This window comes from Eschscholzia californica, unplaced genomic scaffold (genome assembly GCF_041429995.1).
Source record: "Eschscholzia californica isolate CP2 unplaced genomic scaffold, dmEscCali1.0.p SCAF_3, whole genome shotgun sequence".
Taxonomy (NCBI): domain Eukaryota; kingdom Viridiplantae; phylum Streptophyta; class Magnoliopsida; order Ranunculales; family Papaveraceae; genus Eschscholzia; species Eschscholzia californica.
Window position 1 is genome coordinate 25,563,314 of NW_028238420.1, and position 144,179 is coordinate 25,707,492.

General features: G+C 38.1%; 4 protein-coding genes, 1 long non-coding RNA gene and 1 pseudogene across 15 annotated transcripts; 2 read left to right on the top strand and 4 right to left on the bottom strand.

Annotated features, from left to right (window-relative positions):
• Positions 1–10,945: 10,945 nt before the first annotated feature.
• Positions 10,946–11,894, bottom strand: LOC147549193 (cationic amino acid transporter 1 pseudogene; annotated as a pseudogene).
• Positions 11,895–43,473: 31,579 nt separating this feature from the next.
• Positions 43,474–44,415, top strand: LOC147549194 (uncharacterized). The gene is made up of 2 exons (XM_086668257.1): positions 43,474–44,238; positions 44,344–44,415. Exons 1-2 carry the CDS (start codon positions 43,474–43,476, stop codon positions 44,413–44,415), a joined length of 837 nt encoding a protein of 278 aa, XP_086524383.1.
• Positions 44,416–50,985: 6,570 nt separating this feature from the next.
• On the bottom strand, positions 50,986–120,064 carry LOC147549195 (uncharacterized). The gene is made up of 2 exons (XR_015238293.1): positions 119,328–120,064; positions 50,986–51,180 (listed from the first exon to the last, which is right to left on the bottom strand). It is a non-coding gene; the product is annotated as an uncharacterized LOC147549195 (long non-coding RNA).
• On the top strand, positions 61,667–68,572 carry LOC147549196 (vacuolar protein sorting-associated protein 26A-like). 11 transcript variants are annotated; one of them, XM_086665328.1, is made up of 15 exons: positions 61,667–61,986; positions 62,583–62,673; positions 63,824–63,947; positions 64,248–64,291; positions 64,429–64,502; positions 64,608–64,682; positions 64,917–64,991; positions 65,093–65,165; positions 65,621–65,665; positions 65,902–66,013; positions 66,468–66,534; positions 67,449–67,493; positions 67,628–67,683; positions 67,762–67,937; positions 68,019–68,572. In XM_086665328.1, exons 5-15 carry the CDS (start codon positions 64,500–64,502, stop codon positions 68,195–68,197), a joined length of 906 nt encoding a protein of 301 aa, XP_086521454.1. In that variant the 5' UTR covers positions 61,667–61,986; positions 62,583–62,673; positions 63,824–63,947; positions 64,248–64,291; positions 64,429–64,499; the 3' UTR covers positions 68,198–68,572. The 11 variants fall into 11 exon arrangements, with proteins under 11 accessions (XP_086521454.1, XP_086521449.1, XP_086521453.1 ...); XM_086665323.1 differs by having other exon boundaries at positions 64,449–64,502; XM_086665326.1 differs by having other exon boundaries at positions 61,730–61,986; positions 62,561–62,673; positions 64,449–64,502.
• LOC147549197 (uncharacterized) lies at positions 73,936–74,707 on the bottom strand. The gene is made up of 2 exons (XM_086665331.1): positions 74,387–74,707; positions 73,936–74,286 (listed from the first exon to the last, which is right to left on the bottom strand). The coding sequence occupies exons 1-2, from the start codon at positions 74,538–74,540 to the stop codon at positions 74,129–74,131; spliced, it is 312 nt and encodes a 103-aa protein (XP_086521457.1). The 5' UTR covers positions 74,541–74,707; the 3' UTR covers positions 73,936–74,128.
• LOC147549198 (putative beta-D-xylosidase 7) lies at positions 89,436–107,317 on the bottom strand. Its single transcript, XM_086667080.1, has 6 exons — positions 106,745–107,317; positions 103,262–103,567; positions 102,905–103,074; positions 102,717–102,814; positions 90,531–91,301; positions 89,436–90,145 (listed from the first exon to the last, which is right to left on the bottom strand). The coding sequence occupies exons 1-6, from the start codon at positions 107,132–107,134 to the stop codon at positions 89,556–89,558; spliced, it is 2,325 nt and encodes a 774-aa protein (XP_086523206.1). The 5' UTR covers positions 107,135–107,317; the 3' UTR covers positions 89,436–89,555.
• Positions 120,065–144,179: the final 24,115 nt, after the last annotated feature.

The following is a 144,179-nucleotide window of genomic DNA, read 5'->3' on the forward strand; positions in this document are numbered from 1 at the left end:
TGAACAAGTTAATTAGGTTATTTTTCCTAACAAGTGCTACCAGAGCTCAGGTTAGATTTATTGTTCAGAAATATGGAAGTGAATACTAATTGCATGATTAGTTTAGATGGAGAAAACTATTTGATGTGGAAAGCAAAAATAAAAGATTTGTTATACTGCAAAGACCTAGCTGCACCCATTGAAAATCACGGTACAAAACCGATGAAGATGGATGAAGAAGACTGGAAGGTATTAGATCGAAAGGTTGTTGGATTTATTCGACAATGGGTAGAACCTAGTGTTTTTCATCATGTATCGACGGAGACTTCTGCTTTTAGTCTATGGAGGAAATTAGAAGAATTATATTATCAGAAGACAGCTGCCAAAAAGGCTTACTTGTTCGGAAAGCTAGGAAAATTACAATATAAAGAAAGAACCTAATTGCTCAACACTTGAATGAGATGAAAAGTCTAGTAATCAGCTTTCTGCAATGAAGATAGTTTTGGATGATGAGTTGTAGGCCTTACTTCTTCTAAATTCTTTACCAGAGAGTTGGGAGACATTGGTGGTGTCTCTTAGCAATTCTGCTCCTGATGACATAATGCGTATGAATCACGTAACAGGTAGTTTGTTGAATGGAGAAACAGGAAGGGAATCATCGTCAGACGAGTCCCATTCAGAAGCACTTGTTACAGAAAGGCGGGGGAGAGGTAAAAGTAGAAAACCTCATAACCGTGATAAGTCAAGGGGAAGATCAAAACCAAAGAAAGAAATTAAATGTTTTGGTTGTGAAAAAATGGGTCATTACAAGAGTGAATGCAAGAAACCAAAGAAGGAAAATAAAAAGGATGACAAAAACTAAGATAATGTTGCATCAGGTGATGCCATTATCTTACTCTCAGGTTGTGAAGACACTTGCTTAAGTATGACTGAGTTAGAACTAGAAACAACATGGTTGGTTGACTCAGGTGTTTTGTATCATACTACTCCATGTAAGGATTTCTTTAAATCTTACAGAACTGGTGACCTTGGCATGCTCAGGATGGGAAACTTAGGTTTCTAAAAAATTATAGGAATTGGAGAAGTGAAAATTGAGACGAGCACAGGGAGTACATTGATTCTTAAGAATGTGAGGCATATACCAGATCTTCGATATAACCTAATCTCTACCGGAGTATTAGATGATGAAGAGTATCACAGTCACTTTGGTGATGGAAAGTGGAAGCTCACAAAAGGGTCAATGGTGACAGCAAGAGGGAAGAAGTGTTGTACTTTATATAGGACTCAAGCAAAACTGTGTAAAGGAGAATTGAATGCAGTTGAAAAAGATTCTTCCACTGATCTTTGGCATAGAAGACTCGGGCACATGAGCGAGAAGGGACTTCAAATCCTTTCTAAACGACAAGACTTACCGAACATAAACGGTGTAAATTTAAGATTTAATTCCTATTTGGCTCCCTACTTTGTGACCAACTTCCTTTATGGCCCCATATTTTTCATAAATTCAAATATGGCCCCCTTTTTTGGTGTAAATGTCATAGGTACGCTTCCTGTACATGATTTTTCAAAATAAAATTTTTTTCAAAAAAAGAATTCCACCTCACTTACACCTCACATCTCTCTCCACCTCACCTCTTTCTCTCTCTCTCTCTCTCTCTCTCTCTCTCTCCAACTCACTCCTTTCTCTCTCCAACTCACCTTTATCTTCTCCGACAAGGTCGCCGGCTAGAAAATTTTCCGACCGGCGACCTAAAGATTAAAAAAAACCTCTCACCTCTCTCTATCTCTCTCTAACCACTCCGGCAAAGGTCATTTCCGGGCGGCAACTTAAACATATAAAAGAAAAACCTCTCATCCCTCTCTCATAATTTTCCGACCGGCGACCTAAACATTAAAAAAAACCTCTCACCTCTCTCTCTCTCTCTCTAACCACTCCGGTAAAGGTCATTTCCGGACGGCAACTTAAACATATAAAAGAAAAACCTCTCATCCCTCTCTCATCTCCTAAATCAAGTTTTCGCTTGATTTCTCCCCTCCTTTCTCTCTCTTTATCTGCAAAAACCCAAAGCTATAGAAGGAAAACACAAATCAGATAAAAGAGAAAGAAATACAAACTCGGAAGATACAACAACAACCCACCAGCCAAAACAACCTCTTTAATTCACACCAAAACCGCCTTTCAATTCCAACAAAAACCAGCCTTTAAATAACTAAAATTACCCTTAAATTCCCACCAAAACCACATCCTAACTCCACCTGATCTCCTGGTTTCTTACTACACCGCCATAGATAATCAAACCCCACCTTCAAGGCCTTAAGATCTTTACAAAGGGTGCTTCTAAAGGCACCAGGCCAAAAGGCTGTTAGCATCCATCTCTGTTAGCACCACGCCTAACCGCTCCTTTCTCTATTAGCACCAACCAACTATGTAGGCACCAGTCCCTCCTCAGTTAACCTTAACCCCTCCATCCATCTTTCACAAAACCAACCAGAAATCCCAATTTCAAACTTTTTTTCTCTAAGCAAACCGAACTTTATTCACCAAATCGCACCTAATCTCACGAATCTATCTCAAATTTTGCTAGGAATAAGTCTTTTCACTCTCTAAGTGTTAGAATCAAGCATCATTTGGTGGAGACGAAGTTGAAATCAAGTTACAATTTCTCATTCAAGGTTGGCTCAAAAACCCTAACTTTTATAATTCTTTTGAATAAATTTGTTGTTTGATTGATTGGGATGCTAATAGTGTGTTGTAACATGTTTAGAATTTTGTATTATATAATTTCGAACAAATTTAAAGCTATCTGAGTGTTTGATGCACTATGAGATTGCCCTAAATTAGCATAATGGTTGCTGGAACGACTCGGACGGATTGGACCAGTCCGTCCGAGTCTTCCTGGTCACGGATCAGGTAATCCGTGACCTAACCAGCTGGAACAACAACAACATCAACGGCAAACATACTGGTGGCGGGCCTGATTATCTTAATGGATTCAATGATGGGTGGAAGATTGGAACCACTTTTGGAGATTGGTAACAACACTGCCAATCAGAAGAATCTCACTAATAATGTTAACATTAATGGAGGAGGTGGTTTTAGCAAAGGAAGATTTTATTCCAATCTTGAAAACAACAACATCAACATGATCAATACCACCATCACCGACAACAACAATAAAAAAAAAAAGAATGAAGTTGTAGTTCATCATCATGAAGGAAAGGTTTCATCAGTTGGAAAAAAAACCAACTTCCACCATTAGTAGTAATAATAACAATAATATTGTTGTTGATTAGAGATTTGAAACTCTTCCACCATCAGAATCACTTCTAAAAATGAAAGTGTGGGTGGTTATATCTTTGTCTGCAACAATGATACCATGCAAGAAAACTTGCAAGGACAACTCTTTGGTACAGACTAATGCTCTTTCTTAATTAATCTTAGTTATACCTCACTGATCATCTGTAAAAATTAATTTTGAAATTTGTTTCAATTATTGACATGTATGAATTTTGATTGGGATTCCTTTTGTTTTGAAAGAAGAAGATGGAAGAAGCAAATGAAGGTGAACGTCACCCACATTAAAAATCGGTGCTTATAGAGACTTCGGGTCAATGGTCATTGACCCGAGTCAACAAAATTTTTGGATGCTAACAGCTTTTTGGCCCGGTGCTTTTAGAAGCACCCCTTTACAAAACAGCCTCCAAAATTCCTCCAATAAACCACCAAAGAACCTCTTAAACCACCCAACAATTCCAAAATCAATAACAAAACTCTTTCTCACTCACCCATCACCACCACTCGTCTGCAACTCTTTCTCACTCGTCCACTTTATCTTCCCTGTTGGAAATTAGTAATTTGTAATTTCCTATGTAACTCTTTGTATTGGGAGAAATATTTTGATGGAGTCTTCTCTAAAGTAGAAATATCTAGAGAAGAATAATCTAGAGAAGTTTGACTAAAAAGATTAGTCCAAAAATTATATTAACTCTTTGTAAGTCCCAATGTGGAATTCTCTAGTCTTTACTAGTATGCTCTATCTTTAGTATAAATAGAGATAAGATGTGGGTATGAACACATGAAGCATAGGAAGCACAAGAGAAGCAAATTAGATATTGAATTGAAGAACTTACAAAGTAAGTTGTAAGAGTTGAAGGAGCTCTGTACGGGCTTCTAGCCCGTACATCTCCAAATTTTAATATAGTTAAATATATTACTATATGTCTAAATTTATTATAAAGCTTATCTAGATATTTTCTCCCAAATATCGTCCCCTACAAGTGGTATCAGAGCCAGGTTCAATTTTGAGTCCTACACAAATGTTCATCCAAGGTTAATTGAAAATTGAAAAATGGGTGTTGGTGTATCTCCATATTAGAAAGGAAGAAAGAAGAAGAAAAATTCAACGGAAAAAAGGCGATGAATTCCCTACTACTGGCAAACAAAAAAAAACTTAATGTACGGTATTCCCACAAAGAAGAAAAAAGAAACAAAGAGAGAGCAAGAAAAAAAGTGACTACCCAAAGAAAGGGTTTGTCCACCTGGTGGTGTGAATGAAAGAATCTCTTAAGAAAGAGAGACAAAAAAATTAACAAAAAATATCAACAAAAAGCAGGGTTGCGTTAAAACAATTAAATTCAGAACCTCTGAATCCAAGTGATCAAGTTCAATAGGTTGTGAAGAGCCTCTGAATCTAAAATTGATCAAGCTCGTATCAACAAAAAAAAAAAAGTAAAGCATATGCATGAAAATAAGACCAAAGTTGTCGTTTGAGCACACCAGTTGGGAAACGAAAAGTGGGATATTGATTCTTTTTATGAAGATTATGGAGAAAAAATAGTGATTCTCATTTCCTTCAAGGATGTCCCAAGTAAGATATTACAAAAGTCTCATTGCTCATTTAAAAATATGCTTCCAGCTATAGCGAGCAAATGCAAACAAAATTGAGTTAATATTTTTGGTTTGAATTGAAATCAGAAGGAGAAAACCATCATCCAAAGAAGATTAATGCAGGAAATGGTGCTACAAGAATTTTCAAAAATTCAAGGACTCGATAAAAATTACAAATTAAGAAGGGGTGTTGGAAATTAGTAATTTGTAATTTCCTATGTAAATCTTTGTATTGGGAGAAATATTTTGATGGAGTCTTCTCTAAAGTAGAAATATCTAGAGAAGAATAATCTAGAGAAGTTTGACTAAAAAGATTAGTCCAAAAATTATATCAACTCTTTGTAAGTCCCAATGTGGAATTCTCTAGTCTTTACTAGTATGCTCTATGTTTAGTATAAATAGAGATAAGATGTGGGTATGAACACATGAAGCATAGGAAGCACAAGAGAAGCAAATTAGAGATTGAATTGAAGAACTTACAAAGTAAGTTGTAAGTTGTAAGAGTTGAAGGAGCTCTGTCTAGCCCGTACATCTCCAAATTTAAATATATTACTATATGTCTAAATTTATTATAAAGCTTATCTAGATATTTTCTCCCAAATATCGTCCCCTACATTCCCTTCACCATCATCACCACCACCACCATAATCAACATCAACCCTTTGCGCCACTTTCAATTTCATCAAAGAAATCACATTCTTCTCGTCCATCTTCTAGATCACCCCCTCCTCCTGGTTTTTGGTCAATTGGGTCGAAACCCAAATTGGAAAATAGGGTCAATTCTGATCTGGGGTTCAAGTTTATAGCAATGGTAATATATGTGAGGGTGAATTTCATAAAGAGAAATGCTCAGAAAGTGGGGTTCATCACTATTACCTGAGTGGTAGATATGAAGGAGATTGGGTTGATGCGAAATATGATGGGTATGGAGTTGAAACTTGGGCAAGTGGAAGTCGACATCGCGGGCAGTATAGATAGCGATTACGACATGGATTTGGGGTTTACAAGTTCTATACTGGTGATGTTTATGCAGGAGAATGGTCTAGTGGTCAAAGCCATGGATGTGGAGTTCATACTTCTGAGAATGGGAGCAGATATGTTGGTGAATTCAAGTGGGGTGTCAAGCATGGCCTTGGGCACTACCATTTAGAAGGGGACAATTGCCGGAGTCGTGAACAGACCGATCTGGCCGGAAAATTTTCCGGCCGGCAACCTTTGCTTGAGTGGTTAGAGAGAGAGATGAGAGCTTTTTTTTTAATGTTTAGGTCGCCGGCCGGAAATTTTTTCGGCCGGCGACCTTTGCATGAGTGGTTAGAGAGAGAGAGATGAGAGGTTTTTTTAATATTTAGGTCGCCGGTTCAAAAATTTTCCGGCCGGCGACTTTGTCAGAGAAAATAAAGGTGAATTGGAGAGAGATTGAGAGGTGAGGTGGAGAGACATGTGAGGTGGGGAGACATGTGAGGTGGAGAGAGATGTGAGGTGTAAGTGAGGTGGAATTTCTTTTTGTGAAATAATTTTATTTTGAAAATACATATATAGGAAGGGTACTTATGACATTTACACCAAAAAAGGGGGTCATATTTGAATTTATGAAAAATAGGGGGCCATAAAGGAAGTTGGTCACAAAGTAGGAGGCCAAGTAGGAATTAACTCTAAATTTAAACACTTTCTCTCATTGTTTAGTAGAAAAGCAATATAGAGTTTCCTTTCAAAGGAACGCATCTAAAAGAAAATCCAGTGTTTTGGAGCTCGTTCATTCTAACGTTTGTGGACCTTTAAAAGTCAAAACACTTGGTGGTGCTTTGTATTTTCTTACTTTTATTGATGATACTTCTAGGAAAGTTTGGGCATATGCCATAAAGACCAAAAATCAGGTACTTACAGTTTTCAAGAATTTCCAAACATGGTAGAACGAGAGATAGGAAAATCATTAAAGTGCATTTGCACTTACAATGGAGGAGAATAGATCGGGTCGTTCGAAGAGTATTGCAAAGCCCATGGTATTCGACATGAACAGACAGTTCCCAAAACTCCACAACAAAATGGTGTAGCATAACGCATAAATCGCGCTATTGTGGAGAGGATCAAATGTATGCTCTCGGAAGCGAAGCTGCCTAAAAGCTTCTGGGGTGAGGCAATGCGTACTGCATGTTATCTGATCAATTTATCACCTTCAGCACCATTAGATGGAGATGTAGCTGAGAGAGTGTGGGCTGCAAAAGAAGTCAGTTATGGATGCCTAAGGGTGTTTAATTGCAGCGCTTTTATGCATATACCTAAAGATCAAAGAACAAAGCTTGATGATAAATCCAAGCAATGCATCTTTTTAGGGTATGCAGATGAGAAATTCGCGTAAAGGTTTTGGGATCCATAAGAAGATTATTAGAAGTAGAGATATGGTCTTTCTTGAATATCAAACTACTGAGGACTTCGAAAAAGTTGGGAAATATGAGAATCATAGTAATGATCTCATTGATCTCGATCCATATATCTCTTCTAAGGTTATGCATGATAATGCAGGTGAAGAACAAAATCATGAACATGAAGCTCATGAAGATGTTCCTAGGAGTGATGATGTTGAGTAGGGAATGGAAGTTCAACATGGACCACCAGTTGAATTGAGAAGATCGACTAGAGAGAGATCACCATCTACCAAGTATCCTCCACACGAGTATGTGATGGTTACAGATAGTGGAGAACCGCAATGTTATGAAGAAGCGCTAGATCATGTACACAAGAAGGAGTGTTTGAAAGCTATGCAAGATGATATTGAATCCCTGCATAAGAACAATAGTTTTAAGTTGGTTGAAAAACCTAAGAACAAGAAAATTCTTAAAAATAAGTGGGTGTTCCGAATCAAGACCGAAGAAAGAAATTCACAACTACGATACAAGGCACGCCTAGGGGTGAAAGGATTTGGGCAGAAGAAGGGTATTGATTTTGATGAAATTTTCTCCTCGGTGGTGAAGATGTCCTCTATATGGTTAGTATTGGGATTGGCTGCAAGTATGAACCTAAAAATTGAACAACTAGATGTCAAGACCGTTTTCCTTCATGGTGAGTTGGAGGAAGATGTGTATATGAAACAACCAACAGAGTTTGAAGTTAAAGGTAACGAACACTTGGTTTGTAAGTTAGAGAAGAGTTTATATGGGCTAAAACAAGCACCAAGCACCAAGACAGACGGCTTTAGATCATTGTGTTTTCGTTCATAAATTTCCCGATGGAGATTTGATTATACTTTTGCTTTATGTTGATGATATGTTGATTGTTGGTCAGGATGCTAATAAAATTAGCAGGTTAAAGAAGGAACTAAACAAGTATTTCGATATGAAAGACTTGAATCCAGCAAAACAAATTCTTGGCATGCATATCTCTCGTGATAGAAAAGCTGGAAAACTTTGGCTATCACAAGAAAGATACATTGAGAAGGTTCTAGAAAGGTTCAATATGGACAAGACAAAACTAGTCAGTTGTCCATTAACCAGTCACTTCGAGTTAATTCGTGATCAGTGTCCATCAACTAGAAGTGAGAAAGAAGAAATGGAGAAAATTCCTTATGCCTGTAGGAAGTTTGATGTATGCAATGGTGTGTACGAGACCGGGCATTGCATTTGCAGTTGGAGTAGTAAGCCGATTTCCTGCCAATCCAGGCAAAGTGCACTGGTTAGCAGTGAAGTGGATTCTGAAGTATCTTAGAGGTACGTCTAAACCTTGTATATGTTTTGGTAATGATAAGCCAGTATTAATCGGTTACACAGATGCAGACATGGCAGAAGATGTCGACTCCAAAAGGTCCACATCAGGCTACCTATTTACATTTTCAGGGGGACCATTGTCATGGCAATCTAAACAACAGAAGTGTGTAGCTTTATCTACTACAGAGGCAGAATATATTGCCATCACAGAATGTTGCAAGGAGATGTTATGGATGAAGAGACTATTAGAAGAACTTGGTATGGAACAGGATAATTATGTTATTCATTGTGATAGTCAGAGTGCCATCCACCTCAGTAAGAATTCTAGTTTCCATTCCAAGTCTAAGCATATAAATGTTAGATACCAGTGGATCCAAAATGATCTTGAAGAAAAGGTGTTGAAGATCAAGAAAATCTATACTGGCGACAATGGTTCAGATATGATGACAAAACCATTATCCAAAGGCAAGCATGAGCTATGTAGCAGTGTTGCAGGTTTTGGGTGTGGTAGGTCCATCTTCATGAGTCGGGAGGGGGAGTTTGGTTGGGGTCCCTCCTTATAATAAAAGGACTCCTAAGTGAAATAGGATTTCGTTTATTCCTTCTTTGGGGAAAAAAGGGAAACTTCTATTTTGTCTAGCCTAAAAAGAAATTCCTATTTCTATTGGCAAACCTCCATATTTATCATTATAAAAGTGAATGAAAGGGAAGAGATTATTCACACTTTCAGAACAAAGAGAAGTCAGAGAAAGAGATATTTCTAAAGTGGTTCTTTCAAGAGAGATCGAAAGAGAAGAATATTGGTTTGAAGAAAAGAAGATTATTAATCTTGTGAAGCAATTTAGTTTGTGGTTATCTTCTTCAACCTTTAGTAATCTAGGATTTGTTCAAATCCTAAGAAGAGATTTCAATTTTTTTGCTACTTTGTTTAGTTTATCCACCATAGTTTTGGTGAAGAGTTGTTATCCAAGAGTGTTTCGACACATCTTGAAGAATTGTTTAATTCCCTATTGCTCTGGGGAAGAATTGTGTAAGCCATTATTATCATTATAGTGGAAGATTTCTTGACTAGGTCCCGTAGTTTTTTACCTTCTATCTTGGAGGGGTTTTTTGTCACGTTAAATTATCTTGGTGTCTCTGCTTTTACTTTCACATCGTTTACCTCCATATTCCTGAACAAGCTAATTAGGTTATTTTTCCTAACATTTTCCACAAACGGATTGTTTTATTAACTTACACACTGCACTAACTTGAGCATCGGAGTGGCTTTGCAGGCACCATAACCTCCTTTAGACAAACTTAAATTCTCCTGACTTTCTTCACAAAGTTGAAATTCTGTCGGAGTCTTAATCTTAAATGCACTTGATAAAACATTATGAATTTTGGAGTTGATTTGGGTTCTATTTGTAGGATTCAATATATACCTTATTTAAGAGCACGTCTGTTGGTTATTGTGAGGGACATATATGTTGGAAAATTTTCTCTTCACTTAATCTTGGTCGGATGTGATCTGGGACGTCATATCTGGTAGAATACGAGTTATTGGATCTCGTAGATCGGACGCTCTTGGTAGGCATCCCAATAAGATCTCGATGTGTGCCTAGGACAGCGGTTGGATCTTCCTATTTGAGGTAGGTGAAACACGAGTCGTCCGATCTATATCTTCTCGCTTTTCCCAAATTAATCCTGTTTTCCGTTTTGGTCCCTAAAGTAACTTAATTTTGTCCAAACATAAAACCATCTGGAATCGGATTTGTGAGATTCTTAGCTTTAAGTTTAAGAGCTCGACGGGACAAACACAATGTTGTGCTACGCTTATGAGTTTGACAAGTCAGACTGAACAAAAACCGACTCCGATTACAAGAGGTTTTGTGTTTCTTTGATTGTTCAATAGTTCAAAGCCTAGGGGCTCTTATACATTGGTAAAAGTTATGGATATAAGAAAGATTTCATTTATTAGGGTTAAAATCAGTGAATTACACTTGGACTTCATTAGCTCTTTACAGAAAAGAGAGCGAGAATCGTTATAGAGAGAGGCTCGTGGTTAGGAATTTTGTTCAAATTTGTTATAAGTATTTATAACTAATTCTTACACTTAGCTTACACTTATATGAATATAAACTTTCTTTGCACTCAGAGATACACCACATCTTATGATAAAATATGTTCTTGAATCTTGCACTTGATTTCGCTGGAAATACTCCTCGGGCCCCCTCCCTTCGTCTCATATGAAGGGGGTTTCGATGAAAGGTTCTCTTCACTAGAATTGTGTGTGCGTCCTACAGAGAGAGAGAGAGAGAGAGTAGAGGGAATGGTGGTGGTGCTCGGAGGTGGGAGATGAAAATTATGGGGTAAAAAATTAACAAGTCGATTGTTGGACTCAAAACAACATTACCGCTAGATCAACTATAATTGACCAAATGTTTATTTCCAGAGAATATTTGGATGCCCCAAGCCGCGACTTATGGTGGCATTGACTGGCGTACCGGTTGGCTAAGATATCAAGTTTGGTAAAGAAGGCAATAACAACCGTAGCAAAAAGCATAACCATGGTAGCATTCACTGGCTTACTGGTTCTCTCATTCACATTAGGGAACCATGGTGGTACCATATGTGCACGGGCGATGTGGGTCAGATACCGAGCCTGGCCTACAGCGTTAACAAGTATAACAGTGGTCATACCTTTCAATTCTCCGGCCGCAACTACGTGCTTAGCCCAATTCATCCCAGCCGATTGAAATGCCACTGAGAATGGCGCATTAATGTCAATAGTATAGTATGGTTGATTAGGCAAAGAATATTGGCTAGTACACAATAAGCAATTGTTGTGACAGTCATTGAACCAACGATCCCAATTGGGATATCTCCAGTAGGATTCTTTGTCTCTTCTGCCATTGTTGAAAATGCATCAAACCCAACATATGCAAAGAACAACATTGCGGAAGCCTTGAAACACCGCGAACACCAAATGGGGCGAAATCAAAGTAGTTTTTAACATCAGCCTTTACAAGACCAGCAATAATTATGAAAAGAATTATAGCAACATGAAAGATTTAGGCAATGTAGTTGAAACGTGTGTAGCCTTTGGTACTAAGAATTGCATGAACACTGATGATTTCTATAACACCGACCGCTAACGGATCAAGGTGGTTGTAGTCGGGGGAGAGGTTTTGGGCTATAATACGAAAATCATTGGGCTTGTGATTCAAAAGAGTTGCGAAGTAGGAAGTCCACGAGCGAGCCACAACAACACTACTAATTACATACTCGAGTAGAATGTAACCAGCGCCTATGAAGGCAATGAACTCACCCAGTTCAACTCTCAATTATGCAAATAATATTAGGATTCACGGATCCTCCATAGGATCAACGGATCCTCCATGTTCGGTCCCACTCGGGTAACTGAGACCCGGTTGACTTAATTTAGGATTTAGTTAAGATTTTGTAATTCAAATTTGTAAAAGATTATCCTTTTGTGATTCCTATAAATATTTGTAACAACCATTTACAAATCAATCAAGTGAATATTAACCTCTCTCTCTGACTCTCGTCTATATCTCTATCTCTCTCTCCCATTCGATTTCACTTGAAACTAAAGAGGGATCTCCCTCTTCACATGGTATTAGAGAAAACATATTTTTTTGAAAAAAAATATGACTGCACCTGGTGATTCAACTTCTGAAACGATTCTCAATCAATCCACTGAAACCAATCAAGGTTTTGAGGTCCTTCATTCGGATTCTCCTACAACTGTCCTTATCACTCCACCTCTCTCTAGAGACAACTATTCGTCATGAGCTCGTGCCATGAAAATGGCACTTCGAGCTAAGAACAAACTCGGTTTTGTGGATGGTTCAATTCTGAAACCCACATCTCCAACTGAGCTTCATTCAAGGGAAACATGAAACGACCTTGTTGCTAGTTGGATCATGAACTCGGTCGCTACGGACATTCGTTCATCCATTCTATATGATGAAAGTGCGACCGACATTTGGCACAATCTTCATGACCGTTTTTTTCAAACAAACGCTCCTAAGATCTATCAACTCAAGAAAGCAATATCATCTCTCAAACAAGATGGTTCAGACGTGTCCTCTTACTTCACACATCTCAAGTCACTCCAAGATGAACTCCATTCTCTTTTGGCTATTGAACCATGCATTTGTGGACATGAAAAGTCTCTCATGGACAAATCAAATCAAGAACGAGCCATGGAGTTTCTCCAAGGCCTTCATGACAGATTCTCGGCGATTCGGAGCCAAATACTATTGATGGATCCATTCCCATCAATTCTCCGGATTAATTTTCTTGTAAAACATGAGGAGATTCAACAACACATCATTTCCTCTCCAACTAATGTCGAGGCTGCTGCCCTTGCTGTCGGCAACTCTAACAATCCATCTCGGTTTGATAAACCACGGGCCAAACGTCCTCGACCCTACTGCGATCACTGTCGAATTCACGGCCACATCATCGCCACCTGTTACCAACTACAAGGGTATCCCAACGACACGGGCCTCGATCACGAACCCAGAAACACTCTGGCCCGGTTGTTGCTGCTGTTAACAACCCACAGAACCCTCAGGCAGTGCTTCCAGCAACTCCGTTTACTCCAGAACAGTACTAATCCCTATTATCGTTGTTGGCCCAATAACGTTCTGCTGCAGGCACCTCCACTGTTGGCGCTCCTTCGCTTGGAACGAATTCTTCAGGCACTCTTGAGCCACAAATCAACTTAACAGGTATGGTTTCTTCTTCTCATCCTTGGTTTATCGACTCCGGGGAATATCCTTGGAACGAATATTAACACCTGATGAGCTATGTTGGTAACACCACACTTCCCATACATATTCACAAGGTCATTATTTATAATAACATCAATTCCAAAAAGCATCTTCACCACAGTTACATGATCTCCAGTTATAACAAATCCTTCAATGTAATCAAATGTGTTTTCTTAAGAAATCAAATGCTTCTGGTCTTTGGTGAATACTGAGAAAACCGAATACAATACTATAATCCATTTCACATGTTCAAGAAAGAAAAAGAGCCAGATGCTAGGTTTATACACATGTAAAACTATAGAGAACTGGTATTAATGGAATAAAGGTTCGCAATCCACCATTTCTGGAGCGGGTGCAAGGGCGATTCTAGCTCGTGTGATGATGCCGATCTGAAGAAGTCCTCCAAGAACACCATGAAAGAGGTCAGAATTCTACGTCCTTAAACAGTTTACTATTTCTTCTTATCCTGCACTTCAATCATAAGGTTAACCTTGATTCTACCATTAGATACTGATTCAAATAAGTTCGTAACAAAACCTCATCAATCAACTTGGGGAGCAATTCATCCTACTATTTCACGAAGAAGTAGAATAAGAAGATTCGGATTGGAAGAAGAAGAAAAAGAAAACCTTAGAAATTTCTGAATTTGTTGAGAGAGAGTGAGTTGTAATAGTCAACTTCTGGTTTAAGCCTGTCAATGGATATCTGAATATTCGATATCCGATCTGCATCCCTATTCGAATTTTAAAAAAAATTCCGAAATTTCGGATATCGGATACGGATACACTAATATTCGATCCGATAAATATCCGTATTCGATAAGTAATATAAAAAAATAATAAAAATTTAAATTTATTCATAATAATATATAAAATGTATAGTTGAGATTTATTATTTAGATCTAATGGTTAAAGATTTAAAGGAAAAAATTGAAATTTTGTTAAAGTTTCGGATATCGGGTATTATCCGATATCCGTTAATATTATCGGATTCGGATATTAATTTATAATATCCGTCGGATAATCATCGAATACAGATATTTGGATAGCTTATCGAATTCAGATACAGATATGCCTATATCGTAGGGGAGGGAATTTGGTCCATGAGCCTGAACCCGCCCACGGGCACCTGAGCCCAACAAGGACCATGGACGCCCGCGCCCGTCTCGGGCACAACCCGCCCAGCCCGCCAAGTTTTGATGGGCGGACATGGGTTAAAACCTCTACTCGCGCACCCGCCCAAGCCCGCACCCACTTAACCTCACCCAATGATAATCAACCAAGTTATATCAACTTTTTGGGTTGATGAAGCACAACAACCCATGTTGCTATGCCTAGTTGAGATGGTAAACAATGTGTTTAAGGCCAATCACATGAACCCAATGCATTAATTTGCAATGGCCAAGAGAATTCCTTGTAAGTTACTGAAGTAGCCTTTGGCTTTGAGGGAGCAAAGAGTAGGATAAATTTATATTATATCTCATAAGAATTCTATTAATTTTCAATGTAAGATTAAATTCTTAAAAGGACAACACAAATAACGTCTACTTTTAATCTCACATTGCCTCTTTAGAATCAGGAAAGGTGTTTGGAGACTTTATAAAAGGATAGAAAGAAGTGAGTTTTTTCAAGCCATGAGATTACCGCTACCCGCCCACCCATACCCGAATTACCGAGCTTCTTAATGGGCTTGGGCGGGTAATGGACAAGGCGAATTTGAAAATTCCCGCCCGATTAACCCGCATACCCTAATAGCCATTGAAGTTTGGTGCCCGACCCGCCCAGCCAGATGCTTCAAGTGCCCACAGACGCCCATACCTGCCCAATTCCCACTCTTACCTATATCCGATCCGATAAGCTACCGTTTACAGGCCTATTGTGGTTAATACAAAATGGTATTGTTTTTTTAAGTTTAATTTCTTGACCTATACAGCCATTTTCCAAAAAAAAAAAAATCATTCTCTCCTCTTACCGCCACCACACCGCTTCCAACCACCACCGCCATTTTTCTCTCTCCCACTCTCTAACACTTCCTCTCTCCTTCTCCTCTGTTTCTCACTCCCTTTCTCTCTATCTCTTTCCTTTAACTCTTTGCTCAAGCTTTCACTTTTTCTCTCTCTGTGTTGTGGCAAAGGCAACCTTCCTTTAGCCGAACACGAAGAGAATAGAGAAGGGGGAAGAGAGGAAAAGTAGAGAGAGAAAGAGGAGGGAGAAACGGAGGTGAAGGAGACATGAACAATCTTGATGAATACTGGAGAAAATCTTTCATCCGATGAAGCTTCAGAGACCACAAGGTTCTAGACTGAGAATTGAAATCATCATCTCCTGCAACATCATCAATTCCACTGTAGTCTGTAAACAGGGGTGATACTTGTAATCTGTTTGACGAAATGCGTAAGAAAGGGAAGTCCACTAAATTCTGTTACTTTTACATCTTTAATAAGTTCACACTTATTAAGTTATGAATGAATTTCCTCATGTTTAAATTTAATGATTTGAATTTTGCTCCTATGTTCCTAGTACTTGGGAATTTTGAATATAGGGGAAATATAAGTAAGTTTGTAAAAAAGCAAACTAAGTCTTAATGCTTCTTCACATTTATCTTTCATATTAAGATTATTTAGCAAAGAAACTTGCTGCAAATTGAGGTGAAAATCTGGCAGAAAAATTCAATTATTAAGTGATTCTCAAGTAGTTATGCTTCATACTCATCAAGGGTAGTGCCGAAACTTAATGTAAGTTGTCAAGGTATTACCCGACTTCCTAATTTTGTTCCGAACCCCTCGTCGTGTTCTTTGTGTGCTGTTTGTTGGTGATTAATGGTCTTTTCCCTCGGTAGATCATGACCATGCTGGAAATGGTGATATAATCGATAGTTCAAGTAATGTAATAGATCGTAAGACCGAATAGCAGGGCAATTCTCCCTTGGCGGAAAAAAGGTAGAAACAAACATTCTAGATGAACAATACTACCTTTGCATCTGCCAAGTGAAGATTACCCTGTTATTCATCAGCCCTACTTGTTCTTGCGATGGCTGTTAAGACTCATGCTTCTGCATGTATATATATATATAGATAGATAGATAGATAGATATATATTAGATGATTTCTGTCTTCGATTTGGCTATACTGTTTAGTGGAGTAGCATATCCTAGGGACAATTCCTATGCTCTCCTAGAGCTTTCCCATCACTTCTTTGTTAGGTTCTCTGATGTATATATGGACCCTTTCGTATGAGTTACCCTCTCAAAGAGACCAAACGACACCAATTCAAATATCATTTGAAATAATTATCTCAGGAACTTATTACCTCATATAGAGGAGGGTGTATTCTGAAAAAGAATGTGTTTTAGATACATGAGTTATTAAGTTGCGTAAGGTTTACTTTGGTAGCGTGTCTTAATGTAGACATGCACCAACAAAAGGTCATTACTTCAAATCTACATGGTTTTAGGCCAACAAGCACCCTTGTTTATATTAGCACTAACCCATGTCAACTGAGATGAAATTTGTGGTGATTTCGAGTAAAATATGGTCGAATTAACTAGTAAAGCTTTAAGTAAATTTATCGAACATTTGTTAAACAGAACAATGCAAGTGGCCTTATTGAAAGGAAATTTGACTCAGTTTTCGACATCAACGAATAACTTTTTCATGACTGCATGTCTTTGACTGGTTGGGAAGCTAATGCCTTATATGAAAAAGGTAAGGTGAAACAAAGAAGATACCACAGGATATTCCTTCTCTGGTTTGTAGGTACACCTAATCTTGAAGAACTCTTACAATACGTGTCTAAGCATTTTGCTTTTTCTCAGGAACCAGTTTTTAATTTATTCGTACTTAGGCTATTTAACATTTTACGTATTGTGGCTAACAAATTGTGCCTGTTCTCTTTGTTAAAACTTTAATATCCTTACTGTCAGAGACTCACAACAATGCTAAGGTAATGTTATGTGACTCTTGATAAGATCCGCATCTTAGTGTTTGACATCCGTTGAGTGTTACAATGTGAAGGGTTTTCGTAACTTGTGCCCTAGGCACGCATGTTAAGAAGTAAAGTATTTCCACTTCAAACGAAAAAGAAAACTAGATCGCTGCATCAGTAAAGAGAGTTGAACATGTACTAGTTAATAACGTGGAGTAAGTCTTTAATACTTCTTTTTAGTGTCTTTTTCCCATGTTAGATACTCGCAGTTACAAGCGTTTAGAGAATTGCACATGCTGGCTTGCTTGGGTGGGCCAAATTTGTTAAGTTCAGTATATTGTTCAACTTTTTCTGCTGACATTTTCATACTATTTCATAAAGCATTACTTTTACAGTTGTGGTGCAAAGACACCAAAATTTTCACTGATCTCAGGTCAGTCGTATAACTCCGAGGTCATGCGGTAGTCAATCTGAAGCTATAATCCAATATTTGCTGATTAAAAATAATTTCTAGTTTATTTTTCTCTAACTGAGAAAGAGAATAATATTTCAAACCTTATGCCCATAAAAAGCATTAACTTCTGGTTTCACAAACAAGCATGCAGCTGTGGTTGTAAAGACTGAAAGTAAGAGACACATTTCCTTTTTGCAGAAAAGTTACAGAAGAGACCAAAACAAGATAGGTATGTACTGAGAATATGCTCTGCAACTAGAAAGAAAAGTACAAGGGACAGAGAGAGAGAGATGAGAATGTACTAGTTTTTCTCATACGTAGATGATGACCCTATAATTAGGTATAAATAACCAGAACTTCTGCAAATTTTATAGAAAGTAAATAATGTTAGTAATTATTAGAGACTAGTAAGAAGTAAAACTCGCATGCAGAGATGCATTACTGGGCAATTCCTTCTTTGGCAGAAGATGACCTCTTAAAGTTAAATGGATCTATCATAATTTGATTCCCAAATGTACGGCCTAATTGCATTTTATTGATTTAGTATTTTACTGCTGCCAAAGGAGATTTGCCCGGCAATTCATATCTGTGATCACCATCCACCTTCTCTTGCATTCATACATTCAGGTAAAAATTCTTGCTTAGACAAAAATTTTAACCAGCTATTTGTTTTTTCTGTATTACTTTTGGTTTATCCTTCCATTCTCTTCTCAATCTCTAGCATGAATGCCTCGATGTCTATATGTTGGTTCATATTCAAGTTAGGTTTGGGTATCAATTTGTCAATTATGTGCTCGAAATTATATTTGAAATGCAGCGCCATTGCGTCCAGCCTCTCTAAAAGGCTCTATTTTTATATTTCTTTTCCCCACCTTTTTATAATATCTTCAGTTATATACTAATGTATTATTTGTCTGTGAATCTAATTGACTAATATCATATATGCATATTCTGTAATACGAGATAAAATATAATCATGTATGCATATTCTGTAATACGAGATAAAATATAATCATATATACATCTACAGATCGGGGTGACCCGCCCCTGCCACTCCTTGCTCCATTTTGCCATGTGCCACTAATTTTGTACTCAGGGACCTGCTTTTCACCTCTGACACCTTGTGTTCATGAAATTGAATCTGCAGCTATTCACGTCGGATGTTTTAGACTCGCACGAATTTTGTCCCACCAGTTGTTGGCAAATGTGTTTGGAAGACTCATCCTTATTCTACATAAATTTGTATACCGCTGTTTCTTTGGTTCGTTGTCTCTCAGACTTTCAAAGTAGTCCGTTCCTCCTAACTGGAGGCTAGTCTGTTCCTCCTAACAGGAGGCTAGTTTTCTGCAGTTACAGAATGACGTTTAAATTGTTCACCGTCTGATTTACACTTGAGTAAATGATGATAAAATACCCTCAGGTTTTTAAGATACCAACTTACTGAGATGCTTACTTGAAAGTGTAGTGATTGCGTTAAAATCCTTGACAAATATTACTGATGGTAACTATATGAGGGAGCTGAAGTGAAAGCTTCCTGGATCCTGCTGTTGATAGAGATATAATTGGCTTCAAATGTCTAGGTGCCAAGGAACAAAAGAAGAGTTATATAAGTTTTGTTCCAGCGCGTTAGGAATTACGTCACAGGGACAGTGAGGGTGAAATTAGGACATGTCCGTTAACTTTTTGTGTAACAATGTGCATGCCATCGCGTACCCATAAAAGTCCTAAATTTGACGAATTCATCACGTTAATTTTTGGGTCAAAAAATAGATATGCTCTCTAAGTCAATCACGGTTGACTAAATCTTTTCCCTAGAGATTTTTCTTTATTCTCCAAAGCCACAACTTTTTTTTTAATGTAAGTGAGGTTTGGATCACGTCTAACAAGGAACCCTTTGTGGACAAGAGACCGACAAAGAATTCCGTCTCTTATCCTGTAATCGATAAGGACCCTTACTAAAACGACCAAACCACACAATTCCTCAAGCAGTTGTGTACACAAAAGCAGTCAGACAACCCACTTACTTAAGGTTCGTGGGTGTTAAGAATAACTTATCTCCGGTTGAGGACCGGAGATGAAATAATTGAAATCGACTGGACCCACCAACTCCCTTGTTAAAGTACGTACCCAACGAGCCGAAACAACGTCATACTTGTCGTCCTTCTCTCCAAAAACTATTACAACTTATGTCCAAATTTGGGTCCAAACAAATTTACGATACAACTCTTCAACTGCTTCCTAAATTACCTATAAAAATTTCTAAAAGAAGATAATGAAAATGACAAGTTTTCTAAATTCTTTCATCTTTACTTTTACTTCGCACTTTCTGCATTCCTTTTTTTTCTTCTTCCCCTCTTGCTAAAACTTGTAAAACAAACAAAAATTACCCGAATTTGAAAGTTTTAGAGGAAATAAAATTTAGAAATAATATATCTTCTAAGCATTTTTTTTAAAAACAAATAAATTCCTAAACTAAATAGGTTGAAAATCATTAAAATTTAGAAATAACTCCAACAACAAATTCTCACCAACAACGCTAAAAAAAATACCAATGAATAAATTTTGATACAGAAAACAAGCATTTTAGATTTGACGAAACTTTCAACAATTCAAGGAATGATAAGAAATAAAGAAACAAAAGAAACCATGTAAATGAACTAATATTACAAAATTCGAGAACAATATATATAACCAAGAGACTAATAGAAGTCTTTCAACAAAAAAAAAAAAAGGAGACTAATAGAACGGTATTTACATCGTAATGAATAATCAATCTAATGTTTAATCAATTAAACAAGAAAATTAAGGTTGAGAAACTACCCGTGAGTAGATTTGCATACTAGTAGAAACACTAATACAACAATAAAAAAAAGACATTGAGGAGATTTAAAAATAAAGAAAGAACCCAAGATTCTCTCTCCTTATCATTTCTTTCTTAACGGAGTACTAAAATAAGTCTTTGGTGAGCAGTCCACAAAGTGATTTTTCTTTTTTTTAGACACACATTTCTCTCTATATCCCTCTTTCTAAAGTCGTGGTTTGAGGAACTCAAAAAGTTTCCAAAGAATAAAGACATACTCAATTCAGATTGACTTAAGGACATCTTTATTTTTAATCCAAAAATTTACTTGATTGTATTTTGCCCCCTAATCTTCATCTTCACCTCTGCTCCACCACCACAATTTCTGACCACCACCACCACTATTTTCTTACACGAACTCCCTCTTCTCTATCTGTCTGTCTCTCTCTCGTTCTCTATTATTCTCTCCCTTTCTCCTTCTCTATTATTCTCTCTCTTTCTCCTTCTCTATTATTGTCTCTCTCTCTCATTCTCGCCATCTCTTTGTATTTTTCCCTCTACTATTCATTATCGGGAGATTTGCTGTTTGGACTCCCTTTCATAAAATTGACTTGTTGTTTGGACTCTCTTTCTCTAGAGTTGCACTTTGGACTCCCTTTTTCAAAAAACAAAGTTAAATAATAACTATTTCAAAAATTATGACAGATTTTCCCTCTATTTGCCGTGATTATTACCCCTTCATCTTTGTTCCAAATTTCTCATGGGACCCATCCCTTCTCATCTTCAGGTTCCTTTTTACCTCCAATGAAAATAAAACCATTACCAGTAATGGCCATTGTTGGAAATGGATTGGGAAGTGGGTTTTGTATTTGGTTCTTAGTTTTACTGTTGCTTCTATTTGGAATGGGAAGTGGTTTTTTGAGTTTGATTCTGAGTTTTCCAATTATTTCATTATTTTACTGATTTGTGGAGTTCTTTTTATGTTGTTTGTTAACCATTTTTTGTTCTCCTTTTGATTATGTTGATTAATCAACCTTGTATTATAAACTAATTCTAAAGAAATTTTATTGTCATTCACTTTCTCTCTCTAAAAGTATGAATTATTTGTATTGATTGTGTTAGTAAAAGTTGTAATGGTAATATCATCCATGAAAAATTCCTTTAATTTCTTTGAATTGAATCCATTCTCCATCTTCATCTCTTCAACCTGCTCTTATTCAGAAGAACATGTCAAAGCTTTAGTACTTTGCAATTTCACTTTAATGGTGAAAAGAACCCTTTATCATAACTTCCTATGAGAAAGAATTCATATTTCATTTGGTAAATGGGGTAATCTTTAAGATATTAATGGAGTAATCTTTAAGATATTTTTATATTATCCATGATCAGATTAATTGAACAATAGTTGAAGAACTCGGTGAATTGATTGAAGCTCTGTAGGTTCAATCAATTATTTTGATGTTTCTTATAAGAATCTAACAAATCATCTCCATTTCTATCTCTACAAGCTTTCTCTATCTATCTCTAACAGTTCACCTCTCTTCTCTCTCTAACAACCTACTCTCTCTCTCTCTCTAACAAATCATCTGCCTTCCTATCTCCACAATCTCTCTCTCTCTCTCTGTCTAGACTTTTTTTTGACACATTAAGATAATTGGGAGTCTTCTTTAATGATATTAATGGTTAGTTGGACTATTGTTTGTATTGGTGAAGGAAGGGAAAAAATGAGTTGAAAAGAAGAATAATTGAGTCCAAACTACTTCAATTAATTAAATTAGGGGGCCCAAACTGCAATATTGATTATTTAAGGGTAAAGCAGGAATTTCGTAAAGTATAACATTATAGACGGAATATTCTCTAGTGATTCCGTCAAAAGGGAGTCCAAAGTGCAACACTGGAAAAAGGGAGTCCAAACAGCAAGTCAATTATATGAAAGGGAGTCCAAACTGCAAATCTCCCCATTCATTATCTCCTACTCATTGTCTCTCGCTCACTGTTTTTGTAAAAGTAAGTGTTCCCTTCGCCACGACTCTTGTTTGAGACAAAGAAGTGAGACATTAAAATGTCTCATCTGAATCTCTTAATTTGGGTTAGTTAGTTTATTTCAGACAGTTACTGTGATGAATTATTTATTTCTTTTGCTCAGAGGTCTTCTAAGGAGTTGAGTGCGAAAAATAGATCAAATCGGGAGAAAGACATACTAAGGGTATTTTGGTCATTCGGTAATGAGAGTAATCTGGTAATTTTGGCTAACGATGATGTTCGGATGAAAAGTAGACTCCAACACGGAATCGAGTTGACTCAAGTGAGGCCAAAAACGTTCAGAAACACGTGGCACGCTCCAGGTAGGCGGATTTTACAGCTCCGATTGTTTTTGGGCTATATTCGGTCACAAGAGGGTGTACTTCAGGATGTCCAGTGGAGAGTGATCCCATATAAACGAGAGCAGTGTAGTACAGTGTGCCACAGTAAATCTGAGAAATCCAACAGCTGGATATCATACCGCCCATATGTCTTCATCTTGGACCTGTGTTGCAACTCCTCTCACTCAGCTGCAACACACCTTAGCCGTCTCACTTAAGATTCAAAATCTGGCGCCTTGAAAATTGTTTCCTATTCTTTCTCTTTCTCTCTTTTGGAAACTGTTTTAACAGCTTTAGAGAGAGGGGGGGGAGAGAGATTCGATGATAACTATATCGAGAGAGAGATAGAGGATTAGAAATCTTGTTTTTCTTAACATAGAAATAGAGAAGAAAATAAATCTAATTCTAGAGATTTCTTGCTGGGAATTTTGCTCAAATGCCCCGATTCCGGGTGCCAAAATCAATTTTGCCCCACCTCAAAGAGTTTTTGCAAAAATGCCCCTTTTCTGGGTTTTCAGATTTTTGTTTCCCAACTTACCCTCCTATATATAAGATATCTAGAATTTCTAGATATCTTTAGTTTTTTCCCAAACCAGAGATAGAAACGAAAGCATCCGTAATTCTTCATCTCTCTCCTCTTGAATCTTAGTAATCAGTCGATTTCTCTCAACCTAACGTCCAAATTTGTTGCTCCAACCAATCCATCACTCGAAGCTAGTCGATTTAGACCATTTTCATCTCTTTAACATACCTAAGGTTTGAATCACAAGCTTGAAAAGCTTCCACTCTCTCTCTCTAGTCCGAAATCTATAAAGACTCATCTCATACAATTTGAAATAGGTATTTCTTGTATAAATCTTCACAATGTGATATGTTTATGTTTGATTTTGTATTGTATCAATTGATTGATGACTAGGGTTTGATTATTTACATAATTTAGGGTTTATACTATAAACAATTTAGGTTTTTTGATTTTGTGTTTTATTATGTGTTTTATTTTGTGTATCAATGTCTGTTTGATTGTGTGTTGGATTGTGTGTTTGATATTGGATGAAAGCATGAATGATAACTGATTTTGATTTGCATTTTGATTTTCAATTGTTTTCGGTTGTACCAGTTCGAAAATGTTAATATAATTCGACGCGATCGAACCGAATTAAGCTCCAGTAGGTACTATTATCAATTCGGTTGGGTTATGTCCAATAGTTTTAATTGGATCGACACGAATAGATCGACAGTAATAGTCAAAAGTCATTCATTGTATTTTTCAATCAAATCTCGGAAATATGACTCCATTCATTGCAGAAGAGTTCCAATGTACCTAGACTTTTCCTCCTTCTCTTCTTGATTCCAATGCATTTACTTATATAAATTTCGATTTCATATCTTCTTCATTTCCCACTTCTTCTTCATCAATTTGTTCATCAATCATGGTTTCTTCATCGTCGTCTTCTTCTTCATCTGTTGGTTCAAGCAAGCGGAACCGTGTTGATAAGCTTGTACTAGGAGGAACTATATCGGGAACTTTAGGTGTCAAATATCAGTTATGCGATGAAAATGGTCATTCTTCTCCTTCCTGTCCATCGATTTATATTCCTTGTAAAGTTGAGGGATGTACTAGCCTCATGATGTTGTGTAATACCGTGATGAATGGTGAATTAAGGAAGTACCTTGCTTGTCATTTTCCCAAGTGTCCTGGCTTCCAGTGGCTTGATGAAGCAAAGGCCGAGTTGCTAGACCCTGTTGGTACAAGTAAAGGGAAGAAGGTTGAAGAACCAAGTGAAGAGAAGAAAGCTTATTCTGAGTTTACTCGTCGATTTAGCAAATGATTTTATTGTTGTATTTCCTGATTAACATGGTATATATAAATATATGAATGAATAAAAAGTTGTTATTTTGGTTATTTTTTATTAATGTTGTTTCATGCTTTCTATTATCAATGTTTTTTAATCGAGTGTTAAAATATTGCTTCCTGAATAGGTTGATTAACAGAAGTCGACTTGTTTTATAAAATATCGACATATGAGAACCGATCAAAACTCTAGTAGGTAACATAATGGATTGATGAATATTTCGATTGAATCGTGTCGTTAGTGTTCGGTAAAATTCGATACAGATGCATTGATTGTAACTCTAGTAGGTAACATAATGGATTGATGAATATTTCGATTGAATCGTGTCATTAGTGTTCAGTAAAATTCGATACAGACGCATCGATTGTAACTCCAGTAGGTACCCAAGGATTTGTAGCTATAATCAATTTACAAATGTCGATTATGTTATGAACTTTTCGACATGTTGCAATCGAATGTAACTCTAGTAGGTTACCCAAGGTTCTGGATTTAAAATCGATTAACCCATGTCGATGTCCTTTAGTTTGTTTCAGTTGTCACTAATCGATTAGTTGTGTTGGTTAAATTTTGACATTCCCTTGCCTTTCCACACATGTTTAAACATTTATGTTTTTTTTGTAGGATGGCAAAGGAGCCACAACTTAAGACAAACATTGATTGCAAAGCAGAGATTACCTGTTTATCTGAGGTTGAAATTATTTCATTTATAAAAAGAAAATTGAACGATAGGCAGCTCGGTATGTTTCGGAAGACATGTTTTGGTCATTTTCTTGAAATGACGGACCTAACATGGTGTGGGGTGGCTGTCCACAACATGTTGTTGCGGGACTGTTATCCGCAATCATTCCCGAACGACGGGGAGTCGATGACATTTTACATCGTTGGTAAAGAGTTGAAATTTTACATCACGGAGTTCTCCATCATATCAGGGTTTAACAACTTACAGCGTCTCCGGAACGAAGAGTTGCCACCACAAATGGACGAGATAGAAAATGATATTTCTTTGCACAATGCATACTTTGCTGAAGATAAAAAAGTCAGCAAGGATATGTTGGAAACGTGTATTGGTAAATGCGACGATGATGTTCACAAGGTCAAACTTTGCTTGCTTCTATGTTTAAACTTCTTTTTGTTGGGGAAGGATTCGAAGAAGTTATTTGTTGACCGGGATCATTTAGAGTTGGTTGAAGACTTGAGTTTGTTCAACAAGTACACATGGGGTCCTAAAGTATTCAAGAGAACTATAGAGAGCCTTCAGAAATGTATCGGTCGCGGTATAAAAAAAGAAAGAAAGAAGGTAGTCAGTTGAGATACCATCTGAATGGTTTTCTATTTGCATTCCAAGTATTCCAATATTTCCCATTTAAGTTTTCCATTTGTCATATATCTTTCTTGTACCTTTTATGATTGTTAATTTATTTGTTATATTTAATTGGAGGTATGGGTATATGAATGCCTCCCTTCTATTGCGAAAGGATATGCGGAAAGAAAATCTATTGTCTTATATCCTCGTATTCTACGATGGAAGAGTAAAGGGAAAATTGAGTATGAAAAGATGCGCGAAAAATTTGTTGCAGCTGATGTAAGTTTTTAACGATATAATTTCATTAAGTAATGTGTTATATTGTTTTCCGTATAGTTAATGATTATAGTTTTGTTGTTTTTGAAGGTTGTTGTTAGTCTTTTTTCACCTGACGATACTGAGTTAGGTAAGGAAGTTGAAGTTGAAGATGTAGTTGAAGCCGAGGAAAAATAGATAGGGTGGATGTGGTTCTCAATGAACTTAGAGACGCAATCCGTTCTAGGGATGACCAAATACAAAGGCTTGATGGGGTTGTCTCTCAACTTATGGAGACACTTCGTCAGAGAGATGACACAATCGAAGAACTTCAAATTAAATTGGCTACCTATATTTCAAGAGTCACCACACATGTAGAAAAGGGTGATGGTGCGTTTAGCTTGCTGAAAGAAAAGAGGGAACCGAGTGATTTTGTAGCCGACAACGTGATGGAGGTAAATAGTTGATTAATTAACTTGTATCTTTATTTCATTTTATTTTTAGTAGCATTGTATGATTAAACTTTTTTGTGGTTTAGAAAGCTAAGAAAGACGAGTCTGGGGAGAGTGTGCATGAGGCTAGCAGAGAGGTGCGAGAGAATTCAGAGGATTCAGAGAATTCAGAGGAAAGCATGTACTCAACCTTTAGCGATGTATTTGCGGTATCAGACGATGATATAGATGCAGTTGCAGACTGTAAGGTTGAGGCAATTCAGAAGGGCCTCGAACAATATGACTTTAGCAACGGTCAAAAAAGGTTGAAAAGACGTAGAGGGGAGATAAATCCATATCATAAATTGCAAAAGTGCACCCCCAAGGACTTTGTCGGGTTATTTAACTGGATCGTTAATTGGAAGAAAAGAGTGTAATTCTCACTACATTTCATATCGTCTTTATCGTCGTCTAATATTTTGTCACATGAAATTCATTTGATGAAGATTTATTTCTATTATATAGGTCGAGAGTTCCAGTTAATCTTGGTCAAAATATTGTCGAGCCAAAATGGTTTAAAGATTTGTGGATGAAGGGACAGTAGCTAAATAACGAGGTTAGTTTTTGAAATCATTTTATTTGTGTTGTGAGGGCATAACATATCGATAGTGTAACGCCACTTATTACATTATCTTTGGACAATAGCATAAAGATGCTGTGCTCCATTACTTCAGGTAACGCAGAGATTGCAACCCAGAGAGGTACGGGTCGCACTGGACTACTGGCGATTGCCTTTTTTCGATAAGTGTTTCTACACTTTATCGTCTTTATTGCATTTTACTTTTTAGTCAAAGGGTCTTAGAACTAAGAGTATGATTTCATATAAACTTGTAGCATCATTTGTGGAGATGTGCGGGACGAAGCAATTTTATGACTGACCGTCTTAAGGGTTCAAACATGCATCACAAATATGTGTGAGGTTCATAACCCGTTGCGACAAAGCCTTTGGAGGAAGTTCAAATAGTGTATATGCCTTTGTTTGTTAATAGTAACCACTAGGGTACTTGCTGCCGTTGACATAGTTAAGAAAAAAATAACTATATATGATTCTTTAAGTGGGAACCGTCCAACAACACGACATTGTTCATTCCTTGCTCGTATTATGCCCTGGGTGGTAAGTGATGGATCGTCTAAAAAAGCGTGGGCAGTGACAGGTAAAACCAACATACCTCAACAACACAACAGGTGAGCTAGTAATATGTTTATTTCGTCCTTTCGAAGCACACAGTGTTTCCTTTGTAAATAGTTTAGAAATAATATTTTGTTTGTTCATTTTTTGTAGCAGTGATTGTGGGTTGTACGTTTTGAAGTATATTGAATGTTTGACGAAGGGCGAAGAACTTTCTAATTGGACCGAGTCTGATATCATCGAGTTCCGTCAGAGATTGTGTGTCCAATTATTTAACTATGTAACTTTATATTAAATGCGTGTCCAATTAATTAACTATGTAACTTTATATTAAATTTTTGAGAAATATGTAATTTAGACATGACCCAAAAATATCATGTTGACCGTTGTACTCCGGATGTGTGTCTTGTCCCCTCAACTAAGGGTGTCTGTGTGGTTAAATCAACCCAGTCACTATGTCTTGTCTCTTCAACCCTGGAAAAGTTGTATTGTCCGCTCAACTCTGGAAAAGTTGTCATGTCCGCTCAACCCAGTCTGTCTTAAAGCGAGAGATTTAAAATCCCCAAATTTGATGGTAAACCCTAAGGTGTATGTCTTGTTTAATCAAAGCAGACACTATGTCTTGTCCCCTCAAGTCTGCAAAAGTTGTCTTGTCCAGTCAACCCTGCAAAAGTAGCCTTGTCCGCTCAACCCAGAGTGTCTTATTGAACCCTCCCCTATAAAAGTGTTGTGGCATGGAGAGGCTGTTGCAGAGTATCAGTAAGAGATTATAAATATACCTTGGTTACCGTTCCGGGCATTCCATGAGCGAGTGTGGATGGAGTAGGTGTTATTGTCCGAACGATTGTCATGATTATCTAAGCTTGACTTATGCAGACGGAGTTGGTGGAAGAGGTGGTTATCTTCACTGCAAGAAGTGCAACTATTTTGACTGGGTTTCAGACTATATCGATTGTTTGTCAAAGGTTAGTTTATTAGGTTACGATTGTGGTTATATGTATATATAAATTTTATTCCCAATGTAATATAACAAGTATGTTCAATTTATTGAGGAGGCGGCTAAAACACCATGCCATGTTTGCGATGAGGTTGGACACGATCATAATATATGTCCGGGAGTCGAGCCTAAAGACGAACGTCCAACGTATTATTCGGGGGAGAGTGATTCAGATTAATATTTGGGATCCAAACGTTTTATTACGAATATTAGAATTCCCTAAAAAGTATAATTATGTATGTTATTTCTATGAAACGACATCTACTTTGATTCATGGAGTACGTTTTTTGATTGAAATTCGTCAAAATTATTTTGTAACTAAATGTTATAACTGACATAATTTATCGACCCAAGCCCGTTAGCCATTACGTAAAGATAGAAACGATTGGTTACCGTTATTTGTTTGTTAGCCAACGCCGTTAGCAAACACCGGTCGAACCACAAATTGTGGAGATGACCCTCTAATCCGAGTGTGCCTAGCGTCATTTGGTCGGGGGCCTTTAACCCTCCAGAATTATTTCCTTCAAAAAAAAACATATCAACTTCTCCCTCTCTACATCTTCTCTAAAAAATCCTCAAATTTCTCTTCTCTTAAAATACGAAATCTCCAAACTCTAAAAACCTAAACTCATATTCCGTTTTAACCCTAAACCAATCTTCTCTACAAAAAACCCTACTCCTCTCTTCACCTTTATCAATCTTCTCTTGTACTGAACCTTCTTCTCCCCCATACCGAATTTTATCTTTTACTTTCGTTTTTCTCACTCTAGAAAACCGAAAAGACATCAATAGTTGTGTTTGAAGCCGATTTATCTTGTTCCTCTACATACATAAGTTGGAAAAGTTCGTTTAGGTTGCTTGTGGTCGATTTAGGTGACAATCAAAGCAAGGTTAAGAGTCGTTTTTGTTCAAATTTGTGAAGAGATTAATAATCCAAAAATTTGAAGGTAAACCCTAAAACCAACCAAGTTTGTGTCATTTTTTTGATTTTTTGATTTGTTATGGTTACTCTTAATAAACTTAGGTTAGGTTTTATTTCTGTTTGAATGATGAAAGTTAATCGAATTTTACTACACTTGAATATTGTTCTCATTAAATTTGTTATGGTTACTCTTAATAGACTTAGGTTAGGTTCTATTTTTGTTTGAATGGTGAAATTTAATCAAAATTTACTACAATTGAATATTGAAATCTTCAAATTTGTTATGGTTACTCTTAATAGACTTAGGTTCTATTTCAATTATTTTAAGTTATTTGTCGGTTTTTATAAAAAGGGGTTCGACATATTCTAGTCGTATTGAACTACTACTATTTGTTTGCATTAACTATGTTTTATTAATACTTTCTTCAACTATGTAAAGTTATGGCACCCCGTATTCGTCCCACCACGAGCGTGCGAAAAAGGAAAGAAGACGCCCGAAAAGGTATGGGAGAAGGAAGTAAACAATCAAAGAAACAAAAAAGGACTCCACACGAAGGTCCTTTTCCCGGAGGTCCGGTCGATAGAAAGCTTCTTGTAAATTATGGGGACCACATAGCGAGAGACATTTGGGACGGGAAGGTAACAAATTACCTAACTTGGTGTGTTGAACACATAGCTTATTTATTTCATTTGGTTTAGGGTAAGAAATGTGTATAATATAAACTATATTGTTGTATAGGAACGTCGTTTATTGCGGTTGCACAACCACGCTTCTTGCACACAAATTGGGGCCCCCCGACACGTCCAAAGTAATGATACGGAGAAGAAAAATCATGTCTGGGACCTAGACAAAGAATGCATTGATGTTCGTAATCGCGTCGAGCAAAATAGACTCATGCAAATAGCTCGACACTCATATCAGAAGCTAGACTGTGTAATCATCACGGATTTTAGTGAGAGGTGGCAACCAGACACAAACACATTTCATTTACCCTTCAGGGAAATGACAATCACTTTAGAAGACATGCACAAGATTAACGGGACTCCCGATTGAAGGGAATTCCATGACAATGGAAAAGAGGGAGTTTGATGACGTCGCTCTTCTAAAGGAAGGATTAGGGGTCACGGACGAAGACGTTGAGGCTGAAATGCAAAAGACCAAGTGTAGGAATGTCAGAATGTCTTGGGTTCAATTGGTCTGTGGTGGTAGCAACGATGAGGACTCAGCCCGGAGAAAGGACATAGCTGTCAGAGGGTACCTACTACACCTGATGGGGTCTACACTTTTCTGTGACAAGAGCGGTACCAAAGTACCCCGGTACTATCTCCGGTAGTTGATGGACCTATCAGAAGTCCCCAAATATTCATGGGGCTCGTTATGTCTGGCATATCTATTCCAACAGCTTGGTCATGCCTCGACGAAGGGAGGACAAATAGCTGGTTATCTTCCACTACTCCAGGTAATTTTCAATTTGATTTTATAATATCCACTCGTCTAGGACTTTGTATGTAAAGGTTAAGTTTGAAAATATGTTTATCATTCTTATAGGCATGGATAGACGACCACTTTGATGTTGGTCAGTCGGTTCCCAACCCGGAGTACAGGCCTATCGATGGCATGTCTTTGATGTGTAAGTGGGCTTCACATTCTGTTTCCGCGAACCCAAAGGGTCGTTTGGTTTTATATCGTGAAAAACTAGACGACCTCCAGGATTGAGAGGTAAAATAAATTCGATTATTTTTTAAGTTTGCAATGACTAGTTCAATACACTTAATGGGTGTTTTTTGTTATATAGGTTATTTGGGACCCATACAAAGCTATCGATGGTGGTCGGTTCATAATTCAAAACTGTGCATTCTTCATTGGGTGTATCGTTTTTGAACACATAGCTGAACCATATCTACCCGAAAGGGTACTGCGGCAGTTTGAAATTATCCAAACAATACCAAGCGATCCCATAAGACCGACCAAGAAGAAGAGGTCCGATGAAAAGGATTATGGTGACTTCAATTGGTATTGGCAGAACTACCGCGATCACATTTTGGCTGAGGATAAACGGTCCAACGCAGTCGTTGTCCCATGGCAAACTAGCGGAGATGATTACATCAATTGGTTTAACTATGTATCTCACCCGAAGGTGCAGAACCCGGAACAAAGGACGAGTACCCAAGCCGAAAACAAAGTTGGGTCCATCGAATACTACGTGAGTTTACTAAACTTACACTATGCAAGTATATTTTAAATTTGTTATTTCTAATTGTGATTTATTTACCACATTTGTCTTCGATTATTTTCTTTCAGAGAGAGGCCATTAAAAATGCCATGGCTACTTTCAAGGTCTATCAGGGGGATTCGCACATGAAAGTACTTCAAATGGCATTAGATGACCAAGTTCTGCCTGAAGCGCCAATTGTCCCGGATGAAGCGGTTATGTCGCCAAGGAGGACAACGACAAGGGTAGCGGGAGGGAAAAAGGTGGTCCAAAAAAAAACTGCTAAGAAGAAATAAACGTTTGAATGTGGATGGGTTTATTTTCTTTTGTTTCAAAATGTATTTTGTTTGAACTACTACTATTTGAATATGGATGTGTTTAATTTCACTGCTTAATACAATTTGTTTTTGTTTGAAGACAACGTTTTAATTTTTGTGGGTTTATTTTCTTTATGTTTTTTGTCTTTGACTTATGAACTTGCAGGAATACCTTACTGTTGTCATTTTCGGTTGCATCGCACTGACATTTCAACTAACATAACGACATAGAACAACCGATTTTACCTCCTGATGTCTTATACCTTACTGTTGCCCTTTTCGGTGGAATCGTACCGAAATGTGATGAAGTATAACGACATAAAATGACCGATTTTACCTCGTTATGTCTTATACCTTACTGTTGTCATTTTCGATTGCATAGTACCGATATCTCAACTAACATACCGACATAGAACAACCGATTTTACCTCCTGATGTCTTATACCTTACTGTTGTCCTTTTCGGTGAAATCGTACCGAAATGTGATCAAGCAAAACGACATAGAATGATCGATTTTACCTCGTGATGTCTTGGACTTTACTGTTGTCATTTTCGGTGGAGTCGTACCGAAATGTGATTAAGTGTAACGATATAGAATGATCGATTTTACCTCGTTATGTCTTATACCTTACTGTTGTCATTTTCGGTTGCATCGAACAGAAGTTGAATGTATTATACCGACATAGAACGACCAATTTTACCTTATGATGTCTAACGGTCATTTTTTTGATTTTTTGATTTGGATATACTATGTTTTGATTTTTTTTGAAAAATAAACGACCGTTGCCCAACGGTCATTTTTTGATGAAACCATTATAAAACAGGTTCAATACCCACAAATAAGCTTACTCTCACTCTCATTAACTACAAAATCATTCGTTAATCTTATATGGCATCCTCGTCTTCCAACATTGTATGTCAACTATGTGACCTTCCCAAGCATACCGCATTAAAATGTCCTTGGATATATTCAAAATGTCCAAATAGTGGGTGTACCGGTATTGCAAAACTACTTCGGTTCGAAAATGGTCCGTCACGACGTAGAAAATATTTGAAATACAAAGTTGATGGGTGTGATTATTTTCAATGGTTAGATGATGCTATGGAGTTAAAAGTTTCAAAATCAAAAAAGGAAAGTTGTTGTTACTATTGTAAGGAAGATAATCATGCTTATAATGAATGTCCTTGGTCCGGGTATCCATGTGTTAACCCGTTGTGTAGTGGTTGGATGGATATTTGTGTCATGTCTATTAGTGGAAAACCGGAAAAATACGCCAGCTGTCGAAAATGTGAAGAATTTGATCTAGAAACAGATGTGGTTTCAAAACATGATGATATAATGAAACAGATTCAAAGTTCGAAATGTAAAAAGAAACAATAATTTGTCGTTTACGTTAAGTATCTATTATTTAATTCATAAATGTATTGCAGTGTGTGGATTGGAAAAGTTGTGTTGTCACATCTACTAACTACACACTGCAACTATTAAATGACTTTTGCAGCAAAGTCATAAAGCAATGTAACCTTATGTTATAAATGAAATAAATGAAATGACTTGTTGAGCAAGCTATGTTTTCTATACATATATAGAAATTTTCATGATCAGTCTTGTATTGGTTAAACTACCTCCGCGGAAGATGGCAAACGTTAACGCAAATGTTTGTATAGCATGTAAAAAGCAAGGGCATGTGCTTTTCGAATGTCGATGGCATCGTGTAGGATGTGGTTACGGTTGCCCAGGGTCCATGTCGTTAATGTATGCTGGTGATGTTAGAGGAAAGGGTCACTTCCTTTTATGTAAGAATAATTCATATAATACATTCGAATGGTTATCTGATGCAATTAAGATGGAGGAGGAGGATGTAAGTTCTTTTTATGGTCTTGGGGGGTTTCTAATTTCTTATCCAACTTAATAATTTATCTATGTTTGTCAATTTCAGAATAAATATTGTTGTTTGTGCTACGAATCGGGACATGATCTACGCAAATGTCCTCGGTTTATGGGAAAGATGCAGACTGGTTGCAGGAGTTTTCATGAAGAAGCTTCTTCTAGTGATACACAAGATTGTAGCAGCATCGACAAAGGGTCAAAGTGCTCTCACAAAACCTGTCGCTATTGTTTTGAAAAAGGAGATGTTTTTGTGTAACAAATGCGAAGAAATGATTGATGCTTAGTTGAAAAACTTATCCATGGTGGATTTTATGTATGAACAACTTTTCAAGAGTAATAAAATATCTAGTTAATAATATTAAAATTTCTAATCGTTCGGGCATTGTCGACTTACATAACAACAAAACGATCGGACATTGATGAGCCGATCAGTAAGCAAACAACAATATCTTCATAATACGTAAACAAAATAATTACGATATTAAATCTAAACTAACCCACATTCAAACCTCTGGTTCGGAAGATGAGTCAGACGCCAGGTTTGGATCGTCCTCATTGTCCAAACCCACAGTGTAACCTTCTATACCGTCTAGATTAATCCGGACAACGTCGGTGTATGGCCTACGTTGTGTTCGGATAACAAATGGAGAACTTAGGGGACTAGTGCTCTCTCCAGAAAGAAATAACTAGGGGTGTACACGAGCCGAGCTTTTAACGAGCTGCTCGAGCTCGGCTCGACTATTGCTCGTGCTCGACTCGAATATTAACGAGCCCGAGCTTAACACGAGCTCAAAATCAAGCTCGTTTACATAAACGAGTCGAGCTTGAACATTCTTTAGTGAATCACGAGCTACTCGTGAACAACTCGTTTAACATACTCTTATAATAGTATAGTACATAATTACATATTAGTATTGAAAGTTGTACATGAAATATCAACCATTAAAAAATTATCGGAATATGAATCATTAATCTTTCAAACTTATACGAGCCGAGCTTGAACAAGTGGAAAATTACTCGAACGAGCTCGAGCTCGACAGTCAAATACACGAACCGAGCTTGAACATCTTACTACTCGGCTCGACTCGACTCGAGTACACCTCTAGAAATAACCTACGCCTCTGTAAACGAAATTTCATTCTTACTACTCCATCTCTTAGGCGCTGAAGCGCTCTTTCGTATTGACGAAATGTGGGATCTAAATAATAATCTCGGAATGCAGGGACTCTTATACACTCCCTCTAACATTCAGCCCGTAGAAGTTCCCATTGTTCTTGTTCATTGTAGAGACGAGCTCTCATGCGTGGTGTGATTATGTTTCGACGATTACCAACATTTTCTTGTGAGTTGTTACTTCTATCCATCTTCAAATGCTCTTGGAGTTGGAAACAAACTTTTGAAACTCAAATTGTTATTTGGGATGTTGCTTATCTACTCTTCGAACCCATTTATATTGGGAACTTATTCAAGGTGTTGTACTATGATCAAGGATGAGACATATCAAGTACCATACTTGATTTATCTACAATTTCAAGCCTGATTTCTTGGGGTATGGTGACATGAAATGACCACACAGAAGTACACTACTACTTTGCAGTACACCATAGCTCAACCCTAAACACTATTATGGTCAAAGGATGTGACTATACAATGGAAAGGCTATACTCTATAGTATGGTTATAAGCATGGGTATCAACTTACACAAGTAGCTAAACCCTACACTCTATGGTGTTATTGTAATAAGAATGTATGTCACAAAAACAAATATCCAAATCATAAACCCTAGGGTATAGCATTTGCTAAATGGAATACATAGGAAATCAAAAATTATATGCAGTAGCTAAATCGGTGAGATGCCATCGAATTTACCTTGAAAGAAAATGACATGCAATAACCGATTTGCAACGGTAATTTTTCATATGTTACTAGAACTAATATCGGTTAGACTATGTCGTATATGCTCAGTAAAAAGCGACATTCAACCATCGATAATCTAAGAAAACAATCGACATCCCTGCATCGATTTACACTACAGGAAGTTCCAAAGCCTTGTCAATTTATCATTTAACAAATAATCATTTAAAACATACTTATAATTGTACAATCTAAACATAATATCATCAAACAACAATTTATCATTTGACAAATAATCATTTAAAACATACTTATAATTGTACAATCTAAACATAATATCATCAAACAATCATAACATCATCAAACAATCATTTGGGAAGAGTTTTGCAAAAGTAGGAACGGGTTCGTTATTTCTACATGTCTTACGATTATGTCCCAACTGACCACACTGCCCACATTTCACCTGTCTCTTGGGTAAGACTTCGCCTCGAGACTTTCTTCGCGCCTTCTTAGGTCTTCCTCCTCGACGATGTGTAGTGGGAGGCTTAATATTTGAGGTAGACGCAGCGTCTGAAGACGACCATGCGGATGACGATGTCACTGGTAAAATCGAGTCTGCGTAGACATCTTTGACAGTTTCGAGATGGTAATACCTTGAACAAAGATGGAAAACATCCAAACATTTGTACTTGCAAACAGCTAGAGCATGCACACGTGGGAGTTGTTGAAGATCGAACACATGACAAGTGCACGTCTTATTTTACATATCCACAACCTCACGATGAAGAGGATATCCTACCTCGAACTGTTCACCGCTAATTGGTACAATTCTTAAATGCTCGACCCTCAACTTCCTTTCATCCATCAAGTCTGATGCCCATTGCGTAAGGATTGTGCCGTTAGAAGTAGTTTGTTCACGACGTCTAAAAAACCAGTCTTGTAGTGTACTTATAAGGAACTCAATAACAAGTGTAACAGGAAGTTATCTTGCCTCTTTCATCAAGCTATTCAAATTTTCGGCAATGTTTGATGTCATCATGTCATATCGTTTCTTACTAGCGTGAGCACGTGCCCATCGTTCAATCCCAGCTTCACGCAAGTAACGAGCAATGCGAGGAAATGCAATATCCAACTGAAGAAAAATGCTATCAAATTCTTCAACTTTGTAGGCTTTGCATGCTCTAAATAACAACGAACTAAAATTCTCATGCCCGAATTTTGCCTTCACATTCATATTAAGATGATAATTACAAATTCCGTGCATCGCACCGGGGAACACGTCGATCACAGCTTTCTCAATACTCTTGTGGCGATCAGAAACTATCACTAGGTCCTCCACATTACCGATACTTTTTCGAAGCTGATACATGAACCAATGTCACGACATGTCATTTTCAGAATCAACAATGCCAAATGCAAGTGGATAAATATTATTGTTTCCATCGATCCCAGCACATACAAGCAAAACACCAAGGTACTTTGCTTTTAGGAATGTCCCGTCTACAGCAACCACAGACCTGATGCCACGCAGAAATCCCCTTACGCTACATCCCAAAGCCATGAAATAAAATTTGAAGTAGTTCAAACTATCTTTCTCAATACAACACAGTACCTGGATTTAGACGAATAAGTTCTTTCGAGGACCGTTCCAAGATCGCATAAGAATCATCAACAACACCCCTCAACAAATTGCGAGCATGCTCTCTTGACCGCCATGCTACATTATATGATAGTGAAACACCCATTTGTTGTTGGATATCAGCTATTATGTCGTCTGGTCTATAAATTCTTTTCTCACCAACAAACTTATCTTTGATCAGCTCACCGATCACTTTGGAAGTGGCTTGTCTATGCACCCTGTGGAGATTGCTAATGACACTACAACTGTGGGTATTCTGTAACTTCACAACCTGGAAGCAACCAGATTGACCTATGGTAGTTGCACGTAAGTACCACTTGCAATCCTCATCAACACAGGATGCAACAAAGCGATTTTTATCCGACTTCTTCACCTTATATTCAAATTTTGTATTGATAGCCCACACACTCAACTTTTTCTTTAATTCTTGTTTACTTCTAAAAACATCACTCCACTTTACAGAATAACAATCAGTGTCATACCCAATGGTTTTTTTCGTCTACACCACATATTTCAGGCAAATCCACTACCTCCGCACAACCAATGAACGTATGTTGCTCTGGAAACTTCGATTCATTAGAAACATGATTGTCTTCGCAATCATCTCCTTCAACTTTCTCAAATTTATAACGACCTTCACCCCAAAAACTTTCATCAACTATTTCCACTTCATCTGACGATGAATCATTCCCTACACCACCCAGCTCATCATCGGAATACTCCCAAATTTCCGAACAATTTAAATCAACTATATATTCATCTTTAATTACTGGAATTTCATTGCCCTTAACTTTGATATGACGAATATCTTTATCATTACGGATGAAGTTTCTTCTCAATTTCTCCTTCCCCTTACTTTCTGGCCGAATAACATTATCGGTGCGGACAATATCTTCTTTAAGTTCAGGTGTGGGAAAAAAATTCATATCATCGACCTGAGTTGTTTCGTCTTTAATTGGGGTGTTCCCTGGGGTACTTGGATAACTATTCAAATCAAAATCAAAAAGATCACGAGCCCTTGAAGATCCTCTCTACAAAACTTACTGATGGTGTTGCACTAGCTTTTATTGTTGAACTCTTTTGAATCGTCGCATATAGAGGTAGACATTTAGGGAAGTGGGATTTTGCAACTGACCAGTAAAATTTGAAATCTTTATCGGTACGTATTTCCATGGGTGCACCAAATTCGGAAATACCGGGAACCTGGAAACTTAGAGTCATTGATTCAATATCCAAATTTACACCAACTTCTGAGCTAACAACTTCACGAAGAACAGTAAGGGTCGCACCTTCCTGTAAAACAATCCCACCTTGTTGCCCGTCAACATACTCTTTTTTCTTTTTATCCATATTTTCCCAATCACCCCCGTGGAATAACCATATATTAAGAGATCCCATCTCACAAAAAGAAAGAAATTCCTTCAAAACAAAAACAAAAAACACTAATAAATAGATGTACGAAACTTAACCACAATTAGATAGATGACCATGTCAACATGAAACATATGATTTGGACATACACTTACAGTACTCTGATGAATGATGTTATATCCACATAATCGACAGGGTCGTATCGCATGTTATAACTACATAACGACATGTCCATATCGATTGTGGTAACAGTAGGTGGGTAAACTTACTGGATGTAAAATCGGTTCGGTCGTGTCGAATGGGTAGATATAAATTCGACACGGTATCACCGATTTGAATAATAAACCAAAATTTCAATTGGATTCCAACCAAAATCAAACCTACTTACATCTAATATCATTTTCATACTATCATTCAATATCAAACACAGAATAAAACACAAAATAAAACACAAATTCAAAAACCCTAAATTTTTTATAGTATAAACCCTAAATTTTGTAAATAATCAAACCCTAGTCTTTAATCAATTGGTACAATACAAAATCAAACATAAACATATCACATTGTGAAGATTTATACAAGAAATACCTGTTTCAAGACAATGGAGATGAGTCTTTGTAGGTTTCTGGGTAGAGAGAGAGAGACTGGAAGCTTTTCAAACTTATGGATCTAACTTTGGGTAACTTGATCACATGAAAACGAGATCAATCGAGTTACTACGACATCATAGATTCATTCGACCCAAAATTATAGACGATAGGTTGAGAAAAGTGGGGCTTCGATCCAGATTCAAGAGAGAGAGAAGAAAAACTAGTTTCTATCTCTGGTTTGGGGAAAAACTAAAGATATCTAGAAATTCTAGAAAAGGGGCATTTTTGCAAAAACTCTTTCACTTGGGGCAAAATTGATTTTGGCACCCTAAAACGGGGCACTTGAGCAAAATTCCCTTTCTTGCTTTTAGCCTTTTATAGAAGAGAGAAAGAAACTGTGAAGATGATAGAGAGAAAGAGTTCTCGGTTATCAAGTAATACTCTAAATCAGGATTGGTATGAAAAGGGGAGATAAGAATGATTCGGTTAAGATATTATTTCAGAAAGATTGAAGAATCGGCTAAAGACATTTTCAAAGAAAGAATGAAGATTTCCTACTTCCTAAAGATAAAGAGAGAAATCAGATATTGGAGTAATAAGAGAAAGTTGGGATTCGGATTTGTAGAGAGAAGGAAATAAATAATAAAAGATTAGCTAGATAAACGATTCAGGGAGATGACTTCTAGAGAGAGAATACTCTCTGGTTCGATTTCTTATATTTAGAGATAATGATTTGAAGAGATTTTCGAATATCAACCAAGTATAGAGAGAGAGAAAGCTGGTTTGGATGGACATGTTACAGAGGAATATATTTTCTTCTCTCTTCTCGGTTGGAAACAGAGAAATCAGTGAGATTCGATTAATATTTCTAGAGAGAGAGGACTGTCACTGCCTTTATTTGCTTCTTCTTCTCTCTATATATAGAGAACAGAGATAGGGGGATAAGATCATCTCGTCTTGGGACAACAATTAACAAAGAGCTTCATAGAGAAATAATCTCTCTGTTCTTCTTCCTCTATGTGCTTCAATACAAATCTAGACAAAGAGAGAGAGAGAAGACTGGAGAACAGAGAAAGTTCAGAGCTAAGTTGAGAGGATTTTGTTGTAGAGAAAACAGGAAACTATCATTATCTTCTTCTTTTTCTTTTCCTACTTTACAATTTCAGTGAGAGAGAAAATTGTAGTGAGAGAGATAGAGAGTGACAAATAGAGAACAGAGAAAGAACAAACTTCAGAGAGGGAATTGTATTGAAAGATAGTTATGGAGAGAAGTGTTTTACAAAATTTCAGAAACTTGAATCAATTTTTAGTTCTCATTGTGATTATCTTCTTCTCTCTTCTGGGAGCTTAACTGGTAGACAAAATAAACAAAGGGTTTTCTTCCTTCTCCTTGTTGATTGCAACTTTTAGTGACAGAAAGTTGAAGCAAAGATGGAGATAGAGGAGAGGAGGTGGAACAGGGTAGTCTCTTTAATTTTCTTCCTTTTATCTTCTGATTTTTTAGAGAATGTTTTAAAAAGAGACATGCTTGCAATCTATATTTTGTAGTGAAATTCTTCATGCTTTCTTTGATGAACATGAGTAGGTAACTTTGTTTCTCTAGAGTAAAGACGAAGCTTAGGATATGAGTAAATAGTTTGATCTTTTTCTTGGTACAATTCACCAATGTGCATCATTGTTTGATTATGTTTAATTGATTCTACTGATTAATAATAGTAACTTCATCGTTTATACTTACAGCTTGATAGGGCATACTTAGAAGTGAGATTCTTTGATGATTTATACTTGTCGTTTGATAGGCGATAGTTGGGATAGGATTATTTAGGATTTCAATTTACCATAATTTGTCCCGAATATATTTGTTTAAAATGCTCAATGTTCTGATGTTTTGATGAAGCTACTTCACTAAATGTTGAGTTAAAAAATAAGAAAATCAATTAGGAGGAGAATGAAATTATTTATGTTAGTTCAAGGTAGAATCCGAACTCTAGGGTTTTCTCTCATTTTGATATATTCGAAAATAAGTTCTTAGTCTCCTTTTGTTCAAGTATTCGTTTAAAAGCATTCGAAGAAAATCGTGCTAACTCTAGTTTTAGAATAGATTTCACTTAGTCTATGAGGATCGAATCCGGTCTTACCGGAATTATTACTTACCGCCCGTATACTTGCGGGTGGTGACCTTTTAAGGAAACTTTCTAGGCCCATCAGAATACCTCGAAGACGGATTCCAGCGAAACCTTCCTCAAAGGTTTTAGACTTTCGTAGGTGGGCGACAAGAAAAATGTTTCATGGATGTACACATATACTCGTGGTCGGTCGACCACAAAAAATTTTATGGTCAGGTGACCACGAAACCCTCGAGGAGGCAAAACACTCCCCGGAGTCTCATTCGTCTCAGACGAATGGGTTCAGGCAAAGGGAACAGTGAGAGAAAGAGAGGGAGACAGAGGGAGAGAGAGTGAAAGGGTGAGAAAGAGAAGAAGAAATGAATGATAAATGAAAAAAAAAATTACTATAGATAAAAGTTTACTTTTGACACGTAGGGATTCACTTCTCTTTTAATCATGTGCAGATAACCATACAAGAAACGAACAAATAGAGCAACTAAAACAAAAATATAAGAGAGAACAAAACAAAGATGATAGGAAAAATTTTAAATCCCAACTCAATGTTATTGATTAGTATATTGAAGTATATTGTGATAAAGATATAGAAATCTCTCTCAGGATTTGAGCAAATATTTGAATTTCAAATTCAAATGTGGATATCATATTTCCCTATTCATATTATTTGGTTTTGATTGCAGATATTATCATATATTGTAAATATTATTTATTTAGATAAAATATTCAGGATACATTGTAATAATCCAACTATGATTATAAATAGAGCATGTGCATCCTATTCAAAGCACACAGAGAAACTTACTCTTTCATGGTATCTTGAGCTGAGGTTTTCTTTTTTCCCTCTGGCTTCTTTATACTTGGCCTCTCTAATGGCTCTACTAATTCTTCATCTTCTACAACTTCTTCAAACATCAACCTCACTTATATCCCACCCTAACAAACCTTGTCTCACTTGTTTCGATCAAGTTTGACCACAATAATTATCTAACTTGGAAGAAACAAGTCATCCCTGTTATGAAATCACAAGAACTCTATACCCAGACACGAACAAGCGAAAGCGAAGTTCGGCCCCTCGGTAGAGTGAGTCTACTTAGCGAACTGGCAGGACGCGGATATCGATTGATCAATATGAATCTCGAGAGTGGATGGTTGACCGCCGCCCCCTTGTCCTGGAGGCTCTCCGGCCGGGGAGGGGCTTGCTATCGTCACCTTTTCTCCCGGTGTATGTGAAAAAGAGTGACGAACCCATTTTTGTTCGGTCATAGGTTGGTCCAAAGAACGAGAGTCGGCTTCCTTAAGTCCGTTGTTCCTCAGTAGCTCAGTGGTAGAGCGGTCGGCTGTTAACTGACTGGTCCTGAACCTAATTTTATCTCTCCCCCTTCCACCATTATTGACCCCGAAACTAACCTACCTATTATTAATCCAGTGTTCCTCCATTGGACACGGATTGATCAAATAGTTATTTCGTGGCTAAATACCACACTCACACCTTCAATTCTTTGTCAAACCCTTGATTTCCAAACATCAAAAGAACTTTTTTGTTACCTTGAAGACACATTTTCTTGCTCAAAACAGTGCTCGTAAGTCACAACTTATGCTTCATCTTCAAACTATCCAAAAGAACTCACTCACTATGGCCGAGTACATCGGCAAAATCAAAGAAATTTCAAATGCAATTTCTGCCTCTCATGCACCTATACCTGACATTGAGTTGGTTCTCCATACATTACGTGGGTTAGGATTGGATTATGCTGCCTTTGTTGCGATTGAAACTCGCGAAAATCTGCTTACATTTATTCAACTTCAACCCCTATTGTATACTCAAGAGATGAAGATAACTCATCAACACTCATTATCATCTTCAACAACCTTAGTTGCAAAAATAGTAACATCTTCTCAATCTTTCAAGCCCACTCACCATCGAGGTAACTACCAACTACGAGGAGGTGCTCGTGGTGGTCGATCAAATGCAAGAGGTCGAGGCCGAGCTCGATCTAATAATCAATGGGGATCTTATTCTCATAATCGTGGTTCTTCTTCTTCTTCCATACTTGGGAATCCATCCCAATCAGAAAATCGGTCTATTGTTTGTCAAACTTGTGGTCGTAATGGTCATTCGGCTTTACAATGTTATCATCGAGACGATTATGCATACCAACCCAATGATGCCCCCCAAAGATTCGTTGCCTACCAACCTCAAGATGTGCTTGTTGATCCTAATTACTATGCCGATTCGGGAGCATCGAATCATATGACCAATAATGCAACTAATATGACAACTCGAGGACCGTACTACGGAGGTGATCAAGTTGCAACTGGTAATGGTGAATTACTTTCTGGTAAGAATGTTGGTAATATCCAACTTGGTTCCCCTACTTCTTCTATTACTTTGAAGAATGTATTTCATGTGCCTTCTCTCTCAAAAAAATTACTTTCGGTTTCTCAACTAACAAAAGATCTAGATTATTTCGTTGTCTTTTATCGTGATATGTTTTTTGTACAGGATCGGCAAACGGGGAAGCGGGTCCTTCAAGGTCTTAACAAAGGGGGACTTTACCAACGTCTTGCATATTGAACAAAATGAAGATATCCAGAAGATATCTCTATAACATACCAGGAAATATTAAAATATAGCAATTGTAATTTCTTGTTTCCTATTTGTAGTTATTTTCCTATTTAATACTCTATAAACCCTATATATATATATGTATGCATTCAATCAATACATTTCATCTTTGATTATTATTCTCTATTATTCAACACTTATTGTTTATCATGGTATCACGAGCTTAAGGATTATTTTCTTCTTTATTATGTGTGAGGGTATGAAATCACGGGTAAAGAGGTCAAGAGGACCGGGTCGTTGACCAGAAGTTGGACCTTCACCTGTTAATATTTGTTTGCGGGCACCGACGACGTCTTTAGGCTTATACATGTGACAAGTGACAAAACACACGTACCGTAAGATCCCTGGGACTCCGAGATGGTGTCGGCCAAAGGCGGCTCCGACGGTCAAGTCGATAATCTTGCAAGAGAAGTAATAGATAAGTGAATGATATCCTTGGAATGTTACTATTGGTTGGATAATGGTCGGAGTTTAGGCACAGCTCGTAGAGTGGTCGGAACTCGATTTCGACGGATAGACTAACTTGTTTGGAGAGAGATTATGACAGCCTATGAGGTATGCCTCGACTAAGGCAATCCTGGTGAGGTTTGCCTTGGTCTGGGGTATATATTGTAAATAAAGTGGAAAGCTTTTAGGGCCTGACCTTATAGATAATAAGTGGGTGATGTTTTAAGGGTCAGGCCTTGTAAATAATCACGTAGGGGGTGTGGAAAGAACTTGGCCTCTCTAAAGTAAGCAAACCCTTGATAAAGTGGTTGTAGGCAAACCCTTGATAAAGTAGGCGAACCCTTGATAACGTAGTTGTAGGAGAGAGAAAATAGACAGACCTTTGATAAAGTTGTTGGGTTGTGGTGTCTACTAGTTTTTAAGCGGAATCTCAGACATCTCATGTCTAACACTATTAGGTCCCAAGATCATCGTGCATAAGCTAATAATTTACTAAGAGTTTATGATTACCTTAATCGCTAAATTTTACCTCGAACCTTTCCAATCGAATGTGAAGACCAAGAGCTCCAAGTGTTGCTCATCTACTCAAGACACCCCGAATGATCAATTTGATCTCCCACCTTGTTGCTAGCTAGAACACCAATGGTGGTTTGATTAGAAGAACTCCTTCTTCTTTATGACTAGTTAGGTAGCTTCGGAATTAGCTCTCTTTCTTTCTCTACTTGATGTTGTAGAGTAAGGAAGCTTCTTGAGAAATTCCACACCTTATTCAAACCCCTAAGAGACATTATATAGAATCCTAAGTTAGAGTCCCACCCTGATTAGGTTTCTCAAAAAGTCATTTTAAATAAAATTAAGAAAATAGTCGAAAATAGAAACTAGTTTCTATTTTCTCATTCCCTTATTATTGGTCGGCCATATCAAGCCCATCTTGGGAAGATCTGGCCGCCCCTATAAGGCCACACGGCCAAGCTTGGTCGTGCCCTTTTGGGCCCCAGATCACCTCCTTCGGTGCCTGACCCAAATACCCTTCTTTTGGGCCTTTTGTGTTATCTTTGCCTTAACTTCTTTTAGGCCTATGAGACATGTTTATAGACCTCTCCCATGTTTATATGTCTCATCCCACTAGTCATATCATCCGATCAAATAGACATTCTTATGTGTAACCCGATGTAGGATCCGGTCGAAGTTAGCCGCGAATTTCTTCGTAATTCGACGATCGTAGTTGGTTTCTAGCTAAACACTACGACCCCTTAATTATCCGGACTAGATGATCTTCTTCATCAATTGTCATATCTGACAAACTGCTCGCTTTGCATCTTTGGTTGAAAGACATCTTCTTCAGACTCCCACTTGTACTTTGAACAAGTGTAATGCTCGATTCCCGTGTCAATTTGTATCTCATCTGATACGTCACATATTTCAGACTTTCTTGATCCCGAGTACAACTGTCAAAGACAACTGATTAACTTTTAATCCATTTAAGCGCGGCCATGCATTTTTCAGTTGCTACTCATCAAGCGGCCTTGAGACACTTTTTCCTAATGTAATTAGGATGACACAATCCATTCTTGTACTCCCACTCAGCTTCATGTCTATCATGTCTTTCCCAGTATCCGCTTTTATAACCTCCTTTTATGACGCGGCGTTTGACAGAACCAAAGTCAGACATTCCTTACATAAGATGAGCGGAGCACTCGCGTTTTGAGGAATCTCTCCAATCTTGTCAATGATAAGCGTTTGACGTTCATCATGAATGATGTACTTCTCATTTGAGGTTTATCCGATGCATAATCCCTATTATACACCCGCGTAGTCGATTCGAATACTCTTAAACCTATAGCCCATGAAACATTGCTATCTCGTGGACGTCACGTGCTAGTCTTCCTGAGTCATTGTTGTCCATACAATGACCTGGACTAGGGAGATGATAATGAAATATTCCAAGTTCACTTAATAGGGTTTCAATCATCAGATCACGTATCTGACGAACCTATTTGGAATGTTTTATTATCCGTGGATTGTCGTTTAAATACTAAACCAAATTTAGACTATTGTGAAATAACTAGCTTATTTCCGATAATGACAGTTTGTAAATTTGAGTCTCTTCTATAAAACCCCTTTTACAAGCATAACTCTCATACTTATGCCTTAGACTGAAGCATAACTCTCATACTTTGTCTTAGGTGATAGTTTAGCTGACTACGAATGTGGTCCGATTAAACCTTGCTTATTAGCAATTAATCGAAGGTTGCTTCCTTTTATTTTCATTGATAGTTTTTAGTAACTCTTTACTAGAATTAAGGTTTTTATTCTTTCTTTTGTAGAGTCTGCAACATTTCTCGGCTTGAAACACTTTCAGCCTACTTTCCTTCCATGTCTGGAAGTTTGCATTGACATGTTCAACTTTCTCTACTCTAACTCATCCTAGCAAGCCTTTTAGGATGTTAGTTGTGGTTTCAGATTGTCTTATCAGAGTTCAGAAGTTAACACTTCTCAATACTGTAGTATTCCAGATGTCTTAGGCAAATGCTAAATCATGTCCCACATGGCCGATCTTATGCGTACAGCATAACCATCTTCCTTATGCGTGCTTGCTCATTAGGGTCCCCCGACTCCGAGTCTTGCGAGCTATGCGCCATGTGGTTTGGGCCGAATGTCTCTTCCAGGATCTTTTGTATTTAGACTTTTAAGAATCCCAAGTTTTCTTATTTTAGTCCTAGCACCTTTTGATCTATACTCATAGACCTTTGATGCCCAAAGCATTTCATCCTTTGTGGTCCTTCATTAACTGATTCCAACATCCCTCTATGTTGTTCTCAATTCTGGTGTGTACACTGCACACTGGACCTGAAACGCGTTACTCCCACTAACCTTCTTGAAATCTTGAGATTCAAGATTTTCTTCATTCTTTAGGAATCAAACATCTTTGATTTCCTCTTTTGAATAGAAGATTCCAACTCCTGCTTGCTTCATCCCTCTAAAGCATGCCTATTTACAAATCACTAAAGTCGGCCATCGTTATGGTTTTTGACTTCCTTGTGTTAGTTATGGACTTAAACATGGACTAATATAAGATCTCGTTCATAGTCTCTTGATACGAATCCATGATCTTAATCTTTTCGTCTAGTTTTGGGGAACTCCAATGTTTCCATCCTTCTCAGTTTTCTTCCTTGAAAACTATTTCCGTCCAATGGTTTCGTTCCATTTACCAAATTATCAAGTTCAGACTTGATGAGGAAGGACTCCATAATCTATTGACTCTCAGGCAATATTGGAGTTGGTTTCTGTCTCTGTGCAGGTTTATGCTTTTATCTCTTATCAGTAAGAATTCAATCTTCTGAGCTTGTTAGATAAGTAGTAATGACCTTTAGGGCTTATGAGCAACTTGATACTCTCAACACTTGAGATTTTGTCTAACGAGGTAGGAACTCATTCCTTTTCCTCCCACTATTTTATAACAATTTTGTTGCTCTTAGTCGAAGCATTCGACTTTTCGTCCCACTTATCCTACGTAACTAATTATTCTTTTCGGAACTAATTATTAGGAGGATACCATCACGAGCAACAAACACTTTGTTCTCTTGATTGGTTGTGTGAAGCCCAAATTTTTTATAAAGAAATTGCGTCGGATTTGCTAATTTATGTCTTGTATTCCTCGTACATGGCCTTCTTTCTTGTCAATTCGATTATTCGCTTCTTAAGATTTCTTGGTTATGATGGAAAACTCTTTCCTCATCCCTTTGTCATTGGGATGATCTTGTTGTATGAGTCGCATCTTGATGCGTCTCTTTTACAGGTATAACCAAGTCTAAAATCTTTTGATATATATTGTTTAATTTAACACCTTTAAGACATCTCAATTTAAGAATTAAACTCTTATATTGATTCTCCGTAATACTTAGTACAAAGATGATGTCTAACTAGAAAAACAAATTAATCTAGACTAGTGCCTAAAGAAGATTCCGATCCCTTTCAGGATCCTTAGCAGTCTTGGCTTCTGCTCCCTCTTGGATCTCTTCTCCTTTAGCCAAATACTTAGTTCCCAGCTGCTCCTGTACATTTACAATGATAGGCCATTAGGTATCTCATACCAATTTGGGAAATTTTCAGTATTTGATAAATTAATTGCCAATACCTTAAGTGGAAGCTACTTTTTGGTTCTTTGTGTCCTCCAAGAACTTAAGGCAATTTCTTTTCCAATGGTCCTTGCCATCGCAGTAGAAACATCTAACATTAGAAAAGTAACCTTTGTTCTTAGATTTAGCATTCTTGCCTTTTCCTTTGAAACGCAGATTTCGTCTTCTGCCTTTTGTTCTCTTGAACTACAAGAATCCCATTCTTTGGTTCCACCTTTGCTATATATTGCTCGACTCTCTGAAGCATTGCATCAAGCTCCTCTAAGGGCTTATTCTATGCATTCATGTCGTAGTCATTAGGAATAGATCGAACCCTTTATGAAGTGAACAAAGGATGATATCGTTAGCCGCTTCTAGGCCAATCGGATAACCTAGCTCTTCTAGTTTCGCAATGAGTTCAATCATTTGCCGAACATGAGGGCCTACTTGTTTTCTTTCCTCGAGGCGTAGTCTCATTAATTTGTTGGTGGTTTCATACCTCTCCATTCTCGACATCCTTCGGATTGACTCCTCAGGTTGTCGGTTAATGGTGTGGCCTTCCATGTCAGAGGGTTTCTCAAGAAGACTTGCCTCTATGGCTGCCTACATTCAAGAAGTTATCGATTCCGGATCTTCCCTCTTTCGATTATCCTTTTGATGCTCTACCTCTTTAGTAGTCGAAATAGCAACTAATTCTGAAAATGGATAGTCTGAGACATTCAACTTGTTTTCAAACCCGTTATCCAATATCTGAAGTATATCTCAATTCCTTCCTTCATGGATAAAATTGTTCAACACCTCCCTTAGGTGTGATTCAATGTTGAACTCATTATCGTGCGTCATCTTAAAACTACATGAAAGAATTGCAAAGTTTTAAACTCGTTATCGTTTTTGGAAAAATTCAGTTTTCCCACATTATTCAATAAAAGCGTCCCTAATTGAATAACGTGATTCCAAGATCCCAATTCTCCGAAGTTAAGCGGACTAGGGCCCTGCCCTCAACTCCGTCGTCATAGGTGAGCAAACTACTTCACTGATCATACTTTTATGACTCTTGGTTGATAGATTTCATTAATGAATGTCTAATCTATCATTTTGCTTCGAGTATCCAAAACTATTTTGCTGATTTCGTTGAGAAAAACCATTTAGACGCGTAGACCTCTGCCATAGGTCTACCCGCATTGCCCCAAGGTAGAGATGACACCCTGCTGATGCAGACCCACCATCAAGAACAAGGGTTCAAAGGGTGTCTTAGTCTGGGTAGGCATTTTTCTCAAAATTACTTTTAGGGACTTTTACGTTTAGTCTGGTATGCGTTATAGTGAACTATTTAACTTAACTAACATCCACGACATAAAGCGTAAATAAATAAGAAAATACGCGCGAGAAAATAAATCGAGCAGACTGATGTGACACGAAAATGTCGCATTTAAGGAGCCTAACATAGACTAATTAGTCCTTTTCGAGTGTTATCAATAACATTTTATGTGTTTCTCTTGTTTAGGTACCATATTTGGAATAAAGAACTTAATTCGGAATAAAGGGAGCGAATTATCACTATCATTTCATGTACCCAAAACGAGAGAAAAAGACTTCAAACAAATCAAATGAGAAGAGGAGTCAAAGACGAGTCCAACGGTGAAAACGGAAGTCCATTCTGAGTTCGGACGGGGAAGTTGTGAAAGAAAGAAGTCGAGGTTCGGTCTTAAAACAAAGATTCTTTGAAGCCACCCCCCCTTGATTTCCAAGTGTAGATTAAAGCCTAAGTCTAAAACCCAAGAGCCTAGATATGAAGGAATAAAACCCAAGCCCAAAGAAGATGAAAGAAGGAAGAGATTTTGGAGGCACCCAATGGACTCAAGTTTGAGTCAAAGTCAAGGTTGACTAAGTCTAGGGTTTGAGTTAAATACACTATTCATCTTCTTCATTTTTGAGAGAATACACAAATTGGAGAGAGAGAGAGAAAAGGAGGCTAGGGTTTGGTTCTTCATCACTAAGGTTTGATAGAGAGAGAACAAGAGAGCAAGAAGAAGGAGGATCCGGCCAAAGCATAGGCCGGCCAGCTCACTAGGCCGGCCTAGCTTTGGCCGGCCGAGCAGCAGCTCGGGCTGCACACGAGCTGCTGCTCGGGAGAGCTGCACGGGAGCTGCTAGCACGGGACAATACCCTTCACGGGACGCATCTGCAGCAGATTCCAGGAGCAAGCTCTGGCCGGAACAGCAGCCTATGCACAGAGCACGGACAGCAGCACGGGCAGCAGCACGGGATGCCTCCGGCCATGCACGAGATGCCTAAGCACGGCTCGGGTGGAAGCTTCCTAGCTCGGGATGGATGCCTTTGCCCCGGATCTAAGTCTTCATGGCCGGATTCCATGTTTTGGCCGGATTTCATCAACTCTTTGGCCGGAATTTTCATGGTGTTCCGGCAACCTTCTTGATCCGAAACCATGGGGCTTTCACTTCTCATGTCTTTGGCTTGCTTCCCATGTAGTTTGATTTGATTTTGGACAAGAAATTTCTAGAGAGAGAAAGCTAGGTTTAGCTTTAATGGAGGTTTGTGATAAATGGAGAAGATGATGGTGGTCGCTATGGGGAACCCAGAATTTGCTAAGGGGAGATCGGCAGAACCTTAAAGACTCATATTTTCCGACGATCTTAGCCTCGAACCACATCGAAAAAGGGGGATTCTCTCATCATTTTCTTTCCATTTCTTATTCAATCACCATGTTAGCTAACTTTAGTGTGTCGATTATATGAGATGAAATGTGATGAATTCGTGATTATGTTTAATATGATTTGATGTTTTGATTACAAATTGATGTTCATTTATTTCGATTATCGTTTCGATCGTATTTTCATGTGTCTTGTCAAGCACTTCGCATAGTTAATAGACGAAACGAAGTATTCGATATCGATCGTAGTCTAAGTCATAATTTCATGTGTCTTGTCATGCACTTCACATAGTTAGGCGACTAGACGACACTTTCGATGACTCAGGATTAACCGATTTAGACGTTTGTTTGACTAAGTATGATCTCCGGATATACATAGTACTTAGAGACATCTACTTTAGGAGTCGAATATCGATTGTACCTCGACACATCAAATCGGACTACACATTGTCGTAGGTTTATCATTATGGATTCCCGGACTTCGACACCTCTCTCACTTATTTGTTGCCCGAATCGAGTCTTACCGTCTCCCGACTCTTGTTTCTCCGACTCTTCTCTCGAATCTCTCTCGCCCGTTTACTTTTATCGTTTAATTAGTTTATTTCTTCTCTTATTACTTATTCAATCTAAAACCCCCATTTATCTTTGTTTCCTTTCCTATTTAGTCTAAGTTAGCATTTGATACATAGACCGAGGGATAAGACCCTTCGTTATCCAAACTACCAACTTATCCTTGGATCGACTCCGGTTTTACCGGTTACTACTTGATACCTCCGCTTGGGTGTGCAACTTTTCGGGTGCATCAAGTTTTTGTTTCGCCTTTTTGGTTCGTCTAGATTGCCATCTTTGAACCTCCATTGATTTCTCCTACTAGAATTAAGATCTCCATCCTTGAGCTTCTCCAATGGACTCGTAGACCCTAAACTCTGATTACAAGACTCAACGATACGCAGATCATATAAACTTGAAATTAAAATTATTACAAAGTGCACCCATCCGTACTTAAAACAAGAATGAAATAAATAACTTTCTATGGTCATACTAGTTCCCACATTCACATCACATGCATTCATATAATATTCAAGGCTAACAATTATATATGCATGAAAATCTGGGAGATACTTTTTTCGACATCTCTATGTCACATTACGGACCTTAAGCCTAAGTTGGAAGAATTCGACTAATGGCGCGTTCCGGTTTTATCTTTTATGATTTCTAAAATCAAGTTCAAGACAAAAACTCCTTTTAGGCTTTTGAAGATCCCATGTCAATTTCGGATAGATATGGTTTAACTCTTAATGATTTCCAAAATCAATTTTTAAGAAAAACCCGTTTCGCACCTTCGGTTGGCCAGAACAATTTCGGTAGTATTTGGGTGGGCTGGGAGAAAAGTTAGACTTTCGTTAGAAAAACTCCCACTCGGGTCAAAACCCGTAAAACTTCGGCCCATGGACCTAAGTCAAATTCGGAAAACCCCGGGACAACCATAGGACTAGGCCCAAGACCCTAAGGTCAAGACCCAACAAGGTAGTCCGACCCAAAAGTGACTTGGGTGGTGCATAGGTCCGACCCATGCTCAGTTCGGCTCAAGGCCGAGAGCTTTGGGTCGTGCCTAGCACGTTCTGGCCGAGACCAGACGCGTCTAGACACATCTGGCCTAAGGCCGAGTCTTTGGGATGTCTCGGATCAAGTCCGAGACTCCTTAGGTCATCCCAGACGCATCCTAGATGCGTCTGGCCTTTGGCCGAAGTTGCTAGGCCATCTCGGTCCTAGACCGAGATGCTCATATAGCATCTAGGCGCATCCTTATGCGTCTGGTGGAAGCTTCCGGCGTCTCGGACAGAGTCCGAGATGCACTCGGATCACCTGAAGCTACTCAGACTCGTCCTAGACGCGTCTTTTGGAAGCTTCAGGATGCGTGCTACCATCTCGGACCAAGTCCGATGTGGTCGCGTCCCAGACACGACCAGGAACCAAGTTCCATGTGTTCCGGACTCCAAGTCCGGAACAGTCTCGGCCAGGAATGCCGAGACATCACACGCGACTGGCCGGACGCGTCCTAGATGCGTCTCAGCCAGTTTTTAGCAACTTCTAAAAGTTGCTTCGATCTCTTTGCAACTTTCAAATTTTTTTTTCTTTTACTATTCAAACTGTTGTCCCATGTATTTAGAAACTTCTAAAAAACCCAAAAACTTGTTTCGAACGATTTCTAAAATCAATGAAGAACAATTCTTTTGAAAACATTTTTCAATACCGAAATCAATCAAAATCGAATCTTTTGAATCATCAACTTTGAAAATCAATTTGAAAACCAATTTGAAAATCAATTTGAAAATCAATTTGAAAACTTGTAAATCACAGTCAAAATCGTCAAATTGAAGAATAAAACACTTTAGACATAACTATTTATCTAATCAATCATGGATTAGTCAAAAACTTAGCAAAATTAACGATTGGCAAGAGGCTCTGATACCACTGTTGGGTTGTGGTGTCTCCTAGTGTTCTAAGCGGAATCTCAAACATCTCTTGTCTAACACTAGTAGGTCCCAAGATCATCATGCATAAGCTAATAATTAACTAAGAGTTTAGGATTACCTTAATCGCTAAATTTTCCCTCAAACCTTTTCAATCGAATGTGAAGACCAAAAGCTCCAAGTGTTGCTCCTCTTCTCAAGACACTTGAATGATCAGTTTGATCCCCCACCTTGTTGCTAGCTAGAACAACAATAGTGGTTTGATTAGAAGAACTCCTGCTTCTTTATGACTAGTTAGATACCTTGGGAGTAAGCTCTCTTTCTTTCTCTACTTGATGTTGTAAAGTAAGAAAGCTTCTTGAGAAATTCCACACCTTATTCAAATCTCTAAGAGAAATTATATAGAACCCTAAGTTAGAGTCTCACCCTAATTAGTTTTTCCAAAAAGTCCTTTTAAATAAGATTAAGGAAATAGAAACTAGTTTCTATTTTCTCATTCCCTTATTATTGGCCGGCTATATCAAGCCCATCTTGGGCAGATCTGGTCGGCCCCTATAGGGCCACACGGCCAAGCTTGGTCGTGACCTTTGGGCCTCAAATCACCTCCTTTGGTGTCCGACCCAAATACCCTTCTTTTGGGCCTTCTGTGTTATCTTTGCCTAAACTTCTTTTGGGCCTAAGAGACATGTTTTTAAGACTCTCCCATGATTATATGTCTCATCCCACTAGTCATATCATCTGATCAAATAGACATTCTTATGTGTAACCCGATGTAGGATCCAGTCGAAGTTAGTCGCGAATTAATTCGTAATTCTACGATCGTAGTTGGTTTCTAGCTAAACACTACGACCCTAAATCGTCTGGACTTGATGATCTTCTTCATCAATTGTCCCATTCGACAAATTTCTCGCATTGCATCTTTGGTCGAAGGACATCTCCTTCAAAAGTGATGTACTTGTACTTTCTCGGGAAAGTATTTGTTTGTTTCCTCAAAGGTCCTGTACTTGACAAGGTCATCTACCTTGGTGAATGCCTTAATAAGATCTTGCTCCCTCTATAAACAATACTTGATAAGGTCCCGCACCTTCTGTGAACGGTACTTGATAGGGTCTTGTATCCAAATGTAAGACCGTACCAGTACTTAAATGAGAAGAATGAAACAGGACTATGTGATCAAGCAAGACTCTATCAAAGAGAAGGACTCTATGGGAGAGAAAGTAAGTTGTGAGTTGGTATTGCAATGCTTGACAGTGATGAGTGATGTTAGATGAATATCGGGTGTATTAGTCGGAAGCTGGATGATGGTGTTAAGGTTGTACTCAGTGTGTTTGCCAATTAACAGATGTGTTTCGTGATCACTAGATGATCTGTGTCGTTCTTGGTTCAGTCAATTTATAATGTCTTGGTTCGAGTGCTACTCGGTGATGAGTTGTCGTCTTTAATGATGGTAACCCATGGGATGTCACCATAAATACGGATATCGTAACCCCTTAACGGGTATATCCAGGATATTGTCATATTGAATGACGGTAAAGTATTCCCAACAGATACATGGTGGCAGGTACGCTGAGGAGGTAAGGACTGACCTCTTTATCCAGGGATGTAAGTGCTTGCGTATTTTGACGTTGCTTCGGCGCGCCCGAAGGTAAATGGGTCGGGCCGATTAGCCAATAATTCATGGGCCTTGTCACCATGTGAGCCCATTAATCGTGAATTTCTGGGGGCGCTTCTGCTAACGTATTTTGGCCCATACATTATCGATCGTTCCACTTTTCGAAGCTAGGATTCTCATATTCGTGTTACAATAAAGCATCCATCTTTAAAGGTCATTTACCAATTTACTTTTTCTGATTTTTTTTTAATTTTTTCGAATTCTTTTCGAATTCTTTTCGAATTTTTTGCAATATTTTTGACCTCTAGGTTATAAACCAATTTTGTTTCGTTCCGGTTTTACTTCGAGAACCTGAATACACTAATCCGGTCTGTAACAATACTAGAATAACCCGACCCAGTTGTTAAGACCGAACCAGACTTACCTTGGTTTGTTCTGACCCAAACTAAACCCGTCCCAGATCGGAACCAAAACTTATTCTTGGTTCCCGACTTCTCAACCCATCTTCTCCGACGACCGAACCTCTAGGGTTTCAGATTTCTCGCCAAGACCACCAATTTATCCCCCAACGACCCAAAAACCCATTAGCGTGGGCTTTTCTGTCCACTTCATCGATTTACAGACCTCTCTTTCTGTAGTGTCCCTATCATATTTTTTGGGTGCCTTTAGCACCAAGCCTCTTTAATTTCTTTTACCTAAACCCTATTTCCCCCACTTACTTTCCCCTCCTCACTAGGCAGCACGGGGTGAGTTAAAGTTGGTGGGAAAGTGATGGTGGGATAGTGAAGGTGCTAGAGAGAGAAAGAGCCAAGAAGAAGGAAGGAAGGATTGGAGCTTGGTGATTGTTTTCTTTGTTTTTCTTGGTGTGGGGCTTACATTGCTTTGGTTAAGGTAGATTTCTATCTCTCTGGGGCTTGAATAGCCATTTTTATAGAAAACCTAGACAAATTAGATAACACTACTAACCCTAGATTTTAGTATTACTTGAACATAGATTAGGATTCTTGACACAAATATATATACACTATAAGTAGTAGATTTATATTCCTACAAACTTATTTCTAGGTCACTTTGAATCTCATCTATGTGTTAGATTTTGAGGATATTTGCTATAATGACCTACTTGATGAACCACACAATCTTCATTTACATTTTCATGCTAAATTCATGTATTACAATGATATTTAGGGTTAAACCTCTTTATTTGCCATGATTTTAGTATATAACTCTTATAATTAGATGCCTCTCACTATTGGACAATACTCTTTATATAGATACATGAACATATGCTAGAAGTCAACATGTTATGCGAATTTTAGGCTATTATCATCATTGATTCATTACTTGCAAACATTACAAATATGAAACTCGTATGTCGTAATATGCTAACGAATATGATTTTGATTTATGTATGTTGTGGTGTGATGCTATTATATGTGTGTGATGTGATGGAGTTGGTGGAGAGTTGTGAGAGTTTTTTGGTTGGTTCGACCTTCTCTACCGAATGTGATACTGGTATGGAGCGTATGGGGTCGGTGCTAACACAATGGATGACCTTGTGGACCACACTCTCATACAACGTGGATACCAACTTGTCATATTGCTTTTGGTTGTTTATTACAAATGGTGTGATATTATGTATGTGTGACGTGATGGAGTTGGTGAAGGGTTGTAAGAGTTTTGTGGTTGGTTCGACCCTCTCTACCGGATGTGATATAGGTATGGAGCGTATGGGGTCGACGCTAACACAATGGATGACCTTGTGGACCACACTCTTACATAAGGTGGACACCAACTCGTCATGTCGCTTTTTGTTGTTTGTTCCATATGTGGTACACTTTATTTGTAATGGTCACAACTCGGATACTATACTTGGACATCTTCTCTTGATAAGTGGTTGTCTATTTGTTTTGGTAGCTCTTGAAACTGTCTATTGAGGCTTTAGAGGTTTCGAAATCTAATTGTTGGGGTCTGACCCAACCTTTTATTTTTCAGGACAAGAAAATCGGGAAGTGCCACCTGCTTGAGTCATAGTTAGCCTTGGAGGAGTTTCTTTAGTGGTTTTCTTTCTTTCTTTAGGTAGTTATTTGGAGTTGTATCTCCTAAACACTTGGTGTTATTTATGTTTTATCTTGTCCGACATTTGTGTCTATGATTTAGAGATATCCTATGAGTTTTGAGAAACTTGGTAAAGTTCAAGTAGTTGATTTATTGTTACTTTTTGAGCTTCATGTTCGATACTATTTGTCTCCTTGATGAGTATATCGTATATGTTTACTGTTCTGCGAAGAAATGCTTTAAGTTTAGGTTTTCATGGCGGCCGACGTGGACATCTGGATTTGGGGTGTTACACTTTCTCTAGAACTACGAGAACCAAGATCGATCTAGGGTTTCTTATTTTCTCCAACTGATTGCTTTTAGGGCCACATCGAACGACTTTTAACACTGCACAACCCTTGATTACGGTTCCTTCAACACGATTTTTATCTTCTAAGAGCTAATTGAGCCATCATCTGATTTTATGCACCAACCGCACTTCGGGTTACTATCCCGGCGCTGACCGGAGTTTCTACCTTTAGATACACCAAACGTTTGTGACAACCTTCACTTATAACCACAATACATTACTGTTCGGAATATACATTTTTTGCGACAACATCTACTGTCACATTCTTTTTCTAGCTATTCTGTTGGTTGTGACGCATCTAGACTGTCACTTATAAATTTAAATTGTGACGCTGAATTTCTTTTCAATGGATTAATCTTTTCTATTTTTACAGAATATTATGATTTTTGGACAATCTCCTAACGTGAGCGATCTCAACTCGAATTCTGAGGACACCCTACCGATGATAGACAGTTCTCCTCATGTTCACCAAATATGTGAGGCTTATTATGTGCATCCCTTGGACAATGCAACTTCTGTCGGCATTACCCCCGTCCTCACAGGGTCGGACTATGCCGATTAGGCTCTCAGCATGCAAAATGCCTTATCACCAAGAATAAGCAAAGTTTTATTGATGGATCGCTCCCTAAACCAACGGATCCTAGGTAACTTCATGCATGGTTGATCTTTAGAAAAATTTGAAATAACGTTTTGCTACATCTAACGCTCCCTATATCTATCAACTGAAGAAAAAGATCTCTGCCCTTACTCAGGAGCACCTGACTGTTTCAGCTTATTACTCTCAGCTCAAGACTTATTGGGACGAAGTGGATGCCATCATTCCACCCGCTTCCTGTACTTGTCCTGCTGGCAAAACAACCATTGAATATCATCTTAACTCACGTACGATTAAGTTTGTAATGGGTCTTCATGAGCGTTATTCTGCTACTGGCAATGACATCCTGCTTATGGAACCACTACCTTCCCTGACCAAGGTATATAATTTGGTCATTCAAGAGCAGAAAAATAAGGTATGTGTTCCCTTTGACTTTCACGCTCTTAACACCAAGATCACGACGGCTAACAAGTTGAAAGAAAGTGATTTATCTTGACAGAAAAAATAAACGCATTCGTCATTATTGTATCAAGTGCAACCTTCACGGACACTCTGTTGAGACCTGTAACAAAGATGTTCTTTGCAATCATCGCAATCGTCTTGGTCATTCTATTGATCGATGTAATATCCTACATGGTCGCCCTTCTCATCAAGGCGGTGCCTGTAGCACTTCTCAAGGTTCCAGCTTCAATCCTTACCAGAGAAGACTATGACTGCATCATGACAGTTATCAATGCCCAGTTCTAACTTTGCTTTGATGTCAGGTACTTCTTTTTCTCATCCTTCCATTTGGATTGTTGATAGTGGAGCTTCCAACCATGTTTGTTTTTCCCTAGATTCTTTTAGCTCTTATGCTATAGCACCACCGTCTTGTTATGTTCAAATTCTTGATGGTGCGATTTACTTAATTAAATACATTGGCAGAGTCGTTTTTTCCACCTCTCTTTCTATTAACCATGTTTACTATATCCCTAATTTCAAATTTAATTTGATTTATGTGCATCATACTTCTAAATATTTGTAGTCTGGTGTTTATTTTAATTCCACTTATTATCTTTTCCAGACGATCTCAAATCATCAGGAGAATGGTCGGCTGATGTTATTGGTGGACTCTGCATTCTCCTTACAACTTTTCCGCACTTGCTTTTAATAAGTCACTCGACGTTCGGCATCGTCGCCTTAGACATCCTAACTTAGGTCGTTTACGTTATTTATCACAATGTTTTCCCTTTATTTCTTTTAATAATTCGCATGAGTGCGTTGTATGTCCTATGGCAAAACAGTCTAAGTTAGTTTTAACAAAAGTAGTTCTTTTAGTACTTTTTATTTTCAACTTATTCATGCTGACATTTGGGGACCCTTCCCAGTCTCATCTCTAACCAACAAGCGTTACTTTCTCACAATTGTTGATAATTTCTCCAGATTTACTTGGACGTTCCTTATGCAAACCAAGTCTGAAACTATGACACATTTAAACTTCTTTTTTCAGCTTGTTTCTAAACAATATGATAAGAAGATTAAATCTATTTCTTCGAGTCTTGCAAATACCTTTCCAAACCCAATTGAGACTTTCTGTTTTGATAATGGAGTCGAGTTCTTATCCAATGATCTACAGACTTGGTTCCATTCTCATGGAAGTCTTCACCGACGAAGTTGTCTCCACACCTGAACAAAACGATGTCATTTACTCGTTGTTGCTCACGCCTTGCGCTTTCAAGCACATCTCCATCTTAAATTTTGGGGAGAATGTTTAAAAACGACAACTTATTTAATCAATAGAATGTTGACCCCAATACTTTCATACAAATCACCTAATGAAATGTTATACGATTCTCCTTTAGACTACTTAGCTCTGCAGTATATTTCATCCCTGCAGGAACTTTCTCCTCCGCAGGATGTTTCTCATCCGAGGGATCCTTCGCTTCCGCATTCTGACACTGACCCGGTTTCAGTCGCTTCTCCAAAAGAAAGTTTACCTTCTTCTCGACTAGTTCGTACAACAAGACGTCATGCTCATTTAGCTGACTATCTTTGCTCTTGTACTACTACGCCTACGACATCCACCAGCCATCCCTTCACTGACTATGTTAATTTTGACAAGTTACCCCTTCTCATCGGGCGTTTCTTACTTCTGTTGTCAATTCGGAAGAACCCACATCATACTCTGCTGCCAAAGTCTTTCGGGAATGGCGTGATGCAATGGCTAAGGAAATTCAGGCCCTTGAACAAAATCGTACCTAGTCCCTTACTCTCTTGCCTCCTGGCAAGAGACCCTCTGGTTGTAAAGGGGTCTATAAGATTAAATACTGTTATGACGACTCCATAGAACGCCATAAGACGCACCTCGTTGCTAAAGGTTATACCCAAGTTGAAGGCATCGACTATCATGATACCTTCGCCCAATGGATTGCTTTAAAATGGCCTAAGAGAATTCTTAGTGGGTTAGTGAAGTAGTGCTTGGCTTTGAGGGAGAAGGAGTGGCATAAGTTTATATTATCACAATCCCATAAAAATTCTTCATTAGTTTTCAATGTGGAATTAAATTCCCAGAAGGAACATTGTCTCTTTGGAATCAGGAAAAGTGTTTAAAGACTTTATAAATGGATAGGAAAAAGTAAGCTTTTCCATGTAATGGGCTTACCCGCTACTCGCCCGCCGATACCCGAATACTCGAGCTTTTTAATGGGTTTGGGCGGACAATGGGCAGGACGAATTTCAAAATTGTCCACTCAATTAACCGGTTTACCTAATGGCCGTTAACGTTTGGTGACTGACCTACCCGACCCGATGTTTCAAGTGCCCGTGGATACCCATACCCGCCCGATTCCCACACCTAAGACAGCATAAGGTCAGACTTCATAGTTTTCGAAAAGAGTAGGGTCAATTTGGGAATTTTAACCTGCTGTATTACCTTTTTCTTTCTTCTTTTTTTTTTTGTTAATTTGGGGACGGGAAAGAAAGGAGAGTTTCAAACTTCTCAATTCGACACCAGCAGGGAGGAGTCGAGAGCAACTAGTTCTAGGGTTTCACTTTGAATTTTCTCTCAAGGATTCGGTTGGTCTGATTCTAACCATATCAAGGAGCCCAGCTGCCGAGTAACTAGGGTTTTATCCTAAATCTTCATTTTTCTCTAGGATTCGGTTTCTTGAACTTTCAATTTCCGAATACTCCAGCATTGAGGATCCTCAGATTTCTGGTGAGTACTTGATACTTGATTTGATTCTAAGTACTTTGATGTGTGATTTTTAAATGATTCTAAAATCTGAACGTTCTGACTAATAGAGATCATTGATCCTTATTCATCAGGTTTTGTATATAATTTTGCTTTCGCTTTTAAGAAATTCATCAAGAAATTGATGAGTCTCTTTGAGAACTGTAGAGATGGTTTAGGTTGTGGGCTTGTAGCCCAACGTTTGATTAAATTTTAAGTTTTTGTTTGCAGACCACTTGAAGGTTAAGTGTTGCAAATTAAAGACTTCAATTGCTTGACGATTATGAATTATGAACTGTGATTCCTACTTTCATATGAGTTATGAATCTTATATAAGTTCAGATTTTGTTAACTAGTCGATGTTCATTTGTCGATTTATTGTTGTGATTTATGAATTATGATGATTCTTACTTTCTTATACGTTATAATCTTACCTTTAAATAACACTTTTACATGTATTACATGCATCATAGAAACCTACTTAGAGTCACTCTTCATTAAAAAATTTGGCTAGCGTGAAGTTAAAGCTTTTGCATGTATCTTGAATCATATTTTGTAGCTTTTCATGGTTTTGTTTTCAGGGTTTTGGTCAACAATATATAATTTTGGGTTGCTGATTTCATGATCGAAGTCGAAGAGTTAGGGGTTTCAGCTTCAAATTTGAATTAAACAGTAAGTCATTATCACTTAATCTCATGTCTCTAGTGTATTTTGAATGTTTTTTTTTGTAGTTTTTGAATTGTAGGTTCAAATCCAAAATTCTATTAGGGATCTCACCGCGCTTTGATTCTATGACTTCCAAGTTTTTGTAGCAGATACACTACCATTGAAGCAAAACCCCAAGACTTGATTATATGATATTGAAATATAATGTAAGGATTTGATGAGCACATAAACCAAATAATTGATATTCTACTCTTAAAGGCCATCATAGGGGGGCGTAAGCTCATCTACACTATCTTTACTTCGTTTATTGTGCGAAGATTACATGGGATACATCTTTGGGATACTCTACTTCCACCAAGGCTCGAACTCCTAACTTTTGGGACTTAAGAGGGGATGCAAGCCACCGGAGCAAAGACCAGTATGCAAAGTCCACACTTAATTAAACAACAATAAGGAAGATGACTGCAGCCCGCGCGCCAATTTCTCTGCATCAATCTGTACTTTGTCACATATTCGTCTCTTTCTCTTTCCTTTCCCTCATCTTTTATCTCTCTCCGTCTCTCTCTCTCTATATATATATATGTGTATATATATATATATATGTATATATATTTATACGTATACGTATACAAATTCAATGAGGGTTTCTGGCAAAACCCTCATTGAGAGTTATCCCCTTCATCCTAGATGAATGGGATGCTGCATGCTGGCCCAACGAGGAGGGAGAGAGAAATGTGAGTGGATAAGAGAGAAAATATAAAGATGAGAGCGAGTAGATAGGTTGTGACAGTGATGGGAGATAGTGAGGAAGGATAATGATGTTGGTGGTGACCGAGATGGTGATGAAGATTAGAGGTGGTGGTGTTGGGAGTGGTGGTGTTGGGAGTGGTGCCGCTGGCAGAGACAGATCTTCTGAGGATCTAATTGTCCACTCAATATTATATATAGAACTACACAGTTATAAAATGATTTAGAAAATGACACCTAACTAGTTCTTAAGTTTTTAGAGTGTTGCATTTGAGATGTCTTTTGAATGGAGGATCTCAATTCTGCTATCTAGGAAAGAGAATCTCATTTGGGACTTGACACAGGACAACTTGAGTTTTGTTTGAGTTCTGCATTGGAGCTATTCTAATAAAACCTTGGTTTGACCAAGTCAAACAGGGATTGGGTGGTGGTGAACATCCAACTTTGCCTACCACAAACGGGACGCGCCTATAAAACTACACTTGCGGGTCCCATTCCCTGCCAGAAATAGGATTCCTGACTGCCAAACTCGGGTACTGTCGTTTTTTTCCTTCCTACGCTTGATTCCTCCTCCCCCATTCTACACTTTCTCTCTCTCTCTCTCTCTCAACAAACAATCAAAATTTTCTGAGCTAAATCGCCCTTCCCCCAATCTTTCTTCGTTGATTGTGTTTTTTTCTTTTCTTAGTTTTGATTTTGGGTTTGAGTGCTTAGGTTTTACATTCCTAAGGCATCTCACCTCTTGATTTTATGAATGACAGTATATTAGTTCTTTCTCGTAGTTTCCCTAGTTGATCCATTTCAGGTAAATGTTTGGTGTTTTTGTCCTTCAGGCGGATGATTTGAGTTACTAGAGGTTGAGTGTTCACTTTATTAGGTATGTATTTTGCTGCTTATGATCTTATAATCTACATTTCTTAATTACAATTTAGGTATATCAATTACAGTTCTTTGAAGTTGGAACCTTCATTTAGTTAGTTATTTGGATTCTTTACTTTATCATTGGAAATTTAGTTTACTTCTTGTGCTTGTAGTTATTGGCTGAGAGCAATTTGAGGTCTTGGTTCGCTTTTCACTGCACAAGAATGGTAAAATCTCCGAGGATTGCTTTTGGGTTATTATTGATGATATAATTGGATTTGTATAATTTAAGGTCAAATTCTGATTTCCGTTTACTGTTTTTTTTCTTCTAGAATTTCATTATGGGAGCTTTCAAGTCACCCTGTAACATTTCAATCACATTTTCTGATGGAAGAACTCGGAAGCAGGTATACTTTTGCACTCGTTCGATTCATTAATATTTAAACTATTTACTTATTTAGTTTCTTTAGCCACGAGTACCTAAGAGTGCGCATGCATCAAGTCTCCTAGTGCTTGTTGTTGGGATACAGCATCTCGGCGTAGATAATAGATCATCTCTTCATTCTTGTTAAAATCTTAGGCCCAAACCAGATACTCTTCCAACACTTCATGGGATGCTTACCCTAACATTTTTTTTAAAGGTTTCGCTAAAGAAGGAAAATGGCAAAACAGTAATGGTTCCTCTTTTCCAAAGTCAAGAGAACATTGCAGGCGAGGTATGACAGCTTATGCCTTCCTGTTATCAGTACGATTATACATTAATAATATGTTTCTGTACATTCTTGTTTTTACATCTGGAAAGTCGTAATATTTGCAGGTTTCTGTAGAACCAGTTCATGGGAAGAAAGTTGAACATAATGGTGTAAAAATTGAACTCCTCGGTCAAATAGGTGCGCTCCATTATGTTCTTGTTGAAGTTGTGACACTTTGGTATTCATCAAAATGATAAAAGGATTAGATATGTTTTCCACTGATCAATATATTGAACGTTTATTAATTTTGAATTGTAAATTTTTTCCACTTTGTCTATTTCAGTCACTATAACATCTAATTTGTGTTAGATTTGGTATTATTCATGCATTATTTGGAACTTGTCATAAGATTCTGAAGGATAAGTCTTGTGTTCAACTAATCAAAACATCTTGTTTAAATTTAAGATCTTTGTTATATCTAAGTGCCTATGTTAGATCAACGTGAAACCGTTACTTTGGAACTCATTTGAATTTTGAAGTAAGAAAATGTATTATCTATGCTTATGTGCTTCATAGGCCCTGTTTATTACATTCCATGCCTGTTCCTTTTAACAGAAAAGCTGTAACTGATGAATTTTTCTTTCCCTTTGCAGAGCTATACTTAGACAGAGGAAACTTTTATGACTTTACCTCCCTCGGTGAGTGTGGTGGTTCTCTCTTCCTACCTAAATAAATTGTTTCCTTTAGTGACAACTAACAAATTTCCTAGTGAAATGATATATTCCTGGTTCTTTTCCATCGTATATGTAGGTCATGTCATTAATTGTTCATGTGTTTATAACGATATTTGTATAACTTATATTATCTAGAAGTGAGGTGACAATGGCTAAGTAACTGTTTTTATTTTCCTGATTCGTGTTTTCTTCCTGTGCAGTTCGGGAACTTGATGTGCCTGGTGAAATATATGAAAAGAAATCTTACCCGTTTGAGTTTTCAACTGTCGAAATGCCATATGAGTCATACAATGGGGTGAACGTAAGGCTGAGGTAGGCTAACTATTAACCTTGGTGTTGCTAGATGAAATCTGTATACATCTTTTGATTAGGTTTGGCGGTTGTTTTATTACAACACGCTACTTGTTCATATTTTCAGTTATATTATTTAGATGCCCTCGAAACAGCATCTTTGTTCGAACAAATGCTTGTACTGCTTGGGGCCCATATTTCGTGTTGCAATGTCATTGTATAGATATGGAGCCCCATAATTTTGGAGCTTTTCAAGTCCACCATTACCTTTACTGCAATAGCCGACAAGACATATATGAAGGAATGAAAAACTATTATGCCTACTAAGCAAAGGCAACATTGACTTCTGAGCTGTAGCAGGGCTATGTTACAGGGTTGGGTATGCCTTTACTAGTTTTGAGGCCATGGTTTTCTCCAGCATTTTATGATTAAGATTTTTAATGAGATTCAACAAGTGAGTTTTGTCAACTTGCAGGTATATTTTGAAAGTAACGATCAGTCGTAACTATGTCAACAGCATTGTGGACTCACAAGAATTTGTGGTAAACTTTTGTTTCTTATAACATTCTATTCTCAATAGTTCACAGACTTGCAATGCCTGTAGACTGGACTGCATGACAATCTGAAGCTACTACGTTTTTGCTTCTCTCGCTCAACCTGAAAAAGCATCATCATTTCCGAAAATCAATTAATAAAGGCTTCCTCTTCATAGTATTCTGTAAACTCATGCAGTTTCGTATATTGAAATTCTCATACTACTTGAATTCATGGTTCTGCAAGTATTATTTTTGTTCTTCTTAGTTCTCGCTAGACTTCTTGTAAGTACTTGGAAATAAGCTTCATTCAGATTAAAAATCTGGACATTTGAATTATTAGCTTTCTATGGCTTACTTGATTTCTTGCAAAATATTGGACGTACGTGTTATGCGCTAGTGGTCTCTAGTTAAGTAATATGAATAACTCACATGAATGTGACAAAATGGATCACAATATTTGTTGATTAAACATGGTCACTGGTCCTCCCTGTATGCTTTTTTTTTTTGTTGCAAGCCTCCCTGTATGCTTGAAAGTCATAAGTCTGTCATGACCAGATACTTCACATGTTCTGGGAAGAATTTTGGCCTTAATTCCTTCTTGAAATTTTCATGTTTGCATACTCTGATCTCAAAGGCGACTGACCCGCCCTCATTACTGCACCACAATATTGCATCCTCGATCAAGTACATTCTAGTCTATCCTCTATAGCGTACTTTGTGGCCTTGAAGTACCTCTCCATATCTCAGTTCCCAAGGGAGTTCTCCAGCTCTTTGCCATTATGGGCTCTGCTAAAGCATTTTAACTTTGCAATATTTACTCTAGCTCCTCCGATTTGATACTATGTAATGTTTACGTTTCCTTTGCTTGCACAATTTACTACCAAACCTCTTTATTTCACGATCTCTTTCTTTGGCTTCAGGTTCGTAACTATACACCACTTCCACCAATCAACAACAGCATCAAGGTCAGTGGGCTGATTTTAGCTTGCAGCTAGTTTTACCTAATCATGTTCTTGATAAGCAATAAAACGATAATATATTATATTCAGTATAGCTCTTGTTGTCTGAGATTGTTAATTTGATTTTGCATGGTTCTCAGATGGAAGTTGGAATTGAGGACTGCCTACACATTGAGTTTGAGTACAGCAAAAGCAAGTAAGTCTGGATTAGATTTCATGATGAAGTGTCAATGAAGTTCCCTTTGCTAATTGGGTTTTTAACATGTATGTACAGATATCATTTGAAGGATGTGATCGTAGGTAAAATATATTTTCTTCTTGTAAGAATCAAGATTAAAAACATGGAGCTTGAGATACGCAGGCGTGAATCGACAGGGTCAGGCCCAAATACATATGTTGAAACCGAGACACTAGCAAAATTTGAGTTGATGGATGGTGCTCCAGTCAGAGGTATAATCTCTTCATGGTGCTTCAAATTGAAAAAACATGGTTATATTTCTCTCGGTTAATGTGAATATGATGTGTTTACAGGGGAGTCTATTCCAGTAAGACTGTTTCTGAGTCCATACGAACTTACACCTACATATCGCAACATTAACAACAAGTTCAGCGTCAAATATTATTTGAACCTTGTTCTTGTTGATGAAGAGGACAGAAGATACTTTAAGCAGCAGGAAATTACAGTATATCGTCTTCTAGAAACTTCTTAAATGCTCGGGGTTCGCGGTGTCTTGATCTCGTCAATAGTTGTGGTGCATAAGTTTGCTTACCGGACAAAAGGTGATTCGATGCTTAGGAGAGATGTGGGTCTGTTTCGCTCTAAAAGAAAAATAACAATAATTATGTAAACTTGGGTGGTGAAGCTGATTATGGATTGGTTCTTTAGGGTGATAATAATATACACTGTTGACATTGTAAGATACTCAAGAGAGAGTGTTAGTGAGCTTTGTGGATGATGAGGATGAAATGAATTCTCATACAAGTACTATTTGAGTATGGTGGATTTGAATATGTTGTATCAAAATTATATTTTCTATCAAGATATTCTTAATAATAATATGTATAGCTGGTGTCTTTTTGTGTTATTTGCCTATAGTTTTTAAGTTTTTTCGACTTTTAAAACAAGACCAGAAAGCATGACCACTTGAAAATCTTGCTTGAAGATCGTGATGAATATCAAGAGGCACTGAAATATATTTCAAGCCTTGAACCAAGTCAAGCTGGGATCACCATGAAGGAATATGGTAAGATTCTGGTGGAGCACAAGCCAGTAGAGACGATAGAGATAAACGAGAATCGTGTAGAGGAGGGACATCAAACAGCATGTACCTAACTACTTACCGATGTTGCCTCCTTTAGTTGATTTTCTGAACATGTTCATCCACCATCCGAAGTCGATATTCTCCACGAAGGTGAAACACAAGTTGTGCTTATGGGGCCAGTCCAGGACCGGCCCATTTAAAATCAGCCAACCCAGACCATAGACATGCCAAGCCAGCACGGGTTATCTTCCAGTCCCATGTTGTACTTGGTTTTGAGCCGATGGGCCGATCTGGCCCGGATCGGTAGGAAACTCGGACTAAAGCCAGGTTGCCCGACCTGTCTCAACAATGTATTTTTTTTCATGCACAATTTCTAGGGATTTCTTTCATTTCTCTTTCTTTTTCCCTCACTTTGGAATTCCAGAATAGAAAAAATTGTTTTTCTCCCCGAGAGAGAAAAGCAACAATGTGATGACTCGTCGTCTTAGACGAAGGTGAGATGTTTCAGACGAGTTTCAAAAATTTCAAGAAGAGGCAAACTTCACTTATAAGAGCAATTCCAATGTGGGGGGGCTGGGGCTCCCAAATTCAAGCCCCAGCCCCAGCCCACATGCTCCAACTCGGGAGCCCCGGGGCTGGGCTCCCGGTGGGGCTGGGAGCCCCATGCTCCCTGGCTCCCAAATGGGAGCCCGGGCTGGGGGCTCCCAACCCCCAAAATATGGCCGTTGGGAGCTCCAACGGCCATATTTGGGGTGGATCCCCTAAAAAGGGGATCCACCCCACTTTATTTTATTTCTTTTTAATTTTTTTAATTTTTTTTTTTAAACTAATTTTTTTTCTAATATTCTTATTATTTTAAATACTACTTTTTTAAGTATTTTTCTCTAATTTTTATTTTTTTTGTTTTTTTTGTGTTTATCTTTTTGAAATTATCTCTCTCGAATAATATCACATTTTAATTCATAGTCGAAATCTAATAATTCATAGTCGAAATTTAAAATCAAAATTTCGCACACATACTTTGCACACGTATAATATATTGATTTGGGAGCCTCGGTTGGGAGCCCGACGTTGGAATTGAGAAAAGCCCCAGGACTCCCAAAATTCAGGGGCTCCCAAAATTGGGAGCCCGAGCCCCACATTGGAGTTGCCCTAAATAACTGAACTCTTTTACGGAAAGAACTGTCTAATCATTTTTTTTTCCTCAGCAAGATCTAAAAAAGAAATTCGTAGCTCAAGAAAAAGAAATATTCTCCCATATTCAATACTCAAATCTAAAAAAGAGATTTGGAGCTTCAAACTCTTGGTCATTGTTGATACCATCGGTTAAGAAAACAAGGAGGCCACGTTAAACTGCTTCACGACAAAGTAAGGAGGATGGATTTGAAGACGGTGAAGGTGGTTCATTGGTAAATTGAAAATCTTATGTACAAAAGTAGATTCTGCAAAAAAAATTTATTTTCAAAATGTTCTAATCCCTACAAGAGCGACCTGGTCTAGCCCGTTGACCTCCGCCCACGACCCAAACTAGCCCGACCCAGCTTGGCAAAGCATTAGGCAGGTCAAGTCCTGGCAATAACTGAAATATATGGCTCAACCGGTCGACCCGGTCCGACACTGTTTCAACCCCAACTTAGTAGGGCTGAGATGAAGCCCAGACCAGCACCACTATAAAAGCCCAAGTACTCCAAAAGAAAAGGTGGGTGTTTTAGGGAACAAAGAAAAGTTTCCGAGAAAAAAAGGTGGAAAAGAGCTATTCTCCAAACACACCCTTCAAGTCACCGGAAGAATGTCGCCGTTGGCCGGCGAATTTCTTTCTCTCTTATCTCTCTCTCTCTCTCTCCCTGCATTTGTCTCTTTCTCTCTGTAAATCCCGCAAGGGGAAAACCCCGCCGAAATCTCGTCTAGATCTCGAAGATCCAGTCAAAGGAAACTACCTTCATCTAGATCTGGATCTTTTAGTTCCAGAAGAAGACATCTCGTCTGGAAAACCGGACAAGATTCCAACGAAGAACAAAATAAAAACTGGATAGTGTTTGGAGGAAACAAAAAAAAGGTTGTTTCCACCCAAAACTTTCTTCCCCAGAAATTTTTCTTATTTCCCCAAAACATCAACCAAACAAAAACATTTTCAAAGTTGGGGCAACTCGGATTCTTTGGATATGGAAGAGTATTAAGTGGGTTTGTTTCTTCCATTATGAATTATCTCAACCTGTTGAATTTGAGTCCTTGGAGGTTGATTTGTTTGAGTCATAAGCCAAATTATTCAAGAGATCCGACTCCTAATAGAGACCTGTTTTATGTAATTCAAGTGAACCCAAAATCAACCTAAGCTAATTATTCAAGAAAGTTCTGCACATAGTTTAGATAAGAAAACAAATGTTTTAAGATGTGACTCGAATCAATTTAGATCTTAACTCAGATTTCATATATGAAAAGTAAAAAAGAAGATACTACCTAAATCTTATTGGACCTCTCACAACTAGATAGTTGGAAATGTAGCTAACATTGACATTTAGGAAGACTCTTGGATCTTAGAATACAATATGTGAAAAGGTACTATTTTAGCTTCCCACTTTGAGAACTAGTACTACTTGGAACACAAGACAAGCTTAAGCTTCAAAATATGTTCTAGTGATCTTGAGGTCTAGTACTAGATGTCTAATGTTTCTAAGAGAGAGGTAGAAATATATGAAATCCACTATTAGGTGGTCATTATGTACAGACATTCATTATGGTGGTTATTGTTTTTCATTTTCCGAGACTCAGTCTGTATCTATTGGAACTAATTCAACTAGGTCAAAAATAACCCATTTCAAACTAACTTGGAGAAAATATCTACCATCATCTCATACATGAGATTTAAACAAAGTATTGTTTGAGAAACATCAGCAAATTCAATAACAGAACAAAGGGAAATCATCTTGAGACCAACCGAGCATCGACTGGTCTTGATTCAAACATAGCAAAAGAGAATATAACCAAATCTGACCTGTATTTGAAGATCAAATTCTTCTATAATGTAAGAACATAGAGAACCTTCACAAGTTCTGACAATTTTATGGATTCCAAGCATCATTAAGGCTCAAGTTATCTAGTAGCAACTATAACATTTAGGCAAAACTACCATGAATCAAGGAATGAAATTTCGGTTTCGGTGGAAATTTCGGTCGGTCCAAAAGTGGAAACGTTTCGTAGAATCGTTTCGGTCAGTGTGGAAATCTTACAAATCTACAGAAATGATAGAAATATGATGCAATTATGTATAACAAGATTATTAAACCATAATGAAGTATAAAAATGGTGTTTAACATTATCTATTAGTTTGAGGTAGTATTAACAACCACACAGTTATTTCCGGGGGTAAATTGAATAACTCTTTGGCTACAACACCCATAAGATAACATTCTTACCGTTAATAGTTAACAAACTATGTTAGTTTGAGAAGGTATCGCCAATTTCGCAGTTATATCAGGGATATTACTAAAATAAAATAAAATTAGGCAGTTAAGTCAAGGCGTAAATCATTCAAATAGATTTAAAAACCATGGAAAACATAACATACAAATCAAGAGAGATCTAAATGAAGATGAAAAGACGAAGGAAGGGATATGTTTCTAGTATTAGTTTCTCCAGGTTTTTGCTAGATTTCTACTATGTCGGTGGAAATTTCCATCATGTCGATGGAAATTTCGATATTTCCAACAACTTCGGTGGAAACTTCGATCATGTCGGTGGAAACTACGCAGGAAATAGTTGTAAGTGTTATTTCGTGCACCTAATCTCATTTTAGGAAACGTTTCGCGAAATTTCGGTGAAATGTCGGGAAGTTTTATTCCTTGCCATGAATCCAATTTCCCTAATGTTAACCCCAACATTTATGGCACCGCCACAGCCAGGCGATCCGCCCCAGGCAGAAATTCCCCAAGAGAAGGAAGCCCCAAGGGGCCTGAGCAGTGCGGAACTCCTGCTGTGAGCAACTGAGATTGCACAACCGAGAGGAGTTACATTACCAGTTCTGGCAAGCTGCCCAACGGCTACTTGATGGACTTGGTATGCCAGTAAACTACCCAGAGGATGTAAGAAGGGTATCTTATATATTCATCGACTATAAATGGAACAACCACAGGATCAGAAAAGCTATGCAGCGGCTTAACAAGCCGGAGTCTCGGCCGATCAACTTTTCCAGGACCTTATATAAACGTCTTCACGAAGATTAACATTATTTAAGTAGCAAATCACACTATATAACTAAGGAACTGTAAGTTTTCAGTTTCACAACGATCTGAGTCTTACAAAACAAACTCTAGTCTAATCTATGTTCTAATTCTGATCGATAATCAATGATTTCACCAGAAGAACATACCATTAGCCACTACTTAAACAAGATTATGTCACGGCCATTAATCATTAAAGAAGAAAAAGGAACTTGTTACTGGACTAGGTGTATTCAAAGAACAATAACTTCTTATCAAAAGCTACGATAATTCATATTTCAAAAGTGTATACTTTTTCGGCAATAAACTAAGTGCATACCTAATATTCATGGTAAAAGCAAAAGACTAGAAAAAAAAAATTAAATAGAACAAAAAAGTGACGAATCCTAGTTGAACGCGCCAATCAGATCAGTAAAAAATCCATATTTCATAATTTTGTCAATCAATAATATAAACCCTAATCAGCCAGAGTTACTCACTCCAGTATGCCTTCTATGATTACTTCAAATCTTATTTTACTTAGTAGCTGCGTGTGCACAATTAGATTCAAAATATGCTTCAGAACTCGTTAAACTAGTTTTTTGAAGTTTTCATCGGCAAGGTAAGTCGATAAACTTGAATATCAACAAGGGAAAATCAACAATTCATGATGGATCGTGAAAATGAAACGGAAACTAAGTTTCAATTTAATGAACTATAAAAACCTAAAATCTTGGACACTGGAAATAATATGACAACTTTAGCAAATTGGCATCAGAATATATACGGAATTAGCAATCTGAAACACGCTCGAGATGAACTACTTAGCATATAAGCTAACAAGCGTCAATTTAATGATAACGATATCCGCTTTTCATTCCTCAAATCTTCTTAGTTTCTAATTCCATTCAAAACATTATAATCCATGAAAGAAACAAATGCCGAAATGCGAATCAAACTGAGGAAACATAAAAGATCTTGGCAAACATAAACTTGCAAATGTCAGGAATTTCAAAATTCATTTGAAAACATTCCAAACTCATAGAGCAATTTGATTATTAAAACATCAACAAGTGCATCAAACTAAAAACTGAAAACCCTCAATGTCTTATTTTTAGCTTGATTTTCTCTCTCAATTTCTCTTAGCAATCTTAAGCAAAATAAAACAGAAAACTATAAAACCTTAAAAATGCTGTTTCTTGTAACGAGCTACCTCATTATCATTGGGGAAGAAACCCATAAGTCTTCCTGCAGAGTTCTGGTAAGCATACATGAATCCACCCATAACCCCAATTAATCCACCAGTCACCATTGAAGGACCTCTGATGTTAGGTTTAATTCCTGCATAACAAAAGAGAAAAGAAATTAGTAGATCCCAATGGGAGATTTCAATAAAACCCTAGAAAGAAAATTGTTAATGAGAGATGTGTTGGGAGAGTACCCGAGAGGTAACCAACGGTGACAGAGACGCCGGTAATGGTTATAAATCGGAGGTAATCGAGAGTGTTGAAATTCCCCACAGTCTTAGTGAAAGGTGGGTTTCGATCGATTACTGGGTATTCGGGTTTTGTCGATGCTGTGATATCTGTGTTCATCTTTGCTTCGTTTTACTCTCTCTCTCTCTCTCTCTCTCTCTTCCAAATGTTTCCACTCTTCTCTCTCTGACTCTATCTAGGGATCTGTCTCTCTATCTTGAGTTTCCTATTTGATTTTCAACTGTATTTGGACCAGTTGAGTATGGCCTTTGTGTACTGTTATGGGCACGGTCACAAGGGCCCTCACCAAGGCTAACACATCGATAACACTATCCAAATTTAGGCGTCCACGACTAGGGATGGGAATCCGTCGGCAGTCCACGGAAGACTACCCATCCGGTCCAGGTGGAACGGAAGCAACTCAAACTTGTCTGTTTGAACAACCAACGGACGAGTATTTCGGTTTTTCTCTGAAAAATGTCCATCCGTGTCCGTTTTTCTAGCCGAACACCGGTCGGTCGGGCACCGGGTGTACGCCATAATTTGTCAAAAAGTAAAAGTCACCAATTTCATTAACTTAAACAAAATTAAACACGTCGAGATAAAGCATCATCAATTAGAAAGAAGCTTCTTAGAGAAAAATCAAAAGAGGAAATCATCGATTATGATTAAGGGTTAGGGTTTCACCGTTGAGAATCAAAAGAGACATGAGTCGAATAGAATCGAAGAGAAGATAAAAAAAAGGTTGGGCTTCTTCTGATATCGAGGGTTATATGGCATACCTAATCTAATCTAACACTACCATCTTATCTAAACATTTAATGGTTCATATTTATTATTGGAGGGTATTACGTACGGGTAAACGGACAACACATACGAGTGGACTCGGGTCGTACACCGGTTAGGCCCACTTGCCTGCGTCCGCCCGCTCAAAATCTATCGGGCAGGCAGGTTTTGACCAGCTCAATCACCAGCCTATCCACGGACCCTCTCTACCGAAGGTGATGTAGGTATGGAGCGTATGGGATCGGCGCTAACACAATGGATGACCTTGTGGACCACACTCTCATTCAACTTATGTTTGTTGTATGATGCTATTATGTGTGTGATGTGATAGAGGGTTGTATGAGTTTATGTGGTTGGTTAGACCCTCTCTACCGAAGGTGATGTAGGTATGGAGCGTATGGGGTCGGCGCTAACACAATGGATGACCTTGTGGACCACACTCTCATTCAACTTATGTTTGTTGTATGATGCTATTATGTGTGTGATGTGATAGAGGGTTGTATGAGTTTATGTGGTTGGTTCGACCCTCTCTACCGGAGGCGATGTAGGTATGGAGCGTATGGGGTCGGCGCTAACACAATGGATGACCTTGTGGACCACACTCTCATTCGACTTATGTTTGTTGTATGATGCTATTATGTGTGTGATGTGATAGAGGGTTGTATGAGTTTATGTGGTTGGTTCGACCCTCTCTACCGGAGGTGATGTAGGTATGGAGCCTTTGGGGTCGACGCTAACACAATGGATGACCTTGTGGACCACACTCTCATTCAACTTATGTATGTTGTATGATGCTATTATGTGTGTGATGATGGAGTTGATGGAGGGTTGTATGAGTTTATGTGGTTGGTTCGGCCCTCTCTACCGGATGTGATCTAGGTATGGAGCATATGGGGTCGGCACTAACACAATGGATGACCTTGTGGACCACACTCTCATACAACATGAACACGAACTTGTCATATCATTCGACGAGAGTTGGATGATTGTGTCTTTTGGCATAATATTTTGTCTACTTAATTGTCAAGTTAAGGTTCTATAAAGGTCTATCTTGGTGAATAGTGTGATCTTTTTATATCTATTGAAAAAGTGAAAGATTATTATCACGAGAGTTAATATTGGATTAGAATATGAGGACGTTGAAAGCCTAATAACCAAGAACATAAATTACTAATTTCTACATGCGTGGTGGTAAATCTCGTTGTATTATGTTAGTTGTCACGTTAAATTTCAGATAACGGCAATAATGAATATGAATGAAATACTTCCTTGATTGGGGATTGAACTTGCCTACCCGAGACTTAGGTTTGAGGAAATCTACTGCAGTTGGGTTTTAACCCAACTATTTTGTTTTTCAGGTTTTGATTGTGCACTCATGGTAGGCGTTGCTCGTGGATCCAGTTTGAAGGTCTCAAATCTTTGATTTCAAGGCTGGCTTGAGATTTGGGATTTGGGGCGCTACAAGTAATGACACGGAATAAGTACGTCGGTTACTAGCTGGTCGTCATCAAGGCAATCCCTCTCCACCACTATAAATACGAGGAGCGACACTCAGACAAGGGCATCCAATATTCGACAACAGTACTAGAGTAGCCTAATCCATTCTCTCCACTCACTTATTCTCTCATAAGCATCTCAAAGATCTTTCGATTCCCTCAAAGTCTCTGACTCATCGTCTTATAAGTTGGGAGATAAGAGTCTGGTAGTCACAAATCGAACAGTAACTAGCTAGCCGTATCGACACCATTACCACCACCACCACCTTATTGCATAAGAAAGCTCTCTGATCTAATATATCTCTCATCCAATGGTAACTAGCTGACCGTAACCCCCATCCAGCGGTACGAGCTGACAGTAGCACCCATCCAGCGGTAACTAGCTGGTCGTATCACCATCCTTATACGACCACCCCCTTACTGCTTCATTCATCTAGCGACAAGGAGCTAAGCGTATCGACACCGTCCATCTACGAATCATCATCGTTCGATCCACTTACGGCCAGAGCCTTATCGCAAGACTCATTTACGACCAACGACTTACTGCAAACCCCACGTACGACCAGCACCTTACTGCGAAGTCCACTTACGACCAGCAAGTTAACGACGGTACATCATTACCATCACCCTCTTCATTACAGTAAGTATATCAATACCGTCGAGATCTGTCCCGACAACTCCACGAGCCGCGACACCTAAGCACTCCGACGACGGTTACCTCTCTATCGTCCACTTTCACTTTATTTATATTTGACCGAGTATCTGACTTGACCGTCGGAGTCCCCTTAGGCCGGCACCATCCCGGTGTCCCAGAGGCTTCACGATCTCTTTTCTCTTTTTGTGTGCAGGTTCTTTTCGACACGTAGCTGGTCCCCGAAGCATCCGACCCGACCCGACAAGACTTTTAACCGTCGACCCGTTGACTGTCAGACTTTCCGACCCGTAGACATTTTACCATCTACAGTCTCCAGCTCCCTAAGTACCTTTTTAATTTCCAACACCTTGCGACACCTTGCAACAACTTTGCACCCCCTTGAGACAACTTTGCAGTACCTTGCAACAACTTTACAACGCCTTGCAACGGCTTTGCAAGACCTTGCAACAACTTTGCAAAAAATATTGGGGTTTTAACCAAACACAATTTTTACTAAAAAAAAATATAACTTGTCCTTTTAACTTAACAAAGTATAAAATTGGGTCTTCAGTCCAATTTTCTGTTTGGATTTCACCTCGGTCAATTACTACATTCGTCCCACCCTCCCAAATACAGGTTCTTAGTTAATCATTTCATTCCTCTTTCCCTCTCTCTTCTCTTATAGTAGATGGATGCCACAAAATTCCATTATATAGGGAAGATAATAATATTTGTAGTAGGAGGATAAACTGGTGTACGGTGGAAGTTATTTCTTTGATTTTCCCTTCATCGATAACGAAGAAACATGATGGTAAATATTGATTTACTGAAAGCTAATCATTACCATTGAGATGGGATTTCAATTTTTTCCTATTATCTTTGTTTTCTTCTCGCTTTTATTTTTGTTTTGGGTACTCTAGTTGTTCTTTTCTTGTATGCTTATGTGTCATGATTAGAATATAAGTGAAGCTACATATGTTAGAAGTTAAATATTTGTTTAGCGTAACTCTATTTCTTCGCTTCTCGCTCATTCTTTTTTTGTGGTATCTCCTTCTCTCAGTTTTTTTCACTGTTCCGGCGAAGGGAAGTGTTTCTTTCACCAAAACACCCTTTATCCGAGACGACGGATACCTCGAGGTGGGTTTCGTCACCTCGAGGGTTCGGTGGTCAACTAACCACGAACATCTCGTGGTCACCCGATCACTACAAAAAACGGGCTAACATGGGCATACATTTTTACATCTGTCCCTAACATATTCATAATAGGGACAATTTTTTAGTGTTGGTCCCTATTAAATTTACAATAGGGACAAATAGATAAATGGTGGTGATAATTTTTAGTTATCCCATTATAATATTTCGAAAGTTTTCAAATTTTGCGTCCCGCGGAAAACTGTATTGGCGGTCAAACGCAACAAAAAAATCCCAAATATTTTCTTTCCCCCTTCCATTCTCTCTCCACGATTTCTACTGCCTCAGTTTTCTTCTCCTCTTCTTCCTCGGTTTTCCTCTTGCTTGGATGCTTCTTCTCTTTGGTTTGTTCAACTAGGGTTTGAGTTTTCTTCTTCTGCTTCTTCTATTACTGAAAACCAGAGAAATAGACGAATTGGTTTCAGTAAAATTAGAAGATTTGTATTTTAAATCAACCGAAGCTGGAGTTGCATTGTCATTCTTTGATTTAGTAGAAATTGAAGTTTTAGAGAAGAAATGAGTTGTTTTACCAAATATATCTTGCATAAACCTTTTTGCTGTCTAACTTGGTTACGAATGAACTTCATTGTCACATAAAACCCTTTCATTTAGCACTAATTTATGAATGATATTTAGTTTTTATTTTGAAATAAAATGAGCTAAAGTGAGCTTTTTGGAGGGAACTATTTTTATCCACAAACAAACAAAATACCTTTTGTGCTTACAACACTTATAGAATAAAGTAGAGAACACTTTCATCCTCCTTACTAATATAGAAATGGAAACTTTCAAACTAAATGTTTTGTCCCATATCTTTCAAAGAGAAAAACAAGCTTGTGTTTATAAGGAGAAAGTTGGGTGTAAGAGGTGTGGCCCCTTGGGGTTACAATAGTGCTCTCCGGAGGAGAGACCCATCACTTTTTAGAAGCACCCTTACCTTAGGCACACCAACATTTCTCACTTGCACACATCCGCAGGTCGGGTCACCGACCCGACCCGGACCCCGTCCCGGACTCAGACTCGGCTAGTGGAAACTTGATCTTTCTGCAAAAGAATTGCAGGTTCGTCTTCTCATTTTTTTGACTTTACCCTAGTTTGTTATAATTCTTCTAATCATAATGACTCTTTCTGAACTTCATTCGTTTCTTTTATGCTATTAGAATATCTGTTTGTGATTGTATATCTTCTTTATATCAAAAACCTTCTTACCAATATTCAGGAGCAAGTACGAAGTGGTGATGCTAGTGCTACTGAGCTCGAGCTTGGTGCAGTGATCTTGAGGTTCAATAAATTTATTTGGTTGCAAAACAGTCAATGGTCTGTTTGGATCTGAAACTACTTAGACTTGTCGATAAATACTCATTACGGTTAAGTTAAAAAATAGTTGAACCTCTGCGAAATAAGTGAGCCAAATTTCAAACTCAAACTCCATTTGTACTTGTCTTAAAACAGAGAGAAATTGTGGTGGACTAGCATACCCCATCGATAATGGGGTTTTAGTAAGTCAATACTCAAACTATATCATTTCTTGTATTGATGGAAAATTTTGCATATGGATTCTTTTAGTGGTTTTAGACTATCTTGAGTATGGTCAGGCGAGGAACTAGAAATCCTTTGAAGCAAGTATGTGTTTCAGTGGTGCCTTCGTTGATCTATTCTCAATGACTGAATAGCCAATGCGGTTGGACATCGTAGGGCTTTTAGGTTTAGTGCTTTGTTGATGGTTATTTGGGCTGATATGAGGATTGGGGATTATGCGAGAGATCTGTGAAACAGTTAACCTTATGGTCTGGATTGTCAAACGTGAGTAACAAAAACCTGCTTGTATTCTTTCTTTATACTTTTTTTTCTACGTACCCGATCTATTGTGGATTCTTATATTAATAACTCATGATTAAATCTGTTAGTAATTGGTTCTATGATTAAATAAAATAAATGAATCCAGTGATAAGATTAAATGGATCTTGCAGTTGAGCAGTTTTTCTATTTCGCTTAATCTCTCATATTCTTGTTGTTTTTCGTATTTTATGGTTCAAGAGTTAATTTGCTATAAAATTTGGAAAGGTAGGTAATATAATTGTGTTCTTTTACAGGTGTTGTTTGCAGAATCTGGAAGATATGTTTAGTGTTTGACTTGCACCAACTTTTTATACCATAATTGCAGAGTTAGTGATGTATCTCCTTGTGAGTGTTTTTCGACTTATCTCCCTATTTCAAGTGTAGTTGTTATTGCACTGCTAGCTTCCTCACTGACTATATAAAATAACCTTTTAGATTTTGAATATCGAACATTTTATTTTGCTTCTCTTTCAAATTTGATCAATTTATACTTACTTTCCTTGCAATCATGGATAACTCTTCGATATGTCTACGGAAGGGGGTTATTGTGAAATAGCTCTGTTTTTACCTGTAAACAAGGTTTCCATCATAGTTAACCAAATGCGGATGACGTTCGTTTTTTTTTTTCATTTGGACCAGAAAAAACAATTAGACCGCCAAGCTTAAAATGCAATTGAAATATTACACTAGATTCTCTCTTTTTTATTTGCTCTTTTTAAAATAATCTTACTGAAATCTTATAATTTGCTTTTATATTCATTACAAATATGAGAGTTATAATTTTCAGCTTCTTTTCGTTTAGTACTTGTTCTTCATAAAATAACTACCTGTTGTCCATTCTTTTACTTTTTCAATTTTGGTTGTCGCTTATTGTATAGTTTTATAAAATATTCTTGTAATTAGTTGATATCTTTTTGTTTTGTTGCAGCTTTTGGAACATCATTTCTATGTTAAGGGCGTCGATAAATTTTCGTGACAAAGATTCAAGCGAACGAAACTCTTGAACGTTTTTTGTTATATATATATATATATATATATATATATATATATATATATATATTTTTTTTTTTTCCTAGTACAAATGTGAAATGCTCTAGCTTGTAAAGGATTTGGCTGACAAGAGCTAGAAACAAGTATGGACAAAATATTTTGATTATCGATGTTTGAATTCATTTTAGTTGTCAACTTTATTTGATTAGGAACAACTTCCATATAAAAATATTTATCTCCAAAAAAATTTGTGTAATATTTTCAGGGATAGCTCTTCGTTTTCCCAAGCTACAAAAATTCCTGCCATATTTATATGAACGGCTAGTAACTGTCCCAAATACAAGCAATAGAAAATTCCCGCCAAACTTTTAGGGACAGATATTAGTTGTCCCAAATTCGAACAAGAGGAAATTTTGTCAAATTTTTAGAGACAGTTAATTACTGACCCTAATAACTGTTTATATAGGGACAGTTACAAGTCGTCCCAAAATACATTGGTGACAGATACTTTGTCGCTATAACTGTCCCCAATACCATTTGGGACGCGACTTTCCGCGACGGAAAAGAACCGTCCCCAATAATCTATTGAGGTCGGTTTTTAGGTTTCTGGGACGATTTTTGGCCGTCCCTAATGGCAGTTTTTTTGTAGTGGATCATGAAATATTTCCTGGTCGACCGGGCATGAGATATATAGTTTACACCTCGTGGCCGGTTGACCATGAAACATTTCGTCGATGCCAGCCTACAAGATTCGAAAACCTTCGAGGAGGGTTTCGCTGGAATCACTCTTCGAGGTTTTTTTTTGTCTTAGACGAATGGGGTTCGGCGAAGGGACACACAGTTCCTTTCGCGAGGATAGTGAGAGTGACAAACAACGAGAAAGTGAGATGAACAGTGAGAGAGATGGGGAGAAAGAATGAGTAAGAAAAAAGAGACAGATAAAGAGAGAGAATGAGAAAGAGTGAGAGGAAGAAAAAAGGATAAAGAAAAATAGAAGGAGAAAGACTGAAAAGAGGTGGTCGGTGGTCAGAAATGGTGGTGGCCATCAGAAATTACTTGGGTAAAATAAAGATGCCCTTAAGTCAATTTGGACGGACTATGTCCTTATTCTCCAGAGTCTTTTTAGGATGCCCCAAGCCTAGGCCTTTGAGAAAGAGATATAGAGGGAAAATAATTTTGAGGAGTGCTCAATGAAGACTCATTTTGGTACTCGATTACGAAAGATATGATGAGAATCTTAAGTTCTTTCTCAATTTTAAAAGTTTCCTTCTCAATATCCTTATTTTATTGTTGTATCCATATTTCTTCAAATATGCAAATCTAACTCATAGATAGTTTCTCAGATTCAATTTTTTTGGTCATGAATTTATTAAACATTAGTTTGTTTATTATTTTTCCTCTTTCAATTTTTATAAATATAATTGAAATTAATTAAAGATTACTTTGTTTTTCAGATGGATTTGGATAACAAATGTACTATCGAATCGGGTATTGTACATTTTTCGTATATACCCAAAACTTAGATATGAATATGGACAATGACTTATTGTGTATGTGTACAAAAACTACAATGTCGTCATATATGGGGTCACAGTTTTGTGTTTCGCTTCGGACCACCAAAATAATAGGGGTGACCTTGACTTGACTTAGTGGTCAGACGCCCACTCCGCATATCGAAGGACCCAAGTTCGTATCCTATGGAAGTGTAAATCCATGATTTATTAAATTTTGTATAAATAAGATAAATGTAGGAATAAATGGGCTCTCCTGCCCATTGGATGGCCTGAAAGGATCTTTATATGGTCTTTAGGGGTTGAGAAGGTAGTTATTGAGCTTATTCTATTCATTATGTATAAATGTCAAGTAATGATGTAATGACTCTCGAGTCGATATAAAAAAATATATATCCAGGTTTAGTTCGTCTGTCAAAGCCCACACTTTTTCTGTGACTATGAATCATGCATATCTTCGTAACGGACTTACATACATGATAGGGATGTAACAGCTCATGATGTCATGACATTGTCTTAAAGATATTCATATATCGCAAAAGGTATAAAAATTATCCTACAAGCCATTATTATACTCTAATAACACAAAATAAATAAATGATAGATTTTTATCTCCAATGTATTTCGATTATATGACATCCAACTTTTCATAGAAAATAAACTACCATTGAAGCAAAACCTCAAGACTTATGAGCACATGCACCATAATTGACACTTCTACTCTTAAAGGCTATTATAAGGGGTGTAAAGCTCATCTACACTATCTTTACGTTATTTTTATTTACTAGGGTATATCCCAAGCCCTAGGGCACGGACACTTGTATCAGTTTAATGTTACGAAATTTATTGTTATATTTTATTGAGAGAGATTTTTATTAGTTATAATTTTTTTGTTTCTTTTCTCTTAAATTAGTTATTATTTTATTGAGAGAGAGAGAGATGTTAATTTCTTTTTTTAACGTTTGAAATTTATTTTGTTTCTTTTTTTCTTAAATTAGTTATTTTATTTCTAAGAATAAGGAAAGGATTATTGTTTTTTAAATAGGTAACTTTATTTCTACGAAGGACTATATTTTAAATTTTGAGAATGGCTTCTGGACAATATCTTATATTAAAAAAGGATGTTTGTCCCAGTCATCGTTTTCCCTTCTATTTTATTATATAGATTGTGCGAGGATTGCATGGGGTAAATCTTTGGGATACTCTACTTCCGCCAAGACTGGAATTCATAACTTTTAGGACTAGTTTAAGAGTGGATGCAAACAACTAGATCAAAGGCCTGTTAGAGAGGCCCACACATAATTAACCAAGAAAAAAGAAGATGAGTGTCGCCTGCCAATTTCTCTGTATCATTATGCACTTTCTCACTTTTCGTTTCTCTTTATTTCCTTTCTCTCGTCTTCCATCTCTAGCAATTCCTCTTTGTATATGTATATATATACATATATATAAATGTACATGTATATAGTCTCAATTGAGAGTTTTAAGCTGAAGCCCTTAATAAGGGTTTCCTGTGAAACACTCATTGAGAATAATCCCCTTCATCTTTAGACGAAAAGGATGCTAGCTATCGAGGTTTTTCTGTCACCGTCGACAAAGAATATGGATAGGGAGAGAGAGAAATGCGAGAGGATAAGAGAGAAAATATTCTAAAAGTGATTTGGTAGGGAGTTTTGGATTGTGGTAACTTTAGTTATTGGTTTGTTTATGTTAAGTGATAAAAAATATGGGTAGAATGATAAGTTTGAATGGTGCAAATTATCATCTATGGAAAGGCAAGATGGAAGAGTTGCTCTTTGTGAAGGAATTTCATATTTCGGTTTCTCATGAGAAGAAACCTGAATCGATGATAGTTGAGTTTGCTACATCGCCAAGTGTGTGGTTTGATGAGGCAATGGGTCGATGATGATGTGTTGCATCATATTGGTAATGAGACTAATGCTCGTTCTTTGGGGTTGAGTTGGAGCAGTTATTTACTCGGAATACATGAAATAATAAGATGTATATAATGAAAAAAAATTGCTCGAGTTGAGATATCAGGAGGGAATTCCGCTGAATGACCACTTGAATGCATAGGTTGCTCAATAAACTATCTGACATGGGAATAAACTTTGATGAGGAAATTCACGGTTTATGGCTTCTTGGTATATTACCAGATTCTTGGAAGGTGTTCAGGATGTCTCTTTGTCACTCTGCTTCTGAAGGAGTTACCTCAATGGACTTAGTGAAGAATAGTGTCTTGAATAAGGAAACTAGGAGGCAGTCAAATCCTATTTCCTCACATTCGTATGTGCTGATTACTGAGTCGAGGGAAAAAAATTAACATAGAGAATCCAAGAAGAACAGAAGTAGGAGCAAATCTAACAAATTTGCGAATGTCGAGTGCCTTTATCGTCAAAAGAAAGGGCACTTAAAGAAGAATTGTTGGTTGTTGAAGAAAGAAAACAAGCAAGGAAAGAAGCAAGAAGACAGTTACGAGAGAGTGACTGTTACTGAAGATGAGTTTCTTATTTACTGTGAGAGTGATGCTATTAATGTTGGATGTTATAAATCCAGTTGGGATATTGATAGTGGAGCGACTACTCATGTTTCATCACAACGGGATTTGTTTTATTCCTATACTTAGGGTAGATATGGTTTTATGAAGATGGGTAATGATGGTTTAGCTCAAGTTGTTCACATTGGCACTATTTGCTTGGAGACCAATATCGATACTTGGTTCTCGCTTAAGGGAGTTAAGCATGTCCCAGACATTCGATTGAATTTAATTTCTACATGGGGACTTGAGGATGAGGGTTTCCATAACTTATTCAGAGGGGATAAGTGGAAACTTGCACGGGGTGTAATGGTTTTGACTCAAAGTGATAAGTTTTCATCTTTCTACTGGATGAAAGCTAAGGTCTCTACGGATGTTGTTAATGCGGTAGAGAATGATGATGTCATGGAGTTGTGGAATAAGAGACTTAGTCACATCAGTGAGAAGGAACTGTTTGTGTTATCCAAGAGGGAGCCCATTATAGGCATCGCTGGTTTGATATTACAAAAGTGTGAACATTGTTTGGTTGAGAAACAACACAGGATCCCGTTTAAGTCTTCTGGATCTTCTAGGAAACCCGAGATACATCATATTTTGTCACATTCATTGACAATCACTCCAGAAAGTTGTGGGTTTACCTTATGAAGACCAAAGATCAGGTTCTAGGATATTTCAAGCATTTTGTGGCATTGGTTGAGAAACAGACGGGTAAGAAGCTAAAGTGCATTCGCAGCGGTAATGGTGGAGAGTATGCTGAATAATTTGATGCTTACTGTAGGGAACACGATATTATGCATCAGAAGACACCACCCAAGAGTCCACAATTGAATGAGTTAGCTGAGAGGATGAACGTGACAATTGTCGGGCGAGTTAGATGTTTGATTTCATAGTCAAGTTTGGCGCGGACTTTCTGGTGAGAGGCTTTTAACACGGTTGTTTATGTATTAAACTTGTCCCCAAGTGCTCATTGGAGGGTGATAGTGCAGAGAGGGTTTGGACCGGTAATGAAACTTTTTATGGTCACCTGAATGTCTTTGGGTAAGGCATGTGCGCACATTCCTAAAAATGAAATGTCAAAGCTTCAGATGAAATCAAGATAATGTATGTTGATTAATTATGGTGGGATGATTTTGGGTATTGTTTCTGTGACCCAGTTGAGAAGACGCTCAGTAAGAGCGGAGATTTTGTGTTCATGGAAGATCAAACGATTAAGGACATTGACAAGTCCAAAAACCTAGCTCAGAGTTATGAGAGTTTGATTGATTTGCAGGTTGGTCCTTGTACCTAGGTCGATGGTCAGGTTGAGGTTCATTATGATACAACCAGTGCAGATGCTCTCGCACAAGAATACAGTGGTATTGGTGGTCATGGTGACGGTCATGATGGAACACCAACTACCGAGAACCTCCAGAAGATCTGAGAGAGATTTGAGACGTTCGACAAGGTATGATCCTAATGAGTATGGGTTACTTACTGATGGGGGAGAACCTGAAAGCTTTGATGAAGCTTTCTAAGATGAACATAAACATGAATGGTGGAATGCCATGAAACGAGATGGATTCTCTAGAGGAGAACCATACGTTTGAGCTGGTGAAGTTACCTAAGGGTAAGAAGGCGTTGCTTAACAAATGGGGTGTACAAACTTAAGCATGAAAAACACCAGTTTGCTTTCTTGATACAAGATTAGGTTGGTTGTGAAAGGATTCATCCGAAGGAAGGGAATCGATTTCGATGAAATATTCTGTCATGTTGTGAAGATGTCTTCCATTCGGGTTGCAAATGGGTTGGCAGCAAGCCTTGATCTAGAGGTTAAGCAGATCGATGTAAAGTCTGCTTTACACCATGGTGATTTAGAGGAAGAGATTTTCATGATGCAACTGGAAGACTTTGTGAAGAAGGGCAAAGAGGACTATGTTTGCCGCTTGAAGAAAATCCTTTATGGATTGAGACAGGCACCTAGACAGTAGTACTAGATTTTTGAGTCTGCTATGGGGAACACGGTTGTAAGAAAACTACTTCCGATCATTGTGTGTTTGTTTAGATGTTTGGTAAGGATGATTTTATCGTCTTACTGCTGTATGTTGACGCTATGTTGATTGTGGGCAGGAACTCTAGGAGAATCAAAGAGTTGAATAAACAACTTAGCAAGTTCTTTGCTATGAAAGATTTCGGTCCAGGGAAGCAGATTCTGGGTATAAGAATTGTTCGAGATAAAGAGAAGAAGTTGATTCACTTATCTCAGGAGAAGTACATTAAGAAGATACTTCAAAGTTTCACACGAACAAATCTAAAGCTGTCCGCACGCCTCTTGCTGGACACTTTAGATTGAGCAGTCAACAAAGTCCGAATACCGATTCAGAGAAGGAAGATATGGAAAGGGGTCCATATGCTTCTGCAGTTGGTAGTTTGATGTAAGCCATGGTGTGTACCAGACATAGCTCATGCGGTTGGTAAAGTTAGTCAGTTTCTTTCTAATCCGGGGAAAGAATATTGGAACGCACTGAAGTGGATTTTGAGATATCTTCGAGGGACTTCTGATTAAAACTTACCTTTGGAGGTGATCAGTCATTACTGGTTAGTTATACTGCTGCTAATATGGTTGGCGATGTTGATTCAATGAAGTCTACTTCGGGTTACATGGTAACATTTGAAGGAAGAGCTGTAGCATGGCAATCAAGGTTACAAAAGTGCGTTGCACTTTCTAGCACTGAAGTTGAGTGCATACCCCAACTGAAGCTTGTAAGGATTTGTTGTGGATGAAGAATTATCTTGAGGGGATCAGATTCAATCAAGATAAGTGGCTTTGTGACAGTCAAAGTGCAGTAAATCTCGGCAAGAATTCAACGTTTTATTCGCGGTTGAAGCACATCGATATGAGGTATCATTGGATACGCGATGTGGTTGCTTCCAAGGAAGTAGAGCTGGTTAAAGTTCATACAGACGATAACAAAGCTGATATGATGACGAAGGCTCTGTTGAAAGGGAAACTAAAGGTCTGCCGAGGGATAGCAGGGCTGGCTGCTTCTCAGGTCTGTCGAGGGATAGCAAGGCTGGCTGTTTCTCCCACCTTGTTGGAGGGGGAGTTTGTTGAATTTTCCTCCTCGTGGGGAAACCTAGTTGGGGTTTGTTTAGTAAATCGAATCCGGATTCATGTTGGTTTTCTATGGGTAGGTGGACTTAGGGTTAAGGGGAAGTCTATAAATACTACCCTTAATCTTATTTAGAAGAGGAGAACGTATAGAAACACTCAAGAGAAGAGAGGAGAGAGAAAGAGGTCTGCAGTAGGGGTTGAGTATTTTCAACACGTACAATCTTAGGTGTTCGGAAAATCCGCTGGTGTCATCTTCTCCGATTAAGCTGAAATTTTGCAGAGGTATTCCTGACTTGTTAATCTAGTGTTTGGATGGCTGGATTGGTATTTGATGGCCGGAATCTTAGTGAAGTTAGGTTCATTTCGGACTGCATATTTCTGGGTTGTTTTACTCTTTCTTCTGAGGTTTTTTTTCGTGTTTAAGATTGACTCTTTTGGAGTCCGAGTCTCGAGTTTTGTTCAATAGAACAAGGAGGACGAGTTTGTAACTCAATAACTTATTATAGTGGTTTGGAGTGGACTACTTGTCCCGTGGTTTTTACTTCTTATATTGAGGAGATTTTCCACGTTAAAATCGTTTTCTTATTTACTTTCCGTTCTTCGTTTATTTCTATCACTATTCTACATATATTGAAAAAGTACTGTAGATTATGTTTTTAGTCTTGGTAGCGGACCAACTTCATGATATTCAAAAAAACAACTTTTGTTTCTCTTTCTACACCTAAATCTGGATATATAACTGCTGCTTTGGCAGGATGTCCAGTTGTTGGTTACAAGGTCTTTGGAAGGTCTAAAGCATAAACAAGTTGGTCTAACAACATTATTTTGTGATAATGATTCAATTATTGCCTGGGATCCTGTACTTGGTGGAAGATCGAAGCATACTTGACCTCTCAATAGAGAAAATTAAAAAATAATGAGTTAGACTAGACAGATCTCCCTTGTAAATAGTTGAAATTTTAATTTTTCTGGACGATCTTACATCATTCAATGTCATTCAATTTTTGGGCTATAAATCATAACAATATATTGATTAGACAAGAAAGCTTTAAATATGAGACTTAATTCATTGAAATTGATTCAAGAATGACAGAAATGGGGTATTCTTTTTCACCCACAACCAAGAAACGAGATCCTTCTTCCAGCACCATTAAACCATTTTTATCAGCTCGACTGAAATGTTCACATGGACTCAAAACAAACTGAAGTTCAGCTCTTTTACCTGCATCTAGTTTCAGAGTTTGAAATCCAACCAACTGTTTCAATGGTTTCCCATTTTGAACATCTAAATTTCTCACAAAAAGCAACACAGGATGCTTTCCTGCCATTTCTCCTAAATTTTCTACAGAAATTGTGGCTGTAAACTTCAGTCGATCACAATATTCAGTTCCCATTTCCGAGACCAGTATAGATTGATCATGATTTCTTGTCAGAAGAGTTTGAATACTTAACTTTTTCTGATTAACTTTTATGAAGTCATATGAGTAGGTTGCGTAGCTAAGACCATACCCAAACTTGTATATGTCTTTGCCATTGTAGAATCTGTAAGTACGCCCTGGAAAGCCTGACGATGGATCGGCTCGCATCCTCATATCTGTCATTGGAACTGCTATGAATTCTTGTGGATACCAAGTCATAGGTAATCTTCCCCCTGGCATACCCAACACCAACAATATTCATGTTTTGTTCCAAACTAAAACTGTAATTTGCTATTCAACAAATCAATAAATTCTAATCTTCAAACGTCATGGATGCGATAATCACATTTTAGACTTTCATTTATTTATTTTCTTCCCGACTCGTTACAATCTGATCTCCCAAAAGAATCAAATTCCCTAAGAATAATCAAGTTCGAGCTATTTTGGTCTAATTTCAATCATTTATGTTTAAGTCTGTATTTTTGTACTTATAACTTGGTTGAAATGACTGTATTATCCTATGGGTCGGATACGTGTAACTCAGACTGAGGCAAACCCTAACCGCCTAACGAGTCAGATTAGTACTCTATAAGTAGGAGTGTAGTGTATAACAATTACCAGGATTATGTTTACCGAAGATGATATCAACCAATGCCAGTCCTCCAGCTTCACCTGGATAACCCGCCCATATGATGCTACCGATGTTAGGATGATACTTAGCAAACGAAATATCAATAGGACCTCCACTAAGAAGCACCAACACCACCGGTTTCCTCGAAGCTTTAGCAACACTTTTAATAAGAGCTTCTTGCTTTCCTGGAAGTACCAAATCGACTCGATCATGTTCCTCTTTTTCCTGTGTTTGATCCAGCCCCATGAACAATATAACTTGATCGACTGATTTTGCTAATTGAGTTGCTTCCTCGATTGATCCCAAAGAAGTACAAGCAACCGAATCACAACCAGGGTGATAAAATGTATCTATAACATAACTTCTCAAGGCTTCGAGGGGTGTAATGGACTTACATGGAGGCCCGAAATAGTTTCCAGTAAGGGTCCCAATAACATCGGCATTTGGTCCAATGACACCAAGAGTTCGGGTTTTAGTTTTGGATAAGGGGAGAATTTTGTTTGAGTTTTTTAATAAGACAATGCCGTCTCGAGCAGCTTCAAGGGCAAGATCCCGATGTTCTTTTGAGCAGATGCTGTTGGAACCAAAATTTCCAAAAGGTTGTTGCTGGAGTGGGTTGCCATTGAAGAGTCCTAACCTCATTCTCATCCTAAAAATGTTAAATAGAGCTCTATTTATATCAATTTCAGACAGTTTTTTCTGTTCAAATGCTGATTTTGTGTATTCTTGCAAATAAGTTCCACAGTTGACATCCATTCCTGTCATGTGTTATTCCAAAGTGTGATCAGGTAGAGACTATAAACAAATGAAAAAGTAATTACATGAGTTTACTTGTGCCTTTTACTATATCAAATGCCTTCTGGATCTAGTCAATGGAAAAAAAAAGTTTGGTGCTAAACAATAGTTTATCATATTTAGAAAATGACAATCTTAGGAAATTTTTCTTTAAAGCATTGTCATTTAAATTTCTTTGGATGATTTTAAGAAATATGTATATAAATTTCATGTTCACAAATATATTACTGTATAAAATAAATTGATTTAAAATTTGAAAAATCAAAGAAAATAATACAAAGTTTCATTCAAATAGAAATATAAAGATAAAGGGAAGAAACAATACCACTCATTTTTTAGTAGACAAAATTTACATTTGGTCAAAATTCTAAGAGTGAATGTAAGTTAAAGTTTATGGAATATAATTCTATTTTCTTGTTTGACTTTTGAGGCAACTAACTACCTACAATCATCTTTCATCAAAAAAAAAAAACTACCTACAATCATTTTCTGCAAAAAAAAAAGAACTACCTAGGATCACGTTTATTATACTAAAAAGTTTCACATTTATTTTGATAGTACTTTACCTACACTTTCATTTAAATAAATAATCAAATTAGGTTATTAATTTAATAAACTAAATAAATTACAATTGTGTAAGTGTATTGCAAGAAAGCATGAACTTGTTTTAGAGAGAAGATGCTGAGAACAGATTATGTGAATCAACGACTTGGTTTTATAGAGAAATTAAATTACGAAAAACACTAGTGCTATATATAATTTCACATATGAAGAATGAGATTACACTGAGGTGGCCGGTGGCTGAAGGATATGTTCTTTCGGTCTGAAGGAGATTTCCTTCTGAAGGAGTGTCCTTCGACTAAGATGACAATGCGCTGAATTTGTCGAATAGGATTACGATGACTTTATCCAGAAGACATCTAGTCTGGTCGAATTAGGTGTTGTAATGCTTAGCTATAAGTCAACTACGATCATCGGATCACTTCGGTGATTTGCGGCTAATATCGATCGGATCCTACAACTAATTACACCAAAGAGTGGTGACTTGATCGGAGAGAACAGAATAGAGGGAACTAGGCAAAAGGATGAATTAGATCCAGTTCAATAAGCCCAAAAGATTCGGATTGGATCTGGACAAAGATAGGAAGAATCGGGTCTGAAAGAAGGCCCAGATCAAACGAGATGGCCCGACCATGTTATGGCCGCCCATAAGCATCGGGCGTCCAGGCCCAACCCACTAAGGGGGATGCTCTGGCCGGCCACATAAGGAATCCCAAATGGGACAGAAACCCCATCTGGGAGTCCTGCTCAGAAAAGGTTTCTGAGTCTTATCTTTTCTAGAGTTCTTATTTGAATCCTAATTGAAATATGATTCCTACTCTAGAGTTTTCTATATAGGAATCATATTGGAACAGAAAAGGTGTGGAATTTTTTCTAGAGAAAATTTATCTCTACAACATCAAGTAGAAAGTAGATTTTAGAGAAAAAACTCTCAACCGATCTATCTAGTGAAGGAAAAAGAGTTCTTCTTCTCAACCTTCAATTGAGGTCCAAGTTGACATTAAAGAAGGGAGATCAAATCAACTTGCTCGGGTGTCTCAAGTAGAGGAGCTACAATTTGGAGCTCTCATATTCGGGATAAAGGCATCGAATTTAGTTCGAGGGAAAGCGATTAAGGTAATCTTCTATTCCATTCTAGTTCATCTTTAGTTCTTGCATGTGATCCTAGAAACTATTGTTAGACGTATTAGATGGCTGACATTCCGCTTAGAACATTAGGTGACACGACAACCCAATAATGGGTACATATGACAAGCGGTTGTGCCTTAAATAACTAAAAGAAGGGTTTCATTTTGGAATAATTTTAAAGGAAAGGTCTTGGAGCTTGTGCGGGCACATGCCCCCACAGACTTGGTGGTCTCGCCTCTGCGTCTAATTTGTCTAGACACCTAATTTTGGCACCCAAACTAACTGTTCTAACAATCATGTTGTAGTTCAAAGGCTTAATTCCTTGTTGACGCCCATAACTCCCATATTTTGACCAACTGCAATTTTGGCCCCAAAGCCAAAACGTTCTGAACTAACTTTAACCTTCAGTTTATCTTTCTAGTTTTGACCTTTCCCATTTCTTTCCAATTTATATTTTTGTTATGTTTTGCATTTACTTCCATTTGTAAATGTTAATGTAACTATCTATTGTTCATTAGTAAAGATCAATGAAGTATCTTTTTAGACAAGTGTTTTTTTTTCATTCTTGTCCATGATTCCTATTGCAAACTTAATATTTCACATTATCTCTCTATCCATTATTTTTCTCCCTATCATAAAAATATTTCTTTCTAAATGTTGATCTTTCTCATAAAGGTGTTGGAAAGGGAATGGGGAAAAAATGATAAAAGGGAAGGGGGGGGGGGGGCGGGAGAGAGGGTGCAGGGGTATTAGTATAGGGAGAATGCAAAGTGAGTAAGAAAGCTAACAACAAAGACCATGAGGAAGTGAGGCAAGTTTGGGTGGAAAAGCTGTGAGATGGGCGGAGGGAACCATAGAAAGAGAACTTGGAAGAAACTATAGTTTACATGTAGAGGGTCGACCACCTCTTTGCGCTAATGTTTTGAGAAAGAAAAAGGAAAATGGAAAAGATGTAAAGATAGCTAAGGCAAAGAAAGATGGAAAATAGGAGGAAAAGTGGTCCTTTTAGACTTTATGTCCAAGTAAAGGGTTGAGTTTGGAATGCAGGTAGTTGGGTGATGAGCTGAACAAAGTTGTGCTTGAAGATAAGAAAAATGAAGTGAGAGTTAGAGTGAAGTGAACACATGCTTGTTGGGTTTATTTCATGTTGGGCCCATGCATATTGTTGGGTTAATCTCATGTTGGGCCCATTCCTATCTTGAAATTAATTGAGAGTAAGCCTCAGCCACTTACTACTAGTCAAGACTATCTTGTCTTCTTGCTAGCACATGGGTAGGGTCCATGTCTAGAGAGGAGATGGCATTCAAAGCTTTCTTTCTCTAGACAATTATCCCACATCTTCCAACTACTGAAACTAGAGAGCCTTTATAATAAGTTGTTTGACAACTCATTATAAAGCTCTTGATGGGGTAGAGAAGGCTCCCACACGCGCGCACACACATGTGAAGCATTTCGGCACTTGGACTACTTGGGTTATTTGGGTCGTGGCCCGTGAGCCCGGGAGCTTAAAGTGAAAAGACTCTTTTGCCACGAAGAGCAGTTTCATTTTGACTTTAACTCGGATTATTACGACTAAGGTCCGTGGGATTAACCTAATCATTGTCTGAGTTTATCTCTAACTGATTTCGTAGGGTTAATCTAATTAGTTTCCGAGTTTATTACCAACTCCCCTTACTTCTCTACCATGTTTCCCTAGTCGGTTATGTTTTTCTCTAAGGCTATAAATATTGGCCGAAATCAAGAGAGAAACACACAACAATCTGGTTATCACCTTTTCTCTGATTACTAAGTCTAGAATTCTGCAATCTCCATTACTAGCTTCTTCAGTGCAATCGAAGTTAGTAAGTTGTGGCAAATCCTTGGGAATTGATCGAAACTAAGAAAATTTGCACCGAGGTTAATCCGAAATCACTTTCAAGGCAGATACAACAAAGAAAGTTTTATTTGTTTGTCTATTCCATTGATCTACCCTATATTTCCAACAATTTAAAAGTGATTTTCTGATCAATGGTTGCTGTTAATCTCAAAACTCTGCCTGATATGTCAAACATGATCCCTCTTGATGGAACTAACTACAAGAGGTGGTCACAAAGCTGCTTATCTTCTTCGAACAACTCGAAGTAGATTATATTTTATTCAAAATTTATCTACTGGTTCTCCAATCGACATCAACATTACCCCTATCAAGGATAGGTCTGCTGCTTCGAATGGTGATGTTGTCAAACAACAGAAAGACAACAAAATCGTTCGAGGTCATCTTTGGAATCATATGGATAACAAGTTATTCGACTTGTTTGTCAACTACAAATCTACTAAGGATATGTGGGATACCCTTAAAAAGAAATATGGAGCTAATGATGCTGGAAGAAAGAAGAACATCATGTGAAAGTGGTTAGAGTTCCATATCAGTGATGAATCTTCAATCATGGATCAAGTTCATGCCTATGAGAACATGGTTGCTGAAATACTTGTTGAAGGCATGAAGATGTGCGAAGTGCTTCAAGCTAATGTTCTACTGGAGAAGTTTCCCCAATTCTGGAGTGACTACAAAAACCATCTCAAACACAAGAAGAAGGACATGTCCCTTCAGGAGTTGATCAGTCACATGAGGACTGAAGAGGCTAATCGCCTCAATGATAAGTTTGCTAACCTTTCTTTAAATTCTTCGGATGCTAACTTAGTTGAATCTGTCCCTTCTGGAAATAAAGACATGTCAAATTTTACTCAGAAGAAGAAGAATTCTGGTAAAAACCAGAAGAGTAAGACATGAGGAGTCAAGTCCAACTCAAAGATCCAGAAATCGAAGGGTCTGTGCTATGTCTATGGAAAATCAGGACATAAGACGTACCAATGCAACTAGAGGAAAGACCGGAGCTCAAACTCTGCTGCTCTGCTGAATATTGCTGAGTCTAAAGAGATCATTGCTGCAGTAGCTGAGACCTGTTTGGTGGACTGCAAACATGAATGGGTACTGGACACAGGAGCTTCCAAGCATATGTGTGCTAACAGAGAGATGTTTTAGACTTCCAAGAGATGAACGATGGATCCAACATCTTCACGGGAAATTCTGCAAAGTTTGGAACCATGAGCAAAGGAAAGGTCCTTCTATAAATCACCTCGGGAAAGAATATTGCTCTGAATGATGTTCTCTACGTGCCCACCCCTAGGAGGAATCTGACCTCGGGATCTCTTCTCAACAAAGCTGGTTTAAAATTAGTTTTTTAGTCTGATAAAATTATAATTTCTAAGAATGAAGTCTTTGTTGCGAAGGGATATCTGAGCGGGGGGCTTTTTGTATTGAACGTCGATTCAAAAATTAATAATAATTCTACTTCTGCTTATATCATCGAGTCTTCTGATTTATGGCATGGTAGATTAGGACATTTTAATTTTGCTTCCATTGAGAAATTTAAGGAGAACGGAATCATTAGGGCAGACGATTTTGATGATCACGCTACATGTCATGTATGTGTAGAAGCTAAACATGCAAAACTTTCCTTTAAGAGTGTCAGAATCAAACCGACATAACTATTAGAACTATTACACTCAGACTTAACTGACTTCAGAAACTTAGCTAGTAAAAGAGGTAAGAGTTACTACATTACCTTCATAGATGACTTTTCTAGGTACACAAAAGTTTACCTCCTAAGGTCTAAGAATGAAGCTGAAGAAGCTTTTCTGAATTATAAAGCAGAAGATTTAGGTCAGACAGGGGTAAAGAGTATAACTCTAAAATCCTTAAGGCTTTATGTGAGAAACATGGAATAATTCTTGAACTTAGTGCCCCTTATACGCCGCAACAGAATGGTTTAGCTGAGAGGAAAAATAGGACACTTAAAAACATGATGCATGCCATGCTTCTGAGCTCAGGCTTACCCGAGGACCTGTGGGGGGAGGCGCTCTTATTTGCTCGCCACATACTAAACAGAGTACCGCATAAAGGGATAGACAGAACACCGTACGAATGATGGAAAGGTTTTGCACCTAACCTGAAATTTTTAAGAGTGTGGGAGTGTCTGGCCAAAGTGGGTATACCTGACTTTAGAAAAGTCACTGTCGGAACTAAGATAGTTGATTCTGTGTTTGTTGGTTATGCTCAAAACAGTGTTGCATAGATTCATGTTGTTAGATGATGATACAATAATAAAATCTAGAGAGTTGAATTTTTTGAGCATGTGTTTTCTTTGAAACTGCCTGTTGAGAATGCCTCCTTGCATGATAAGTTATTTACTAGCATACCATTGTCGAGATGTCGAATTGTATGTTTCCCTTTAGTTCTTCCATTGAGAACATCTTAGACGGGACAAATGGTAGGAAAAGTAAGAAACGTAGGATAGAGAAGAACTTCAACCATGACTTTATCACTGCTTTTCTATCTGATGGTGTAGACTGGCTGAATGATTAGTTTGTGTATATTTTCTTAATTGAGACTGACCCAAAGACTTATCATGCGACCATAACTTTAGTGGATGCAAGCTTGTGGAAAGAGACCATTAAGAGTGTGCTAGACTCTATCCTTGTTAATCACGCTTGGAAACTGGATGACTTACCTAAAGGGTGTAAACCCATTAGCAGTAAGTGGATCTTTAAGAAAAAGATAAGGCCAGATGAGACCATAGACAAGTATAAAGTCAGACTGGTAATCCGGGGCTTTACACAGAGAGAAGGACTAGACTACTTTGACACTTACTCTCTAGTGACTAAAATCACCACGACTAGGTCTCTCATTGCGTTGCCTGCCTTGCATGACCTGGTAATACATCAAATGGATGTAAAGATAACCTTCCTGAATGGAGATCTAGATGAGGAGATTTATATGTTTCAACCCGAGGGATTTGTGATTCCTGATCAGGAGAGTAAGTTGTGTAGACTGAAGAAGTCTCTCTATGGTTTAAAACAAACACATAAGAAATGGTATGAGAAATTTGACAATACAATGTTAAGCAATGACTTCACTGTGAATAATTCTGACTCGTGTGTATATTCAAAACAGTGTAAGTCTGCATATATCATCATCTATCTGTATGTTGATGACATGCTTATCTTTTGTGCCAATATAAATGAAGTGAATGAGGTCAAAACTTTTCTGTCATCTAAATTTGAGATGAAGGACTAAGGAGAGGCACATGTCATACTAGGGGTTAAAAAAGAGAACCCAAAAGGACATCTCTCTAAGTCAACCTGATTATGTTGAACAAATATTGAGAAAATTCAACTCCTATAATGTTAATCCTGTGAGAACCCCCTTATGACCCTAGCACAACTCTAGTAAAGAATGAAGGAGTTGGTGTGTCGCAATCAGAGTATGCTAAGATCATAGGAAGTGTGATGTGTTTTATGAAATCACACTAGACCTGACATTGCCTTCGCGGTTAATAGACTTGGTAGATAGACACATAATCCTAAGGAAGAACACTAGAATGTTCTTCGTCGCTTGCTTAAGTACTTAAGAGGATCAATTGATCTAGGCTTGCATTATGGTAAGTTCCAACTATATTGAAAGGTTACTATGATGCTAACAGTGTCACTGATAATGACGAAGTCAGTTCGACTAGTAGTTATGTGTTTGTGTTAGGTGGAGGTGCTGTGTCTCGGAAGTCTTCCAAACATACTTGCATAGAATGCTCCACTATGGAGTCTGAATTTATCGCTCCTGAGCTGGCAGGTCAGGAAGCTGAGTGGTTGAGGAATCTCTTGGGAGACATACCACAGTGGGGAAGGGAAATGACACCAATTTCCCTTCATTGTGACTCATAGGCTGCAATTGCAATTGCAAAGAATAATGTATTCAATGGCAAGAAGAGACACATCAGGATAAGGCATGCTGCGGTGAAGCATATGCTGAAAAATGGTGTAATAGCTTTAGATTATGTGAGGTCAAAACAGAATCTGGCTGCCCCACTTACTAAAGGCTTAACGAGGAGACTAGTTCTCGAGACGTCGAGGAGAATGGGGCTGAAGCCCTTGTGCTGATTTCTTGTTCCTACGGCGTAAAGCGGAGCCAACTTGAGTTGACCTAGCAGAGCTTCATTGAACAGGTCGGTGTTTGGACCTAAGGTTGAGCATGAAGCTCTTAATGCATTTATAGGCCTTAGGGGTGGTCCTATTGAGACGGACATGATGAATGCGTTTATGGGTACATAGCTGCTGATGATGATGAGGATGAACTTACAGAAGTTCGTAATGATTTCATGGCCCGAGAGAGGGGTCAATGTTTACGTAGAGGTAGACTTAAAGAAATCACCTACGTGAGCCCGAGGGTGGAAGGTCGTCTTCTATGGAAGACATACGACAATCTTCTTAAAAACTCATTAGTCCCAAGGTATGTTCAGGGCCTACAATGAACATGAACGAGTCGCAAAGAACGTAGAATTTAACGGATATAGTATGTGTTGTGGGAGTCTCAGTTAAGAATCACCAAGTTCAAGAGTAATTTCACTTAGGTGCTTTATTATTGGTTGTTGCCTTACTACACTATGTGTTAATTCAAATCGAAAGATATTGAACACTTAAGTACATGCCCCACTTTCGCTTAGTAGTCAGAAGTCTTTGATAGCCATCTTGTGGGGGATTGTTGGATTTATTTTATGTTGGGCCCATATTGTTGAGTTAATCTCATGTTTGGCCCATTCCTATCATGAAATTAATTGAGAGTGAGCCTTACCCACTTACTATTAGTCAAGACTATCCTGTCTTCTAGTTAGCACATGGGTGGGTCCGTCTATAGAGAGGAGATGGCATTCAAAACTTTCTTTCTCTAACAATTATCCCACATCTTCCAACTAGTGAAACTAGAGATCCTTTATAATAAGTTGCTTGACAACTCATTATAAAGCTCTTGATGGAGTAGATAAGGCTCCCACACGCGCGCACACATGTGAGGCAATTGGGCTTTTGGACATTTGGGTACTTGGGAATAACCAGTTAGACATGTAGACCTCTTCATAGATCTACATGTACTGTCTTGAGGTAAAAGATGGCACCCTGCGGAGGCAGACCCACCATCGATGAACAAGGGCTCCGCAGGTGTCTTATTCGGAGTAGGCTTTACTCAAAATTCTTTTTGAGGACTTTTACGTAATTTATCAAGTATGTGTTACTGTGAACTCTATCATAACCATTCATGAATTATTACGTAAAGTTTATGTGAGTTTGCGTAAGGAATTAACTAGTTCTTAGTATAACCCCTAAAAGACCTAATCTTTTAGGTTACCTCTTGTTCGCCTATGGTTCGTTTGAATTTACGTCCTTGAACCCCCATTGATTACTCCCACTTGAACCATATCTCACCGTTCGGTTCATCAATGGATCCTATGACCCTATACTTTAAGTATTATTCAGGCACATACTCACTAGTGCTTAAAAACAAGAGTCGATTACTTATCTAAAGGCAATACTATTCTAAGCATTCACATATACATACATACATACAAAATATGACATCCATAAAATAAAGTATGTATCCTAGATTCGATTCTAGGTTCACTATTTGTGGGAAATTGTGACATCTCTATGTTTAACGGGCTTTTAGGTTTATTTTCGTAAAATATGAACTAATGGCACGTTATGTTTTTTCCTTAATGATTTCTAAAATCGATTCAACGAAAAACCCTCGAATGGCCTAGGTCAATGTCGGATTTTTTTTTTTTTGAAAGTTGTAAGAGAAGTCAAAACCTCCCACTCGGATTAAGGCCCGAGTCATACTCGAACGACCCAAGTCAAACTTGGTCAACATGCCCTTTGACTAGCCCGGGTCGCCCCATGACAAGTCTAGGAGCTAGCCTTAGCACTGGCCAGACCGGACCGCCACATTCCAAATGTGTCGGACCCATTGGTCTGGACGCGTCTTGGCCCTAGGCCAGACGCGTCCTTTGGCCTTGGACACGTCCTGGACACGTTTTGGTGCCCAGACGCGTCCAAGACGCGTCTGTCCGAGTCATGGACCTTCTCAGGCAAGAAGTCCGACCTTACATAGACCCGTCTGGGATATGGTCTCAGTCTCGGTAGTATACCGAGACGTACTGGGACTCCAGACGCATCTGGATGCGCCTGGATGTCCGAGACTTTAGGTCTCGGACTGGGACTATCCCAGTCCGCGAATCCCAGATATTCCAGTGCCCATAAATATCTCACGGGATTCGGTCTGTGCGGCCAGACGCGTCCTAGACGCGTCTTGGCTGCCCGGACCAAAGCAGTTTCTATTTTCGAATAGAAACTGCTATTCCCATCTTCTTCTCCCTCTTCTATCCGACCATAGCTGCTGTTTGGCTACTGTTTTTGATGATTTTTTCAAACTAATCAATAACGTGTCCGAATCTCTATTCAAACTATTCAAGAATGTGTCAGAATCTATATTCAAACTAATCTATCTAATAAATCAAGTTTGAATCTTATTCTTTCTAGTCAAAACTAGTTACATGCAAACGACTTGTGATGCCACTGTAGGATTTTGTATGTATCTAATACACATAATCATTTAACTAGTGTTGTAAGCGGAATCTCAAACATCATATGTTTAACACTAATTAACCAGGATCATATGCATGAACTAATAATGAACTTGATCTCCCTTCTTTGGTGTCTGCTAGAACTCCATTGAAGGCTGAGAAGAAGAATCATTCTTCTTTTGACTCCATAGATAGATTGGGAGTTTTTTCTCTAAAACAATCTCTCTCCACTTAGCTGTATTTCGTGAGAGAGATGATGTTTTCTCCTGAGAAAAATCCAACCTTTTTTCTGTTCTCTAATGACCCTTGTATAGAGAAACCCTAATTAGAATATGAGTCCAATTAGGTTTCCATAAGAGTCCCAGAAAAGATAAACACGTCAGAACTCTTTCTGACTAAAATTAGGGTTTCCCCTAATTAGTGTGTGGCCGTCCACTTAAGCCCGCTATTGGGCTCGGCCTGGCCGGCCCACCCTTCTCTTATGGCTGGTCCTGAACAACTCCTTAATGGGCTTGATCAGAACACCCCATAAGTGGGTTTTTCCACCTTTTCAGGTTCCTCTTTCGAGTCTGATTTTTTCTATCTTTTTGGCACTATCAGACAGGATCATATCCATCTATAGGCAAGCTCCCATGAGTCAACTCTCTCCGATCAAGCTACCATTCTTTGATGTAACCCGTTGTAGGATCCGGTCTATGTTATCCGCGGATTACCGAAGTGATCTGACGATCGTAAGGGGCTTCTAGCTAAGCATTACAATCCCTAATTGAACCGGACTAGATGATTTTCCGGATAAAGTCATCGTTATCCTTAATGACAAATTGTACGCATTGCCATCTTGGTCGAAGGACACTCCTTCGGAAGGACATCTCCTTCGGACCGAAGGACTATATCCTTCAATTACCTCTAATATTCACTTCTTCATACCATACTTTAAGAATTTCAGGTTTCAGAAAATGTCAATTTTACCAAGTAGGATGTGCGTGGTGATTTTTTTTATTGTTTGACTCTGACACGTCTGCATCATCCCAATCTAATGGACGTAAAATTAGTCCAAGCGATCAACCATTTAGACACGTCAGACATGATGCATCAGACAAAAACAAACATTATGAAATATGACTTCAGTCAATATACCTCGTAGTTAGAATTTAGATACGATTTAGGAAGAACAAAAAACACAACCTCAGGTACTGAGTGGAATAAGTATTTCCAATTGAGTAACGAGTGATTTGTACATACCAGCTTTAAGAACATCAGCGACCACATCTTCAGGTGTTTTAGCATATCTCTGGTCTTCAAACATGACCTGAACTGCATCACAATCCGACGTAATGTACCTGATCATTGAAACTTAAAAAGATTATACACCCTTAACTTTTCATTTGCACTGCTCAAAAGTCCTCAATGGGTTTGGTTTGCCTTCTTACCCTTGGAAATCCCATTTTCCCCTGGCTGTGTTTGTCAATAGATCAAAATCTGCACAGTTTGGAACTCCATTAACACGATTATAAGCACACATTAGCCCACTTGCTTTACCTTCTTCAATACAACTTCGAAACGGTGGCTGATAAGTATCTGCTAAATCTTGCAAAGAAACCTCAAAAAGCAAAAGAGATTAAATAATCACAATTAATACGTTTCTTAAAAAAACGTAAAGTCTTATCTAAAATCAAAAGCAAACATATAATCCACTCTTGTTGTGCCTAGCTTGATTGATGTTGTCATTATGAACCTCGACAAGTTTGAGGATTTCATAACAGGTCTTTAATATATAGGTTACTTACATGAGCGTCAAAAGCGTAGCGAGTGGTGCCATTCCAATTATCTAAATCATAAGCAGCAAAATGCTTACAACAAGCAGAAAGTTGAAGATGATTCTCAACACCAAACTTCCCTCCTTCAAAAGAATCTCCTTGAATTCCTCTCACGTATGAAACTGAATACTTACTGACAACCATTGGATCTTCACCTGGTGTTTCTTGCCCTCTTCCCCATCTTGGATCTCTGAATATGTTCACATTTGGTGCCCAAAACGTTAGCCCATTAGCTTGTCCTCCATTATAAACTGCCCGCCCTTCCACCCCTATCGCCTAAATAACATCCAAAACCCATTCTTACAAATACTCCCATCATTTTTTTCTTTAATTACGTGGGAAAACCAAGTCGAGATAGAAAACAGGTAATGTGTGAAGCTCAAATAATGGTCGAGACAGCTTAAAAATCACAAACATTTCGTATTATAAACCAAGTCGAAATATCTTTAAATTAGTTTCATCTCATAACGTCTCTGGCCTAATCAGATTCTATACTTCCTCCATATAATGTATTTTGAAATTAAAAATCTGACAAGTTAAGGATAAAAACCACAAGTTTTGGGTATTATTTACGATATTAGAAATCTTTCATATTTCAACACAAAAAAAAAGAAAAATCTCTCTCCCGCGAGTGTTATCTCTTACTCTCACTTTCATGATATGTTCTCCCATTCTAACTTTTCTTGAGATATGCAAACAATAATAGAACTTCCATTGATAAGCTCTAACATCAGCAAGTTTTGTACCTCTCTCTTTGTTATGTGTTCGTATATCTCACAAAACCTTTCTTCTTATTTGTAAAAAGAAATTTTGACCCAAAAGTCCTAAAATAAGTTCCTTATTATTTCGTTGGTAACTTTAGTTATTTCATCTTGCTTGATTTACAGGTTATGTAATTTACAATACAATCTTCATTATAAAGGGAAATGCTACAGTTACAAAAGATTTTGACAAAAGATAGTTCCTAGCGGGTGTGGCGGTTGTGGCTTGAAACTTTGACCAAATCTAGACCGTTGAGAGATGAATATCACAACCGTCACATCAGCTGGGAACTTTTTTTTGTCAAAATTCTTTGTAACTCTAACATCTCCCTCGAAATATTTTGCGGTTCATTAATGATAGTATGCCCGACACTTCTCCCGGCCGGCTGACGTGTCGGGCATACATTTAGAGAGAGAAAACTTTAAACTTTCTCTCTCTAAATGTATGCCCGACACGTCAGCCGGCCGGGATTGGGCCCGGAGAAGTGTCGGGCATACTATCACGGTTGTTTGCTGTTTCTGTGAATATACTTTGATTTGGAAAAAAGTATTTACGGATTTGTGATTTAGGTTGACGGTGGAAGACTTTCAGGAATCTCAGATTCATTGGAATCCATTTAGTATTACATTATTTTAGGTTGCCATGAAAATATTACACGTCCTTTTATATTCTTGAGAAACCTCGATCGTAGTGTCGTATTTAAGTAGTATTTTTCACATTAGAAGTTCTAATATTTAAGAGATGTTGAGGTTTAAGGTACCTGTAAATCTAATCTAATACTATACAAAGAGACTTCTCTACAATTTTTAATGAGTTAATTCCTATTTGGCCCCCTACTTTGTGACCAGCTTCAAATATGGCCCTCAAATTTTTGTAAATTCAAATATGACCTCCTATTTTCATACAAATGCCATAACTACCCCTCCCATTAATGTATTTTCAAGATAAAATAAAAATGAAAACCTAAATTGCACCTCACTTCCCTCTCCACCACTCATCTCTCTCCACGTCACCTCTCTTTCTCTTTCCACCTCACCAGTCTCTTCTCCGATGAAGGTCGCCGGTCGGAAAATTTTCTGCCGGGCGACCTTCAAACTAAAAAAAAAATTTTTTCTCATCTCTCTCTTTCTCTAAAAACTCCGGCGTAGGAAAACCCCCGACAACCTTCATCAGAGAAGAGACTGGTGAGGTGGAGAGAGAGAGAGAGGTGAGTTGGAGAGAGAGGTGACGTGGAGAGAGATGAGTGGTGGAGAGGGAAGTGAGGTGGAATTTAGGTTTTCTTTTTTGTTTTATCTTGAAATTACATTAATGGGATGGGTAGTTATGGCATTTGTATGAAAATAGGGGGCCATATTTGAACTTACAGAAATTTGGGGACTATATTTGAAGCTGGTCACAAAATAGGGGGCAAATAGGAATTAACTCATTTTTAATTAATCAATTAGTTTAATTAATTAAGTTTTACGAAAATTAGTAATATTTTAAGATTTTTTTCCCTACTTGAGATATTTTATTAGGGCTGCCAATATATAGACAAAGTAAATGCTGTTGTATTCATTAGTATACTAATGGGAAATAATCATATTACTCTTTCTACAATTTTAGAGATAGACTTATAAATTCTTCCTAAAAACAGAGAGAACAATATAGTTTCTGTTTAATAATTTCTGTTTAATAAAAAAACAGAGAAGGCCGCTGAGTTTCTTTAAAAGGAATAAAGGGCCATTAACAATTCCATAGAATGTTGAAAGAATAAAATACAACAAAAAACAAAATATATCATTTGATTCTTATAACTGAGGCAAGTGATCTTTTTTCCTTAAGACATTAATCACCCTGTTATGTGCCAAAAGTGAAGTGTCTCCCAGGATACTATTTTACTTATCTGATCGGAGGTACTTCTGATCGAAAATCGTTCGAATGTTAAGTATAGACTCTTGAGTGTTTTCCCTTTGAAAAATCTGATTATTTCTAAGAGAACTTTTCAGTCTGATTTTTGTGATTTTATGGACGGGGAATAACTACCGTTTTGAACTCATGACTATTGAGGGAACCGTCACTGTAGCTATTAGAAGAAAACAATTACAATGATTGTTGGTCTTCGGGACCATCCTAGGCCCGTTGGATGATGATCCGTGTTATAGTCAGGGAAAAGATCCCAACGGTCAGAATTGATATAATCTCGTCCGTCTGAATTGTAATCATCTAAAAGTAAAAATATTTAAAAAGTAGAGGCTCCAGCGCTCCTCGCGGAGATGCATATGTGCGAAGTACAAAGTACGTGCGGACGCCTCCAAAACGCCCAATGCGCCCATACAGCCACACACGGGCGCGGTTTGCACCAGGCAACGCAATATCATTTATAAAAAAAAAAAATCGGTATTATTATGCATTTGTGACGAAAATTTCACAATTTTCTAACTTTTTGAATGAAGGTCCCATTTTAAATATCGCCTTAAGCCTCAACCATCTCTGGCCCGCCCTACCGCTCTCTAAGAGATTGCATGTAAGAGGAGAGAAACAAAGCCTCAAAATCTTTTGTAACTTTAGCATTTCCGTTTTGTTGTAAAATATAAGACCATTATCTTTAACTGAGAAATATAATAATTTAAAATCGAGCTCACTCAATTAGTTTTTATAAACAAACTAGATCAAGAATTAGATAATCCAATGAGAAAAAAAAAATCAAACCTGACCAATCCGATACCAAAGATGAGTATCAAAAGAAGCAGAAGTCAAAATAACTTGAGGGAAGGAAGTAGCAGATCGAATTGTTTCATTTAATAAAATACCAGGTCCAACATCAGAGATACCATGTAACGATTCAGACCACCATTCATATTGTGGTATACCGAGTCTTTGGATCGGTGGAACTGTATTACCGAGTTGAGATATTTTTTCATCTAGAGTCAGAAGAGAGACAAGATTTTCAACTCTCTGAGTTATGGGTAGTGATGTATTGCAAAAAGTGAATGATTTTGTTAAAGGATTTGATAAATCACAAGCAAATGGAGGTTGTTTGGTAGCAGAAGTAGGGGATAAAATGAGAACTGTGACAACGAATAAAATAAGAAAATTCATCTTCTTCTTTTATTTTTGGTCTTTTTGATGAAAGAAATCATGATAGAGAAAGAGAAGGGATAAGTTAATTTATAGATTTAGAGGTGAAATGTGGATTGTATTGGTAATAGATCCATTATTGACTTATAGACAAATGCACCTTGTGCACGTCTTCTATCCAGCAAATTGTTGGTTCTTGTCATTAAGCGTTTGTCGTCATCACAAAGACAATTATTATACTATATTATATTGTAGTGGGATTTTTTTTATTTTAAACTATCTGGTTTTCATCTTCATCTGTGGTCTGGTTCTTCATCTTGTGCTCATTTAGCTAGTCTATTGGATGCTATTGTGCCGCAATTAATAGGTTTTTCACGTTTCCTTAGGTGGAGTGACTGATAAAAACAGGATTCTGTGTGAAGTTTCATTGGAGATCCTTCAAACATGAGATGGGTAAGTTTCTCTAATACTTCATTTTATTCAATACATTATCAATGAGACTACATTTAGCTTTTTATAGATGAAAGCTAATAGTTTGTTATTCTTTAACAGAAATGGAGAAGTTAGTTACTAACTAACATTTTCTCAACTTGTAGGTGCCTTTAAAAGTTTTCCATAATCTGATATGAAGAGCTGGACTTGACTAAGTCAATCAAGGACTAACTTTGACTTTGAAAGACCAGAATAAAACCTTCTTTCGAAAACCCTTGACTCATTCCTTCTTCTTCTAAACGAGAACTCTTGAGGGGAAACCCTAGAGTTAACAGCCCCCCTCAAACTGATGGTGAAAAAGAGTGATGAACCATGAGTTTGTTCCTCATTTTCTGAAAGAGATCGAGTGGAAGACCCTTTGTGAAGATATCTGCGAGCTGTTCATGAGAAGAAACACAACCACAGTACCATCCATGACTAAATCTCGAACATAATGAAAGTCCACCTGGATGTGCTTCGTTCTGGCATGGAAAATAGGGCTAGAGGGGAGGTATTTGGCACTTATGTTATCACAGTACAACACAAAGGGTTTGTTCAAAGCAATTCGAAGTTAATTCATAAGGTGAGAAATCCAAACCACCTCTGTTGCTACTGAAGATAAAGCTTATACTCGGCTTCAGTGGAAGAGCAAGCCACAGTAGCTTGCTTTTTAGAGCTCCATGAAATAAGGCTAGACCCTAAAAATACACAATAACCACCAGTAGATTTTCTGGAATCTGGGCAACCAGCCCAATCAGAGTCAGAATATGCTGTTAAGGTTGATAAATCACCAGCAGAAATACAAATGCCTGACCCCATAGTTCCTTTTAGATATCTTAATATCTTCTTGACAATAACCATATGTACTGATGTTGGCTTGTGCATGAATGTGCTGCGTAATTGACTGCAAAGGAGATGTCTGGACGAGTAAAAGTAAGATACTGGAGAGCTCCCACCAAACTTCTACATTCAGTAGGGCTGGAAAGCTCATCACCATCAGTAAGAGAAACCCTCTGTCCACTTGAAATTGGTAATTGTGAAGGTTTTGAATCCAGTAAATTTGCTTTTTGTAGAAGTTGCAATGTATATTTCTTTTGAGTCAGAACCATATTATACCCAAAAAATAAGAAAGAGTACCCAAATCTTTCATTTTGAAAGCTGCACTTAAATCAATGATAAGCTTACCTATCATAAGCACAGAGATGCCTGTGAGAATTATATCATCCACATAGAGCAAGAGAACCATCATATTTGAGTTGAGATGATAAACAAACATAGAGTGATCTGTTTTGCTCTTTTGAAAACCATAAGTGTGCAAGAAAGTGGCAAATTTGTTGAACCAGGCTCTAGGAGCCTGTTTAAGGCCATAAAGTGCTTTGTGAAGATGGCAAACATAGTTTTCCTTACCTGATTCAGTAAACCCAGGTGGTTGAATCATGTAGACAGCTTCATCCAAAGTTCCATGCAAGAAGGCATTGGATAGATCAAGCTGTTTAATATTCCATGATTTTGTGACTGCTATTGTTAAGATAAGTCTGATAGTATTTGCCTTGACCATGGGACTAAAAGTCTCCTCATAATCCACACCCTCTTGTTGATGGAATCCCTTGGCTACAAGTCTAGCCTTGTATCTTTCAATAGTGTCATCACTTTTCTGTTTCAGCTTATAAACCCACTTGCAGCCTAGAATATTCATCTGATTTGTGGCTGGAACAAGTGACCATGTTTCATTTTGTTGTAAAGCTTGAAACTCTTCATTCATAGCCTTACACCATTCATAATGCTTAGAGGCATATTATAAGAAGTAGGTTCAGATGGAAGTTGAAGAATGGACAAATAGGCAACATTTAGAGTGTGAGGTGAGGAAAAATGGGCCACAAAATCAGTAGGTGTGCTGGTAGGGATACTAGATGAACCTAGTTCAGAGTTATCAGGTGTAGTTAAGAGTTATCAGGTGTAGTTAAGTCAATGGAGGGTAAAGGTTATGAAATATGTGGTGTAGAATTCTGATCACACCTAGACTGTTTCTCAAGGATGTTAGCATAAGGAAAGTTTCTTTCATCAAAAGATACATGTATGGAAATATATAACCTCTTGGTAAGAGGATCATAACATCTATACCCTTTGTGATCGGTATTGTATCCCGAAAAGACACACTAGATGCTCTTAGGGCTAAGTTTATCCTTTCTAAGTTCTCCCAAGTGTGGGTAACAAGCACAATGAGTAATCAGGAGACATATGAAAAAGCACTTCAAAAGGATAAACACCATGAAGTGTCTTAGTTAGAACTCTATTTATGACATATACTGCAGTACTAAAGGCATCAAACCATAAATGTTTAGGTAAAAAGCTGTGAAAGGATAAAGTATTACCTAATTCAGTAATATGCCTATGCTTTCTCTCAGCTTTTCCATTATGCTGAGGTGTATATGGGCATGAACTCCTGACAATTATGCCATTTGTATCCAAAACGGTTCTGAAATCACCCTTTTGAAGTTCTGGTGCACCATCAGACTGAAAATAGACAATCTTCTCTTTGAGTAAGTTTGCATTGATAGCTTTGAAGTGAGTGAAACATTTCACACTGTCTGATCTTATCTTCATAGCATACACCCAACTATATTTGCTGAAATCATCCAAGAACAAAATATAGTATCTTGCTCCATTTGGTGTAGAAATAGGGGCTAGTCCCCAAATATCACAATGTATTAGATGTAATGGTGTATTTGTAGTAGTAGTAGTAGTAGTAGTAGTAGAAGCTTCAAATGGTAAACATTTGCTTTTGCCCATCTCACAAGATTGACAAAAGAATTTATCACTAGGATTGGATAGAAGAATTTTGTTCTCTTGATGTAATTGTTTTATGACACCACTATGAGAATGACCAAGTCTGACATGCCAAGTTGCATATGGTGATTCTATTTGAGCTGTATGAGCTGAGACAGTTCTAGAAAGAAGCATATCACTTTGAACCTCTATAGGATACAAATTATTTTTAACAGGACCTTCTGCTAATATTTTCTTTGACCATATGTTCTTTATATTGTATCCCCATGGCATGAATTCCACTGACACTGAGTTATCCTTTGTGAATATTGAAATGGATAACAAGTTCCTTTTAAGACTTGGTACACATAAAACCTTGTGAAGATCAAAAACACCAGTAGAAGTAAACAGTTTAGATGTATCTGTACTGGAAATTGGTGAGAACTTCCCACTGCCAACCATTACTGCCTCTGTTCCTTTATAAGCTTGAGACGAGGATAAGTTTTCAGCTGTATGGGTCATATGACTACTAGCACCTGTATCAGCTAGCCAGACCTTGTCTTTATGATTTACAGAGTCAGATGTATGTGATATAACATGACATTCTTCATGAGAAAATAATGAATTGCAGTCTTCAAAAATTTCATCATATGAGTGTTCAGTGGCAGTATAACATTCTTCAAAAACATCAGTATCTGCATCTATAGAAAGTTGTTTATAAGCAAAAACAACAACATTGTTGCATTCAAGAAGAGATTCTTCTGCATAAGGATATGACTTTGGCAATTCATCAATAACAGTATTATCCTTTTGATCTTGTTCTTCAGTATAGTAACCTGACTGTGGTTTGTCAGGTTTATATCTAAAATAACAATAAGTAGCAACATGTCCCCATCTTTTACAGATTCCACATGGAACTGTGGTGAAATCAAAGTCATCAGCTCTTTGATTTTTTGATTTAGTACTTTGAGGTTGTGAAACTGAACCTTCCTTTTTAATATAAAATTGATTCCTGTAAAAATTTGGAGAAGGTTTGTTCCTTTGAACTGAAGAAGGAACTGTTCTTTTGACATAATACACCTCATGATCAATTTATTTTGCAAGTAACCATTGCTCATGTTGAATAAGTCTGGATTTGAATTGTGCTAGTGATAAGTGCTCATTATGAGCCCTAAGTGCAATGGTGAACTGATCATAGTCAGAAGATAAACCTTGAATAGCTAGCGAGACTAATTCTGAATCATTTACTCTATCATGAACAGAAAGTAAAGCATCTGAAACTTGTTTCAATTCCCTTAAGTACTCAGATATAGAAGCATTACCTTTTCTTATACTCTGTAATTTCGTCCTTAATTGATCTTTTTATTATTCTAATCTTTCATTGTTTGTAAGTTCTAGGTAGTCCCAGATTTCTTGTGCAGATTCCAATCCATAAGTGTCATAATATATGGATTTAGAAAGTGTACTCTTAAGGTAAGACTTAACAAAACTTTCCTTACTTCTCCATAATTTAAACTCAGGATTAACCTGTTTTACTCCATGAATTATCTTGATTTGAGATGGTTCTTCAATGGAACCATTTACAAACCCTATAAGTTCATAAGTATTCAACATTCAACTTGGTCTCTCCACATCAAATAGTTAGAGTCATCAAGTTTCTCAGTAATGAAACTAGTTACAGAGGAAATAGGTGAAAGATTACCTAATTCGCAGAAGTCATGATGAGAAAGAAACCTTGCTGAGGAAGAGCATGAAAAAAACAATAAGTTAATGGTGTTATTTGACTTTAATCTTGATTTTACTTGATTTTGATCTTGATTTTACTCGATATTGAACTTGATTTTACTTGATATTGAACTTGATTTTACTGGATTTTGATATTGATGATGATGATTTTAATTTGATTTTCATCTTCTTGATGTGATTTTGCGAGATGTTGATGATGAATAAGAGATTGTTGTTAAGTATTGCCGAGAAACCCTAATTTGATCTAACCAAGACTACTGATACCATGTAAGTTTCTCTAATACTTCGTTTTATTCAATCCATTATCAATGAGACTACATTTAGCTTTTATAGATGAAAGCTAATAGTTTGTTATTGTTTAACAGAAATTAACAAGAATGGAAAAGTTAGTTACTAACTAACATTTTCTCAACTTGCAGGTGGCTTTAGAAGTTTTCCATAATCTGATATGAAGAGCTGGACATGACTAAGTCAATCAAGGACTAACTTTGATTTTGAAAGACCAGAATAAAACCTTCTTTCGAAAACCCTTAACTCATTCCTTCTTCTTCTAAACGAGAACTCTTGAAGGGAAACCCAAGAGTTAACAAGATGTAAATAATGTGATATCATTTTTATACGTAAAATGGTAACATTTTTATTAATCGAGCATTTTTATACTAAATATCATTTGAATTACATTATTTGTTTGTTATAGTCGTTTGATATAGTTTAGATAAGGGTTATTTCCCAAATGGCCCCCAACTTTGTGACCAGCTTCCTGCCTGGCCCCCTTTTCTCGTTATCTTTAACTGTCCGTTACTCTCCCTCCTCCATCTCATTTTCTCTCTCTGCCAAGTCACCTATCACGCCACATCATCATCTTCTCGGGCAGAGGTCGCCGGCCGACCAAACTTTTGGCCGGCGACCTTCAAATATTAAAATATTTTTTTTTCTCTCCTCTCTCTCTCTAGAAATTTTTTTTCCCTCACCTTTCTCTCTCTAAAAACTCCGGCGAAGGGCGGAGTTTTTAGAGAGAGAGAGGTGAGGAAAAAAATTTTATTTTATTTTTCTAGAGAGAGAGAAAATAAATTTTTTTCTTATTTTTTTTAATAATTGAAGGTCGGCGGCTAGAAATTTGACTGGCGGACGACCCCTGCCGGAGAAGATGATGATGTGGCGTGACAAATGACTTGGCAGAGAGAGAAAATGAGATGGAGGAGAGAGAGTAACGGACAATTAAAGATATCGGAAGGAGGGAGTCATACGAGAATATTTGCTAAAGTAGGGGGCCAGGCAGGAAGCTGGTCAGAAAGTTGGGGGCCATTTGGGAAATAACCCTTTAGATAAATATGAACGAGCATAATAATTAAAGGGGCCCTTCATACTGAAGTTAGACTTTCAAACAAATTCTAGCAATATATGATTTTGACTTTAAAACATTTTCACTAAAAGTTAGTTATTTGGCGGGGCCCTTGATTCTTCGATTATTTATTGTTGTTTGAGGAGGACCGGTGTCCTCGCACCAATGACATCCCTTTTCCCACGTCCCTGGGTTCGTTAGCTGAAATCCAATATTACTTGCATGTTCCTTAACTTGGCGCACGTGACTTGAATCAATTGCCATGTGTCTCTTACTCTTGTCATAGTCTCGTCTAGAAGAACCATTTTTCCGGGCTGGGCCTTAAGGATTAAAAGTCGTTTATCGTAACACATCTCAGGGACAATCACTTAGACCATCTTTCTGGTCCCTTCATTTAAGTAGGTTTTTTCATTACACCTCAAATATCCTTTCAGCTTGTGGGTTTCCATTTTTTCTGGAGAGAGATATATGATTTTGGCCGGCGCTTTGGAGAAATAAAAAAATTTTCGGAGTCCAAAATTTGGAAAGGAAATTTTGACTTTTGAAAAACTTTTTGAGGTGGAAAGTTTTAAAGGGAGACAAAGCATATTCTTTTTTCTCATTTTCTACCATCACCACCACCACCACCATTTTTCTGCTTTTTTTTTTTCTTCTCTCCTGCCACGACCACTATCACCTCCATTTGTCCTTCTCCTCTCTCTGCTCCTCCCTCTCCTCTTCTTTTTCTCTCCTACTCAATCCTCTTTCTCTCCATCTAATCCGCCTCATCTCCTTCTTCAGAAACCAGCCAAGTTTGGGGGAAATCCCGGTTGATTCGTAGGAAAGGAAAGCCTAGAAAATCAGTTTGCAATATCGGGTTTCAAATATACAATTTTCTTTCCGAACTTATTTTAAAAGATTGAGTAAGAGGTACTAGAGATGTAAACCTCTCCTGTTTAAGTGCCAGTTCCCTCTTAAGTTCTTATAACCTGAAATCCTCGTAAATCTTGAATCTTAAATAATTAAATCGTTCTAACTTCAAGGTACTGATATTAGTAGCCTAATGAGTTGGAAGATTTGTATCTTAATTTTTCAAAGCATCAAATCGCACTCTTTCTTTTGTAACCATTGATTCCCCTAATATTTAGTGCTTTCCTCCAGAACAGGACTGGTTTTGGGATCCCCCAGCCGTTTTCTGGCGAAGGAAGTCTTTCTCATGGGAACGACTAGAGAGAGGAAGATGGGAGAAAAAAGGGAGGAGAAGAGAGAGACGAATGAGAAGACAGAAAGGGAGAGGAAGAGAGAGATTAATGGTGGTAAAAAATGGTTAATGGAGGAAAAAAAAAGACTAAAAAAGTTAATGGTTGACGACAATAGTTGTTTGCCTGCGACTGTTACCAGAGTTGAGAGAAAATGTTGGTGGATTTTTTGGGAGGAAAAAAAAAGCCAAAAAATTCCACTCTGTTATAAATGATGGTGGCTGCCCATAGAATAAATTTATGGTTGCCTTGAGTGTTACACAAATCTTATTGATATAAGTCAAGTTTACTTAGGGATATAATGTTTGAATTCTTACCTCCTCAAGGTGTCCCACTATGGAGTCATTACTCTCATGCATTAGCACTTGTCCCTTTATGGGTCTTTTCTGCCATGCATTAATTACTAAATATAGAGAACCCACATCCCATTCTTAATACGAGATAATTTTGGTCAGATAACTTTCAATTGAATCTCTCTCTCTCTTTTCCTCCTTACTTTACTTTGTAACTGTCATCTTTCTTATGATCATTTAGTGAGTAATATACAGAGAGTATAATAACTATAATGATATTATAGTTTCTACCTTTTCTCTCCACCAAATTCTATTTTATGACAACTCGTTATCAGCACGATAGTTTCTACAAGGGGGTGAAGAAATTAAGTTATAGACGAAGGGTTGTCTTGAAGGTTATCCGAATATCAAAGTAAGTTATGTTATTAATTTTCATATGTTAAATCTAACCAATATCGAATTTGCAGCTCTCTAAAAAAGACTATCAAAAGTTCATATCTCTTAAAATATCAAAAATCCAAGTAAAGGAAGAATAAATTAACGAGGTTTTGTTTGTAATACTTTCTCTAATTTATTTTCTATTTTCTTCACTGTCTCTTTAACTAGTTAGTATTGTAATAACAATTTCCTAACAACTAATTAAATTACGTGGGTGTTGTGAAAATCACGGTAAATATACTAAAGACGGTGATAACCGTTCTGGGAGAGGCGACCGTGGCAACGATCATAGTAGAAATAATAGACGTGGTGGCCACCAATCTAGAGGAGGGGTTCGTGGCGTGATGTCTTTACCAATGATTATGAGAATCTTCAGGAGCCCTTAGTTGGTTCTTATGCGTCTCATCATGAGAGGACTCTTGAAGATGTTTCGAAATCATTTTATGAGGTAGAAACTCAGATTAGCCAAAACACCTTGCACGCCCTTAAAGAGATGGAAGCAAAATTGAAAGACATCGAGAAAGGGGTTTCACAACCCCAAACTCCAACAAATCCTAAGGGTACAGGTGAGGGTAATACACCTAGTGCTAATGTTAAGTCCAACTCCATTCTCGAAAGTGATGAAATGATTAACTTAGAGACTCCCATGACGGTAGACATACCCGAGGATCGTACGATTTTTGAGAATGGTGGTGGGCATAACGAGGTTTTTCAGTCGAAATCTGAGTCTAAACTAGTTGATAGACCTAAACCCTCATTCTCTCAACTATTATTGCCTACCTGTGATATATATATGCTTGCACCGGTAGTTCAAAGGGACAATACTATTAATGCTCAGGAGGACCATAACAACATGACGAGTTTGATTCGTGAGACCTTTGTATATCATTTTGGTGAAATGCATGCCCCCTCTGTTATTTTATCAAACTTTGTTGCCTTGTCATCATCCAAGTTTGGGGATTACCTCTTATTTTTTGCCGTCTCACGTATAAACCCATACCATTACATTGTTGTGAGACGGTTTTTACCAGTTAAAACTTTCGTATGGGTAGACCCCGAAATATTTCGTCTTTTGTTATATGATTGGTTGGTCTATTGAGATGGGTTTGATGTTTGTGGGTATCATCTCTGGAAACCCTCCACGAGACCTAACTCGTGCTCTTGTGAAAGCAAGAGAATCAATGACTAATTGCATGGTTCAATGCAATCGAGTGATCCTGCGTGAGTGGTCATTTTTATGTGGTCATGCTTATGTTTCATTCTTATGTTTTATATTGATGTTTTAGGAGTGTTTCTCACTTTGTATACTTTTGGGACGTGGTTCGTTCCAAGTTTGGGGATGGCGATGGGCTTATCATCAACTTGGAACTCGAATACTTAAGTCTTGGTAGTATCACTTTTTATCTCCTTCGGCTATGGTAATATCCTTCCACTATTCTCTTTAACTTATTGTACCTCTTATCTTTTGGTGAGTATATGCTTAGTACATTGAGGACAATGTTAGTTTTAAGTTTGGGGATGGGGATACGACCATTTAGTCGCATGACATCATGACCTTAGATTTCAAAAGGCAAAAGGGTTCAACAAATTGACCAAATTTGAAAATTTTTGGGTAGATTTGGTATGACTCTAGTGGTATTTTTAAGTATGTTGATACATGTGGTTCTTTCTTGATAAATCTTATGCATGCTCTTAGTCTTTTCATGAATGTTAAGTCCTTTGGTGTTGGTGTCTTATCATGTGAGTAGCATCTTAAGGAAGAAGGAACACTTCTAAGTGACCTAAAATAGTCATTAGTGGAGACTTAAACCCATGTGAGATATCTGAGCCTTTTTATTGCCTTTGAGTGTACTCTTCCGCGCTAACTCCGAGTAGAATGAAGAGCTACTCAACTTCGCAACTTTCAATAGAGCTTAGACGATCTCATGAGCTCAACTTCCTTAGCCACTAGGAGTGACATCAGGATAGCGAATAAACCTTACTCTTGTAGTCCATGAAACCCGATAATGGTGTCAACTTTAGGGAAACGGATACTCCACCATCCATTCATCATACTACTCTCGAGAATGAAGGCATGAAAAGTAAAGAAGAAAGGATGTGAAAGCAAAATGTGAAAGTAAAGGTGATTTGTTGAGAATACTAGTTGTATTTTTGTTTTGGTGTTTAGGTATGTGTGTAAAAAAAAGAAAAGAAAGGGAAAGAAAATGAAAAAGTGAAAAAAAGGAAAAAACGAAAAAAGGAAAAAGAGAAAAGTGAAAAGAAGAGAAAAGAAAGAAAAAAAAAAGAAAAGAAAAGAAAAAAAGTTTGGTTATATGTGTTATTTTGTGTTTGTGTAAGTGTTATGAAAATAAAGTATTCAATGCAAGAAGTTAAGTTTAAAGGTTGTTTGAGTGTTCTTTTATCGTTGAAGGCGTCGACATTCTCGGGATTTCATCATCTTCCATTCCATCACTTGTATCCGTTTACCTTTAGGAGACATTATTAGAGGGTAGAGTGGGTGAGAAGGGTGAGTGAGCTTCCCCATTCCGTTAGTGGTTATTTCCATTCCTAAGAGATCATTTCGTTTTAGAACTTGATATCCTCATTTAATTTTTGTATGTGTTGAGTTTACTTTATTCCATGCTCACACATGAGAGTGAACCATTAGATTCCATTTTGAATGATTTCATGTTTAAGAGCGTATGACCGTGAGGCCAAAGTCGAGGCGAAATGTGCTATGATAGGAAACAAAGTTTTGTTACTTTAGACTTGGATGATGCTCATGATGATGGGACACTTGCACTTAAGTATGAAACTATTAGTGAGGAGACTCTTAGCATGCTTTTGTGTTTATTGGTTTGATTCATGTGTTTGACACACTTAAGTCTCTCACTTGTTGATCGTTACCTTATTTGCATCGATAGTTCGACTCTTATGTCTTTTGAAAATCTAGAACTTTGTGGGTGTATTCACTGGAAACCCTCACGAGACGAGACTCGTCCACTAGGGGTAACCTAGGGGTTTAACGGCTTGTTGCATACGCTAAATGCAACCGGGATGCCTCCGAAAGTGAGTTAGTTTACTTTATTGTCTTATTTTGTTTGTTGCTCGAGGACTAGCAAATTCTAAGTTTGGGGATGTTGATGTGGCGTGAAAATGCCACATTTAGGTCACTTAACTTTGATTAGTTAGTTCCTTTCGGGTTCTATTTCTAATTATTTATGTGTTTTTATTGCTAGGTAGCTTATTTGGGGTTTGGCGTGTAATTCGGAATAAAAAGAGCGAATATCACATTTTCATCTTATGCGGCAAAAGGGAAGAAAAGAGCACCAGGGGTATTTTGGTCATTTTGGTCAATATCAGAAGTCAAACAACAAGTGAGGTCAATGACGAGTCCGACGGTGAAAACGGAAGTCGATTCGGAGTTCGGACGGAAAAGTTGTGAATGAAAGAAGCCGAGGTTCGGTCTTGAAACAAGGATTCTATGAAGGCACCCCTTGGTTCTAAATGTAGAGACAAGATGAAGGCACTCCCTTGCTTTAGAAAGAAGCCAACCAAAGAGCCCAAAGAGGAAGAGAACAATAGAGATTCTATGGGCACCCTTTTTGGTCCAAGTCAAAAGTCTTTTATGATGGACAAAGTCAAGGGTTTGAAGTAGTCTAAAGACTTAGTCAAACTTTGACTAAGTCTAGGGTTTGACTCAAGTTAGAGAAAAGGGGTCAAAGACACTATTCATCATCTTCAAGCTTGGGAAAGAAAGAGGAGAGAGAAAGAGGCAAGAGGGTTTTGGTTCTTCATCACTAAGGTTTGATAGAGAGAGAACAAGAGAGCAAGAAGGAGGATCCGGCCAAAGCATAGACCGGCCAGCACTAGGCCGGCCTAGCTTTGGCCGGCCGAGCAGCAGCTCGGGCTGCACACGAGCTGCTGCTCGGGAGAGTTACACGGGAGCACGGGAGCTGCTAGCACGGGACGCGGGATGCTCCAGCAGCAAGCTTCCACCGAACAGCAGCAGCAAGACCGGCCAGCAGCTCGGGAAGGCTTTAAGGAACTCGGACAGCAGCTTCCGAGCTCGGGATGCAGCTGCGGGTATCTTGGCCGGCACGGGAGCAACGCTCGGGACGCGACCAAGGGACATCCGGCTCGGACAGCAGCTTATTTGGCCGGATTTCTTGATTTTTGGCCGGAACCCTAGCTTTCTTTTGTCGGATTTTTCATGGTGTTCCGGCAACTTTCTTGATCCGAAACCTTAGGGCTTTTGTTTCCCTCATCCTTGGCTAGCCTCCCATGTGGTTTGATTTGATTTTGGGTGAAAAATCTCTAGAGAGAGAAAGCTTGATGAAGCTTTAATGGTGGATGTTCTTGAGATGGAGAAGATGATGATGAGTGCTATGGGGAAATCTGATTTTTACACGGGGACACCCAAATTGCATTTTTAAAGGGAAATCCAGAAAATTGCTACGGGGAGATCGACTACACTTAGAGACTCATTTTTCTCGACGAACCTAGCCTCGAGCCACATCGAAAAAGGGGGATTTCTCTTATCATTTCTTTTCATTTATTACTTATTCACCATGTTAGCTAAATTAAGTGTGTCGATTATATGAGATGAAATGTGATGAATTTGTGATTATGTTTAATATGATTTGATGTTTTGATTATGAATTGATGTTCATTTGATATGACTCGGGATTAACCGAATTAGGCGTTTGTTTGACTAGGTATGATCTCCGGATATACGTAGTACTTAGAAACATCTACTTTAGGAGTCGAACATCGATTATACTTCGACACATTAGATTGGATCATACGTAGTCGTAGGATTATTATTATGGATTCCCGGACTTCGACACCTCTCTCGCTTATTTGTTGCCCGAATCGAGTCTTACCGCCTCCCGACTCTTATTCCTTCGAATCTTCTCTCGAATCTCTCTCGCCCGTTTACTTTTATCGTTTAATTAGTTTATTTCTTCTCTTATTACTCATTCATTCTAAAACCCTCATTTATCTTTGTTTCATTTCCTTTTTAGTCTAAGTTAGCTTTTAATATCTAGACCGAGGGATAAGACCCTTCGATATCCAAACTACCTTCCTATCCTTGGATCGATCCCGGCTTTGCCGGATTACTACTTGATACCTCCGCTTGGGTGTGCAACCTTTTCGGGTGCATCAATAACAATCGTAATCTTGAAATTCCAAAAGATTGTGTCCCAGACGATGAAAGAGATGTATACGATGGTAGCTTTGATAATCTATTTTCCATTGAATTTGACAAATTACTCGATGAAGAATTTGATAAAGAGTTTTCTTAAATCTAACGTTTTCTAAAATAGTGTTATATTTGTACATATTGTTTTGTTTTTCTTAAATATTGTAATATTATCATGTTCATATAATATAAATGTGTTATAGTTATCTTTTTTTTTTTTTGTTGAAACTAGCCTTTTATTAATTTATAAAAACGTTATTACAATATTTATCAACTAAAATACAAGGAACGTTTTTCCACTTTTTGCTTCTATTCTTCTTTCTAGCCCATTTAGCTAACTTATCTGCTTGCAGATTGAGTTCTCTCCTTGTATATTTGAATTGAACCTCATTGAAATTCCTCCTGATTTCACGACTTTTCTGGATATGGATCAGAGATTGCCATTGGACTGAATGCTTTTTATTGTTGATGTGCTTGATCAGATTGATGTTGTCGCTTTCAATGATAATTGATTTGAGATTTTGTTCTTTCGCCCATTCCAATCCGAATAATATAGCCATTGCTTCACTTTTTTCACTGTTTCTCGCCCTCGATGTTTTCACTTGAGCTTCGATGAATTTAGATTTTGTATTGTGTGCAATCAGGCTGATTCCCACATTGGATGTTACATTTATAAAGGATGCATCAACATTAATTTTATTGAATTGATTAGTAGGAGGTTGCCATTTTTCATTGGATTTTTGTTTGTTTTTCTCAGTGATTTTGTAGTTTCTGGGAAAAGATGTAATCATTTTTATGATTTATTCAGATCATTTATTTCATGCTGAAAGCAGTGGTCACATCTAACTTTCCATAAAATCCAAAGGATACTCGCAAAGTGAATATCCACACTGGTGTAACAGTGATTGGGATCGTCTTCCCAAGAGAATATCCAATCGGAGATAGAAGTAATGTTTTCCGAAATAATATTAAAATGAAACCAAACGTTTTTAGCTAACGCACAGTGTAGAAGGACATGTTCAATGGTTTCGGTATTAATACAGTTTGGGCAATTCAGGTTATTGTCGATGTATTTACCAATTCTTTCTCGTACCGGAAGAGCTTTAATATAGATTTTCCAGATGAAGATTTTTATGCGCGGAACAGTGGGAAGAGACCAGATGAACTTCCAGTTCTTAGATATAGGTTCCTGAGTGATATTGTTGGTGCTAAGGTGATAATACATTGATTTAACAGTGAATTTACCTGATTTGGTAAGCTTCCATTTGAGCTGATCTTTGCCTTCGCTATTCACAGGGATAGCTTTGATGAGGTTTTGAGTCATTGCATCAAACGTGGCGTTGAGGATCTCATTATTCCAGTTTTGTTAGTGATAAGTTGGGCTACCTTGTTCAGGCTGGAGTGATTGTTTTTTTTTTTGAATTGGTAAGCGTGTGCCTCGAACTCTTGACCTTTAAGTTGGAAGACTTACCTCTTACCACTCGAGCCAAGGGTTGTTGGCAGCTGGAGTGATTGTTGTTATGCATAGGACTATTGATTTCTACAATCCAATTATCCTCCCAGATATTAATGTCATTGCCAGATTGCACTTCCCAGGTGGCAAAGTCTTCAATGAGGTTGTAATGTTTCCTAATGGTCTTCCAACACCAGGAGTGATGGGGCTTCGCTGGACCAGATTTATCTGAGAGCAAAAAAAATTTAGCTTTGAGGAGTTTAGCCCGTGTAGTTTCTGGTTCAGTTTTGAGCCTCCATGCAAGTTTAGTAAGTAATGCGGTGTTGTCCAGATCTGACAAGTGAATTCCAAGGCCTCCGAGATTCTTCGGCCGACAAATATATGACCAGGCTTTAGTGCAAATAACCTTCGACTTACCCCACCAGAAATTCCTTTGAACGAACTTGATGCGTTTGCTGATTCCTTTAGGGATAGCAAAGCATTGCATCTGATATCGGGGCACGGCTGGAGCTATGGCCGAGATGACCACCGTGCGACCTGCTTGGGACAGAAAAGAGTGATTCCATTTGTTGAACTTATTCTTGATGTGATCAAGGATATCATTTAAAACTTTGGTTTTCTGGGCTCCGATAAATAGCTGGGCCCCCAGGTACTTCTCCGAAGTGGACGCATATTTGACTGTAAGGGTGCGCATGATAAGGCGTTTAAATTTCGGATGCGAATTCTTGGAGTAGAAGATGTTTGACTTAGCCTAATTGATCATTTTCCCCGAGGTATCACAGAATCCCTGTAGAATCTTCTTAAGGTTGTGGATATTGTCAATCGTGTTCTTGCCAAAGATGATGCAGTCGTCAGCAAAAAGCAGATGGGAGATCTCCAAGTCAGCGATGTTAGTAGGGAAACCCCAAAAATCTATTACTACTATTATTATTCATCAGCTTACGGCTAAGGCCTTCCATTGCAATCGTGAAAAGGAAAGGGGAAAGAGGGTCGCCTTGTCTGATACCCCTAGTAGGATAGAAAGTGTTGCCCGGTCGACCATTCACAAGAACTGACATCGAGGAGGTAGAGATACACGTATGTATCATTCTAATCCAGTGGTCGTTGTAACCCAATTTACTCATAATGTCAGTAAGGAAATTCCATTCTATTCTATCAAACGCTTTGGCCATGTCTAGCTTGAGGCCGATATACCCTGCTGCTCCTTTCATTTTCTTGTATGAGTGAATGATTTCTTGAACCATGATAATATTGTCAGTTATCTGTCTGCCTGGGACGTACGCCGCTTGGAAAGGAGTGATGATAGGGTTCAAGGTGTGCTTAAGTTTATCGGCTAACAACTTGGTGATGATCTTATAGGTCGTGTTTAAGAGGCTAATGGGTCTGTAGTCAGCTGGGGTTTGGGGGATTGGAATTTTGGGAATAAGACAAATATGGGTATGGTTAATCTCAGGTGGGAGATATGTTGTCTTGAAGAAGTTTTGAACTAGGTCGTAGATATCAGGGCTAATCGTCTCCCAATTCGACTGAAAGAAAAAATGGGGGTATCCATCCGGACCCGGAGGAGCCTCCTTCTTAAGACTTTGAATCGCCTGATCAATCTCTTCTTTACTCGGGATGGCTATAAGGTCTACGTTTTTCTCATGAGTAATCACCGAGTTGAAAAGGTTAAGGGTGGACGGGTCTTCTTTGGGGTTACTAGTGGTGCTAATATTAAGAAGATGGGAAGAGAATATGTCTTAGATATCTTTGATATCTTCCTTCCAATCTCCATTATTGTCTTTAGTAGCTCTAATCTTGTTTGTTCTGTTATGTTGAATGGCTTCGGAATGAAAGTATTTGGTGTTCTTGTCTCCTAGAGTGTGGAAGTTGTTTCTCGATTTTTCCTTCCAAAGGCTTTCTTGCTGACAGTAGAGTTCTTCAAGGTTATGATTCAGGCGGTTGTAATCCCTTTTGGTATTGTTGTTCTGGATCTGCTTGATAATCTGGCTAATCTTATTTTCAATGTTGCCGAAGATCTTTTTATTCCGGGTGGGCATCCAAGTCCGGATGAACTTGAAAGGTTTAGGGCTAAGCTGGCTGAGGTCTCTGTTGTCCAGAAAGATGGGCGAATGATCTTACCCCACAGCATCAAGGTGGGTGACACCAGAAGTCTGAAAGTGTTGAAGCCACTGAAGATTCGCCATCCCCCTATCAAGTCTTTCTTGAATAAGATGAGCTCCGAACTGCTTGTTACTCCAAGTATACGGTTTTCCTTGGTAACCTAAGTCTAAGAGACCTAGGTTGTTGATGATGTCCATGATCTTACGAGTATGGAAGTTGGTCGCATTAGAACCCCCCCTTTTCTCCAAGGGGTCAAGAATGCAATTCAAATCTCCAATAACTAACCAAGGAGTATTATTCTCAGGAGAGAGCTGGGTTAGAGTTTTCCAAGGCTTGATTTTGTTGTTGTTGTAAGGGGAGCCATAGAAGCCAGTGATCATGATGGGGTTGGTTGAATGATCCATGTTAAGCTCCGCGTGAATGATGTTATTGTCAGAGTGATTGATATTGATGTTCAGATGATGCTTCCAGTAGAGAGCAAGACCTCCAGCTTTGTTGATCGAGTCAACAAAATGACTAGCATAAGTTTTTTGGATAGGGATGTTTTTTGTCATAATATTTGCTTTGTTTTTTGTTTCCGAAAGAAAAACAATATCCGGTTGATTATTAGTGATGAGTTTGAGAATGTGCTTTTTGGTAAGGAAAGTGGAGGCTCCCCTCACATTCCAACTAAGGATGGATGGATTTTCCATAATAGCAGTGTTGTTAGACATACTATAGGAAGAAAAAAGACAGTCCTAGTATATATCAAAGAGAAAGAAGAAGAAAATAATATAGACACCCACTAAGAACTAAATACAAAACTATATAAGCAATCCCGAACCGCCAAAACCAGAAACAAAACAACAATACTATAATGAGGTATGGTTATGCCAGACCTTTGAAGGTCTGGGAAAAAACCAGACCTTCCCAGACCTTCGAAGGTTTGGGATAACCAGACCGACGGCCGGCGAAGGGTTCCCCCCTTCGCCGGCCATTTTAGAGAGAGAGAGAGAGTGAGAAGAAAGGGGAAGAGAGAGAGAGGAAGAAGATGAGAGAGAGAGAGAGAGAGGAAGAAGAAGAGAGAGAAAACATGAGAGAGAGAGAGGAAGAAGAAGAAGAGAAAAAAAATTTAATTTTTTTTTAGTTTGAAGGTCGCCGGCTGGAAATTTGGCCGGCCAGCGACCTCTGCCGGAGAAGGTGATGAGGTGGCGTAACAGATGATGTGGCGTGACATGGAAGAGAGAGAAAAAGAGATGGAGGAGAGAGAATAACAGTGTTATAACGGAAGGGGGCCATATGGGTATTTCTCGTAAAGTAGGGGGTCAGGCGGGAAGCTGGTCACAAAGTTGGGGGCCATTAGGGAAATAACCCTTATTTTATTTATCTATGAACTAAGAACAGAAGACCTAGGAATCTAAAACTGAGTTAGAATCCACAATAGAAAATGCTACTAGCTAATTGTGCTACCAAAAGTGGGATTACAACCTTTAGGGTAAGGGTTTCCCTCGTAGAAAAAGCCATACAAGTAAGAAGATGATCAAAATATCAGATCTACAGAAGAAATTAACTATATGAACATGAAATGAATCAATGAAATTCGAAATAAGATGGATGAATAGATTGACTTCCCTGATGTCGGAAAGAGATGAAGAAATTACTTCCTTGTTGTCTTCAAGAGATTGTGAGCTTGGAGATAGTCATCCGACGATACACTTGCTTTTCTATTTGATGAATCTACCTTACTGCTCTCTGGCATCCATATGTAGTCGGCGATGGGGACTTGAGTTATCCCTAATTCCGAGCCAACTTTTCCTTTTGAATAATGCAAGCTAGATTTAGCGTATGATTAAGAGGGTGGGATTGACAGTCAGATTGGAACCTAACAGTTGGTGGTGATAGATCAAGTGCTCGATTGAGGTTTTTAGTTGAAAAGGAGGGGCAAAATACACCCTAACAAGTGTACCTCTGCTCAAAATAATTATCCTTCTTATTACACAGTAACTAAGATGAAAGGTTTATTTTCTTTTGGATTGAAGATTGATGAACTCGGTAAAAGATTTTTCGGTGGATGGAGATGGAAAACCTAGGGTTACGGTAGAAAGGAAAGAGGGAAAAAATCGCCCTTTGATGACGTCACTGCAGACCTTTTCTCTCCTCAAAAACCGGTCCTGTCTTCTTAATCCACCATTTAGCAAATCTCAAATCTTTTTCCACAAATATACGTGGTTGAGAAGTGAAATTTATCAACCACTTGTGAAGGAAGTTAGGAGAATAAAATTTGATTCTATTGAGAGAGATGTGTTATAGTTATCTCATGTCTTATTTTTATATATAAGAGGTATGGATTGCAGAAATACAATATTAAAGGAGGATGAGGATATATGTGTAGTTGATACCGGGACTACTAACTCTATCTTTCAAAATACTAAGTATGAGACATTGAGGGTGTACAAGGCTAATGCGATAATAATCACTGGTTCATCTAGTTTCATTGAGGGCTCTGGTAGAGCTACTATAATATTACCACTATAGAGTTTTGTACATCTCTAAGACCAGCTAATGTTGTTAGCGGAACTAGTAATGAGTAAATACCAGAAAGAAGAATACCTAATTCGCTTTCCTCAAATTCGATGTCGTCGCCTTTTCAGATGATCAAGAGCTTCAAAGTAGTAGCTCCTCTACTTGAGACACCGAGTAGGTTGACTTGAACTCCCTCCCTTTAAGTCAGCTAGGACCTTGATGAAGCTTGAGACGAAGAACTCCTTCTTCTGGACTGGTTACAAAGAACTAGAACCTTTTCTCTAAAATCTTCACTCTCTCTTTAAGATATGTGAGAGAGTTGATTTTCTCTTGAGAAAATTCCACACTTTTCTAGTTGTCTAATGACTCTTATATAGGGCAACCCTAATTAGAATCCTACTCCAATTATGTTTCAATAAGAGTCCCAAAAAATATAAACACAAGAGTCCCATCTGATTGGGAAACCCTAGGATTTCCATTAGGGTTTCTCCTAATGGTGTGGCCGGCCAGAGTAGCCCATTAATGGGCTTGGCCTTGCCAGCCCACTCCCTCAGTATGGCCGGTTAGATCACCCCTTAAATGGGTTTGATCTACCCGGCCTATAGTTGCCTTTCAGCCTTTTCAGGCTTCCCTTTCGAACCCGATTCTTTCTTTCTGTTTAGCGCTATCAGACTGGATCACATCCATCTATAGGAAATCTCCCACTAGTCTTATTCTCTCCGTTCAAGTTACCCCTCTTACGTGTAACCCGTGTAGGATCCGGTCTATGTTCGTCGCGGATTACCGAAGTGATCCGACGATCGTAAGCGGCTTCTAGTTAAGCATTACAACCCCTAATTGGACCGGACTGGATGATCTTCCGGACAAGGTCATCGTTATCCTATTCGTCAAATTGCACGGATTGCCATCTTGGTTGAAGGACACTCCTCCAGAAGGACATCTTCATTCAGACCAAATGAATTCATCCTTCAGTCTCCCACCTGTACTTAGAACAAGTGCAATGCTCGATTAACACTTAATCCATTTGAGCACGACCATGAAGACTTATTCATATCTCATCTGATACATCATGTTTATCAGACTTTCTTGATCTAAAGGACAAACTGACAAGTGAAATGATTAACACTTAATCCATTTGAGCACGACCATGAAGACTTATTCCATTCTTGTACTCCCACTCAGCTTCATGGCTATCGTGCCTAACCTGGTTACGTTTTTATAACCTCCTTTGACGGTCTGGCGTTTAATGGAAGTAAAGTTTGACATTCCTTACATAAACTGAGCAGAATACTCATGTTGTGAGGAATCTCTCCAATTTGGTAAAATGAGAGTTATGACGTTAATTTCTTCAACTTTTGAAGCACTCTCACTTTGTGGTCTTCAGTGTACTATATGAAGGATATATCCATTCGGTCTGAAGGAGATGCCCTTCTGAAGGAGTGTCCTTTGACCAAGGCAACAATGCGATTAATTTGTCAGCTAGGATAATGATGAACTAATCATGAAGATCATCCAGTCCAGTCAAATTAGGGGTCGTAATGTTTTGTTAGAAGCCGCTTACGATTGTCGAATCACTTCGGTAATTCGCAGCTAACATAGACCGGATCCTACAATGGGTAACACATAAGAGGGGTAGCTTGATGAGAGAGATTTGACTAGTGGGATCTAGGCTAAAGATGGATTGGATCGAACTACATAAGCCAAAAAGGTTCGAATGGAGATTCGGAACAAAGATAGAATGAACCAGGGTCAAAAGAGGTGCCTGGAAAGAGGCTCAGGGGGCCGGCCATATGAGCGCCGACCAAGGAAAGTGGGCCGGCCAAGCCAAGCCCATAGTGGGCTTATTTGGACGGCCACACTTAAAGGGAAAACCCTAATTTCCCTGAAAGGGTATTCAAGGAAATTCAGGGTGTTATCTTTTCTGAGGGTCTTAAGGAATCCTAGTTTGGGTGAAACTCCAATAAGGGATTCCCTATATAAGGACCAGTTAGGATTCAGAAAAGGTGTGGAATTTTCTAAAAGAAAAAATCATCTCTCTCAGACAGCTTAGAGAGAGAGAGGGGGAGAGAGACGATTTTAGAGAAAAAGATCTCATTCTATCTATCTAGTAAAAAGAAAGGTTCTTCTCAACCTTCTATTAAGTCCTAGCAGACATTAAGAAAGGGAGACAAAAGTTAACCTACTTGGTGTCTCAAATAAAGAGCGACAATTAAAGCTCTCAAATCTTCACACGCGATTGGAAAGGTTCGAGGGAAAATTGCGATTAAGGTAAGTTTTTCCCGATTCTAGTTCATCTGTCGTTCTTGCTATGATCTTGGTTATCTAGTGTTAAACATATAGATGTTTGAGATTCGGCTTACAACAGTAGTTAGTAGTCTTAAAGACATACAAAACCCAACAGTGGCATCACGAGCCGGTTACACGAACTAACTTTGACTAGACAAATTAGATTCGGACTTGATTGATTAGATGTTTATATTTGACTAAAAGATTTAGACATAAATTTGATTAGTTTGAATTATATTTGAACATAATCGGATAAAAATTGAAAGGGTTTCAATGCATAAAACTTTAAATTCTTCGATTTTGAAACGTGTTTTCGAAAAAAAAGATGAAAAGTTGATCAGATTTTCAAAAAAGTTTTCAAAACTAATATTTTTGATGATATTGAAGCCTGCTGGTTTTGATGAAAGTCATAAAAAACAGCAGCTTGAGGTAAATTGGACAAGAAGACAGCAGATTCTATTTTAGAATTTATAAAAACGTAAAAGTCCCCAAAATGAATTTTAAGTAAAGCCTACCCAGATTAAGACACCTGTTGAGCCCTTCTTCATCGATGGTGGGTCTGCCTCCGCAGGGTGCCATCTTTTACCTCGGGACAATATGGGTAGACCTATGAAGAAGTCCACATGTCTAAATGGTTATTCTCAACGAGTCAGCAAAAGGGTTTTGAATTTCGAGACAAAGGATGAGTTTGACACTCAAGTGTGAAACTCATCAACCAAGAGTCATAAGAGTATGATTAGTAAAGAGTTACTCACCCAGGACGACGAAGTTAAGGGTAGTGCCCTAGCACGCTTAACTTCGGAGAAATGGGGTCTTGGAATCATATTATTCAACCGGGGCGGTTTTCATTGGATAATATGGCAAAACTGTTTTGTAAACAATTAATGTAGTACTTAGCAAATTCCTTTTTCTGTTCATGTAGTGTAGAGATGTATTAGTTCACAATTAAATTCATTCCTTAAGAAGAAAGAGGATAATCTAAACAACTTTCTAGATTGGGAGAAGGACTCGAGATGTGTTCTCGAGACTTTGAACAAAGAAAGCGTAGTAGAGATACCTTTAAGTAATTAGGAAATAAGTGCCTATGTTATAGAGGTAAATTTGGCAGATATGGCTGATTCCCCCTCATCTGTATTTGATACCGGATGTGGAGCTCATATAATCTCGGATTTAGATGGGCTAGAGGGAATCCGGTATCTGACAAAAAGAGAGATGGTTCTACGAGTCGCAAACAAGGCAAGAGTTGCTGCTGTGGCTGTAGGAACATATCATCTTAGTTTAGAAATTGGATTGATATTAGTGTTACATAATTGCTATTATGTACCATCTATTTCAAGGAACATCATCTCTGTGTCAGTTCTCGACAAAGAGGGATATCATCTAGTAATAAACAGCAAATGTTGTTTTCTTTACAAAGGTGAGATGTTATATACCAGTGCTAAACTCTATAACGATCTTTATGTTACGAACATAGAAGACGAAATCCTAAACATAGACATGAAACGGCTTCGTACGCATAATTCGAACCAAGGCAAATCTCTGGCATTGTCGTTTAGGCCACATTAACAGGAAATGCATGCAAAAGCTTCATGCAAATGGACTTCTGGGTTCTTGTGATTTAGAATCATACGATACATGCGAATCATGCTTAATGGGGAAAATGACACGATCACCCTTCAAAGGGAAAGGTGACCGAGTTAGTGAACCATTAGGACTGATACATACAGATGTATGCGGACCTATGAGTACACTGGCGAGAGGAAACTTTGGATACTAGATATGGTTACATATATATGGTTTCATCATGTTCACTGACGATTTCACTCGATATGGTTACATATATATCTAATGAAGCATAAGTCAGAATCGTTCGAAATGTTTAAACAATTTCAGTGTGAAGTAGAGAATCAATTTTGCGAGAAAATAAAAGCCATTCAACCGGATCGAGGTGGTGGAATATTTGAGTGAAGAGTTTGAGGATCATCTTAGGAGTAGCGGAATAGTATCCCAACACACTTCGCCAAGAACACCTCAGATGAACGGTGTGTCCGAAAGGAGAAAGAACTTTGTTGGACATGGTTCGATCGATGATGAACTCAGCGGGTGTTCCTAACACTTTCTGGGGATATGCTCTCGAAACGGTTGCTTTCACATTTAACTGTGCTTCGTATAAAGCTGTGGAAAATACGCCATATGTGTTATGGTTTGGAAAGGTTCCCAAGTTGTCTTTTCTTAAAGTCTGGGGTTGCGATGTTTATGTAAAACGTTTACAAGGAGATAAGCTAGCACCCAAATCAGACAAATGTGTCTTTGTGGGTTAAGGGGCTATTACTTCTACAACCCATCAGAGAACAAAGTGTTTGTTGCTTGTGATGGTTGATGCACCCGAAAAGGTTGCACACCCAAGCAGAGGTATCAAGTAGAAACCCGGCAAAGCCGGGGTCGATCCAAGGATAGGAAGGTGATTCGGATAACGAAGGAGTCTCGTTCGCCGGTCTAGGTATCACTAGTTAACTTAGACCAAAAAGGAAAGAGACAAAGATAAATGGGGGGTTTATGATTGAATAAACAACAAAAAGATAATAAATCAAGTAAAACTAAACTAAACAACAAAGTAAACGAGCGAGAGAGATTCGAGAGAAGAGTCGGGAGACAGAGTCGGGAGATAAATAAGTGAGCGCGGTGTCGAAGTCCGGGAATCCATAATGATAAACCAACGACTATGTGTAGTCCGATCTAATGTGTCGAGGTACAATCGATATTCGACTCCTAAAATAGATGTCATTAAGTACTACGTATCTTTGAAGATCATACTTAGTCAAACAAACGTCATAAATCGGTTAATCCCGAGTCATCGAAAGTGTTGCCTAGTCTCCTAACTATGTGAAGTGCATGACAAGACACATGAAATTATGACTTAGACTACGATCGGTATCGAATACTTCGTTTCGTCTATTAACTATGCGAAGTGCTTGACAAGACACATGAAAATACGATCGAAACGATAATCGAATCAAATGAACATCAATTTATAATCAAAACATCAAATCATATAAAACATAATCTTAACATTTATCACATTTCGTCCCATATAATCGACACACTAAAGTTAGCTAAACATGGTGAATGAATAAGAAATGACAAGAAGATGATGATAGAAACCCCCTTTTTCGATGTGGTGCGAGGCTAAGATAGGAAAATATGAGTAGTTAAGGTGCAGCCGATCACCCCTTAGAAAATTTCTGGGTTCCCTATAGTGATCTTCATCATCTTCTCCATTTTTACTCAACCTCCATTAAAGCTTCACCAAGCTTTCTCTCTCTATAGATTTTTAACTCAAAATCAAATCAAACCACATGGAAAGCTAGCCAAGAGGATTGGGAACAAAAGCCCTAAGGTTTCCGAACAATAAAGTGGCCGGAAAGGATAAGAAATCCGGCCAAAGAAAAAACTAGGGTTCGGCCAAAATTGGTGATTCTGGCCAAGCAAGCTACTGTTGCGCCGCCCCTAGCTTGTCCCGAGCGTCCCTAGTGCCGCCCCGTTCTATGAAGGTCCCGAACTGCCTTGAAAGCCCGAGCTGGTGCTTTGAAGCACTCTTGAGCTGCTCCAATGGAGCACGGGCTGCTGCTATAAGCTACTGTCCACGACGTCCCGAGCAGCAGCTGCGTTTCCAGCTCCCCTATGCCGATTTGATGTGCTCCGAGCTGCTGTCCATGGCTATTCCCGCTTCTGCCTTGTACCGGCCCGTGCCGCCCTATGCTTGGCCGGCCTAGTGTGCTGTCCGGCCAAGCTGGCCCGACTGCCTATTCCTCTTCAAACCCTTTCTCTCCCTCTTCAAGCTCTAGCTTCTAATCAAGAACTACCAAAATCCTAGAAAACTCTAGCCTCTTTCTCTCTCTTCTTTTTGTGTAGTAGAAGATGATGAATAGTATAATCCTTGGCTAAGATTTCTTTTGACTACTAAAAATCCTAGTCAATCTTGACTTTGACTCAGACTTGACTATTTTGACTTTGAACCATAAAGAAAGGGTGCTCATAGAATCTTTCCTTGTCTTGTTCTTCTTGTTTTCTTTTGTGGGCTTTGGGTTTGAACTTGGTTTTGATTTAGAAAGCAAGAGGTGCCTTCATACTTGGTCTCTACAAATCTAATTTCAAGAGGCGACTTTGGCTTGCATCTTCCATAATTTCTCCTTCCGAACTCCGATTCAACTTCCGTTTTTACTGTCGGACTCGTCATTGACTCCACTTGCCATTTGATTTGCTTGAAATCTTTTTCTCTCGTTTTGGGCACATGAAATGATAGCGATTATTGCCTCATTTTATTCCGAATCACACGCTTAACTCCAAAATAGGTACCTCACATGAAAACACACATAAATTATTAGAACTAACACTCGAAAAGGACTAATTAGTCTAAGTTAGGCGCATCAAATGTGACATTTTCGTGTCACATCAATGGTGTCTTCCTTGAAAAGGAGTTTCTTTCCAAGAAGAAAATTGGGAGAAATATAGAAATCGGAGAAATTCGATCTGAGCAACAAACTGACACTAATGGACCGATGTCAGAAATCGCGGTTCCCACCTATCCACAGCCGATGGTTAGGAAAAAAGAGGAAGAGATTGAAGATCTCGGAGATCCTCCCATGCAAGACGAATTAGATTCGCAAGAGAACCCTCAAGGAGTTGAGAGTGTCTCACCCGTTGTTCAATCCCCACGTAGGTCACCAAGGCTAATTGTATTATCTCAACCATTGCGATGCTTAAATCCATTCAGACTATTCTAGCAATTGCAGCTCATTATGATTATGAGATCTGGAAAATGGATGTTCCTAAACAGAAATCGGGAAGAGGATGTGTGCTCACAACCTGAAGTTTTTGTAGACACCAAAGATGCTGGAAAAGTTTGCAAGCTTTAAAGATGCATTTGGGATTGAAGGAGGCAAGCATGAGCTGGAATCTTTGATTCGACGAGAGAATCAAAGAGTTTGGTTTTCTGAAGAACGAAGAAGAATCTTGCGTTTACAAGAAGGTTAGTGGGAGCGACCTATTTTTCTTGGTCTTGTATGTAGATGACATACTGCTCACTGGAAACAACATTCTGATGTTAGGATCAGTAAAAGATGGTTACCGAAGTGTTTCTCAATGAAAGACCTAGGAGATGCAGAATACATTTTCGGCATCAAGATCTGTAGAGATAGATCATCAACTAAGGTGCCTTATACTTCGGTAATAGGATCAATCATGTACGTCATGATCTGCGCTCGCCCAGACGTCTCATATGGCTTAAGCATGTGTAGCCGTTACCAATCGAATCAAAGTGAAGATCACTGGACCGCAGTTAAGAATATCCTAAAGTACTTGAGAAGGACAAAGGATCACTTCTTGGTATACGGCGGGAAAGAAGAATTAATCGTTGAAGGACATGTGGATGCGAGCTTCAAAACGGACAGAGATGATTTCCGATCGCAATCGGGTTATGCCTTTTGCCTGAATGGAGGTGCAGTAAGCTGGATAAGCTCTAAGCAGACTACTGTAGCACACTCTACCACTAAAGCTGAATACCTAGCTGCTTCGGAAGCAGCCAAGGAAGGAGTTTGGAGCAAGAAGTTTATCTCCGAACTTGGTGTCGTGCTTGCATAGAAAACGGAATAGCGTTATATTGTGACAACAATGGAACTATTGCCCAAGCTAAGGAACCAAGAGCACACCAGAAATCCAAACATATCCAAAGAAAATACCACGTGATAAGAGAGATGTGGTCATTTGCAAAGTCCATACGGATAACAACGTAGCGGATCCGTTAACTAAACCACTACCTTAGCCCAAACATGAGAGTCATACAAAGGGCACAGGTATAAAGCGCATCGTAAAATGGCTTTAAAAGTTTGTAATCGATTAGCTACATTCAATAAATGAAATAACTTTGTTGTTTCGTTGTTAAAATCATAGTTTAGTGTTTAAACGACGTCCAAAAATAATGAGGCATTCTAAGTAGGATTATCAGATATGTGACCTGGTAAATGAAACCCTACTAAATGAACGTGGAATAGATTCATTATTATGTTCGTAGTCCAGGTCATTGCATGGACAATAATGACTCGAGAAGACTAGCATGTGAGATTGACTGAGCAGTTTCATGGGCTATAGGAATATGGTATTCGAGTCAATTACATGAGTGTATGATTGGGAATATACACTGGACAACCCAAACATGAGAGTTTTTCAAGTGATGAAAAACGTGGTGAAATCTCATAGGCAAGATTGGAAAAATTCCTTAAACATGAGGGGTTCATTCATCTTGTGTAAGGAATGTCAAACTATGGTACCGCCAAACGTCGTGCCGTAAAAGGAGGTTATAAAAGTGGATTACTAGGTGAGACATGATAGACATGAAGATAAGTGGGAGTGCATAACTGGATTATGTCCTCCTATTAGGTTAAGATTAATTAGTATCTTTAGGCCACTTGAGGAGAAGCAACAGAAAAATATGCGGCCGCACTCAAATGGATTAATAGTTAGGGTTAATTCTGTTTTCGCCCCCATATTGTGACCAACTCACCGTTTTGGCCCCCAATTGTGTCCGACAGATCATTTTGGCCCCAAAGGGCCAAATTTTTACCAAATTATCCTCGGGGGCCAAAATGGAATTATTTCTGAAAAAAAACATTAAAGGCATAAAAGTCACATAACCTCTTTATTTCTCCTCCACTTCACCTTATCTCTCCTCCATCACACCAACTCCTCTCCACCTCACCTTTCTGCTCCGGCGAAATGGTTGCCAGCCGAAGTAAAATATTCTTGCCGACCATCTTTAACTAAAAAAAAAAAATCTTCCTTTCCCTCTCATCTTCTTCTTCCTTTCTCTCCCATCTTCCTCCTTTCTCTCTCTTCTTTTCCCTCAATCTTTCTCTCTCTCTAAGTTCATCTTTAATTCTTGCTATGATCCTGGTTTTTTTTCTTTTTGAATTGTTCAGCGTGTGCCTCGAACCCTTGACCTCTAGGATGGAAGGTTATACCTCTTACCACTCCAACCAAGGGTTTTTGGCTGCTATGATCCTGGTTATCTTGTGTTAAACATATAGATGTTTGAGATTCCGCTTACAACACTAGTTAGTAGAGTTAGAGACGTACAAAACCCAACACTATACACCCATGAGGTTAACTTAAATACTCGTTATTCCTATAGCCCAAGAAACATGGCTATCTGTCAATCACTGATGCTGGTCTTCATAAGTCTGTATTGTCCAACAATGACCTGGAGCAGGGATTTATTATAATGGAACGCTTCCATGTTCATTTAGTAGGGTTTCCTTTATTAGATCACATATCTAATAAGCCTACTTGGAATACTCCATCTTTTTGGACTGTCGTCTAAATTCTTAACCACAATTTAGATGACGAAATAAACTATTTTATTTCGGATTTAACAAGAGTTCGTGAAAGTTGAGTTCCCCTCGTAAACTCCTTTGTGTGCCTAATTTCAGGCGTCTTTCAGGGCATTTCCTATGGCCCTAATTCCTTAGATTCGTACATCTTCCACGTTCTTTATAAGGTGACAGTTTAGGTGTGGATCTAATCCACTCTTCACTTTGTTCATTATTTTACTGAATAATGCTCTTCATTAACTACTACGATAACGCCAGTATCTTAATTGCAATTATTACTTCCTAGGTTCTAATTTTACTCTTTTTCTTTGTAGAGTTTCAAACAACTGCCAGCATGAACCTCTTTCATCCGGTCGTCCTTCCTATTGAGATTCATGTCTCACTTTCGGAAGATTGTTTTTTATGACTTTCTTCAATCTTTATTTTCAGAGATTTCCTTCCTGACGATCCCAGCCTTCTTGGACGCTCTCTATTTTACTATTTCGAAGCATCTTCTTCAAAACTTATGGGTGACGACATCTTATACTCTAAGTATTTCTAGATGTTTTAGTAAAAGTTAATCATCTCCATGATTAATCTTATGCTTCTAGGATAAGTTTTTCTCTCATGTGTGCTTCGGCTCATCAAGGTCTTTCAGATTCTGAATCTTGCTTAGCAATTTTCCATGAGAGATGGGTAGAATGTCTCTCCAAGAGTATTTCTAGTTATACCTCTTCAAGATCTTCTTGAACGAGTCTTATCATCTTCGTTGTCTATTTAGACTTCGATGCCCAAATTAATTTACCTTTGTCGGGATGTCCTCTTATTGAGTCAGTTCCTTAACTGTTCCAATGTTGTTCTCAATTTCTGTATGTCTCACATACTTCAGACAAAAAACATACTTGATTTATTCCACTTACCTTCTTGTTGAACAAGATTCTAACTCATTCTCCCAGGAAAACAAACTCTTTGAATTTCCTTTTGAATGTTTAGATACCAACTCTTATTTGTAGTGCATCTCTTAAGTTTCGTCTTGGGTTGCCTACTTTAATAGCTGATCTTTTGGCTCTTAGCCAAATATTAGAGTCTGGTTTCTGCTATAGCTTTCCTCTACACGGGAATTACGAACAATTTTATGAAACCTTCCTAACTCTTAAGAAGTTTCTCAGAGAGTTTCTACTTACTCCCACTTGTTTGTGGAGAGTCTCTATGTACTCCCACTTGTTGCTCGGTTCGAATCGAATTCGATAATTTCTCCCACTTAGCTTTCTTGAAAACAACCTTTCAAGGAAGACACAACCGAGAGCAACAATCTAATTGTGTTCCGATGTTGTGCGGAAGAACCCCATTTGTTTCATTGAAGAAACTCTGTCTAAGACGTTTGTAGACATAAGAGACTATTTTAGAACACCTTCTAAAATTCCATACCCTTGTGGATCTCTCTTCTTAGCTATATCAGATTTTAGGTTTAGTGGGTTACAGTTATATAGACACATTTGTTTTGAAAGACTTTTCGGATGACTTATCTAATCAATCTTTGGTTTACAAAGTGTGGTATCTTTTGTAAAGAGATTCGTCTTTACAGCTTTTTAGAAAGTCACCATGACTTAGAGTTTTGATCTTTATCAAATTCTAATAGTCAATTTTGATTCCATATAAGATTCCATGATTGGTTGACTCATCTTTGTTAAAAGATGATCTAGTCAATTTGTTACTTAAGACGTGTCTTAATTAACATATATGACTAGATTATAATAACTAGGTTGAAACATATGGTATTAATGTTTTAAAAGTTAACTAGGCATTTTAAGAGCATCATAAAATATTACCCTAAATACTTTATATTCTCTATAACTCTTAAAGTTTACAGAGATGATGTCTCAAAATAAAACTAAAACTAATTAAAGTGAATGCCTAAAGAAGACTATGATCCTTCTCGAGCTTTCTCAACAATTTTTGCCCCGTTCGCCTTTAACAGTTTCATCTCCTCTTCAATTTAATACTTAGCTCCCATTTGCTTCTGTCATTCATAATGCAATGAGCATTAGGTATCTAATACCTTTAAGGGATTGTATTTAATTGAATCAACTTTTAACATCTTTACCTGAGACAGAGTTCCCAACTCCGTTATTCAGCTCTTCCAAGTAGCGTGGGCAATCTCTTACCCACATATGAGATGTGCTACCACAAAATAAACATCTGTCTTTAGGAAGGATAGTCCTGCGCCTAGGAGCTGTCCTGCATCCTCTCCTGCCAGAAGTCTCATGTTCCTAACGACTCCCGTTCCCGGATCGGTACCCTCTTGATCACCAAGAATTTCTTCTGTAGTTTCATGTACACTGAATTTACATTCAACAACTTCTAGAATTGCAAGCAGACTTCCAAGGGACACTAATCCAAACTTTTTATCAAAACTGCATCTTACTTCGCTAAAACCATCATGTAGTGAAAGTAATATCAAGTCAACGACCATTTCTTCTTCGATAGGAGTTCCCAACCACTTCAGGTCTTTGAAATGATCAATCATTTCTAAAACATGGATTCAGACTTGTTTCCCCTCTTCTTATCGCTATTCTAGTACAACCCTAGAGATCATATATCTCTTCATTCGATGTTGTGCGCTGAACACATCCCGTAGTCGTCAATTGATATTGTATGCATCCATGTTAATGAAACAATCTATGTATTCCTTTTCCATGGATATTAACACTAATCCTTTAACAGGCCCTGGCTTTCTTCGAATTATGTCTACTTGCTCACATTACTCTTTAGAAGAGGTTTCTGTAAGTACCGGGATCAAAGCGTCTAATATTTCTGCTTTCGGTCCGAGAACTTTTCTCAGATTTTTTCCCCATTGAATGAAATTTGTATCATTCAATTTTTTAATTACCGTGTAAAGGTTGAACATCGACTGACATAATTAAACTACATAAAAGAAATGAAAAGTGACTTAAACTTGTTTATCCTAGCAAACTTTCTAAGTTTGCCACATTATTCAAGATTTGCGTCCCCTTTGAATAATATGATTCCAAAATCCTATTCCTTCGAGGTTAAGCGTACTTGGGCACTACCCTCAACCCCGTCATCCTAGGTGAGTAAACTCCTTACTGATAATACTCCTATGACTCTTGGTTGATGAATTTTCACACTTATTGTCAAATTCACCCTTTTGCCTCGAAATCCAAAACCCTTTTGTTGATTCGTCGAGAATAACCATTTAGACGCGTAAACCTCTTCATAGATCTACCCGTATTATCCCGAGGTAAAAAATGGCACTCTGCGAAGGCCGACCCACCATCGATGAACAAGGGCGCAGCAGGTGTCTTAATCTGGGTAGGCGTTACTCAAAATTCCATTTGGGATTAATTACGTTTTATCATGCATGCATTACTGTGAACTCTAATATAACCATTCACGACATAAAACGTAAATAAATAAGTAAGTAAATGCGCTCGAGAAAATAAAATAAATCTAGCAGACTAGATCCAGGGATACACCTCTCATGGAACGGATTCCGTAACCAAGAACTTGAAAATATGACAACACTACCCTTAATTGATTTTTTTTCTTCCTCTTTAATAAATTCAAGTATGATCTTCAATCAACAAAAATTCTAACATCACCAATCTAATCTTGCAAACTTACTGATGCATACACAATACTTTACATCTTTTTGTGAAATACCATTTTGAAAAACAACCACGTACATGATGGATAAGTGACAAGGATTCCACTTCAATTCTTATGGTTGTGAAATAAATTTTCATTGATAGTATGTTTGAATAAATAATAAATAAAGATTGCTGGTAAACATTTAAATTTTAGCAATAGATTATTTCGGTTAAGTCCCAAAACTATTGCAAATGAGTAATTATTGAAGTTCGTATAAATATGATGAAAACGTATAGGACCCACATCCTAAATAATTCTCTTAGGGCCACCAAAATTTCAGGGCCGGCTCTGTATATTGGTTACCTTTTGGATGGCATGTGTACACCAGATAAAAAAAACTTAGGACAGAACATGCACACTTCTAATGCAAGGGATCGTATTATCAAGAAGCCAGTGAAGATAGGGGACAACAAGTTGGGTAGAAGGGTTTGTGGTCTTTCTCTAAGTTCTCAATAATTAATATGGCTAGCTAGACTGTGAGATGACTATGTTAGAATAAATAGTAGATGAAAATAAAATAGAGAGGGATAAAGTCCAAAGACTTAAAAAGTGTATGAGATACATTGTGCATAAAGCATTATTTTCTCACTCTCGACCGAGATTAAATGAAGGCTACAATGCAAATTGCTTCCGGAGATGTGACAAACTCTTGTCAAATTGCATGAAGTAATTAATTCCGATTTTTTATAAGTGTAACGACATATTGATGATGACAAAGTTATTTCAAGGGAATAGCACTGTGAAAATATAAGAAATCCGACATGAAATGATATTGAATCAAGGTGTTAGTTTATTGATAGAGTGTTCATGTAGTTATAGCTTTACAAAGGGAGAACTTAACATAACTGAATAAACAAGAAATAGGAAACCTAATTACAAAGAATGGAAACTAATATCTTTATTTACAAAGAAGGGTTAATGAATTTGGAAGGAGATTTCCTTTGGGATAGATACAGTTGATTACTGGAGGTGGCATTTACTATGCGCGCCTCTAATATTACTACATTACCCCCCCCCCCATGTTGGAGTTGGGGAAGAAATCAGAGTCAAGCCTAAGTTGGAAGTTAATCAGTGGAATTGGTCAGAACCAAGGGGCTTTGTGAAAACATCAGCCACCTGATCTGCAGAGCGAATATGAGACAACTGGATAAGGCCACTTTCAAGTTTCTCAAGAACGAAGTAGAAATCGAGTTTGATGTGCTTTGTTCGTTCCTGAAAAACTGGATTAGCAGCTATATGCATAGCCACCTTATTGTCATAGAAAACCTGAAAAGGTTCTGGAATGGAAATCCGAAGGTCCTGAATTAGGTATTTCAACCATTGAAGCTTGGCAGTAGGAAAAGAAATAGCACAATATTCTGCCTCAGCAGACGATCCGGAAATAGTCGGTTGTTTCTTAAATTTCCAAGAAAACGGAATCACACCAAGCATTGCGAAGTAGCCTATGGTGGATCGACGAGTAATTGCGCAGCTGCCCCAATCAGAGTCAGCAAAACCCGAAAGTGTCAAAGAATTAGAAGATTGAAGGAGAATCCCATGATCGAGGGTCCCTTTCAAATATCGTAGAACTCGAGTAGCTGCATCCATATGTGTGGAACGAGGGTGCTGCATAAATTGGCTTAAATAATTCATCGAAAAAAAGCAATATTGGGTCTTGTTCCAGACACGTAGAGAAGTCGACCAATAAGACGTCAGAATGAAGTGGGATCGTCTAAAGGTGTAGCGTCGGTAGGTAACAACTTCAAATGTTGTTCCATGGGAAATAAACTCGTTTTGGCTCTGAGAAGTCCAGAATCACGAAGAATGTCCAAAGTGTATTTCCTTGACAAAGGAAAATACCCTTAGGACACCATGAAACTTCTAAGTCTAGAAAGTATTAAAGTCGCCCAAGATTTTTAAGAGAAAAATCTTTTCTCGAATCGTTGTCGAAGGAACTCAATTTCCTTATTGTCATTGCCCGTAATGATCATGTCATCCACGTAGACAAGAATGTAAATAACAGTCGGACCATTGAAATAACAGAAAAGAGAATGGTCTGACGAAGATTGGGAAAAACCTTTGGCTTTTAAACCGAAGGAAAATTTAGCTAACCATTGCCTAGAAGCTTGTTTCAAACCATATAATGATTTGTTCAAGCGACAAACTCTAGCGTCACCTTTGCTGCTAAGACCGGGGGGAATGGTCATATAGACTTTCTCTTTCAACTCTCCTTGGAGGAAACCATTATTGACATCTAACTAATGCAGCGACCATCCTTGGATTGACTCAAGGGATAAGAGGACACGAACAGTTACCAATTTGGCAACTAGAGTAAAAGTATCACGATAGTCGACACCTTCAACCTGGGTATACCCTTTGGTGACGAGGCGTGCCTTATAACGTTCGATGGATCCATCTGAATGATATTTAATTTTGTAAACTCATTTGCAACCAATGGGTTTCTTACCAAATGGCAAGGAAGTCGGAGACCAAGTATTATTAGTCTCGAGGGCTGAAATCTCTTTAGTCATCGCCTCAAGCCATTCTGGAGAAGCAGAGGCAATTTTGTAAGATTTGGGTTCTTTCGTGGTGATGAAGGAAGTTAGAAAAGCCTTATGAGAAGGACTAAAAGGGTTGAAACTGATATAGTCAACCAGTGGAAACAGAGCGCGCGAAGATGTCGTTTCTGAACGAGAAAGATTATAGTCAACCAAATAAGTAGCCAGATTCCTAGCACGATTTGGTTGTGTAGGCTTATCACATCCCTCGGCGGGTGAGTCAAGTGGTGAAGTGGCACTGGCGGTAGAAGGTCGAGGAGAAGCGGAAGTAGAAAAGTCTAGAGAAGATAATTCGGGTTCTATCTTGCAGAGAGAATAGTAAGATTAGGGCATGATAGAATAAGTTTAATCTTCTTTATTTTTGCAGAAGCGATCATATGGAGTATGCGTAGTAAGTTAGGAACATGGCATTAGTAAGATTATGATTTTTTACAAATAATTATTAATCCATACTTAAGTATGTGCAGATAAAAACAAAATAAGAAAGGAATGTCATGGGATACAGATCATCAACCATCTACATGTTAGACTTAGAAAAAGGAGACAGGGAGATTACATCAGAAGGAACTAGTTCTATAGAGGTCAGTATAATCACCGCTGTAAGACTTCCGTCCAGCAAACGAACCAGGTATCCCATTACTTCAAAGGTCACCCGCCGGCCATCGTTCAACACCCCTCTCTGGGAAAATTGCAGGGGACAGAAAGGCTCGCCAAACAATTACCTCCAGATTTTCAAAGACAGACAAGCCGATAAGGCGAAAAACCCTGATTGGACCTTTGGCTTCGACATCAACATGACAACGACGGACGTAAAATTCATCCGTAAAAAGCGTCAGATGAAAATTAATTCTAAGGTTATCACGGGGAAGAAGCCTTTGGATAGACAAACTGGCCATGAAGGAAACAAATGAAATTGTCCGCCCGTCCAAGGCATATTTATAGGTCTGGGCCGTAGAAAGACGGAATGAACAGGCGGTTCGATCAGGAAAGTATTAATAAAGCAATAAGTATTAAAGACGAATCAGCGCTCCTTTGCTAACAGGTGTTTAACGTCCAGAAAATAGCAAACGATAGAGGGAGAGCCTAAACATATAATTTTATCCAGCATGATCTATTACAGAAGAAATTGTCGAAAAGGAGACCAAGGCCACAACAGGCATTCGGGTCTATTACAGAAGAAATTGCTTAAAATAAGAAAAAAAAAAGAAGTTGAAGGTAAGAAAGCATTAAAAGGGCAAAGGGATAAGCCCACGATGCAATCAGGAGGAAAATTCCCTCATTTAGAACATCGCCCCACGAACAACCGAAGAAGCCTTCGACCAAAGCAAGATTAAGAATGGCGCCCGACCAAACCACCATTTTTGGGGCCGGACCCAAATTGGTATCCCGGGTAACTCTCTCCATTATCGGAAAAGTTACCCTTAACTATCTCCATTGTCGAAAAAAATACTCTTCAAGTAGGAAGCCAGTATGAAGTGAAGTAGAGGCCGCATCTCGGATCTTCAATGAAAACAGAAGGTAAGGAGCAAACTTGAAATATACCTGCAAAGGAAGGACCTTCTCTTCTTTAACTTTCGATGATGAGGAGTTAAAGAACCAAAGTAGCCTATTTATACTGGAGAGGAATGGCCAAGAAACTTCTTGAAAAGAGTTGAAGGGTCATTAAAGGG

Bases quoted from the DNA above. Each gene is read 5' to 3' on its own strand.
- LOC147549197 (XM_086665331.1), bottom strand. From the start codon at position 74,540: ATGAACACAGATATCACAGCATCGACAAAACCCGAATACCCAGTAATC. The intron at 74,287-74,386 runs GTACTCTCCCAA...TTTGTTATGCAG, and splicing joins CACCGTTGGTTACCTCTCGG to GAATTAAACCTAACATCAGA.
- LOC147549196 (XM_086665328.1), top strand. The intron at 66,535-67,448 runs GTAAACTTTTGT...CTTTGGCTTCAG, and splicing joins TGGACTCACAAGAATTTGTG to GTTCGTAACTATACACCACT. The intron at 67,494-67,627 runs GTCAGTGGGCTG...CATGGTTCTCAG, and splicing joins CAATCAACAACAGCATCAAG to ATGGAAGTTGGAATTGAGGA.
- LOC147549194 (XM_086668257.1), top strand. From the start codon at position 43,474: ATGGCCGAGTACATCGGCAAAATCAAAGAAATTTCAAATGCAATTTCT. The intron at 44,239-44,343 runs GTATTTCATGTG...TTTTTTGTACAG, and splicing joins CTTCTATTACTTTGAAGAAT to GATCGGCAAACGGGGAAGCG.
- LOC147549198 (XM_086667080.1), bottom strand. From the start codon at position 107,134: ATGAATTTTCTTATTTTATTCGTTGTCACAGTTCTCATTTTATCCCCT. The intron at 103,568-106,744 runs GTTTGATTTTTT...GATGTTATTTAG, and splicing joins TTTGGTATCGGATTGGTCAG to GCGATAGGGGTGGAAGGGCG. The intron at 90,146-90,530 runs GTAATTGTTATA...TGGGTATGCCAG, and splicing joins CTTCGGTAAACATAATCCTG to GGGGAAGATTACCTATGACT.